Source organism: Esox lucius, chromosome 7 (genome assembly GCF_011004845.1).
Source record: "Esox lucius isolate fEsoLuc1 chromosome 7, fEsoLuc1.pri, whole genome shotgun sequence".
NCBI lineage: Eukaryota > Metazoa > Chordata > Actinopteri > Esociformes > Esocidae > Esox > Esox lucius.
In genome coordinates, this window is record NC_047575.1 from 12,399,316 (window position 1) to 12,543,494 (window position 144,179).

A 144,179-nucleotide genomic window follows, 5' to 3' on the forward strand; every position below is an offset into this window, starting at 1 on the left:
TACATTGTGGCCAATGGGGTGGGCGGAGTAAAACACCAGCAACAATTGCAAATACAGAGTGCCCCTTGATTTCTTTGCATATAATCATTCTATAGAGTCTCCTGAACATTTCATACAATACATTCACCGCGGCGTGTAGAATAGTTTTTTTTTTATGAGTCAATATGTATTTGATATCCATTAAGTTACATTGTGGTAAAAGAGGGTGTGGAAATATTGTGTTGCTAGATGTAGCACACTGTTCCCTATGATTTGACAGGTTTGTCTTACTCTACACCACAGGTGTCAGACCGGTTCCACGGAGGGCCGAGTGTCTGCAGGTTTTTGTTCTCTTCTTGTACTTGATTGGTTAATTAGGTCACTGATTGGTTAGTTTCTACCCTCACCTGGTTGTGTAGGTATGAACTAGGAACCAATTTATAGGAAAAACCAAAAACCTGCAGACACTCGGCCCTCTGTGGAACCGGTTTGACACCCCTGCTCTACACATTCTCCTGGACATTTCCTACACTGCTTTCTCTGTGGAATATTCAATAGTTTATTAGTTATGAGGCAATATGTATTCCATATTCTGTCATTGGCATTGTCTGAATTTTACCCTTGGAACGTGTTTTAACACCCACTAACACCCACTTTTTATCGAAATTACTCTTAAATATGATCATATTTGAATTGTTGTCAATGTTTTGAGAGGTACATGTTCTCAAACAATTAATAAACTCAATTTATCTCAGTTTTTAAGTAATTCGTTGCTCTCTTTTATTCTGAAAAATTCCAGATTTTCGTGACCCGGAAGTGTTTCTTTAACGTTGCTCACAAGACGCAGATGATAGTGTTTCCCTGCGCGCTTTTCGTTTTATTTGTGCCGGGTTGTACGACATTTAAACGGCATCTCCGACAAACATTTTACATTCGTATAATTGAGCGTCTGCAGCGCAACATTCTTTAGCTAGGACCCAGAACTGTAGAGCAATTGTAACCATTTTCGCATTTGCTAAGCTTTCTCTACCCTTACTTGTCACCTTTGTCTGGAATTCAGTTGAAAGTTGGTACTCAAAGTTAATGTTGCATTACCGCCGAATACTGTGCTGGATTGTGGCTCGAACGAATAGGCTGCCCTGTTTTACCCCTTTTCATCACAGCAGTTGTCTTTAAAGGCGTTTTTACGGTCTCGGGTAAGTATCAGGTGATCTATCGCCTGGCTACAAAAATTACTGCAAACCAACAAACCTGTTTTTTCGTAGTCCGTGATTGTTGCATGGACTTTCTATCTGCATTGTAGTTATGTTCTGCCCTAATCGCAGCATACCGTTTATCGGTTGTAGAACATAAACTGTAACTTATGGGAATATAATTAGCATTTAGCACATTGTTTGCTACTCCATCAGGTCGTTATTCACTCCGGTTATTGCATGTTGTAAGACCATGCTAATGTACAGTGGCGTTTTATATGTAAAAAAATTGGTGGGGCACCACCAAAATATAGGATACATACCAGTAAAGCTACTAAACTTGCTCTTGCTACTGATGTGTTTATTTAACACATCAACAAAAAGCGTGGCTCCAGAAAACACTTAACGACCGAGCTGCTTGCTTCTACCAGGTGTTGTAGTACACCTAGGGAGACAGATCCATTCTATGACAACAACCTTAATAGATGAGCATGGACACACTGAAACTCGTCACCATCTATATCAATCGATCCAGCACAAAAATATGACCAGCAACACAAAGGCCGGATGATTAAATATGCTTTCACTCACCAAGGCTGAGGGCTCACTTGAAGAGTAACTGTATGATAAACTTTGGGAATTAAGTCATGTAGCTGCTGAATCAGCTGGCTTTCGATGGACAACATGGCCAATGCGTTGAGTCGCGGCTGTCCCATGGTATTGCGAGTGAAGGTTTTTACCCTCTGAAAGGTGGAAATAATCCTCTCTGACTCGGATGTCGTCATAGGTGTTATGATCATTTTCAGCAGAGTGACGGTCTCAGCAAAATCCTCTTCTAGGTTGTTCTCATGGATGGATCTTTACTGAGACAGGGTCATCTTACCAGTGTGGCGGTACAGAGTGGTCAGCTCAGACTTCAACTTTCCCTCATTTCCTCAAGGCCATAGTTTCACCGCACAGTCAAGCTCAGATGTAATGAATGACAGGACAAATTGTGGGAAGAGCGAGCTGTCAACCAGCTTGGCAGCGATCAGGTGGTCACTTTGTGAAAACCACTGCTCCACCTGGGAGATGACTGTGTCGCATGCCTCCTTCATCACTGGCGCTGAGTTGGTTTCCCGTCGGCCTGGCTCGTCTGTTCCATCATGAACCGTGGAAGCCCATTCATCAGTTTGCTTCCACATATTCTGGACATTCTCCTTGAAGCGGGTGAGCGCACTGCTAATCCCAGATGCATTGATGCTCTGTTTTGTATAAAACAAACTTCTGGCATAAGGAAGAAGAAAAAAATCCAGCAGTTGCAGAAAGGCTCATTCCTGGAGTTTTTTTTGACAGGCTGTATGTCTCACTTATGGTGGCCTCATCCCATCCTGGTTGTGTCCGTATGTCCTCCATACACAGGAGCAGCGCGGTTTTCCCAAACTGCATTGACAGTTCTAGTTTTAAAGTTCCATCATACAGCGGGTGGCCTTGGAATGCGTCTCTGTGTTGTCTCAGCAAGTGCCGCAACACTTTTTGAAGCGCCAGAGAAAAAGGTGGCAATTGCAGTTAAATCTGCAAAAAACACCTTGAGGATGCTCATCCTTGCTGAACAAATGTCAGTTTAAGCTGGTGAGCATAGCAGTGAACAAACTGGGCATGTGGGTATGTCTCTTTCATTAGCGTCTGTACCCCTTGGACGTTTCCACTCATTACAGTCTAACATTTCGTTTTGTACAGTGCTAGATGTCCCTTTGAAGATGGGCTGAGCGTCAAAGTGTCTCTGAAGTCTCGAATCGCCCTTACTCCGTCTCGAAAATGCATTTGAATATACCAGGATTCAGGGAGTTCACTGACTCGTCGTGCCCCTGCAGTGCGGTTTCACATTTTCCACACAGTTTAATACATGTTATGATCTGACTGAGAACGTACCTGTTTTCTTCCACCTGTTTGTTATGCTGCTCAATGGAGCGCCTGTATGTACTGTCAACTTGGGCTATGACATTTACCCTTCCAAGTAAGACCAATTTTACAGCATTGTCCAGATGACTCCCGCTGCTCTCATGTTTTGCAATCCTCTCAGAAAGATGTTTAAAATCTTTGTCACCCGTCCTCGACCAAGTACCATCTCCACCAAATAGCAGACATGGAAAACAGAAGAGTGCCTTCTTTTGTATGCTAACCGTTAGCCACTTTTTCTTCAAAAACCACTCCACGTTAAACCCACGGTAACTTTTACCAGCAGTTTGAGTGATATCCAGTGGCTGATGGTTACCAAGTCACTTTACTTCAAGTTTCTCCTCCAAATTAAGGGTTTCAAACCGGTGCTCGAGTATGAAATCCACTTTTAATTTTCTCAAGTTATATGGCATTTGTGAAGCTAACAAGCTAGCTAAGACAACCTACCCTCCTCGCTCTTCTTGACGACTAATGTTAGCTCCAGACAGACAATCAGGTCTGAAATACAAAATTACACTGCAGTGGGGCTACCGGCTGTCAACCCCACTTGGCAGCAAATTTGTGTGATCTACGTTGATCACACTAACATTCTGACATGCGTGTTAATATTTTCACACGTACAATGTACATTGCATTGTGAGAGCGGGGCTAGCAGCGCATTCACGCTTAGCCTATGGCCTACTACTGCGAACTTGAATTGGCAGAACGCAGTCTGACGCAGCAAGGCAGTGACCAATGAAAATGATAACACCAATGATATGCAATTTAGGAAGATGTTATATTCATAGATAAATTATAGGTAGTAATCTTCAAGAAATAAAAATAAGAAATTTGTTGCAGTTCTTTCGGTTGACAAAAGGTGGGGCAGTGCCCCTAATGACCAGTCGTCCCTGCTAATGTAGTACTTTATGGTACCAATTTCACCGGCGAAACAGGACAGTATATACTGTACTTCAGCAGGACCACAGTAGTGAGTGACGAGAGTGCACTTATGGCGCTTTTCCACTGCATGGTACTGGCTCGACTCTACTGGCCTTGACTCTACCCGCTTTACACACAGTCATACTTTTTGGCGCGCTAGACTGAAACATTGTGAAGACTAGAGATGAATGGCTACAAACATCAGTAAAGCCATAGAATATATTTTCTCTACACACTTCACCTCTCAACAACTACATACCACAACAATAATTTGACAGCGGGATGTTGGGTTGTTATGCTCTGCTTACCTTTAAATTCAGACTGAAGTCTTTTGAGCTGTTGGTTATTCTGAGCTTCACACGTATAGCCTGTAGGCATTTTGTGTCAGGCAAGAGAGTGCACAGCTCCAGAACTGGTTAAGCAGAGCAGCTCACTGAAGAGTGCAAGGTAGGAAAGCCTTAGAAAATAGGTTTCAAATTATGATAGGTATTTACTAGACTTATCAAATATAAACACAATAATAAAACCTCTCAGGAGAATACCAGATAAATGTTTTATTAGTGATTTTGATTTGGAAAGATCTATAGAGTCTATTAATTCAGACAATGCCCATCACATGATTCTTTTTAGAATGGAAATAAAGGTTTAGTTTGGTCTTACCAAACATTAGAATTCAGAAGACACATGATCTAAATGATTTTGACAGAGGAATTCTTTTTTTGAGCCTGGCATCGAGATTCTAGCCTCTTATGAGCAGCTGCCATGGGATTTTCAAGCGCTTTAGTAATAGATTTTTATTAAGAGGAGAAGACAGAAAGGCTTTAAGGACTCAAATAACCTGTCTTTACAACAGTGGAGTGCATAAGTGCATCTCTGAACACAAGTTGTTGAACCTTGAAGCTGATGGGCTACAGCACTCTCAACAGCTAAAAACCGGAAGATGAGGCTATGGTGGAATCATGATGACCAAATCTAGATGATTCAAGACTGGAAAAACATTGCTGTGTCTGACTAATCTCCATTTGTGCTATGGCATGCAGGTTGTAGGGTTAGAATGTTGTCAGTGTGTCAATGGTACAACGTAATTTGCAAGCACCGTTGATTCTTAAATGAATCATTCCAGCAGGACAATGCAGCTTGTCAAAAAGCCTGCGTCATCTTACACTGGTTCCACCAACTTGACAGTGACTCCAGTTCACTCAAATGAACTGCATAGTCCCCAGATCTCAGTCAAGTAGAACACCTTTGGGATGAGGTGGAACAGGAGGTTCAAATCTTGAATGTGTGGGTGAAAAATCTGCAGGGACGGTCAAAGCCAAAAAAAGCAGTATTCTTAAAGTGTTTTATTCTGGAAGCACGTAGGTTATACTTTAGTACAGAAATTGGAGCCGCCTATTTCATACAGTAATATACTGATAATCACCCCTGGGGGGATGGCGACCACGCAGATGTGCTTACCTGAGATGGAATCTGGCAGTTTGTGCAGAAGGTCTTGGTTGTGAAAATGCACGTTTTAATGTCCCAAGGACAGGGTGCACCTGTGTGATGATCATGTTGTTTCATCAGCTTTGTGATACGCCACACCTTCCAGGTGGATGGAATATCTTAGCAAAGGAGAGATGCCCACTAACAGAGATACATTTGTGCTTAGAATTTGAGACATAAGCATTTCGTACATGCGGAACAGTATTTTATTTCCGCTCATGAAAAATCAGCCCAACAGATTTCTAGTTGCATTTTTGTTCTGTATTGTTTTATAAAATGACATGTATACCAAGTGTTCCAGGGGCAAATTGCTGTTTTTTACAATGAGATGCCATCTGGTTACAACTAATAATTCATCGTGTTGGTGGTCAGTCTTTGCATCCATAGCTCTGAGTGGTTACATGTTTCCAAAACTATTCCTCAGCAGGTTACAAAATCTGTTACGCTGATGCTTATTTTTTTCTGCAGATTGAGTCTTGAAATAGAGTTTAATGACAACTCCCTCTGTATCTCACTTCGCAGAGAAGCACACCTCTGTGAGGCCCAGAAGAATACAATCTCTGGAGGAGGTTATTCCCAGCAGTAGCTACGCATGGACTACCTTGGAAATCCTCTGTGTCCTTTGGCCTGCATTGTGAGAGCTGAGCCTCAAATGTCAGGACATTTACCCTTAGATGAGGTGGGTGTGTCACTGGATGCTGAGAAAATTAACACCAGGAGCTTGGAGTCTGTCAGCAGACCTGGAGGTTTAAATGGAGAAGCTAGAGATCCAGATACAGTTCTAGTCAGTAACAAGACAACAACAGCCATGATGAGGGATGTTCTTGTGTTTCCTATAGCCTCACCAATAGATTTCTCCAATGGAGGAGTGACATGTAAGCCAAATGTTCTTCATAGAAAACCTACAGAGACCCAATGCAGTGCCTTAACCACCCTTCACGGTGTACCTAAAGAGCAGCAGCATTCAAAGTCTATTAAGATTGAATTGGATTTATCTCAGTGTAAAAGTGAGATTGTGTCTAAATGCGCTGCAGTGAAAGTTGAGGATCTTAGCCCTGGAGGTCTGAAAGGAGCTGATGGGAAGGAGGTCTATCCAGACTCTGTGTTGCCACCTAACAAGATACCAGAAGCCCTACAGGGGGATGTTTGTGTGTTTCCTCTAGCTTCACAAGATGTGAAAGTTGAGGATCCTATTTGGGCATATTATTCTCAGATTGAATCTGGCATGATTCAAACAAACACCATCCCAGTCAAAACTGAGTCCTTTGAAGATTCTACTGTTGTGGTCAAAGTTGATTCTGACATTAAAGTTGAGGATCCTATTTGGGCGTGCTATTTTGTTAAACAGGAAAAGGAAATACCTAATGTTGAAAAGCCAATACATGCTGCACATCTGAAGGAGGAACCTATAGATTTTCCAATTGTGGGTACCAATAGTCAATCCAGATCTGGTCCTGGCTTATCAACTTCAAAGGCAAATGATGTTCAGCCGACTCTGACTGAGAGATGTGATCAAGACAGAAATTATTACCCAATCACACCTGCTGAGGTGTTAAAGACTCTACAGCAAAGTGGTAAAAACACCACTGTGAACCGCTATGTAAAACAGGAAACAGTGGATGTGAAAAATGAAGATCCCATATGGGCTAATTATCATATGCATGAAGGACGAAAGGACATGAATCCAAATTATGAACATTTGACACTTCTGCTTCCATCACCAATAGAAACCCATCATCCTGTAACCTCAGAGGAAATGCTATCATTGATTGGGATTAGACAACCCATCTGTAAAGTAGCAATGCCTTCATCCAAAGTAGAGCAGGAACAAACTATGAACTCTGACCCAGCAGGACCATCTCAACCCATTTCACAACAGTCCAGCAAAAAGCAAATGCTTGAGAGAGAACCTGGTGGCCATTCAGGCCTGGGTTCCCAATCAAACACATCCGAACCCTCAGTAACGATGCCAGATACACGTGAAGAACATCCAACAGCTACATTAAACTTTAACAAAAAACATAAACGTTTTACAGCAACAGGAATTAATACATGTCAGCTGTGTGATAAATCCTTTTCTTCACATGAGCAAGTTCAGGAGAAAATGCCCACTGAGGCTGTAAAGGGAAATATAAACAATGCTAAACCCTGGAAATGTTGTGTTTGTAAAGCAACATTTGGAACTCATGGAAGGTTAAGGTTTCATAGACAAAAGCATGTTAGTGGTTTAAATTGCCCTGTTTGTGGTAAGTGTTTTCAAATAAAACATCACTTAGATGTTCATATGAAGATACATTCAGTAGAAAGGCCCTTCTCCTGTGAGGAGTGTGGTAAAACCTATCGCACTGCTGGTCTTCGTAATGCACACATGTCTATCATTCACAGCACTAAGCGAGACATGTTCTGTCCAGAGTGTGGGAAACCTTTCAAGTTGAAAACCCAACTAGACATTCACATGAACATGCACACAGGAAACAGACCATATCAGTGCACCGATTGCGAGGCTTCCTTCAAGACACCCTCAGCTCTGTCCTCACACAAGACTATTCACACAGGTGAGAAGCCATTTTCCTGCCCTCAATGTGGCAAGCGTTTTCGCCTCAATGGCAATCTCACTAATCATTTGTCCACACACTCTGCTGGCAAAGGAAGAGTGAAGAAGTCAGGGGAAAACCAATCTAAGGGGAAGAAGAAGCAGTCAGACACTGAGGAGGACTCAGACTCCATGTCAGACCCAGACTTTTCATCTGACTCCACCCCTCAAACCCCCACCTCCAGACAGACCAGGAGTCAGAGGAAACCCAAACAGGTGGAGAACTGAAGGGGCTTGGAAGGCTGTTCATTTCTATATTTTAATGTTCATATGTTTGTTGTGTTTTCTTTTAATCTTTGACCAAAAATCTGTTTAAACTTTATTTTTTTATTTCTTCATTAAAATTATGCATTAAACTAAGCATTATAAATCGCTGCTTATTTTTCAAATATGTCTCCTAGCCCAGTGGGTCTGGGGGCCAAGAAATGTAGGGACTGGATGGCATCTTTCACTGTGGAGAATCGCTGGTTAAGCCTTCATACATACAACCTGATTCTGCAGAAGTTTTCATTGTATTATTTTTAATCATCTTTTTATACAGGTACATTAAGATGACACTCAGGTCTCTTTATACAGGTACATCAAGATGAGACACAGGTCTGTTTTTGTACAGGTACATCAAGCTGAGACTGCAATAATAAAAAAATACAAATATGAAATAACATTTAACAAAACACAGGCTTTAAGAAAAGCAATCACAGTGAACAATTAAACAGTAATTCATAAAATCTTTAAAATGTCCTTACGGGCATCATTAACCAATGTCTTGACCTTCTGGACCTAAAAATGAATGAAAACTGATTGTTGCAAAGGTTTGCACCAGTAATTAAACAAAATGCTGAATAATAGACTGCATTGAGATATTTCAGTTCTGACGCTGATGCGTGTATGTATCACATCACCGCAGTCAAGCACTGACATAAAAGTGGCCTGTACAATTAATTTTTGTGCTGATATGAAATGTGTTTCTATGAAAAACAAAGAATATTGATCTCAAAGTGATATGTGCTTTAAAAGTGAACCAGTTAAGAGGCCCATTATCAGTAAAAATCCATCCTGTGTTCCAATGGCACTTTGTGTTTGCTAATCCAAGTTTCTAATTTTAAAGGGCTATGTAATCATTAGAAACCCTTTTGCGATTGTTAGCACAGCTGAAAACTTGTTTTCAATAGACTAGTCAAGTATGTGAAGCATCAGCAATTGTCCGTTTGATTACAGACTCAAAATGGCCAGAAGCTTGTCAGTCTATTCTTGTTTTGAGAAATGAAAGCTATTCGGTGTGAGAAATTGCCAAGAAACTGAAGATCTCATACAACATTGTGTAGCGCTCGCTTCACAGAACAGCACAAACTCTCTAACCAATGTAGAAAGCGGAGGACCTCACAGGTCCTCAACTAGCAGCTTCATTACATAGTCCCCGCAAAACACCTGGACAGAGGAAGATTGGAAAAAAGGCCAGCATCCCGGTGTCGAAACGTTCTAAATCTTTACTGTACATTGTGTAATTAATTGAGAACAAAATGATGGAGCAACAGTCTTTGGAAACCAAAATTGTCAACCGATTGAGGGCTGGATTCAAACTCACACCAAAAGTCTAAGTGAAACGATTGAAATCACAGGCTGTTCCAACTTGGGTGAATTTCATCAAAGTAAATCATAATGTGATTCAGTTGTGTCTGTGTGTGTCTGTGTGTGTCTGTGTAACCCCCCACCGCCAAACTGGTCTTGCTGGATGATGTTGCACCACAGCGTCTCCCGATTCTTTCTCGTCTGTCACATGCTCAGTGTGAACTTGCTCTCATCTGTGAAGAGCCAATGGCGCCAATGTAGTCTGTTTCTGACAGTTTTATCAGAAACATGCCCATCAGTGGCCTGCTGGAGGTTATTTTGTCAGGCTCTGGCAGTGCTCCTCCTGCTCCTCCTCACACAAAGGAGCAGATACTCGACCTGCTGCTAGGTTGATGTCCTTTCTACGGCGTGTCCAGCACTCCTTGTGTAACGGCCCCTCTCCTGGTATCTCCTCAATGCTCTTGAGTCTACTGGGAGACACAGCAAAGCTTCTTGCTGTGGCACATATGGCTGTGCCATCCTGAAGGAGCTGGACTGCCTGTGCAAACTGAATGGGCTGCAGGTACTGCCTCGTTACCAGTAGTGACAAAGTCACTAGCAAAATGCAAAACTAGAGGGGAATCAGTCAGGAAATATAAGGAGAGAGCAATTGTCTGTGGCCACCACCTGCAAAACCCTTCCATTTTTGGGGGTTATCTTGCTGTTGCCTCTCCAGTGCACCTGTTGTCACATTCAATTGCACCAAAACAGGATACTTTGGTTTACAATTGCTTATGCTTCCTAACTGGACAGATTGATGTCCCTGATGTTTAATTGACTTGGTGTTATACTGTGATGATTACATGTTCCCTTATTTTTTTGAGCAGTGTAAATAGAGTAGAGTGGGGTTTGGCCCCATGAGGAGAGTAAGAGATAAATAAATTTATTTATAACAATTATAATTTCCTCTATTTGTGGTTAACATGTTCATAAAACTATCCATCCTGTTTTTCAGATATTTGACTTTTGACAATAGCAAACTGAACTGAGATCAAGTAGCCTATTTACTCAATAAGAAAATCAGCAGAATGTCAGCACAGTATACATATTTGGGCTATCTAGCTCCCTGTTTAGCGATGACCACATCCTGGGGCCAGATCCCAAATCAACACTTCAGCCCTACATTGCTCAAAGCTTATTCCATTACATTTTTGCAACTTGTCAATTCTTTAAATCAGGGACTTAATTAGATGTGCGACATCAGAGGGGTGCAGTTAATGATGAGGTAGAAGAAAATACTTGGACCTAGACCGCGTAGGGCAAGTGTTTGCATACTCCTGAACTACATCCTTGACTCTGGTGTTGTGGAAATCTGATATTTTATCAGGAAAATTAATAGGGTGAAAACACCTTTCAGAGGGCGAGGTGAAGATTGATCAATATTCTCAGAATTCCATAAGTAGATAGGATGTAGGGTTTAGGGGTCGATTTGGGATTGGACCAACATCCTTATTTACCCTCCATCTTTGACCAATCTACCAATGTATACGTCATTTATGTGCGACGGTGAAACGCCCCTATCTAGAAGATGGACGTCGAACGGTGGTAGGCATTGTGACCAGCATAGATAGCTATCGTTTATATTAAAGCGAACGTTTACTCCAGTCAAGCGATTAATATAACATCTTAGCAATAACAAACTTTTATTGCTGAATTTAGCAGAAATGTTCATTCACAACCGGTCAAAACCGTCAGCGTCAGTATATTTTGTTTTTCTAGCAGCACGCAGAGTGAACCAACGTTAGCTTGCTAGTTAGCAAGCTAGTTTATCTTTTTGGGCTTAGTTAACGTCTATGAGCCAGTTAACTTGTCAATAACTAAGTTGACTTATAGGCATAGTTCTGTGTAGTTAGCAAGTTTGGCTTGCTTACGTCAAATTATCTGTTTTATACGTCAGACTAACTAGCTAGCTAATAGTAAAACATTGCTGTTACAGTGAAGTTGCGTCCTTCTCAGTCGGCTAACTGGCCACCGCACATTAGCTAGCTAAGTAGCTATGGCTAATAGGCGAGGAAATTGTAATACCGGCATGGATTCAACTTTGAGTAGCAATAATCCAGGCAGTGGTGGTGGTAATCGTAAACAAAGTATAATCAACGCCCCAAACCGATCTGGAACTGAGTCTTGTTATGAACGTAAAGTAGGGAAGGCTGAGTATGGTCAGCAAGCATGCCAGGGCAACATGACTGTATCTTCACTGAAGACACGTCTTGCCCCGACGATTCAAACTACGTTATCCGCTGCTGTGGATACCCTCCTGGGCGAGGTTGTACTTGTTCTCAACGAAACCCAACAAGAGCTGGTGAACAAGGAGCAGGAAAACGAAAGACTAAAAGTGGAATTGAGGACGTTACAGGAATGCCTCAGCAGCGCCCAAAAGTTAATTGACCAGTTACAAATTCCATTCCCTGGTTCACAGACAATGGGGCAGTCGGTTTTTGCACCCCCTCTTACCTCTATTGGCTCTATGAACACGAATATGGACAGGGACCGCCAGAGCCACCGCGATGTGAATGGCGCGGACGGTCGGTGTGTTTCCGGGGTCAACCTAGAGATGGGTGGCTCCCTTAGTGATTCTCTGCATGGGTACAACTCCAGGGATGACTATAAAATGTGTCAGCTCTCCATTCAACCAGACGGCTCTGTGACCAACCATTCTATGGAGGCCTATGCTGCCAACACACCTAACATCTGCTCCGACCCAAGCCGTTCAGGTACATTTTTGGCATTAGTCTGTCTGATGTATTTGATATAAAAACAGAGATTATATTTGAAGGGGAACCGAAGTATTGATTTCTGTACCAATTTACACCTGACCCACATTTTGATTTGGATTGTAATTGGCGGTTTGAGACCAGGTCACGATGCTTTTAGACTAGATGAGATCCCTTTTTAAGAATGGTGTGTTTCTGGAGGAGCGTGCCATTTGAATTGGATGTTCACATGATTGTCTGCCGATTCACACCATTCATGTAGTCAATTGAAACGTGGAACGTCTTTGTTTCTAACAGCCCTTTCTGTTCTTTCCACTGAAAGATGAGAGGAGGCATCAGCAGCAGGGCACCCAACCAGGAGGACCAAGGTTTGAGATCAAGGAGGAGCAGGGGCCCGGTACCAGTTCCAGCCCGGGACAGGTCTGCAGGAGAGGGCCGGGACCGAGGGGCGCCGGCGGTGCCGGTGACGTGGAGCAGACGGCCCAGAATGTGGGCGACCTGGGATACATCCACGTGGTCGAGCAGGAGGGGTCGTCGCGCTCCGGCAACTACTCGCTTCGCCACCCGAAACCTGTTCGACCGCGGACCACCACCGGCGTTCCGACACCGGGCGGACTGGCAGGACAGAAGGTTGCGTCGAGGTCTCCCGGAGCAGTGGGAAGCGACAGCACGTCCCCGGGGAGGGCTGGAGAGATGGCCGGACCATCCACCTCCCCGGCGGATCCGGATAACGATCGCCCCCACCACTGCCTGGAGTGCGGGAAGACCTTCCGCCTCATCTCCAGCCTGAAGAAACACATTCGCATCCACACGGGAGAGAAGCCCTATCCCTGTGGCGTGTGCGGCCGTCGCTTCCGGGAGTCCGGGGCCCTGAAAACCCACCTGCGCATTCACACCGGCGAGAAGCCCTACTCCTGCCCCGAGTGCCCGAAAAGCTTCCGCCACCTGGACGGCCTGCGCAAACACCAGCGCACCCACAGCGGCGACAAGCCCTACGTGTGTGCCATATGCGGCAAGCGCCTGAGCCGGCTGCAGCACCTGAAGCACCACCAGCGCATCCACACAGGCGAGAAGCCCTGCAGCTGCCCGTTCTGCAACCGCACCTTCAAGGAGCCCGCAGCGTTGCGCAAGCACGTCCGCACCCACCGCGACGAGTCCGGCCACATGGAGGCGAGCCTGGGGGAGGACGCGGACCCGGAGGCCCTGGACAACATCAACAGCCTCCACCCCGCGGCGCCGTCCCCTCAGATGAGGTTCGACGAGTGGGGGGCCGAGGGAGACGACGTAGACTGTGTGTAGGTTGGGTTCCCCCGTCTGTCGACGGCCCGGGAGCATTAGAAACGTGACGCTAAAGAGTCTTCCTGTTCCATTACTGTTCTGTCTGAGGAAGTCTCCATTCCATCCCTCTGAGTTGAGAAACGGGCTGTCTATATCTACAGCCTCGGTGTTGTCCAGTGACCAGGGTAGCCTGTTTATTTCAGAGACACTTCATGTGCCTGTCTGAACCCCACCCGTGCCCCCACCAGATCCTTTAGTGCTTTATAATCTTATAAATGTGACCGTAGTTTATAGAATGAAATGCACCCCTGTTTTTATCATGTCCCCTTTCTCTCATTGCATATGACCTTCCTATACAACTCCAACCACCTACCTAGTGTGTACATCAGCCGGGTGTCTGCCGGAAATACTCCTCCTTTAAGGTGCTTATCATATGTATTTTAACATGGAATGGAGTTATATGCAACCATGTCCAAAGACCATTTTTTGACAATGTAACTACAGTTAATTTGCTACTATTAATGCCTCCGCCATGGTGACATTAACGGAAGACTCGGCGATGTGACGTTACCCGACTCGGAGGTGTTACCTCAGAGAGCGTGAAGGGCCTTGTTAGCAGCCACCCATGCAGATGCTGTCAAACAGCTGCATATGAGTACCAGCCGGGAGCCCCCCCCCCTCATGCAGCGTGATAGCTGTGTGGTAACGATGCCCAGAATACTCTTACTACTTTGTTTATGTCACAAGTCAGTACTAATAGTCACGTCATATTGCTGAATGTACCTTCTACTATTAATGCCACCATGTAATGTAAATATGTAACCACTTGCAATTGTTCGAAAGTTTACTGGTATTGATTGGCCCAGAAAAGGAAAAGCGCCTAGATCCGAGTGTCCGTCTGATCAGAGCACACGTTCAGCCTTTTAGCTGCCAGCCTCTTTCCCAGTGTTTGGCCCGTCTGCAGTTATGTGAAATGTACATGACCAACTCCTTCCCCTGTTAACGGGTTGACAATACTGAAGATCTACTTCTGATCCGCCGCTGATGTTAAATGGAGGGTGCATTGTGGGTTCAATGGCGCCAGGGTAACAGGGTCATGTGCCGCGTTCAGTGGTTATTTTTGCACGTCAGTTTTGAACGAAATGTCAAATATTTTTCTTCCTGCTATGAATTTGGTATGAAATGTTAAAGAACAGGACTTTGTTGTGACCTTGTCCTCCTGTGTTTAAAAATGTATTTTGGACCCATCTATTGCATCCAGTTGCTTTTGTCTTAATGTTATACTATACATATTAAAGGGCCTTTGTTGATATTGTGTCATTATTTTATCTAGTCATGAGTATTTACAATAAATGGTGTGATTTGCACACCATTACAATAATATTACAATAAATACACTACTGTTCAAAAGTGTGGGGTTACTCAGAAATGTCCTTGTTTTTGAAAGGAAAGGAAAAGATTAGTCCATTAAAATAATATCAAATGCAGTGTAGATATTTCTATGGCAGTCCAATGGCACGTTGTGCTGATCCAAATTTATTTTTAAAGGGCTAATTGGTCATTACAAAAACCTTTTGCAATTATATTAGAGCAGCTGAAAACTGTTGTGCTGATTAAAGAAGAAATAAAACTGGCCTTTAGACTAGTAGAATATCGAGCATCTGCAATTACAGGCTTTAAAATGGCCAGAAACAAAGAACTTTCTTCTGACCTCGTCAGTCTGTTCTTGTTCTGAGAAATTAAGGCCCTCGTATCACCCTATGTACTACTCCCTTCACAGAAAAGGGCAAACTGTTTCTAACCTGAATAGAAACTGTTTCTAACCAGTGCACAACTGAGCGAGAGAAATCCATTATAGTGTCTAGTCTGAGAAACAGACGGCTCACAGTTCAACTGGCTGCCTCATTAAACAGTATTCACAAAACGCCAGTCTCAATGTCAACAGTGAAGAGGTGACTCCGGGGTGCTGGCCTTCTACGCAGAGTTGCAAAGAAAAAGCCATATACCAAACTGGCCAATATAAAGAAAAGATTAAGATGGGCAAAAGAACACAGACACTGGACAGAAGAAGACTGGAAAAAAGTGTTATGGACAGACACATCTAAGTTTGTGGTGTTAGGATCACAAAGAAGAACCTTCATGAGATGCTGACCAAAACTTATCAGGTGCTGGAGGAGTGATGCCATCAGTCAAGCATGGTGATGGTCTGGGGGTGCTTTGGTGGTGATAATCTGGGAGATTTGTACGGGGTTAAAATGATCTTGAAAAACAAATTGACAAACTAGAATGCCAAAGGTCTGCAAGGACAGTTATTATTTAAAAAAAAAAACATTATTTCTAGTTTATATTTCCGTATTTCCTATTCAAACCCATTTCATGTATGTTCTCCTGGAAAACAAGGACATTTCTAAGTGACCCCAAATGTTAATCGACAGTGTTTTTTGTATTGGTTGTAGAATTTTAAGTTTCCAATGAGGCTCAGGCACATTGCATGTATGCTTCTCCTGGTTAACATGTGGAGTAGAAAACACTCTCAGTATTCTCTCTGTTGTGGTCAGACTGGTGTCGTGATGACGGGCAGCGCTCTGCTTCTGATTCACTTTCATTTTTCCACATATGCAGCCCCTCCCAGACGGATATGGCCTGGTGGACACACCCTCACCCACAGACTACTCACAAACAATGACACACACAGCCCCCCCCAATATGAATTATAATGACAGTCTCAGCCACACACTCCCTCCGTTTTCCACAAGGTCTCGTCATAGGTGTTGACGACATCCAAGCAGACTTGGTCGCAGGATATGACAGGAGAAAACCGTATTTGACAGCGGGCCCGTGGAAAACCAGTAGCATACAAAGGTCAGATAAACAGAAAAACAGCCAGCCACCACAGCCAAATATTCCAATCCATCCCCACATTGTCTGGACAGCGAATGGTAGTCCATCCCACTGAAATGTCAGGGCAGACCTTGTGATGTCTTCGCGCCCACAACGTCCACCCTGCTACAGCACTGTGGTCTCTCACTGTCTGTTGTGTGGCTACCGCCGATGCGGTCTGGTGTTGGGGTTGTGCCCTGCTATCCCACACAGGATTATCTGGAGGTTGAAGATGAAGTTCTTTTGTAAATAACATCACAGCTCTTGCTCTGTCAGTAGGAACTTTTTAGTCAACAGTGGGATCGTTGCACTGTTGCAGCGTGTGTGTATCCAGCGTCTTTCCCAACAGAAATAACTGGAATTCCTTTTGCCTACGTGGGACCTGCGTAACGAGTGGCGGTCCGTTATTAGACCGTTGATTTACACCTTCTGTTCCCCCTGTGGTGGAGCCCTGAGTGGGTTCTAGTGTGCATGACTCTCCATTTCTCATCTGTCTAGCCTGAGTATCTTGCTGCCGTTCTAATGTAAAAAGCAGGACAGGGCTCTGAGTCGCGTGTTAGTTCGATTTGGAAGGGAGGCAGAGGGCAACAGCTGTGTGTATTTGGGTGAATGTGTTTGAGTAGGTGTTTGTGTGTGTTAAAGCTTGATGTGGTTGTATTTTTGTGTACCTCTGATTGTTCGTTTGATTCGATTGTGAGTTTTCAATGTTAGCGTTTGATGCAAGTGGATGTTTTGGCAGTGATGATGCAGTGAATGAGAAGCAGAGGCAGAGAAATGTGTTAGCAGCATGTGAACTCTCTCCAGGCCCATGCAGTCATTTCCTTAGCGACTCTAAACAAACAATCTCACTTTTCAGGAGGAAATGACTCAACCCTCTCCCCTCACTTTCTCTTCCTAGCCTAATCACGACCCCCACCTGATAAGATTCCTGACACCTTTGGTAGGCCTACCTGAAGGTTAGCTAATTATCATGGTGTGTGGTCATAAAATAAACCGTTTATGTAATAAATACAGTCAAATTAAATATAGATTTTGAACTCTTACTATATCTTACAGTCATTGTACAGCGGGTTATTGCCTATCTTTACCAATATTTGTCCTTTTCTATAATCCAGATTTAGCAGGGCTATGACGGATCTTTTTCGGAAATGAAAATGTTTTGCGCAGGCGCCTCTTTCTACAGCAAATGTAAGCCGTATCATGGACTACGTTCCTCTGACTGGGTAAGTTTTAGATTTGAAGATCTTTTCCATTGCGGAACGCGCAGCTGTGTCGTTAAAGTTCCTGGGGTGGGGAAATTTCGCTGGGCACGGGTGTTAGGAGAAATAACCAACAACGAAAACACTTTCAGCTTTAGCTTCTGCGCTGCCTGGCCTGCTGCCAACTCGCTATGGAGAGGATTGGCTCCCTCTCCCCTTTCCTCTCTCTCCTCCCTTCTTTCCCAAACCCAGATACGCACACACTAACCATCCAAGCAACAGCAGACAGAAAAGACGAAGCGGGTAGGGAAGAGTTCTCTCGGTAACTTTTGGGTTGTAAACGACGTCTTGTATTTTAGTGATATTAAAAATGCCATACATTTTACTTTCTGTATTTAATCATTCTTACATGCGGAGAGAGAGAAATGTGCTGTTTTGAAAGGAAAGAAAAGCGATATATTTTTTTGTGCACTTTGTGTAGTTGTATGAGACACCTTTATAATCAACATTTTGGAATACCTACGGAAGTTTGTCGGTTTTTTTCAGGGCTCGAGTAAAAGAAATACGGACTCCCTTGGTGCGGGCTAAGCAGTGTGACAGTATTTCATTTTGTCACGGTGAATGCCCCGTTCTCTCCGCGCACGTCAGTGAAGGATGCCAGGATGCCTTCTCTGATCATTTCCCATCTGCTCGTCATCTGGCTGAGTGTCCAGAGGCTGGCCTGGAGCGCAGAGCGCACATCCACGCGGGAGCGCTTCAAAGTGGTCATCGCCCCTCTCATCTGCAAGAGGATTTGTTTGAAAGGCCAGTGCCAGGACACCTGTGAACAGGGCAATAATACCACATTGATAGGCGAGAACGGACAGTCAGCGGATACTCTCACGGGCCCTGGATTCAGAGTGGGTGAGTGATGCGCTGATGATATTGTTGCTTTTCTTTACAAAATGCGATTTAAAAAAAATCCTAGGCTCTATTATATAATATTATCATTGATCATAGGTTAGAAAATACATAGACCCCTATGACTTTGTCAAAGTCTAAATCATTTATTCAATCTCTTCACTATTAGCCTTGCATTGCACAAACATGGCTCAGTGGCATATTTCAGCGTTTTCCTTCCTCTAATCTCTTCGTCTCATTCTATGGCTGGCATGAGTTGAGACCTTTAGCGCAGTATCTGATAAACTGTGGTAAGGCATGAAGCCATGCGGTCTGCTCTCCCGGGCCTAAGATAATCTCCAGTCTACACGGCAGTAGTTAAATATCTCAACTAGTTCTCTCAAGCACTTCTAGATCGAGTTCTGTTTTCATCAATGGTTTGGTAGTTACAACATTGTCACCATCAGTCATTACTTCTTTCAGGTGCATGCTGAAATTCTTAGAATTCTTAGTGTACATAGGCCTATAAAACATTTTTGAAATGCAACCACCAACCGCTTCCTCAGTCGAATAATAATGTCCTAATTGATTTTAATGATTAGGCCAAGGCCATTATAGTACCAAATAATCTTTGTCCACTCAAATCACACAATATACAGACAAGGTTGTTTCGATCGATTAAATTGCAGGTCATCGGGGGGCGGGCTAAGTTGACAAACACAGAGGCAAGTCGGTAGTTGTTTTTAATACAGATTATAATTATAATAACTATACATTTCAACACCCCTATGACAGCCCGTGGTTGGACAGGACAAACATAAGTATGCGTTTTTATTAGGCTATAAACATCTTTCAAATCCTGCGGCCATTGACAACTCCACTTGATGTAGAACATAAAAGAACAGGAACAGAGAACGAGTTGAGATACTTAGCTTAAACAATAGTTTACTGTTCTCCTCCCCGTGCTGAGTAGTTTACAGAGGTGGTGACCAGCAGCCCTTATTTGTATTAGCATTGGGTTTTATAAGAACCAGTGCAAGTTTATTTTTGAGTTATCTTCTGTGATGGATCAAAAGCTCTCAGCAGTTGTCAAACTCCCCAAAAATATTGCCTCTGGAAAAAAGCACTTATTTGCTCAGCTCTTTCTTTAGTAGTGATGAGTGGGTGTTATTTTTCTGTGTTCATCTGTGTGGGCCTAAGGTTATTTTAGTGTGATTTCCTCCAATCCCCTAATTAAGGCACAGTAGGATTTGCTTTAGAATGCCACCACGAATCAAAAATAAACTGCAGTGGTAAAAATAAATGAGGAAACTGATTCAGGCACTGTGAAAGCTACATTTATGGACATGCGTGTAGAGGCTGTCCTAGGGTCGGCTGTGCAGCTCTGTGGTCAAGGGGGTTTGAGAAAAATTCACGATCACTTAGTCCCACACTTTTCACATGAATGTTTACCATGCTTAGATTTTTCTTGAACTAATCACAGTGTCAGTTCACCCTTAGTGTTCTTGTAAAAATGTTGCTTTGGAACGTGAAATGTGAACATCTTTCTCCCATTATCCCTTCTTTAGAAAACTGTAGCATATTCATAAATTACAGTGTGTTTTTGTTGTAATATACTCTCTTCACTGTGAATGAACCTGCTCAACCTTTGATCACAAAACCATCAGAATGGCCCTTCATGCAACAGTAATTACAGTGTTGCTCATTTTGTGTAATCTGAACATTTGGTCTGGAGAATGAAACTAGTGTACAAATGGACCTGTGTCTGCTATTGTACTGGTGCTGTAAGCTGTATTTAACCAGGCTTTTGTCCAGTTGTGTGGGTTTGTCTGGCAGGGGCTACAGAGTGCAACCTGAGACAGTGTTAGCTTTTGGCAGAGCAGAAGTGTGTAGAGAGTGGACACTATGGACATGTGGAATTTTCTCTCTAGCATGTTGATGTGTAGGTAGCATAAATTTAACCACATGTAACACAGGTTTGCATTAGTCCCAATGGAAAGTTATCCCTCACTTTACAACTGTTCAAGTCATCACCTAAATCCAATCATTATTTAAGCCATTACAGATATTCTTTTTATGATTAAAAACAAATGCTACGTACCCTGCGGTCAACAAAAACATGGACACTTTTCCATATAAAAGGCTCAGACATAACAGACCTGCCATGAAGCATTTTGCTTCCAGTAATAATTTATAATATACATTTGAGCTCATAAGTATGCAAACCCTGGCAGAAATTGTGAAAATTTGGCATTGATTTTGAAAATATGACTGATCATGCAGTAAAATGTCTTATTTAAGCATAGTGATCATATGAAGCCATTTATTATTACATAGTTGTTTGGCTCCTTTTTAAATCAGAATGATAACAGAAATCAACCAAATGGCCCTGATCAAAAGTTTACATACCCTTGAATGTTTGGCCTTGTTACAGACACACAAGGTGACACACACTGGTGAAAATGCCAATTAAAGGTGAATTTCCCACACCTGTGGCTTTTTAAATTGCAATTATTTTTTGTGTATAAATAGTCAATGAGTCTGTTAGCTCTCACATGGATGCACTGAGCAGGCTAGATACTGAGCCATGGGGAACAGAAAAGAACTGTCAAAAGACCTGCGTAACAAGGTAATGGAACGTTATAAAGATGGAAAAGGATATAAAAATATACCCAAAGCCTTGCAATTACCAGTCAGTACTGTTTAATCACTTATTAAGAAGTGGAAAATTCGGGGATCTCCTGATACCTATCACGGTTGCGGTGCAGGCGCAGAGACAGAATGGTGGACGTAATCCATGTTTAATCAAAAAAGGAAGACAAAACAAAAACGGCATCCAGAAAAAACACAAAACCAAAATGAACCACACCCCAGGTGTGGCCACACAGAGAACATAAATAGGGTCCCCAATTGGAGGCAACGATCTACACCTGCCTCCAACGATCTACACCTGCCTCCAACGATCTACACCTGCCTCCAACGATCTACACCTGCCTCCAACGATCTACACCTGCCTCCAATTGGGGAGTCCAAAAGAATCGGAGGTGACTAGAGGCACCAGCGTCCATCCTGTCCTGACTACGGCCCCAGCCCAGTGCAGAGATGGCTAGGGGCGTAGCCTGGACATGACAATACCTAGCCACGGTCAGGTAGACCAAGAAAGATTTCAGCCAAAACTGATAGAAGAATTGTTCGGGATGCAAAGAAAAACCCTCAGGAGAAATACAGGCTGCTCTGGAAAAAGACGGTGTGGTTGTTTCAAGGAACACAATACAACGATACTTGAACAAAAATTTGCTGCATGGTCGAGTTGCCAGAAAGAAGGCTTTACTGCGCCAATGCCACAAAAAAGCTTGTTTACAATATCCCTGACAACACCTTTACATGCCTCACAGCTTCTGGCACAGACTAAAATATACCTTTTTTTAGTGCTATGTTTGGAGAGGGGTCAACAAGGCCTGTTGTGAACAGAATACCATCCCCACTGTGAAGCATGGTGTTGGCTCACTGATGTTTTGGGGGTGTGTGAGCTCTAAAGGCACAGGGAATCTTGTGAAAATTGATGACAGGATGAATGCAGCATATAATCAGAAAATACTGGCTGACAATGTACATTCTTCTGCACGAAAGCTGCGCATAGGACGCTTTGGTCTTTCCAGCATGACAGTGACCCTAAGCACAAGGCCAGGTTGACCCTCCCGTGGTTACAGCAGAAAAAGGTGAAGGTTCTGGAGTGGCCATCACAGTCTGCTGACCTTAATATCATCTTGCCCCTCTGGGGAGATCTCAAGCATGTGGTTCATGCAAGACGACTTTGCATGACCTGGAGGCATTTTGCTAAGACGAATGGGCAGCTATATCACCTGCAAGAATTCGGGGCCTCATAGACAACTATTACAAAAGACTGCCCGCTGTCATTGATGCTCAAGGCGGCAATACACAGTATTAAGATGTAAAGGTATGCAGACCTTTGAACAGTGGTCAGTTAATTTTTTTCTTTGTTGCCATGTTTTGTTTTATGATTGTGCCATTCTGTCATGACCTACAGTTGAATGGGAATCCCATAAGAAATAAAAGACATGTGTTTTGCCTGCTCACTCATGTTTTCTTTACAAATGGTACATATATTACCAATTCTCCAAGGGTATGCAAACTTTAGAGCACAAATGTATTATTCACAAATTTTCTGCCCGATTCAAGATTGTCTTTATTGAAATTGTAACAAAATAATATTGTTAAAACTGTTAAAGCTATTGTACAATCTGAGAAAAGGGATGCATAAGTCTTGGTGAATTTCAGGGAAGTCTACTAGGCCTCAGTTGTTTTGGAATGTTGCCCTCAGGGGAATTATGTCACTACATTACAGTAGTTACATTTCTATCCTAGATTCATTACATTTGTCATTGTATTTGTACACATTCTGACATTTAACAGAAACAGATGATGAAGTGGAATTACATGTTTCATGAAATTCTCTGATAGATGACGATTGACACAAACCAATGAAACTCAAATGTAAAATGTATGACACCCTTTGCTGATGCAAAGGTTTTGTTCATTCTCTTGTGTTACTGTCAGACCTTGTAGATTATGGCCTAGGCATTTATGTTTATGATGTCCGTTGGTTTGGTCCATTTTCTCATCACTGGGTGATGATCCCTGTTGGGGATGGTCTATCCTTGAAAATAATCTCCAGGGCATCTGTTCTATGGAGTCTACAGTATCTTTCCTTGGTCTGGCTAAGACCGTAGACCTGTGATGTTTGAATTGTCTGGAGAAGGTTATTAAAAAATGTCTAAAGCATTTAAAGTCCTCAGAAGCACAATAGTACATCTCTGTGAAAAAGAAGTTTGGAACCTAGACACTTTCTAGAGCTGGCTATCTGGTTTACCTGGCAAGAAGGGCCATGGTCATGGAGAAGTCAAAGAACCTAATGACCACTCCAACAGAAATTCAGAGTTTTTCTGCAGAGATGGGAGAACCTGCCAGAAGGACAATCATCTCTTTACCACTAATCAGGTCTTTATGGTCGAGTGGCTAGATGGAAGCCATTCCTGGGTAAAATGCATATGACATTACACTTGTAGGACTCTGAAAGTGTAAAGGAAAATATTCACAGAATCAAACTATTGGGCCTGAATGCCAAGAGCTACATCAGTTACAACCAAGGCTAACACCATCCCTACAGTGAAGCATAGTGGTGGGAGCATCATGGTATGGAAATGTTTTTCCAGCAGCAGGGACAAGCAGACTGTTCAGGATTGAGGGAAGGATGAAACTGTAGAGGTCCTTGAAGAAAACCTGATTCAGAAGACACATGACCACAGACTGGGATGAAGATTTGTCTTTCAGCATGATAACCACTCAAAGAGTGTCTTCAGAAAAAGTGTCTTCAGAAAAAGCCTGTGAATGGGAAACAAGTGAGGTCACTGATAAACATTCCTGTTATTACCCCCTCCCTTCCGGCAGTAGTTACACACATTAGTTGTAGCCTGTGTCTCTGGTTCTGGATGAGGAACGGAGGACTCTGCCTTTCTTCCCATCGAAGGTTGCTACTGCGCAGGCATCCACCCGACAACCTCAGAAGACTTGGCAGCAGTTGCTCATGTCTATAGATCTTATTTTACTTTTCTCAGCTGAGTCTCTCTAAGACTAGACACACATTGAGGGGTCAAGCCCAGTCTCTCTCAGACTAGAGACACACTGAGGGGCCAAGCCCAGTCTCTCTCAGACTAGAGACACACTGAGGGGTCAAGTCAAGTCTCTCTCAGACTAGAGACACACTGAGGGGTCAAGCCCAGTCTCTCTCAGACTAGAGACACACTGAGGGGTCAAGCCCAGTCTCTCTCAGACTAGAGACACACTGAGGGGCCAAGCCCAGTCTCTCTCAGACTAGAGACACATTGAGGGGTCAAGTCAAGTCTCTCTCAGACTAGAGACACATTGAGGGGTCAAGCCCAGTCTCTCTCAGACTAGAGACACATTGAGGGGTCAAGCCCAGTCTCTCTCAGACTAGAGACTCACATTGAGGGGTCAAGTCCAGTCTCTCTCAGACTAGAGACACACATTGAGGGGTCAAGCCCAGTCTCTCTCAGACTAGAGACACACTGAGGGGCCAAGCCCAGTCTCTCTCAGACTAGAGACACATTGAGGGGTCAAGTCAAGTCTTTCTTAGATTAGAGACACATTGAGGGGTCAAGCCCAGTTTTTCTCAGACTAGAGACACATTGAGGGGTCAAGCCCAGTCTCTCTCAGACTAGAGACACATTGAAGGGGTCAAGCCCAGTCTCTCTCAGACTAGAGACACATTGAGGGGTCAAGCCCAGTTCAGCGTAGCATTAGCTGTATTTAGTCATGTCCTGTTGTATTTAGTAAAAACTGTTTCATTCTCAGTGTTGCACCTTCCCCAAGTGTTGAGCTGTGAAAAGTACACCAGGATTTATTTTCTGCCACTGACACTGCGTCAGAGTGATAGATACCTGTTAACATTGGTAGAAACATATGAAGACCTTTGGATGGTTTTCCCTCCACATCAGCTGATTGTTGTTGACTGAATCGGATAGTGTATGTAGCAAATTACATAGTGACGCTGGTCTTACGTCATGCCTCGATGCATCCACAGCGTCATGCACACCATCTGTATAATCAACTAGACCTGACTGGTTTAACACTCTGGCTCTGAATCTCTCTTGATCTGGCTGTATGTCAAAAAATTTATATACAGGGAAGTACTGGACCCCCTTAACCTCAACAACATTTCTTCACTTACTGTTGAGACGGAGCTTACTTAAGTCTCAGGAGGCTGGATTTAGTAAAACTGTTCCATGGACCTACAAACATGGGCTGCAAGATGCTCATCCCTGCTGCAAGCTGTCCTGTATCAGTCTCCCCTGTATTCAGTGCCGGATGGACAAGACAAGTCAGCTAAACAAGCCCAACTGGAGCACCCCAAGGCTAGCTGTCCCTGTTAAGAGACATTCTTTAGTTCCCTGTTGAGAGCCCTCTGCTCTTCCCCACACTCACTCACTCACATTTCTTAGTCAGATGCCAAGTTATTGGTGCTGTGGAAAACATGGGCAACCCAGAAACCTCCCCCATAACTGATTCCAGATCTGAAACACATCCATAACCTACTATTGTGGCCAAAAGTATTAGCACCTGTGCACTTTATTCAAGTAATACACTATTTGTTCAAGAAAACTGTTAAAAATCAAGAATCTTTTGTATCCAAATTTGCAGTTGAACAAAACCAGAAAAAGTCAAACAGGCAGGCAAGGGGTCCAAACCGGTACGTCAAAAAACGTAGTAGACAATAAAAAAGAAAAATCACAAGGCTAGAGCCAAGTGGAGAAGGTCAAAACTCTGAATATTTAAATGGTAGTTTTTGTTAGGAGTATGCTAAACAAAAGGCTCAGTATGTTGGCAAAAGTCAATCAGTACCTCACAAAGGAGCTACAAAACAGAACTGAATTATATTGGAACTACTAGAGAGCAGGTGAACAGAAACACAGGTGAAACTCATTAGGACTAATATAGGAGAAAAGGCTACGTTTAAAACACTGAAACAATGTTACAAAGTGAAACCAAAACAGTAATACCCAGTTGAGAAAACAAAGATCCAAGCATAAGGGAAAAAGCAAAAAGAACAACAAGGAAACTAAAACAATGAAAACAAAAACAAAGGAGAAGCAAGAAAAACCATAGGCGACCCCAGACCTCACAAGTAAGTTGAAGGTGCGTGAAATATGAAAAATACCCAGTTTAGTGTCACTTTGTGTACCACAATGAGCTTGGAGAAAATAAAGAAAACAGCTAGTGATTGTTTAAATGGTGGATACAGCTTGTTGATCAACTGCCACACAGATTAAAGCTAACCTTCAGACAAAAGATACAGAGCCTTCAAAGAAAAGAGCACCTTCCCCACAGTCAAACAAGGAGGAAGTTTATTGAGGTTTGTTGGTGGGCTTTCATGGCATCATGAAATGTACAAAACACCAAATCATTTTGTTGGGTCTCCTACAAAGGTCAGTGGTCTTCCAGCAGAACATTGACCCAAACACACTTTAAAACACACACAGGAATAGATTAAGACAACTTTGAAATGTTCTGAAGCGGCCAGAAGTCAATCCATATCTAAATCTTATTGAAAACCTGTGGAGACATCTAAAAAACAGCAGTTGGAAGGCACCCTTCAGATGTGGGAGAGCAATTTGCACAAGAGTGATCCAAACTGTCAGTTTAAACTTTATTTAAAAGTATATATTGGGTCCTGAATCTTAAATGTTCTGCAATGTCAACAGTAAAATAAAAAATGGTGGACACCAAATACTTTGGTCAATTGAACCTATTTTTAAAGACGATTTTAGATATTGGAAGAGCATGTGCAAGGGTGGTCAATGCCTTTGGCCAGAACTGTATGGTGATACCTGAACATCATTTTCTGGGGCGAAACCCTAACACGCGGTTTTCTGCTGAAAGGTGGGCCAAATTGACACTGTATACATGTTATTGTATAGCGGTTCCTTCATAATTTTTTGCAGGTCGAAATAAAACTGAAGCCACCTGTTTTAGAACCAGTCTTGGATTGGCACACCTAAGGATGCCATAAGTCAAATCAACCGTTCTGTTTGTATGTCCTTCAAAGTTTCTTTGTTGCAAAATGAAGAGAGAGACCTTATCCACAAGGAGTTAAAGGAGCAACAGGAATTTTTATCTGGAACTGGGCACTGACTGCATATTACAGCTATTTCACATATTGTCCACACGCTATGGGGTTGGATGGCGTGTTGAAAGACATTTTACAATGAAGGAACATCTAAACCCATTTACATTTTTCCAATTCTTTTTTCCAATTCCAAATCTCCCAAAACCATGTTTGACCAAAGTAGAACTTTTTTGCCTTAAAGGGGCACCTCTAAACAATGACACAACTTGAAGAGTCCTGCCTTGTCTTCTCCTCATCTCCCCTTACCGAACAAGGCCAGGATAGTACCAGCTAGTCCATGGTAGTTATGGGTGGGAAGGACCATACGGCAAATGTCTAGAGGGAGTGTATGGAGATTAGAAGTCAAAACAAACTATTAGATCAACTTGTAATACAGTTTAGACAGGGAGTATCTCAGGCACTCAGACAAAATATAAGTAAATATATATAAGTATATATATTTGACAAATCAACTTAAAACAGTAACTGTAGAAGTCTTCTGGTAATTAGTACATAGGGCCCCTTTAACATTATCCTGCCGTAGGGGCCCTGACTGTGTGTGTGTTATGACTGCCTGTCATATGAATAATTGCGATAGATCCCCATGAGCCTCAACCTCGGTGAACTCTACATTTATGCTGTGTGTTGCTAGCATGCACATGTGTGTGTGTGTGTGTGTGTGTGTGTGTGTGTATGTGTATGTGTGTGTGTGTGTGGGGGGAGGGCGCTGTCTCATCAGTTTTCTGTCAAGGCTGTGTTTTAATATCTATGAATGCACGGTCGGGGTGTCTCTCTCTTATTTAGATTGCTCTCATTTTGAGGGAAAATACCTCAGGTTATTTTAGGTCATTAGCAGTGTAGATCTACAGTCCAATCCCAGTGTTTGATGATATCTGTTGTACACCAGGGCAACCCTTCAGGTCACATACACACACAGTCCCTTGTCTGTTTGGTAATCCAAATGGGGATTTCTCACGGATTCAGATTGACTCTCACAAGATTATTCCTTTCCTGTCACTCGCTCTATTCAAATCAACACTTTGTAGCAGGTTAAAAAAAACAACCAAAGGCGCAAGGGTGCAAACAAACCCCCTGGCATGCCATCTTTAACACGCTTTCATCCCATTTACTTATCGTGGGCAGAAAGGGAGTAGTTATTTAAAGCTTGCCAGTGGAATGTGAGCGCTGTGAGACCGAAACCCCCGCCGGACCTCTGGAGCTGCATAGCGATTAGCCAGGGTAAATAGAAAATAACAGTGCTGCTACCAGGCCTGGCGGAGACGTCCCTGAGACACCGTAGCCTGAGCCAGCGCAGCTCCTCTGAGGGGCGCGCCACCCCCTGCTCAGGGCTGACGTGACATCAATACAGCCAGGCCAAGGCAGACGCCTGACATCAGCTCTGCTGGATGCAGCGTCAGCGCACCTCACTACCTGGCCTGCTGTTAGACTACAGGGCCGAGGGACAGTGGGTTTAGCCTAGTGATTACATGACAACATCCCTCACTCGGAGCTCTCTCTCGATCCCTCTTTGTTTCTCTCTGTCCTCTCTCGTTCTTTGTCTTTCTATCGCTGTCTCCTCCTCTGTTCTGCTCTGTCTCAGTACCTCTCTCTCCAGATGTTAAAATAACTTTGGCGCAGGGGGGCTGCCAGGTTAAACTGGGTTCATGCCTACCTCTTGGCTATGGAAACAGCCTTACATACCTCCATGACATGTCATAATAAGCCCATTGAGCAATCAGGGATAGCAGTGATGGGTCTGGGCAGTTACAGAGTAGGACAGGCACACAGTGCATTATTTGCATTGTCATCGCCTCGCTGGAGATGAAAGGTAGTGAGAGGATCTGAAGTTGCGAAGGATTTGGTTAGAACTGAGTTATTTCACGCCAAAATGTGTTCTTTCGAAATCACGTTTTTATGTACATGCTGTTATTTCTGTTGTCTTTTCTACTTACTGTGGCTCTCAAAGGTATTCACCCCCCTTTGGACTTTCCCGCATTTTATTGAGTTACCGCATGAAATCAAAATGTCCACTACGAAAAAGTCCATAATGTCAAAGTAAAAATAAAATGGTTTTAAATTAATTACAAATACAAAACAGAATTTGCATATTTGAATGCACAAATATTCACCCCCTTGAGTCAATATTTGGTAGTCATGTTTTTGGATAGGTTTCTAACAGCTTTGTACATCTGGGCATGCCGATTTCTACCCATTGTTCTTTGCAAAAATTGGATGAGGACATTTAGTGAACAGCAATTTTCTACTTCTTCCCAATTGGAGTGAGGTCAGGCCATTGACTGGCCACTCCAGAGGGGCATCGTCCTGCTGGAAGAAGAATCTTCTCCCAAGTTCCAGGTCTCTTGCACATTTCCACAGGTTTCTCTGTACTTTGCTGCATCCATTTTGCTCTCTATCTGCAAATGCTCTCCAGGGCCAAGCGCAGAGGAACATCCCCATGCTTCCACCACCATGCTCCACTGTTGGGACGGTGTTCTCAGGATGATGTACAGTTGTGCCAAAAAAAAGCCTTCAGCCATGAGGTCAAAAACTCTATTTTGGTGTCATCAGACCATAGAATCTTCTTCCTCGTGGTCTCAGAGTCTCCCATATGCCTTCGGGCAAACCATTTTTGGCCAGTCATTCATAAAGGTCATTTTGTGAAGCACCTGGGTAATTGTTGCAGTATGAACAGTCTTCCGCTTCAGCCATGAAAAACTGTAACTCCTTTAGAGTTGTCATATGCCTCTTGGTGAGCCCTGACCAGAACCCCCTGACCAGAACCCTCTGACCAGAACCCTCTGACCAGAACCCCCTGACCAGAACCCCCTGACCAGAACCCCCTGATCAGAACCCTCTGACCAGCATCCTTCCCATCCGAATGCTTAGTTTTTCAGGATGGCCTGTTCTAGAGAAATTCACATTTATGCCGTATTCTCTCCATGTCTTGCTAATGGACTTTACTTAAGCTAATTATATTTTACATGCTTTAGAAATGTTCTTGTATCCTGCCTGTAAATAGTGCTTTTGAATAATCTTATTGGAGATTAGTTTTTGTCATATTTCATGCATTTGACTAACCAACTGTGGGACCTCCCAGAGACATTTGTATTTAACCTGAAAACGTGTGAAATACCTTGGTGGTTTCCATTCAAATAATAATGTGATTTTAAAGCTAGTCAGTTGCACCACACCTCATTCAGGTGTGTCATTGCAAAGGAGGTGTATACTTATGCAATCAATTATTTTCTGGTTTATATTTGTAATCAGTTATTTTCTGGTTTATATTAGTAATTATTATTTTGGAACAATTAGCAATTTAATTTTTCACTATTGATTACTGTGAGACACTCTAAATATCAAAATACCTTTGACAGCCACTTAACTTGTCCTTGAGCTTTGATTGGTCGTTCTACTGCATCGCTGAAGTTAGTAACTCCAGTGTTTCCCTCCACCAGCCTGATCTGTCATCTTTGATTTTCGTTTGTAGGAACAGCACTCACGCGTACATTTAAAACACAAAGGTTCCATTACCCAACTGAGTCAAAATAAACACTCAGGTACAATGAGGTGTTTTACAACACAGCGTGATCCTGAGCCAAGACTTCTGCAAGATCCTCTGGTGCCAGTCAACTGTTAAAGACAGCAATCATTTAGTGACTCTGCAAATGTCTGTTGAGCGTTGGAACAGGCCCTGTTTGGATAGCTCAGGGCTGCAGCGCTCTGTGCCAAGCCGATCTGGGGCGGATGCTGGGTGTTGAGGGCATGCAGGGGTGCAGTAAGCCCAGCCCAGTCAGTCAACAGAGGCCCCAGGTCCCAGGCGGCGTGCTAGCCTGGTAGAAGGAAGTGGGGGAGACTTTCTCAGGCCTCCGTTTTAAAAAAGCCAGTGATTATGTCATTTACTGTGGGCTTCAGGCACCGGTGCAGAAGTCTGGCTCGGTCCTCCGGGCCGCTCGGCGTGTGCGGTATGTGGTCACGCAGGCATATTTGGGGATGTGGTTTCTTCCTCGTCATAAGATGACGTTGAGCCTCTCGTTATTGTAGCTGTGCGGTTTTGATGGCAGTAGAGGTGATGATTGTTGTTATAGTTTCATGCTGTTTTTATCACCGTTCATTGCATGGTGTTTTGGAAGTGGGTCTGAAGGAATTGAATGGTCATGTGTCATCCCTATCATGATTACCATTAGCATTATTATAAACAATGTCATGTTTCCTGTCAAATAATGCAGACTACAGTTTAAAAAAATAATTATAATAATGGTATAGTATTGTTTTTCTATAATGCCATGCCTTTTGGACATATAATTCAAATCTGAAGATAATAGTTAACCATTGATAAACATTGAACTGGGAAGCTGGCCAGCCTTTACACAGCAACTGAGTGATCTGAAGTGTGTCTTCTATGTAACATCTAACATTTTTCATGGCTCACTGAACGTAAACTAGCTGTTCAAGCATTAAGCTGTGATTTTGAGCGGTATATTAGACCAGTGGTTCCCAACTACGGTCCTCAAGTACCCCCAACAGTACACATTTTCATCGTAGCCACAGCTAGGCACAGCTGATTCAACTTGTCAACTAATTATCAGGCTCTCATTTAGTTTACTTGGGTGTGCTTGTCCAGGGCTACAACAAAATTGAGTGCTGTTGGGGGTACCAGAGGACCGGAGTTGGGAACCACTATATTAGACTAACTGTTCAAGGGCAGCATGGAGCTGTGATTTTGAGCGGTATATTAGATTTGGGAGGTGGAGGCTGTTGGGGGAGGAGCCTGATGAGGACTGCGTCATTTCCAGACAGACGTGGGTGGGTGGCCACGGTTACAGTTAAACCACAGGGGCACGCAGAGGGCGCCTCATACACATACACACACACATGCATATACATGCCCACTAATGCTCAGACACACACACCTTCACTTTCCTCTGCACACTCAATACAGACTGGCTGGAGATTCTCCTGTGGATGTGTGAGGGAAGTGTATATCCTGGTGGATTTCGATGGACTGTGGAAACGGTTGTGCAGTGATAAGAGAGCTTTTATTTGAAAGGGGAGTTGTTCTTGTTCCTGGGTCTTTGGATCAGTGGAAAGGAAATGGAATGGTCGCTGCTCAGGGTTGGCCTTGGAAATGGATCAGATCATTGCTTCAGGACTTGAATTAGTGAGGTTAAACCTATTGCTGAAGTACAACCCCATTTCCAAGAAAGTTGGGACAATGTGTAAAATGTAAATAAAAACAGAATGCAATGATGTGCAAATCATTTATCCCTATATTCAATAGAAAATAGTACAAAGACAACATATAAAATGTTGAAACTGAGATGTTTTGTTGTTTCTAGAAAAACATATGCCCTCTTTTAATTTGATGCCAGCAACACATTTCAAAAAAGTTGGGACAGACACAACAAAAGACTGGAAAAGTTGTGTAATGCTAAAAAACTAAACCTGATGAAATATCACACAACTAATAAAGTAAATTGGCAACAGGTCAATAACATGATTGGGTATTTAAAGGTCATTCCAGAGAGGATGGGTCTGTCAGAAGTAAAGATGTGGGCAGAGTCTTTCACTCTGGGAAAGACTGCACGGGCAAACAGTGCAACAATTTAAGAATAACGCTGTCTTTGCACTATTTTCTATTTAATATAGAGTTTAAATGATATGCACATCATTGCCTTCTGTTTTTATAACGTTTCTCAACGTAAAATTGCAAAGAGTTAGGGGATCTTGTCAGTGTTGGGGGTAATGCGTTATAGAATCAGACTACTTTTTAAAGGTAACAAGTAATTTAACGCATTAGTTATTATATTTAAGTAATCCCTTACTAGTTATTTCTTCAAATAAATAACACGTTACTCAATTTCCCTCAGTGCAACCTACGTAGCTTTTTCATAGCATTACTTTTTGTTGGACCACGCAAGTGGAAATGTCTTTTACTGAGTGAGGGAGTTACTGACTGACCTACTACCCCTTGTTAAATAGCATAGTGGTTAGATATGCTGACCTGCAACCAATAGGTCCTGTGTTCGAATCTCCAAGCAGCTTGGTGAGAAGGAAACAACTGTTGGCGCAATTATTAGAAAATGGAAGAAGTTCAAGATGACAGTCAATTTCCCTTGGTCTGGGGCTCCATGCCAGATCTCACCTAGTGGGGCATCAATGATCATGAGGAAGGTGAGGGATCAGCCCAGAACTACACGGCAGGACTTGGTCAATGACCTGAAGAGAGCTGGGACCACAGTCACAAAGAAAACCATTAGTAACACAGTATGCCGTCATGCAAGGTCCCCCTGCTCAAGCCAGCGCATGTCCAGGCCCATCTGAAGTTTGCCGATGATCCAGAGGAGGAATGAGAGAAGGTCATGTGGTCTGAAGAGACAAAAATAGAGCTTTTTGGTCTAAACTCCACTCGCTGTGTTTGGAGGAAGAAGAAGGATGAGTACAACCCCAAGAACACCATCCCAACCGTGAAGCATGGAGGTGGAAACATCATTCTTTGGCGCTGCTTTTCTGCAAAGGGGACAGGACGTAATCAGTTATTTTACCAATTGAAGATGGGTCATAGCTGTGTCTTCTAGCATGACAACGACCCGAAACACACAGCCAGGGCAACTAAGGAGTGGCTCCGTAAGAAGCATCTCAAGGTCCTGGAGTGGCCTAGCCAGTCTCCAGACCTGAACCCAATCGAAAATCTTTGGAGGGAAATGAAAGTCTGTATAGCCCAGCGACAGCCCCGAAACCTGAAGGAAGGTCTGTATGGAGGAGTGGGCCAAAATCCCTGCTGCAGTGTGTGCAAACCTGGTCTACAGGAAACGTATGATCTCTGTAATTGCAAACAAAGGTTTCTGTACCAAATATTAAGTTCTGCTTTTCTGATGTATCAAATACTTATATCATCCAATAAAATGCAAATTATTTACTGGATTTTTGGTTTAGATTCCATCACTCACAGTTGAAGTGTACCTATGATAAAAATGACAGATTTCTACATGCTTTGTAAGTGGGAAAACCTGCAAAATCGTCAGTGTATCAAATACTTGTTCTCTCCACTGTATAGGCTGTATAATAAGCCTGGCCTGAAAATGTGGAGGCACTTGCAACACAAAATAATTTATTGATTTGGCATTATGGTATATGATTACATGAGATAATAGGTTTGGTCACTCTTGCTGTATAATGATTGATAGGCTAATGTTTGGTGCTGTTGAATAACACTGAAAATGCAATACCTATAATGACTACGTAATTATTTGAAGTTCCATTAAATCTGTGCCTTTTGGGCATAAGTGACCAACAAAAAATATAGAAGCAATGGACTTATCATAAAGTAACTAAGTAACTTAACGCCTTACTTTCTACACAAAGTAACTAAGTAACATAACTAGTTACTTTATGGGAACTAGTATGTAACTAGTAACTTACTATAATTAGTTACTTTGAAAAGTAACGTTCCCCAACACTGCATCATCTATGGTAGATAATATCATTAAAAGATTCAGAGAATCCCGAGAAATCTCTGTATGAAAAAAACTATATTGGCTGGCCCTCAGACAGCTCTGAATTAAAAACAGACAAGATGCTGTAGTGGAAATCACGGCATGGACTCATGAACATTTCCGAAAACCATTGTCTATGAACACGGTACGTCGCTGCATTCACAAATGCAAGTAAAAACTCCATGCAAAGAAGAAGCCATACAAGATCCAGAAACGCTGCGATCAAAATCATTTAAGATGGACTGAGGTGAAGTGGAAAACTGTCCTGTGGTCTTACAAATCAAAATATGAAAAAATTTGAAAATATGAAAAAATCATGGACGCTGTGTCCTTTGGACTAAAGAGGAGAGGGACCATCTGGCTTCTTATCAGCGCACAGTTCAAAATAGGGCTGTCACTATATTAGATTTTCACTACACGATTATCGTGGCCAAAATAATTCCTGGTAACAATATTATCACGGTATCTATAGGAAATTTGAAGAAAGAAAATGTCAGTCAAATTAATCTACAGTTTTGTTCAATGTGTTTTTTTCTCCTTTTTGGCAAATGAATTACACACAAAATAAGAATGTATGGAGGTGGAAAGAGTCTGTAACTATAACTGTACATTTAAAAAAATAAAAGCATACAAAAAGAACAATTACACTTAATGGACAGTGAAAAGGCACCCAGATGAACTGCTAAACAAAAGATCCACAAGGCTTAATACCGAGAGGAGTTTTTGGAAAAATACACAAAAAAATTGCCTAGTGAATAGGCTACGAAAAGGCGTTAATTCAAACACTAGTGTATGGGTCCAGTCTATAAATCCAGACTTGTAGTTTAAGCAAATGCATCGTTTGGCCATGAATAAGCTATGGAAAAACCAAGAGGAGTTTTTGGAAAACTCAACATCCTTTTAACCATGTGAATTGGCAAAAACAGCGTGTCTTTGTGGATCTCTCCCGGGGGTTCTAGTGGGGCTAACGAGTTGATTTCAACGCCAGTGCATAGGTCCTGTCTCCTTGTTTAAGCACATGCATTTTTCTATAAGTGACATGAATAAGGTATCAAAAGTTATGAATAAGGTATCAAAAGTTATGAATAAGGTATCAAAAGTTATGAATAAGGTATCAAAAGGTATCAGAGTTTTTGGAAAAATACATCTTCAGTTTCGCTTAGTGAATATGATATTATCATATGTGTATTATTAACATGATATCAATATTTCATTTTTTAAATGTCACGGTTAACTTCAATACCGATATCTTGCGACACCCCTAGTTAAAAAGCCAGCATCTGTGATGGTATTGGGGTGCGTTAGAGCACATGACATGGGTTACTTGCACACCTGTAAAGGCACCATTATGCTGAAAAATATATACAGGTTTTGGAGCAAAATATCTTGCCATCCAGGCAACGTCTTTTTCAGAGAAGGCCTAGCTTATTCAAGCAAGACAGTGCCAAATCACATTTTGCACGTATAACAACTGCATGGCTTCATTGTAAAAGAGTCTGGGTGCTAAACTGGCCTGCCTGCAATCCAGATCTGTATCCCATTGAAAAAATCTGGCACATTATTAAACGAAAATTACAACAAAAGAGACTGCGAACTGTTAAGCAGCTGAAATCCTGTATCAAGGAAACATTTCACTTTCACAACTACAGCAATTGGTCTCCTCAGTTCCCAAACGAGTATTGTTAAAAGAAGAGGTGATGCAACACAGTGGATAACAAGCCCCTGTCCCAATGTTTTTGAAACGTGTAACAGGCATCAAATTCAAAATGGGCATATCTTTTTCCAAAAACAATAACATTTCTCTGGTTCAACATTTGATATGTTGTCTTTGTACTCTTTTCAATTAAATATAGGGATTCAATGATTTGTACATCATTGCTTTATGTTTTTAGTTGTATTTTATGCCAAATCTTTGGAAACAGGGTTATATATTTTGGGCTAAATCTATTTCCCCCCGTATTTCTGTTTATGCTATGAATACGTTTGTTGTTTGACAAATCTGTGGCTGTGTACACTATCAGTCTCAACACCAACACACTCCCCATGTCAACAAACACTGGTATAAAAATGTAGGCTGTAAAACTGTAACAACATACCAGCACCTCACCTCTGTGGACAGGCAAGTTATAACCAGTTATGCCCTCCTCATGGTAGAAACCTTGGCCCACTGGGCACAAGGAGTGGAACTCAACTGGTTGGGAGGAACCAGGGAATCCATTAAGCACTTGACATATTCACTCAAATCACCTGATGGCTTGTGGTTTGTTAAACTAATGTGTGGGGGTGTGTTTCATCCTAGTGTGACAGAAGTGCCTAAGATACTAACACCTGACAATTTGTTTTTTTTTGTGTTAGGTTTAGGGTAAAACCTATAATTGGGATTAGTGTTAGAATTGGGGTTAGTTTAAAATGTAAGTGTCAGGGTATAGGTTAACAGTTAGTCATGAAGGTTAGGTTATCAATGTTTAGATTACGATTAGGTTAAAGATAGATTTAGGGTTTAGGGATAGGGAATCGTTCATCTTGTCCCCACAAGGATAGAAAATCAAACCTGTGTGTGTGTGTGTGCGCAGTTGTCTCAGCTTGCACACACTGTAGGTGAAGAATGACAGGTGTGTATTTCTGAAAAGGTCCCTCTGGATCGGGAGAAATCCAAAAGGCAGTTTCATTTGGATCCCTCTAATGGTTTTTCCATTGCATTTTACTTTCTTTCTAACACACTCCCCCCTCTCTCCACTCCTCACTCTCTCCTTTTCCTTCCCATCTTTCCCTTTATTTGTTGCAGTGCCTCTATTGGCCTCTCTTAACTCCTACATCCTGTTTGTCCCACTGCCTCTATTGGCCTCTCTTAACTCCTACATCCTGTTTGTCCCAGTGCCTCTATTGACCTCTCTTAACTCCTACATCCTGTTTGTCCCAGTGCCTCTATTGACCTCTCTTAACTCCTACATCCTGTTTGTCCCAGTGCCTCTATTGTCCTCTCTTAACTACTACATCCCGTTTGTCCCAGTGCCTCTATTGACCTCTCTTAACTCCTACATCCTGTTTGCCCAGTGCCTCTATTGACCTCTCTTAACTCCTACATCCTGTTTGTCTCAGTGCCTCTAGTGGCTTCTCTAACTCCTACATCCCGTCTGTCTCAGTGCCTCTAGTGGCTTTTCTAACTCCTACATCCCGTCTGTCTCTGTGCCTCTAGTGGCTTTTCTAACTCCTACATCCCGTCTGTCTCAGTGTAAATCATGACATTATGAAGAAAAAGCTCTCACTCCTCTGTCACATAAAACGGAATGTCGAGAAGAGCTTAGAATTTTTTTGCCCATTCTCCGTCCTTCTCTTCGCCTCTCTTTTCTTTATTTTGCTTCCAGCATGTGGGATAGGAAAAAATATTACTCCTTTGACTGCGGTTTGGAATATACTGTACCTGAGAGCTTGCTTTGAGTAAGACAATCTTGTTCAAAAGACATGGTATTCAATTGGTTTACTGTGAAAGTGAAATGTTCGGATAATTGAAAAAACATTCCCCTAGGTTTTAGGCCCTGTTATTGTTCACTCACCGGCCACTTTATTATGTACACCTGTCTGGTACCCTTTGACTTCTATCTGCTTAACATTTCAATGCCTTGTGTGTTCAAAGATGCCTTTCTGCGTGGTCTGTAAAGTCAATAGTCTGTATAGTCGATAGACTATATTGAGTGATAATCACAGGAGGGCTGCTTATTCTGAAATGCTGGAACCACCACATCAGGCACTAACAATCCGACCGGTTCTATGTTTCTTAGATCAAAAGATTTCCGCATTCTATTGTTTAGACAAACAAGAACTAATCCTCTTGACCATGTCCACATGCTTTATATATTGAGTTGCAGCCACATGATTTTCTGTTTGGCTATTTGTGATGAGCAGGTGTAGCCAATTAAGTGTCCAGTAAGGGTATATCTATGAGTTTCATACAAAGACATGTTTAATAATATATAGTGCTGTATACAGAATTAGAAACAGGGTGGTTCAAGCCCTGATTGATGATTGGCTAAAGTTGTGATATCTCAGGCTGTATATCATGGGTATGACACATTTATGTTGTTGGTGACCGGTTTATAATAGCTATAAGGCACTTCTGAGGTTTGTGGTGTATGGCCTATATTCCACCGCTAAGGGCAGTATCCAGGCACCAAGCCTATGCTGGTTAGTATGACCTGGAGATGGCTAGCTTTAGCCATTCACAGCATCTAGGCCATTCTGTCATTAGCTGCCTGTCACCCAGTTGAGGCGTGGAATGTCCCGTCTGCAGACTTTCTTTGCCAAGTTGGGTTTCCTAATTCAAGGATGCAGTGGAACAAGTATTATCGTGACTGGATCATAACTGTCCAACGGCCACCTCAGTCACTCAGACACAACCTGCAGAAGGCATTAACCCACATGCATTACACCCAGGTCCCTCAAACTGCCCAAGCTTCAGATAGAGGAAGCAGATGTGCATGGCTGTCTGAACCCCTTCTATACCCTGTAAGAGGCTGAGGACTTGTTCGGGGTCCTGGTTTCCTAGTCCTTCCAGTGTGGGCTAGTCTAGCAGTCTCTTTACGCGGTACATAGTCAGATATCCAACCCAAGCACCGGTCCTCCACTAAACTAGCTAATCCCTGAGCCAAGGAATAATATTCTAAATCCAAGCAGATAGCAAGAGCGTTGCTGGTAAGGAAAGGCAGCTGTTTGTGCTGTAGACTGTGTTGTGAAGCCCCGTGGTGCGGAGATTTCTACACATCAAAAAGAAACACTCACCTGGGTTTCTTTCCCTCTAACCACAGCTAATGTACAGTCTGCTTTGAGGCTTGTGCCCCACATTTTCTTGGAGACAGGGGTGTAATTTTGAGCAACTTTACCTAAGGGCAACATCTTTCATATGTCCCTTTCCTGTTTCTTATGGAGGAGGCCTGGGTGTAGTGTGTGATGGCGTGCATGTGAGACTGCTGTGAACGTCGGCCCGCGAGTCGGCTCTCTGTTATATGGTGGAGTTGCCAGATGGACCTGCTCCCCAAAACCTTAGTAGACTTTTCCTATGTTCTCTCCCTCTCTCTCTCCAGTCTAATGGGGGTTTGAAAGGAGGTTATGCCCCTGTCTCTCTCCGTCTTTGTTCTTTTCTCATTTCGACGTTCCCCATAACTCCCTTTGCTTTCTGCATTCCTTTCCAGCTTTCTGTGCTCAGACAATAAGTCAGCAAACACTCGATGAAGGACTGTAGAGGTTGTGTGGGAGGATGGGAAGTCCTTCTCCGGGCTGGATTTCTCTCTCCAGGTTTTCCCTTGTTATCTGCGAGCCTCCCCAGTAACCTGCTGCTGCATGTAGCCGGCTGCTGTGGGTGTGTGGTTAAAGGGCTCTGTCACGTGTAATTATGGTGCAGGCTGCGTCAGAACAGGCCAGCCCATCCTGCTACGCATTTAAACATTAGCTGCACAGCCCCATGTCACTCCATTATGGCTGGGATTTCTCCGGTTGCACTTTTCCTGGACTTTCATTGGTTTAAAGATGTCCCCGCTGTGTTTGAGGTGATCTAGTCCCGTTATTACACAGTGGCCTAGACTTCGAGGCTGTCCAGGCCTAATTGCTTCAGTGTGTTTAGCTCTGCTGGGCGTCTAACACGAAGAGGCCTCCTCTCAACAACTGGGTGGGTCTCTGTCTCTGTCATATGGGCTAAGCCATCTCACTTTTCTCTCCTCGCTCTCTTTCGCTTTCTTTCGCTCTCTTTCACTCTCTCTCTCTCTTTGTCTCTCTCTCTCTTCGCACTCTTAAATAAAAGGAGTTTGTCTTTTTCTCTCCTTCCTGCTCTCTCTCACACTCTCCCATCCACTCCTTCTATCACCCTCCCTCTTTTTCTCTCCCTTGTCTCTCTCTCTTTTTGTCTGTTCACTCATAATACCGATGCCCAGAGACACTGTTATGCTAGACTGCAGGGCAAGAAATCCAAACCACTGAGATTCAGCTCAGGATTTATTGCCTGGCCATAATATGGGACAGAGATAGACTTCAGCAGTGAGGCATTGATGAATACGTTTCATAAAACTTTTATTGCACACTTAGGTATGTCTTTCGCGCTGTGTGTTATCACAGCAGGCATTTTTTAGCAGAGCATATCTTTAAGGTTGTGATTCCACAGCTTTCTATGTATCTTAGTTGTTCTCATTTCTTTGGATGGCCCCAGTCTAGTATGCAGTCATAGCTTCCCGATCTCCAACCGTTACATCTGACTCTCCTTTTTGTGAGTATAGGAGCTCCTGTGAAATGAAACACGAAGGCCAACCTGCAGAGCAGTAAATATGGCATGGAGGTTTTTCTCTTTAGTGGTGCCCCTTCTTTAGTAGCGCCCCTTCTTTAGTAGCGCCACGGTTTCAAATATTTTCCGTATGCCATTAATAAGCCCTCATTCGTATCAGTGTTCTGCTCGGGCCTGCTCTCATCTATAGACATCTCCGCCCCCTGTTGTTGATTGGCTGAGGCAGCTTGTTTATGGAGCTGATGTGATTTGACCACAGCATTTAGTCCTCAGCTCCAAAGTCACTTTGCGGGTGTGACTCATTTTAGAAGCTGCTGAGACATCAGGGTATCGGTCTCTACTGGAACTATGGTGCTGCTATAGTTCCAACTGTTGTCTGTTCAAAATAATGTTACTGTGTTTCAGTTCACATGGACTGCTGCAGCGCGGGTTCGAATCTGACCTTTTTCAGCAGGGACTCTCTACTATACTGTATCTCTAAAATAAGGTTCCAAATAGAAAAGTGACAGTGTCTCTCTGTTAAGTCTTAAGGCCTGATGACGTTTTACAGGGTATCCAATAACGAGGCACCTGTCCTTCCCGTCTTGTGTCTATAGTGGTGTGTCCACTGACCTGTCTGAATGGAGGGGTGTGCAGCTCGCGGACCCATTGTCTGTGCCCGCCGGGTTTCACCGGTCGGCTGTGCCAGTTACCCCTACGGCAGATGCCTGAGGCCCAGGCGGCGCGGGGCAACAAGCAACCCATCTACACTTTGTCGGGGCAGCCGGACGGCCAGAGCCAAGGCGAGCAGGCGACCATGGGGCGACCTCAGCTCGCCCAGACCCACTCTATGTTCACTTTACCCCTGGGCCAAGGGGCAGGACACCACTCATCCGAAGGTAACCATCACGTACCGAAACCACGGGCGTGTTTCCAGACACCTCAGTACCTAGAGCACTTAGTTTTGTGTGGCATTGTAAAGAACTGTGGTATTCGATCTTTCACATGTCTTGTCTTTCTTGGTGTCCCCTGCTCTCGCTCTCTCTCTCTGTCTCTTTCCAGTGCAGTTCAATGTGCGTGTCCACCATGCACACGACATGTCCGTCGTCATCCATTCTCTCGAGCAATCGGATTCCAAGCCCCCTCATAAAACGGTGACACGCTTGACCCCTCAGATGCACAAACCCAGGGGGCGTTGCTTCCAGGAGACCACGCCCAAACAAGCTGTGAGTTACCACCCGCTGTTGACACACCAATCGTCAAGAAGCGTCCCCCGCCGCTGGGCTTTTCAGCAGGTGACCGTCCTGGCAAATGAAGAGAGAAGGAGCACTCCATAATGCGTAGACGATCTACTTTTTGGTTCAGGACAAGCCGGGAGGAACTCGTAGGTTTGCACAGTACAGGTTCCTCTCAGCTTTTCCTGCACCCAAGCTCTGATGAAGGCTGTCTGCTCATTCCCGACACCGTCCATGCCGAAACGAGTGCTACTTTTTCTTTCTCTGCCAGAAGTGTGACCTTTTGAAGTGTGATGTGTTGTGTGGGAAGGAATGCTGTTTTGGTTCTGTTTTTGATTCCTCAGTTTGGTTTTCCTTGGACTGAAGTGTAGTTGAATATTTCTGCTGATTATCATTTTTGACTCACAATACATTTGTCATGTTTTTTAATGGCCATTATGTGCTTTCTCCTTTGTTTTTCTCACGCCACATGCTTCAGTGTAGCAGTACACCCCTTCCTGTACTGACCAACCAGGAGGACTGCTGTGGAAGTGTGGGCAACTCCTGGGGACAAAACAAATGTTATAAATGTCCAAAACTTCCATGTAAGAAACAACATCCTCAGAATGGTCTTCTTGACATGTGTGTGTATATGTGTGATTCAGATCTATATATCCACAAACCAGAAAAATCGGTCCCCACACTAATTTGGTTATTGAGAAAGTTTAGGTTTAGATTTAGGTTTCCGGTCCCCAGAAGCATGGAAAAACAAATGTGTCTGTATTTTTGTGTGTGTATGTGTATGTATGTGTGTGTTTATCCATAACGGTCTGATAAACTAGCATTCCCTGATTTGTGATCTTCAATCCTTCAACTTCAACTGCATAACTGTCATGTATCTTGATTATTATGTCAGATGTGACTGTAAATCAGGAAAGAACTTGTAACCACTGAGCTTCCCTTGTCTCCAGTCTAACTCCTTGGCAGATATCCATCTGATCTGGATGTCTCTGCTCTTATACGCATTAAGTCATTTGTTTATGGAGCCAAAAACGGCAACAGTCCCTGCCAAATATTCATTTCCAGCTCATGAAGTAATAAGCATGCAATGTGTATGCCTATGTCTGAATAAGTGTGTGTGCGTGCATGTGCAAGAAAGTGAGTGAGGGAGAGAGCGAGAGAGGGTGAAAAATAATCTGCTGTGACGTGTCTTCCCATGTGCCAGGCCAGTGGAATACTGTCATTGAATTGCGGAAGATTGAATTTCAATCTGCGCCCCATGAAAATCTTGGCTACTCACGTTTTTCCATTTTACTCCAATAATCAGTTGTTAGCCAGACAAAGAAACCTTTGTAAGAAAATGATAGTTCTGGTTATTCTTTAAACTTGGTAGAACAAAGTTCCTGTATTTCTGTTACGGTACTTGTCTGTAATGTTGTAGGAATGTTGCTTTTAACAGATATGCCTTCTGCCTTTTAACAGATAAAAATGGAAAATATGATTCTTGGGAAACATTCACTTCTTAAAGTTGTCTTTCTGAAAGGTATTCTGGATGGCAATTCTCCCACAGTTTCCTACAATGCGTTCTTGACATTTTATTTTGCCTGTTGGAAAATTCACTCACAGAGCATTTTTTTGTTTTTTTCATTCCTTTCTATTTAATCTCATTCCCAGATTTGGTGTGTGTTTGTCTTTTCCCTCCATACATTTTCCACTCTTACTATTCTTGAATACATGTTATTGCACTGTCTCTGATCATACATGTGTCATCTGTACACACATTTCTGTCCTTCGGAATCAGGCACTTCCAGTCACACGGTCTGTGTTGACAGAGTGTTCAGACTATACATGGAGTAGCTGAGTGAGCTTACTACTTATGTCTGACCAACTGGAAGAAATGACCACAGACCCTGCTGGTCTTAGGAACAGAATAGGGTAGTACTGCCATAGAATGATGCCCTTACAAATGGATGAGGGGCCTGTGTCTCTTCTCAGATTGTCAGACATTTTCTAGAATGTTCCCCAGTATCTTTCCTGTGGTGTTTTCTTTGTGTCGATTGTTATTCTCTGTTTCTCTTTGTGTTGACCCTATCTGCCTTCCTGTCAGATGCTGGAGTGAAACTGCAGAGCATTATAGAGGACTATGGTTCCACGTGCCCTCAGGGCTACAAGAGGCTCAACAGCACCCACTGTCAAGGTAACAGACAGCTCATCCTCTGAAGAATCCAACGTGTAACACATTTGCTATGCTGCAGTCTAACTGATGTGAGAAGGACATCGCCAATCAGTCCCTGCTTTCTCTTTGCCCCCCCTTTCCCCAGACATCAACGAGTGCACCATGCAAGGGGTGTGTCAAAACGGGGAGTGCCTGAACACCCAAGGTAGTTTCCTGTGTGCCTGTAAGCCTGGCTTCACCATGGACAGGACCAGATGTGTGGGTGAGAGTCAGAACCTCTTCTGGTCCAGACAGACCAGCCCTTCACAGTAGCGCTGGTCACATGCACTCTCATGCTGCCATCTCCTCTCTGTGCGTGGAAAGATGAACAACTGTGGTGTTTTTATTTGTGGGTGAACAGTCGATCTGAGCATCTCAGGTAGAGGGCAGAATATATTTCATATTCTAAAAAGCAGACGGTTAGTCTTCGTTGTTTGGTTTTCGCACATATTTTAGCTACGTTTGTTTAAAAACGCCACTCATCTGAAATGAGACGTAAGGATTTCCCCCTTGGTTACTGCTTTGGTCAGCATAACGTTGTCACTGTTTTTTTCAATTACTTAAGAATTTTTTTTAAAACAGGGCCTGGTTTTTCAAACCCCTTCACATAATTAGCACAACACTACACCAAAGTAGCACAACACCTCAGATCATTTGGAAAATGGAACACTTTTGTAAAAACTATACAATGTCTTATAAGAAACTTATTTTGTTGTCATAACATAAACCCAACCATCATATGGCCTGATTCTGTTTGAATCAGTCAAACACTCCTGTGCTCAACCTAAAACACTTTTAGCATTTACACAGAGAAAGTGGAAAAATACCACATGACACCAATTGTGCAGACTAATGAAAATATTTATTTTCATGTACTCAAGTCAGTCAATACTGAATATTTCAACAAAACATTCATAACACAACATTTTTCATACAGTATTACTGAATGTACCATTGTACTGTAAGCCTACAGTAATACTGTAACATAAATTACATATCCAGTTCAGTACCAAAAAAAATAAATTATAACCTAAACATCTCTCCGCCTAGCTGGATCTGGCCACAGGGCCTTGTCAACATCATAGGCTATATTTTCATTTGCAAGGCAACGTGGGAAGAATCTTTTGGAGTGACGAATCCACCCTTGTATGGATGCTGCTTCAATTTGATCACATGCTTCCTCAATAGCTTGAATGAGGGCCATCTGGACATAGGGCCGGAGATCATAAACCTTCAACCGCCATGCTGTGAAGAACTCCTCGATGGGGTTTAGGAAGGGGGAGTATGGTGGAAGGTATTGAACTGTAAATTGTGGGTGTTGATGAAACCAGTTTTGGACCAGAGCAGAACGATGGAAAGCTACATTGTCCCAGACGACAATGTATTGCATCTGGTCCCTTTGGTTTGCTGCTGTGATAATATTGTGTAATCTGTCTAAAAATGTAAGAATGAGGTCAGTGTAAGGATCCAAGTTGGCATTGCGGTGGAGGACCCCATTCTGTGTTATGGCAGCACAAAGGGTAATGTACATTCTGTGTTATGGCAGCACAAAGGGTAATGTTACCCCCACAATGCCCTGGTACATTGACAATAGCCCTGTGGCCAATGATGTTTCTTCCCCTTCTTCTCACTGTTGTCAAGTTAAATCCAGCCTCAGTGTATATAAGCTCATGCAGGACTTCCTCCGGATCCATTTTCAAAACTCTCTGAAATACAGCAAAAGATCACATTGTGTAGATCAATTTACTGTAGATCTGCTATACAGTAAAATGACATGTACAGTGAAAAGGTTATGTGTGCAGTACACAGTACTACAGTCAGTGAACAAAACGCACCACCACATATTCACGCCGCAGGACTTTCTTTCAAATTGCACTTTATACAGTTGTTTCATCAGAACTTGTTGTTTTTTAAGGATACAGCTATTGTTGACAGAGAGACCTGTTGGACATTATTGGAACTTCGGTGATCATTGACAATGTGGGCTTGAATTTCTCTAAGTCTGATTGCATTATTGGCCAAAACAAGGTTTATGCTCTCTCTCTCTCTTGCTCCTGTGTGAATATGGGGCCCCTCCCTTCTTGGTGTTCTCGATGTTCAATCCTATGTTGGCCAAACCAATCACATGTAGCTTACTGTAAAAGTATACAGGAATAGATACCATAACTGTTGATATAGTACATGCTGTAAGCTATGGATTTTCTGTTGACAGAAGATAAGTTTCTCACCTGTGCTATTGACGAAATGTCCGAACTATTGATGCCACCGTGTCCCTGCTTTGGTTAGGCTGTACTCTCAGTCCAGCCTCCCTCAGTGTTAATCCGTGGTTTATTACATGGTCCACAGTTGTAGCACGGATTTCGTTACACAGGTTTGGTTGTCTTCTTCTTTGTGCATGTCCTGCACCTCCTCCGGGTCTTCCTCTCCCTCTTCCTCTACCTTGTTCTCTCCGGATTACCCATCTCATCCGCACTCTCCCTCTTCCTCTGACACGTCCATTTTTTTTTAACCTGATTGGCGTGTCTACAATTAGGCACCAGAGTGTGTGCTCATCATGATACATTTCTGTGTCAAATGCATACAAGTGTGTTTAGTGTATTGCAAATCACTGTGTGTTATGTTTTGCAAAATGTATGAAGCTGACATTGTGCTTACAGTTGTGCAAATCCAGCCCGGTGTTTTGCTCCTTGAATGTAAGGTTTTGCTAATTGTGGGAAGGTTTTAATTTTAGTGTGTAAGCAATTGAAAAAAAACTGTAATAAGGCATGGACATAAGCACAGGGAGAACAGAGGACACTTTATAACAAAACTTGAATTATAACTAAGTGAAATACTACAAACGAGACAAGACAGAACAACTGAAACAGAAGGCATACGCCAAACAAAGGCCGACAAAGATACACTGGGAAAGGAGGAACTTAAATATGCACAAGGCAAGAGTCTGTGATCCAAACGAGGAAGAGAGGGCGTTGTGAGAAACGTCCTAACTCTGACCCTGTTGTGTTTCACCTGTTCAGAGTCCCCGTCCCCAGTGGAGCAGGGTCAGTGTTTCCTCATCGCCACAGAGACGGGTCGCTGTGAACACGCCTTACCCACACCCCTGTCCCAGGAGATGTGTTGCTGCACTGTGGGGAAGGCCTGGGGCCCCGGATGTGACAGGTGTCCCCAGGACGGCACAGGTCAGTGTGCCGTCAAAATGTCTCCAATCGAGACACTTTGTGATCTGCGCTCCTCTCCTAACCCCAGCCTCTCTTGTCCCCAGCCTCCTTCAGCAAGATCTGTCCGGCAGGGAAGGGTTACTTTCTTCATAGTGTCCGGGAGACACTGGCGTTCCCTCCTCCGATCCACACCGGCCCGGAGAAGGTCATGCCGAAGCCTGACAAGAAGCCGGAGGGTGAGTCCGTGGGTGAGTCTGTGTAAAGGAAGGGTGGGCATGACGAGTCGTCCTGCCAGCAGACTCTTAGTCATTCAGGAGCATTGCTATGCTTAAGAAGGCGTCCTGCCAGCACATTCATAGTATTGTTACATTCCCCTAAAATTGAAAAGGAACGTTTTCCAGAATTTTTAATTTTTTTTATCTCATTGTGTCTCTCTTTTCAGAAGTCAAGCCCCGGGTAAGAAATTATTTTCCATCAGACATTTGTGTGTGTGGGTGTGTGTGTGGGTGTGGGTGTGCGTGCGCATGTGTGTGGGTGTGTGTGTGTGGAGGTGTGCCTGCAGCTATCCTTAGACAGTCCTTTGTCTGTCTGTCATGTAGGAACAGCCTCCTGAGACGACCACACCTATGCAGCTTTCTCCAATCAGCCCCCACGGCCCCCGGGTTCACGGTACACCCTCTCATCCCTGCCTTCTTCATTTCACATGTGTTCATCCAGAGTCCTGGGCCAAGCCCATCGGTACTCGGGGAGGCACGGGCCAGCCTGTTAGGTTCTGATTGTTTCTCCGGTTGATCCCACAGAGATCATCACTAAGCCCACACCTCCGCCCATCGTCAGGGTGAATCCAGACAGCGACCCCCTGGAGGTGGCCCAGACGCAGGTCTCACGTGAGTTCCAACGCACACCGCCGTCGGCCTGTTTTACCCATCATCCTCTAGCTGCGCCGCACAAAGGCTTCACCTCCTCAATGCGATGCTATGTGTCCCCTCCCCCACAGCGGTCACGGATGAGTGCAGGCTGAACAGGAATGTCTGTGGTCACGGGGAGTGTGTCAATGTTCACACTGGCTACAAGTGTGAGTGCAATCCCGGCTACCGGCTCAATCCCCAGAGGAACGCCTGCGAGGGTAAGTGACGAGACGCGACGGCGGTCCAGGTGGTTGCGTTGAAAGCAGGTGTGAATTCTCAAACGGTGGTGTGACCTCTGAACTCCCTAAATGTCAAATTGATCCCTCCCTGGCAGATGATGATGAGTGCGCCTCAGAGCCGTGCGGCCACAGCAGAGGCTTCTGCATTAACACGGAGGGCTCCTACCGCTGCCACTGTCTCCATGGCTACAAGCTCTCGGTGTATCATGGGCAGCTGAGGTGCACAGGTAAGTGGCACAGTGGTTTGCGGGTTCGTGTGTTCAGTTCCGGTTTGTTGATACGATGTCCTACGATTTTTCATGGGTGTGCTTTTGTTGTATCTTCAGATGTGAATGAGTGTGGTTTTTAATGGGTCTTTTGATGTGAGGTGAATGAGTGTGAATGTGTCTTCAGACGTGATTGAGTGTAAATGTGTTTTTAGATGTGAATGTGTGGGGTTTTTAACATACAGTATCTCACAAAAGTGAGTACACCCCTCACATTTTTATAAATATTTGATTATATATTTTCATGTGACAAAATTGAAGAAATGACACTTTGCTACAATGTTAAGTAGTGTGTGTACAGCTTGTATAATAGAGTGTACATTTGCTGTCCCCTCAAAATAACACAACACACAGCCATTAATGTCTAAACCGCTGGCAACAAAAGTGAGTACACCCCAAATTGGGCCCAACGTGTCAATATTTTGTGTGGCCACCATTATTTTCCAGCACTGCCTTAACCTTCTTGGGCATGGAGTTCACCCAAGCTTCACAGGTTGCCACTGGAGTCCTCTTCCACTCCTCCATGATGACTTCACGGAGCTGGTGGATGTTTGAGACCTTGCGCTTCTCCACCTTCCGTTTGAGGATGCCCCACAGATGCTCAATAGGGTTTAGGTCTGGAGACATGCTTGGCCAGTCCATCACCTTTACCCTCAGTTTCTTTAGCAAGGCAGTGGTCATCTTGGAGTTGTGTTTTGGGTCGTTATCATGTTGGAATACTGCCCTGTGGCCCAGTGTCCAAAGGAAGGGGATCATGCTCTGCTTCAGTATTTCACAGTATATGTTGGCATTCATGGTTCCCTCAATGAACTGTAGCTCCCCAGTGCCGGCAGCACTCATGCATCCCCAGACCATGACACTCCCACCACCATGCTTGACTGTAGGCAAGACACACTTCTCTTTGTACTCCTTACCTGGTTGCCGCCACACACGCTTGACACCATCTAAATCAACCTCTGCAGCAATGCTGGCTGCACTTATACGTCTATTTCCCAAAGACAACCTCTGGATATGACCCTGAGAACATGCCCTCACCTTCTTGGGTCAAACATGGCGAGGCCTGTTCTGAGTGGAACCTTTGCTGTTAAACCGCTGTATGGTCTTGGCCACCATGCTGCAGCTCAGATTCAGGGTCTTGGCAGTGTTCTTATAGCCTAGGCCATCTTTATGTAGAGCAACAATAATTGACACCGGGGAGGGAAAATGGCCAATTGGGCCCAATTTGGACATTTTCACTTTGGGTGTACTCACTTTTGTTGCCAGCGGTTTAGACATTGGCTGTGTGTTGAGTTATTTTGAGGGGACAGCAAATGTACACTGTTATACAAGCTGTACACTCACTACTGTACATAGTAGCAAAGTGTCATTTCTTCAGTGTTGTCACAAGAAAAGATGTAATCAAATATTTGCAAAAATGCGAGGGGTGTACTCACTTTTGTGAGATACTGTATCTTTAGATATGAATGAGTATGTTTTGAATGTGTCTTTAGATGTAAATAAGTGTGATTTCGAATGTGTCTTTAGATGTAAATAAGTGTGATTCTGAATGTGTCTTTAGATGTAAATAAGTATGATTTCGAATGTGTCTTTAGATGTAAATAAGTGTGATTTCGAATGTGTTTTAGATGTGAATGAGTGCTTCAAGTCAGACATCTGTGGGCAGGGCGGTCAGTGCCTTAACCTGCCCGGGTCCTACAAGTGTGAGTGTCACAAAGGCTTCAGGAGCAAGTCCCAGCGCCAGCCGGCCTGTGAAGGTGAGAGCCACCGCCCTCAGATCATTTGTATGCTAAATATTTATCTCAACATTTGTGTCCCATGAGTTTCAACCCACGTCTCTGTGTGTCTCTCAGATATCAACGAGTGCCTGGACCCCAGCAGCTGCCCCAATGAGCTGTGTGAGAACAACCAAGGCTCTTATGAATGTGTTCCCTGCCCAGCGGGTCACCAGGCCCAAGGCGGCGTCTGCTATGGTGAGACCTAGTAACTGGATGTACACTAAAGACAACACGCTTATCAGGTTGTTATAACCTCACTTCTGTGAAACATTTCCTCCCAACTTGAGCCAGTACGTTTCAGTGACGTCACGCCACCTAGTGGCCACATCACTACAGTTCTTAACTGAATACCAGTTAAGAAGTGTGGAAACCGTTACGGACGGTCAAATCGTCTGAATCTGAACATTTAATATGTCGGTATTCCCCTGTGGGTTTGGTCTGAACCATGACATGGAAGGCATTCCCTGCTCTGCTTAGAGATGTGTGGGACGTGTCAGTCAGTCACTTCACCATGCTGCCAGTGACTCAGACACACAGAGCCAACAGGCAGGAAGCCAAAGGACACCAAGCCAGTCTGGAAATTTTAACTGTCTGTACGACTGACTGGGTCTCCATCCCTTCCTGCCATGACCTGCGACCTCTTCACCTCTCCACCAGATGTCAACGAGTGCCAGAAACGGGGGGTGTGTCCGAACGGCCACTGCGAGAACCTCCATGGGACCTACCGCTGCCTCTGCAACGAGGGCTTCCTACCTGCGGCGGACAGCAAAGGCTGCATGGGTTAGTGCACTTTATTCCTGTTAAATGAAACGTGTGTCAGTCCTGCCGGCGCACGGACAGGTTTCCGGTGTCGAGTGTGGGTTGTTACTGACAGGCTGCGCGTGTCGCCTTCCGTCCGTCCTTCAGACATCGACGAGTGCGAGGATGACAGACTGTGCGCCAACGGGCGCTGTGTCAACACCGAAGGCTCCTTCCATTGCCAGTGCTACCCAGGGTACCAGCGCACCCAGGAGGGCAGCCATTGTGAAGGTAAGCGTTCCACCTCATGCACAGCGTTTTGACGCTACCGGTGATTCATGGTGCTGAGGGATGTGTTGGCCGGGGATGAATCACTCGGCCCGCTGTTTGATTCACGCTCTTTCCACCCTCAGATATAAACGAATGTGAGCGTCCCTCCAACTGCCAGAGAGGGCGCTGTATCAACAGCATGGGATCCTACCGCTGTGAATGTCAGAAGGGATTCATGCTGGTGGGAGGGAGGCGGTGCCAAGGTCGGTCACTGAGGAATGAAACATGGCTGTTAACTGCTCTGGCAGTGGAACTACGTATCCAGTGGAAACGATCATAAAGTCTTAATGGATGTCTGGATGATCGTAGCAGATGTCAGTGACACGTTATCCTTCTGTCCCCTCAGACATAGATGAATGTGCGACAGACAGGGGTCTGTGCCAGCCCCACGGCGTATGTGAGAACAGACAGGGCTCCTATATGTGTGTGTGCAAAGACGGTTTCATCTTGTCTGAGGACAAGCACAGCTGCGAAGGTATGGTTATTTGTGGAATAATTCCTCTTTCTGCGTAGTATTGTCCTTCACGCACAGACACGCACACCAACTGGCCTCCCCTCTGTCTCCATCCAGAGATTGAAGTGGATGTGGAGGATAAAAAGGAGTGCTATCTGAACCTGGATGACACAGTGTTCTGTGACAGTGTCCTGGCCACCAACGTCACCAAGCAGGAGTGCTGCTGCTCTTCCCTCGGAAAGGGCTGGGGAGATCACTGTGAGATCTACCCCTGTCCCGTCGACCACTCATGTAGGTTCTTCAGACACCCCCCCCCCCCCCAAAAAAAAATAAATAACCCACACACACCCACACAAACACCCCCCCACACACACACAAGTTATCCAGCGGCCTAGGGATTGTTACAGTTTATGCACTGTGTTGTTGCTCATTGATATCTATAAGCTAAGTGAATTAGTGAAGTGAATTGAGTGAATAGGTCAGGTGTTTAATGAAATCCCTGTTTCCTCCCAACCAGCTGAGTTCCACTCCTTGTGCCCAGTGGGCCAAGGTTTCTACCATGAGGAGGGCATAACTGGTTATAACTTGCCTGTCCACAGAGGTGAGGTGCTGGTGTGTTGTTTGCTGTTTTACCGACTTCATTTACATACTACTGTTTGTTGACATGAGGAGTGTGTTGTTGTTCAGACCTTTGTCCATGTCACTCTGTGGTACAGATATCGATGAGTGTGCGCTGTTTTCCAATGAGATCTGCAAGGAAGGCCGCTGTATGAACACACAGCCTGGCTACGAATGCTACTGCCAACAGGGCTTCTACTACGACAACAACCTGCTGGACTGCAATGGTAAGCCCCACCAAAACACACCTCTGTATCACTCCACATGTACACGCATCAGATCATGTAGTCACAGATCTGCTGTATCAGTCCACATGAATACACATAGGACATGTACTCACTGATACTTGTTTCACCCTACATGAATACGAATCAGACCATGTAGTCACAGATCCTGTTTCATCTCACATGAATATGTATCAGACTAAGTAGTCACCGATACTCTGTTTTATCCCACATTAATAAGTATCAGACCATGTAGTCACAGATCCTCTGTATCACCCCAAAATAATACACATCAGACCATGTACTCACAGATCCCGTTTCACTCCACATTAATGCACAACAGACCAGGTACTCATAGATCCTCTGTTTCATCCCACATGAATACGTATCAGACCACGTAGTCACAGATCCTCTGTATCACCCCAAAATAATACACATCAGACCATGTACTCACACATCCTCTGTTTCACCTCACATGAACCCACAACAGACCATGTACTCACAGATCCTCTGTATCACCTCACATGTACACACATCAGATCATGTAGTCACAGATCTTCTGTATCAGTCCACATGAATACACATCAGACCATGTACTTACAGATACTTTTTCACCCTACATGAATACGTATCAGACCATGTAGTCACAGATCGTGTTTCATCTGACATGAATACGTATCAGACCATGTATTCACAAATACTCTGTTTCACCACACATTAATACGTATCAGACCTTGTAGTCTCTGATCCTCTGTATCACCCCAAAATAATACACATCAGACCATGTACTCACCGATCCCCTGTTTCACTCCACATGAATGCCAACAGACCAGGTGTTGATGGATCCTCTGTTTCATCCCACATGAATATGTATCAGACCATGTACTCACAGATCCTCTGTATCACTTCACATGAACGCAAAACAAACCGTGTAGTCACAGATCCTCTGTATCACCCCACATGAATACACATCAGAACATGTACTCACCAATCCTCTATATCACCTCACATGAATACACTACAGACCATGAAGTCATAGATTCTCTGTTTCATTCCACATTAATACACATCAAATCATGTAGTCACAGGTTCTCTATATCACCTCACATGAACACACTACTGATAATGTACTCACAGATCCTGTTTCACCTCACATAAACGCAAAACAGACCATGTACTCACATATTCACTGTTTCACTCCACATGAATACACATCAGACCATGTAGTCACAGATACTCTATATCACCTTGCATTAATACACATCAGACCATGTACTCACAGATCCTCTGTATCACCTCACATGAACGCAAAACAGACTGTGTAGTCATAGATCCTCTGTTCCACTCCACGTGAATACACATCAGACCATGTAGTCACAGATCCTCTGTATCACCCCACAAGAGTACTCATCAGACCATGTAGTCACAAATCCTCTGTATCACCCCAAAAGAATACACATCAGACCATGTACTCACAGATCCCCTGTTTCACTCCACATGAATACACATCAGACCATTTAGTCACAGATCCTCTGTTTCACTCCACATGAATACACATCAGACCATGTGGTCACAGATCCTCTGTATCACCCCACATTAATATGAATCAGACAATGTACTCACAGATCCCGTTTCACTCTACACAAATACACATCAGACCATGTAGTCACAGATCCTCTATATCACCTCACATGAACACACATCGGACCATGTAGTCACAGATCCTCTGTCTCACCCCACATGAACACACATTAGACCAGGTAGTCACAGATCCTCTTTTTCACTCCACATGAATACACATCATACCATGTGGTCACAGATCCTTTATATCACCTCACATGAATGCCTATCAGACCATGCAGTCACAGGTCTTCTATATCACCTCACATGAACACACAACAGACCATGTAGTCATAGATTCTCTTTATCACCTCACATGAATGCGTATCAGACCATGTAGTCACAAATCCTCTATATCACCCCAAAAAAATACACATCAGACCATGTAGTCACAGATCCTCTATATCACCTCACATGGACACACTACAGACCATGTAGTCACAGATCCTCTGTCTCACCCCTCATGAACACACATTAGGACAGGTAGTCACAGATCCTCTGTGTTGATATGTCTCCACCCCAGATGTCAATGAGTGCCACGATGAGTCTCTGTGTACCAATGGTCAGTGTCGGAACACAAGAGGCTCCTTCTACTGCAGCTGTAATTCCCCTTGGACCCCCGACGCTTCCAAAAAGAAGTGTGTGATCCCCACAGTGGCAGGTGAGATCTGGCTAGTGCCGTCCTCAGTACATATACTACCCACATTCACGGTGAGGCACCAACCTTGGCCTGGGAGGACTTGTGTGGAGTCAGTAGTGTGTTGCTGTCATTTTAGGTGTGGATGAGTGCCAAGACCCGTTGAACTGTAAGAATGGCCACTGTGTTGACACCCCTGGCTCCTACTACTGTGTCTGCTCCCCACCCTGGATCCTGGCCACAGACCGCAACAGCTGTGTGACCCCAGAGGAGCAGGCTGGTGAGTGGAGGAGGGGCTACTGCTGGCCTTAGGGGGGGGGGGGGGGGGGGGCTCAGGAAGAAACTCAGGTTGGATGACTGGTAGGTGGTGGCGGTGTGAGAGAGCGTGGGTAGTGGGCTGGTTTTCAATGTTGGCTGGGTCATGTAGTTCACAGTGCACTAGTTTTCAGTGGTGGCTGTGTAGTGTAGTTCAGGTTGTGCTGGTTACAGTGGTGGGTGTGTAGTGTAGTTCAGCAGTTCTCAAACCTCTCCTCGGAGACCGGCAGACGTTTCACATTGTTGTGGTTCACCTGAACTAGCTCAATAGACCAATCAATCAAATGTATTTATAAAGCCCTTTTTACATCAGCAGTTATCACAAAGTGCTTTTACAAAAAAAAACTGCCTGAAACCCCAAGGAGCAAGCAACAACAATGTTGAAGCACAGTGGCTAGGAAAAACTCCCTAAGAGGATCTGAAATTTAGGAGAAACCTAGAGAGGAACCAGGCTCTGTGGGGTGACCAGTCGTCTTCTGGCTGTGCCGGGTGAACATTTTATGACCTGGTCTGGAACACAGCCAGGAGGACTTTGGACAGTGGCAGCTCATCTGATTCACCTAATCAAGGAGGTGAAAGGTTCAAAATGGCTGGTGGTCCCTGAGGAGAGGTTTGAGAACCCCAGTGTATTTCCTGGTGTGCTGGTTTTTAGAGATAGCTGGGTAAGGGTAGTTCACGGTGTGTTGGTTTTATGTGGTGGCTGGTTAATGCAGTTCACATTGGGTTGATTCTTAGTGATGGCTGGATAGTGTAATGTAGTTTACAGTGGGATAGTTGTCAGTGGTGACTGGGTACTGAAGTTCACATTGGGATTGTTTCTCAGAAGTGACTGTGAACTGTAGTTAGCAGTGTTATGGTCCTCAGGGGTGGCTTGGTACGGTGATTTATAGAGGGTTGGTTCTCAGTGGTTGCTGTGTAGTGTAGTTAGTTCAAAGTGGCATCTGGATAGTGTAGTTAGTTTACAGTGCTGTCTAGGTAGTGTAGCTAGTTCACAGTGCTGCCTGGGTTGTGTAGTTGATTCGCAGTTATGGCGGTGTAGTGTAGTTAGTTCATAATGTGTTGGCTTCCAGTGTTGGCTGGTTAGTGTAGTTCACCTTGGGTTGGTTTTCAAAGGTGGCTAGGTGTACAAGGGAGGTTGAACGAGGGAGAATGTCATATAATTACAGCTCCAGGCCTAACTCTACTAATCAGCCAGACCCGCCCCTGCGGCCTCACCCACTCTTACATTTACGTAACCTCATGTCTGTCACATAGAGCTCAAAGACCTGGTAGCGCAGCGTGGCTGTGTGACCACCTCCTGGCCTAAGTTGATAGAGCCGCTCTGGGCTGTGGTACCTGTAGCCCAACACTGTGCATGCTCTCAGGAGGCAGTGGGATAGCAGGCAGCAACCCGGTTCAACGTCACGTCACACTGACATGTGAGCTGGCCCTGGGCCGGTGTACGTCCGTCCTTAGGTTGTGTAACCCGTGTTTGTGGTGCCTGTTGCAGATATCAATGAGTGCCAGGACCCCTCGTACTGTAAGAATGGGAGGTGTGTGAACACGCCAGGCTCCTTTCACTGTATATGCACCCAGCCCCTCACCTTCAGCGCAGCGCACAAACAGTGCGTTTATGACGGTGGGTATAACCAATCAGCACTCAGCTCACCTGAGCCTGACCAATCAGTGTTTACCTCACCTGAGTTTTGGCTTCCCTGTACACCTGCTACTCTTTTTAACTCCTCCCCTTTTGAGCCCACTCTCCCCGACACTGACTCTATGCATAGGCTCACCACTCTTGCTTGTTTCTATAGAAATACACTCTCAGGTTAGCGAGGGAGATCATGTGACGTGAGAGTCGGTGTGATCTCAGTTCTATAGACTCCCTGATCTTTGTTGCACATTTCTCCGTTTCCATTAGTGTGGTTGCACCACTAAGCTTGCAAATAGTCGCAGGACAACATTTAATTACTTCATCCTTCATTGTGTGCATGTGCTTGTGTGTCTGAGAAGCACTTAGAAGTGAAAGTAAAATGGAGGGTAAGTGAGATGGCAGTTTCTGCACCTTCCTTTCTCCAAAGCATTGTATCTCCTATTAACCAAAGTGTTTACCGTTGTGATACATATGACATTGTAACATGTTGAATACGTTGTTTTGACATAATTGTTGCGATTGTGCTGCTTTCTTTGTTTTATCTTCTTGTAAGCTCTCACTAGTTTGCATTGACAGCACCGCTTTAACATAACTGTGTATGTGTGGGATTCACGGCTCCCTCCTTGGTGACGCAGGGCATTCAATTAATTGCAGAGAAGAGGTCTGGTATAGCTGTGGGCTCTACCACCTCAAGCTAGGCCTCATCACTAATTCAGATCTGCCTGCTTGCAGGTAACATGCTGAGCCATTACGTGTTTCATCATAGAGGTCCTGAGAATTGGCAGGACCTGGCCTGCTTTGCGGGAGCAAAGATTAGCATGTTTATTTGATTCAGTAATCTTGAGGATTCTTTCATTCTTCTCCTTCTTGCTATGTGTCTAATTCTCTCCCACTTCCTTATCTCTCTACCGCAGACCGCACGGCGGCCCATAAGGACGTGTGTTTCCTACAGGTGGATGAGGACCTGATCTGCAGCCACCCCAGGAATGGTTTGGTGGTCACCTACTCTGAGTGCTGCTGTCACTACGGCCGAGGCTGGGGCCCCGAGTGTAGGACCTGCCCCCAGAGAAACTCAGGTGGGCTTCAGCACTCATTCAGCACTTTTCAGTTTCTGGTCTGTCCCATCTTCAGCACTCATACAGCACTTTTCAGCTTCTGGTCTGTCCCAGCTTCAGCACTATTACAGCACTTTTCAGCTTCTGGTCTGTCCCAGTTTCAGCACTTTTCAGCTTCTGGTCGGTCCCAGCTTCAGCACTCATACAGCACTTTTCAGCTTCTGGTCTGTCCCAGCTTTAGCACTCATTCAGCACTTTTCAGCTTCTGGTCGGTCCCAGTTTCAGCACTCTTTCAGCACTTTTCAGCTTCTGATCTGTTCCAGCTTCAACACTCATTCAGCACTTTTCAGCTACTAGTCTTCCCCAGCTTCAGCTCTTATTTTTCAACTTTGCCCATATCATCATAAACCATTTCTAATAATATCTACATTCCTCTCCTTCAGTGATCTTTAATCGACTGTGTGAGATGCACTTGGACACAGAGTCTGATGGTGAGGGCGATTTCCTGGCAGCTTTTGCCACCTACAACCCAGGTATTGGTAAGGCCTGCAATACATTTCATTACATTCTGAATGTGTGAACTTACCTCAGCAGTCACATCAGTTGAATAGTCGCATATCTCCCTCCTGTCTCTCTTTCTGTTTTGACTCAGAAGGGGACAGTTCCGAAGAGGACTCTGATGAGTGTAGCTGTGCCAATGGCCGCTGTGTGCGTTCCTACTTGGGCACCATGTGTGAGTGCAACACAGGCTTCAGGCTGGACCACTCCCGCACACGCTGCATAGGTACGTGGATGCTCCCTGTTCTGCCCGACTGCTTCATATAACCTTTGGGTCAAAGCCTGAGAGTGAATGTGTCCATGTGAATTTAAGCTTCACTTCACTCATCATCAATCTGTGTTGACAGATGCTAATTAACAGGGCCAGTATAAAGTTTGGACACACTTACCCATTTAAGTGAACAAGTGTGTCCACATTTTTGACTTGTACTGTGGTGAGTTAAATTCTGTGGACAGAAAAATCTGTGTAGAATTTGTAGCTGTCCTTTTGTTCAACTGTTTAGATGAACATGCCTGAAATCAAATTTAGCATTTGAAGGAACATCTGGTCGTTCTATTTTATGTAAAGCTCTCTGTTTTGTTTCCATCTCTTCTCTCTCGCTCTCTGTCTTTCTCTCTCTGTCACTCCCTCTTTGCAGATATTGATGAATGTGCTGAACCAGGGGTCCGACTTAATCCATGCAAGAATGCCCGCTGTGTCAACACCATAGGCTCGTTCAAATGCTACTGCAAAAATGGCTTTGTCCCTGCACGAAGGCCCAATATATGTGTACCAGGCACAAAGGCCCAACATATCCGCACCAGGGCTCTATAACAACGCTATGTCTAACAAACACACAGATACACATATGCAATCCCTCTGTCATATAAGTTCAACATTCAATATGTGCTGTCCTTGAAGTTTCCTTTAAAGAAGCGCTGTGGTACCTTCAAGGGGCTCATTTGAAATGTTTGAAATGTACAAAATACGTTGTCAGCTCCTCATTCACCCAAATGAGGCTTCCAGTTTGTCTCTTAGCAACTATTTTCCTTATCCCTAATTCAGATAATGTTTTGGAAGAAATACAGGCAAAGGTAACATAATGGTTCATGTATTTTTGTAATTATTATTTTTTTAAATTGTATGTCCATTGTGTGTTTGTTTGTTACGTGTCCTTATTTCACTGACCTTATCGTACATTCGTAAATCTGAAGTCCTCCAGTTGTTTGATGAGGAGGTTCCTGTCAAACATACTCCTATGTGAGTAGCAGATCATTATCATTCATTTTAAGATATATTAAAGATGTCCTCCTTCATTGTCCAATTTTGTACAGTATGTTGAGTGGAGATTACTTTGTTGCCTTGTGGATTGGTGCTTACTAAGCTCCTGTAATTATACATTTTACAGTGTGTTTTAGAAAGAAATTGTACATTGGAGAACCTTTTAAGTGCCTTGTAGATAGTTCATGTGCATATTGGGTGTGTTATAAACTAGAATCGAGTTAAAGGAATAGAATGTCATTTTGACTTATCTTTTGGATCCAGAGGAAATTCTTAGGTGCATGGTGAAAAATTTACCCCAAAGTACATGTTTAGTGAATTTAACAAAATGAAAGAATTTGTTTGCTTACGGATTGTAAGGAGATATTTGAGTAAAAAGTGTACTAAAAAACACATAAATAATAAACCAATTCAACTACCTTTGTTTTTAAGTGCATTCTTTATTAAGCAGATCTGTTATTTCTTTGGGATTGTAGTTTCTTCCTGAAAAAATCATTTTCAGCCCATCAGAAAACACTCAATAAATTCTAATGAAGTTTTAAATATACACAGTCAGACAATGATCTTCTGACAAACAACAACTTGGTAATGTTTTTATATCAACTGGAATTGCTGGCTTTGAATCTAATACAAAGAATGGAAAAGAGGAAACATTCTATATTGAATTGTTGTTCATGTTTGTCCCCCACTACAAATAGGGACAGTGTAAGTACTTTGATCTGTTTGTTCGTTTCATCATGTGTCCCAGGCCATTTCTCTGGTCCTGGTAGCTTTTTTAAATTAACATTGATTGGCGCATGCAGAGAGTCCCTTAACACATCTGCTTGTACAGTTGTATGTAGAAAATTCACTGGCTACACCAGATTTGCAGCCAGGTTGAGGGTGTTTTTAGGAAAAACACAACTTAGGAGGTTCTAAATACATACCCAAATGAAACTGATAGAGATCAAATGTCAAGATTACGAAGACAGGCACAGAAGGTTTAAGTCTTGAGTCCAGAGTCCCTGCCGTCCCTGGCTTTAGTTTATATGTACAGTGGATATAAAAAGCCTACACACCCCTGTTAAAATGCCAGGTTCTTGTGATGTAAAAGAATGAGACAAAGATAAATCATGTCAGAACATTTTCCACCTTTAATGTGACTTATAACATCAACAATTCAATTGAAAAACAAACTGAAATCTTTGAGGGGGAAAAATACTAAAAAAGTAATACTTTGTTGAAGCACCTTTTTATACAGCACTCAGTCTTTTTGAGTCTACTAGCATGGCACATCTTGACGTGGCAATATTTGCACAATCTTCTTTACAAAAGCGCCCCATAGCCCATTCATATGAAGAATACGGGAGATTGTTGTCACATGTACAGTGGGGAGAACAAGTATTTGATACACTGCCGATTTTGCAGGTTGTCCAACTTACAAAGCATGTAGAGGTCTGTCATTTTTATCATAGGTACACTTTAACTGTGAGAGACGGAATCTTAAAAAAAAAAAATCCAGAAAATCACATTGTATGATTTTGTAATAATTCATTCGTATTTTATTGCATTACATAAGTATTTGATCACCTACCAACCAGTAATAATTCCGGCTCTTACAGACCTGTTAGTTTTTCTTTAAGAAGCCCTCCTGTTCTCCACTCCATTACCTGTATTAACTACACCTGTTTGAACTAGTTACCTGTATAAAGGACACCTGTCCACACACTCAATCAAACAGACTCCAACCTCTCCACAATGGCCAAGACCAGAGAGGTGGGTAAGGACATCAGGGATAAAATTGTAGACCTGCCCAAGGCTGGAATGGGCTACAGGACAATAGGCAAGCAGCTTTGTGAGAAGGCAACAACTGTTGGCGCAATTATTAGAAAATGGAAGAAGTTCAAGATGACGGTCAATTTCCCTCGGCCTGGGGCTCCATGCAAGATCTCACCTCGTGGGGCATCAATGATCATGAGGGAGGTGAGAGATCAGCCCAGAACTACACGACAGGACTTGGTCAATGACCTGAAGAGAGCTGTGACCACAGTCTCATAGAAAACCATTAGTAACACAGTACGCTGTCATGGATTAAAATCCTGCAGTGCGCGCAAGGTCCCCCTGCTCAAGCCAGCTGATGTCCAGGTCCGTCTGAAGTTTGCCAATGACCATCTGGATGATCCAGAGGAGGAATGGGAGAAGGTAATGTGATCTGATGAGGCAAAAATAGAGCTTTTTGGCCTAAACTCCACTCGCTGTGTTTGGAGGAAGAAGAAGGATGAGTACAACCCCAAGAACACCATCCCAACCGTGAAGCATGGAGGTGGAAACATCATTCTTTGCGGATGCTTTTCTGCAAAGGGGACAGGACGACTGCACTGTATTGAGGGGAGAATGGATGGGGCAATGTATTGCGAGATCTTGGCCAACAACCTCCTTCCCTCAGTAAGAACATTGAAGATGGGTCGTGGCTGGGTCTTCCAGCATGACAACGACCCAAAACACACAGCCAAGGCAACTAAGGAGTGAGAAGCATCTCAAGGTCCTGGGGTGGCCTAGCCAGTCACCAGACCTGAACCCAATCGAAAATCTTTGGAGGGAGCTGAAAGTCTGTATGACAGCCCTAAAACCTGAAGGATCTGGAGAAGGTCTGTATGGAGGAGTGGGCCAAAATCCCTGCTGCAGTGTGTGCAAACCTGGTCAAGAATTACAGGAAACGTATGATCTCTGTAATTGCAAACAAAGGTTTTTGTACCAAATATTAAGTTCTGCTTTTCTGATGTATCAAATACTTATGTCATGCAATAAAATGCAAATTAATTACTTAAAAATCATACAATGTGATTTTCTGGATTCCGTCACTCACAGTTGAAGAGTACCTATGATAATAATTACAGACTTCTACATGCTTTGTAAGTGGGAAAACCTGCAAAATCAGCTGTGTATCAAATACTTGTTCTCTCCACTGTAGCACACAGCCAGTACTTGCCAGAAATTCCTGCAGTTCCTTTAATGTTGCTGTAGGCCTCTTGGAAGCCTCCCTGACCAGTTTTTCTTATCGTCTTTTCATCAGTTTTGGAGGGACGTCCAGTTCTTGGTAATGTCTCTGTTGTGCCATATTTTCTCCACTTAATGATGACTGTCTTCACTGTGTTCCATGGTACAGGTGCTGGTCATATAATTTGAATATCATCAAAAAGTTTATTTATTTCAGTAATTCCATTCAAAAAGTGAAACTTGTATATTATATTCATTCATTACACACAGATTCATGTATTTCAAATGTTTATTTCTTCTAATTGTGATTATTATAACTGACAACTGATGAAAATCCCAAATTCAGTATCTCCGAAAATCTTAATATTACTTAAGACCAATACAAAAAAAAATTTTTTATGTTTGCCAACTGAAAAGTATGAACATGAAAAGTATGAGCATGTACAGCACTCAATACTTAGTTGGGGCTCCTTTTGCCTGAATTACTGCAGGAATGTGGCGTGGCATGGAGTCGATCAGTCTGTGGCACTGCTCAGGTGTTATGAGAGCCCAGGTTGCTTTGATAGTGGCCTTCAGCTCTTCTGCATTGTTGGGTCTGGCGTATCACATCTTCCTCTTCACAATACCCCATAGATTTTCTATAGGGTTAAGGTCAGGTGAATTTTCTGGCCAATTAAGAACAGGGATACCATGGTCCTTAAACCAGGTACTGGTAGCTTTGGCACTGTGTGCAGGTGCCAAGTCCCGTTGGAAAATGAAATCTGAATCTCCATAGAGTTGGTCATCAGCAGGAAGCATGAAGTGCTCTAAAACTTCCTGGTAGACGGCTGCGTTGACCTTGGACCTCAGAAAACACAGTGGACCAACACAGCAGATGACATGGCACCCCAAACCATCACTGACTGTGGAAACTTTACACTGGACTTCAAGCAACGTGGATTCTGTGCCTCTGCTCTCTTCCTCCAGACTCTGGGACCTTGATTTCCAAAAGAAATGCAAAATTTACTTTCATCAGAGAACATAACTCAGCAGTCCAGTCCTTTTTGTCTTTAGCCCAGGCGAGACGCTTCTGACACTGTGTCTTGTTCAAGAGTGGCTTGACACAAGGAATGTGACAGCTGAAATCCATGTCTTGCATACGTCTGTGTGTGGTGGTTCTTGAAGCACTGACTCCAGCTGCAGTCCACTCTTTGTGAATCTCCCCCACATTTTTGAATGGGTTTTGTTTCACAATCCTCTCCAGGGTGCGGTTATCCCTATTGCTTGTACACTTTTTTCTACCACATCTTTTCCTTCCCTTCGCCTCTCTATTAATGTGCTTGGACACAGAGCTCTGTGAACAGCCAGCCTCTTTAGCAATGACCTTTTGTGTCTTGCCCTCCTTGTGCAAGGTTTCAATGGTCGTCTTTTGGACAGCTGTCAAGTCAGCAGTCTTCCCCATGATTGTGTAGCCTACAGAACTAGACTGAGAGACCATTTAAAGGCCTTTGCAGGTGTTTTGAGTTAATTAGCTGATTAGAGTGTGGCACCAGGTGTCTTCAATATTGAACCTATTCACAATATTCTAATTTTCTGAGATACTGAATTTAAGGTTTTCATTAGTTGTCATCGAAATTAAAAGAAATAAACACTCAAAATATATCAGTCTGTGTGGAATGAATGTATACATTATACAAGTTTCACTTTTTGAATGGAATTACTGAAATAAATCAACTTTTTGATGATATTCTAATTATATGACCAGCACCTGTACATCTAATGCTTTGGAAAAAAAATGTAACCCTTCTCCTGACTGATATCTTTCAACAATGAGATCCCTCTGATGCTTTGGAAGCTCTATGTGGACCATGGGTTTTGCTCTGTGATGCAACTAAGAAAATGTCAGGAAAATCCTACTAGCTTAAGTTTATTTCTGATTAATCAGAGTTACTTTAAATGATGGCAGGTGTGTAATGACTTCTATTTAACATGAGTTTGAATGTGATTGGTTAATTCTGAACACAGCCACATCCCCAGTTATAAGAGGATGTGCACACTTATTCAACCAGGTTATTGTAAGGTTTTTATTTTATAAAAACCTTACAAAAACCTTACAAATGTATGTAATTTTTCTGTAATGCCATTGTCAACGTCATCCATGTTTAGGAGAATGTCCATGTACTTTTTCATCATTCAAGTTTATTGGAATCCTGATGTACACATGATGTATCTTATCTTATACCTGTGCAATTTCTGCCAAACATTGATCATTTAAAATGTAATGTTAAGAAGATTCAGCACAATGTATTAATATTATTTAAAATAAAATGAACCCATATGGCAATTTATTAACACATTACACAAAAATGAAAGCAAGGGTAGTGGCACAGTGCCGAGAAACTACCAATGGACAATATATGAAATGAAATCACATTTAAGAACTGTCCCTATTGCTAAATAGTTAAACATAATGTACTAGAGATTAGAGTGGTATACTGTACTTCCTGAACTAGGTCCTTTTAATCAGAAGTGTCTTTTCTGTCTGACATATCATAACATATAACTCCCAGTGCAAGGAACTTTATCAAAGATGTAAATAACAATAGTTACAGAAAGCAACATCAATACAAGAGCAATCAAAGTAATGGTCTGAACAATGTCATCAGTTGTAGGTTGAGGTGTGTTTGTCACAGATGCAGTTGTAAATAATATTTTGGGTCTGTTTGAGGCTTTGTTTGTCACACCAACAGTTTTTTTTGTTGTCATCCAAATTATATTGTGGCCTGAAGTAGTTAACGGTGGAGTAATAATTGCATTCTGAGTTTCTGGGAGTGTGCTTGATGTCGATATATTCATCTTTGCTGATGTCTCAGGTTTGGTTATTGGGAATGCTGTAGTTGTGGAAGATGATGGGTAATTTATAGTTTTGAATGATGGTTCAGGTGACAGGGATTTGGTAGTCGGGAATGTTGTGTATGTGGCTGGTGTTGCAGTTTTGGTTGATAGTGATATAGAATCCGTGAAGGATGTTTCAAGTTCTGACGATTTGTATGTTCTAATTTTGGATGACCTTTCATGTTCAGGTATTGAGGTATTACTAGCAGAGGATGATTTTTCTAATTCAGTTGACAGGGATGCTATGTGAGTTGTGGATAATGTTCCAGGTTTTGTTGATAGGGATGATGTATTTGTGGAAGAAGTTTCAGTTTTGGTTGATGGGAATGTTGTGTATGTGGTTCTGGATATTTTTTCAGGTTCTGTTAAAGTTAATATTGAGGATGTGGCTGGGAAGGATGTTGCAGTTTTTATGGATAGGGATATAGAATCTGTGGATGATGCATCAAGTTTCGTTGATAGGGATGTTTTGGTTGTGGATGATATTGTAGTTTTGTTGGATGGAAATGTTTTAGATGGAGATAATGTTTCAGGTTGGATTAATAGGGATTTTGTAGTTTTGGAAGACGTGTACATTTTGGTAATTGGGGCTATTCTAGTTGTGGATGATGTTTCAGATTCAGTTGATTGGGATGCTGTGTGGGTAGTTGTGGATGATGTTCCAGATTTTACTGATAGGAATGATATAGTTATGGATGAAGTTTCTGTTATGGTTGATGGGAATGTTATGAATGTGGTTGTTGATAATCTTTCAGGATCTTTTGAAGTGAGTGTTGTGTATGTGGCGGGTAATGATGTTGTAGTTATGGTTGGTAGTGATAAAAAAAATGTGGAAGATGTTTCAAGTTCAGTTGATGTGGATTTTGTAGTAGTGGATGATGTTGCAATTTTGGTGGATGAGAATGTTTTAGCTGTGGATGTTTCAGTTGATGTTAATGTTGTGTATGCAGCTGGGGATGGTGTTGCTGTTTTGGTTGATATGGATATTGAATCTGTAGATGATGCTTCATGTTCAGTTGATGGGAATGTTGTAGATGTGGATGATTCTACAGTTTCAGTGGAGGGGGATGACATAGTTGTGGATGATGTTTCAAGTTGAGTTGATTGGGATGCTGTGTGAGTTGTTGTGGATGATGCTCCTGGTTTTTTTGATAAGGATGATGTAGTTGTGGATGATGTTTTAGTTTTGGTTGATGGGAATGTTATGAATGTAGTTGTTGATAATCTTTCAGGTTCTGTTAAAGTGATGGTGGTGGATGTGGCTGGTAATGATGATTCAGTTTTGGTTGATAGGGATGTAGAAGTCATGGATGGTGTTTCAGGTTCAGTTGATGTGGATTTTGTAGTTTTGAAGGATGGGAACGTTGTAGCTGTGGATGTTTCAGTTGATGGGAATGTAATGTATGTGACTGGGGAAGGTGCTGCTGTTTTGGTTGGTATTGAAATAGAATTCCTAGATGATGCTTCCAGTTCAGTTGAAGGGGATGTTATTGTTGTGGATGATGTTTTAGGTTTGGTTGATAGAGAATTTGAAGTTTTGGAAGAAATGCCAGGTTTGGTTATTGTGGCAGTATTAGTTGTGGATGATGTTTCAGGTTGAGTTGATTGGGATGCTGTGTGAGTTGTTGTGGATGATGTTCTGGGTTTTGTTGACAAGGATGATGCAGTTGTGGATAATGTTTTAGTTTTGTTCGATGGGAATGTTATGTATGTGGTTGTTGATAATCTTTTAGGTTCTGTTAAAGTGAGGGTTGTGGATGTGGCTGGTAATGGTGTTTCCGTTTTGGTTGATAGGGATGTAGGAGTCATGGATGATGTTTCAGGTTCAGTTGATATGGGTTTTGTTATTGTGGAGGATGTTGTAATTTTGGTGGATGTGAATGTTGTAGCTGTGGATGTTTCAGTTGATAGGAATGTGGTGTATGTGTTTGAGGAAGGTGCTGCTGTTTTGGTCGCTATTGATATAGAATCTCTGGATGATGCTTCAAGTTCAGTTGATGGGGATATTATAGATGTGGATGATTTTTCAGGTTCAGTTGACTGGGATGCTGTGTGGGTTGTTGTGGAGGATGTTACAGGTTTTGTTGATAGGGATGATGTGGTTTTGGATGAAGTTTCAGTTTTGGTCGATGGGAATTTTATGTATGGGTTTGTGGACAATATTTCAGGTTCTGTTAAAATGAATGTTGTGGATTTGGCTGGTAATGGTGTTTCAGTCTTGGTTGATAGGGATGTAGGAGTCATGGAAGATGTTTCAGGTTCAGGTGATAGGGATTTTTTAATTGTGGAGGATGTTGTAATTTTGGTGGATGGGAATGTTGTAGCTGTGGATGTTTCAGTTGATTGGAATGTGGTGTATGTGAGTGGGGAAGGTGCTGCTGTTTTGGTTGCTATTGATATAAAATCTCTGGATGATGCTTCAAGTTCAGTTGATAGGGATGTTGTAGATGTGGATGATATTACAGTTATATTGGATGATAATGTTGTAGTTGTGGATGATGTTTCAGGTTGGGTTGATGGAGATCTTGAAGTTCTGGAAGATGTGACAGGTTTGGTTATTGTGGCTGTACTAGGTTTGGATGATGTTTCAGCTTCAGTTGATGTGGATTTTGTAATTTTGGAAGATGTTGTAGTTTTGGTGGATGGCAATGTTGTAGCTGTAGATGTTTCAGGTGATGGGAATGTGGTGTATGTGAGTGGGGAAGGTGTTGCAGTTTTGTTTGATAGGGATATAGAATCCCTGGATGTTGGTTCAAGTTCAGTTGATGGGGATGTTGTAGGTATGGACAATGCTACAGTTATAGTGGATTTGAATGTTGTAGTTGTGGATGATGTTTCAGGTTGGGTTGATAGTGATTTTGTAGTTTCAGAAGACATGTCATGTTCGATGATTCGGGCTGTTTTAGTTATGGATAATTTTTCAGGTTCAGTTGACTGGGATGCTGTGTGGGTTGTTGTGGATGATGCAACATGTTTAGTTGATAGGGATGATGTAGTTATGGATGAAGTTTCAGTTTTGGTCGATGGGAATTTTATGTATGGGTTTGTGGACAATATTTCAGATGTTGTGGATGTGGCTGGTAATGGTGTTTCCGTTTTGGTTGATAGGGATGTAGGAGTCATGGATGATGTTTCAGGTTCAGTTGATATGGATTTTGTTATTGTGGAGGATGTTGTAATTTTGGTGGATGGGAATATTTTAGCTGTGGATGTTTCAGTTGATAGGAATGTGGTGTATGTGTTTGAGGAAGGTGCTGCTGTTTTGGTCGCTATTGATATAGAATCTCTGGATGATGCTTCAAGTTCAGTTGATGGGGATATTGTAGATGTGGATGATTTTTCAGTTTCAGTTGACTGGGATGCTGTGTGGGTTGTTGTGAATGATGTTACAGGTTTTGTTGATAGGGATGCTTTAGTTTTGGATGAAGTTTCAGTTTTGGTCGATGGGAATTTTATGTATGGGTTTGTGGACAATATTTCAGATGTTGTGGATGTGGCTGGTAATGGTGTTTCCGTTTTGGTTGATAGGGATGTAGGAGTCATGGATGATGTTTCAGGTTCAGTTGATATGGATTTTGTTATTGTGGAGGATGTTGTAATTTTGGTGGATGGGAATATTTTAGCTGTGGATGTTTCAGTTGATAGGAATGTGGTGTATGTGTTTGAGGAAGGTGCTGCTGTTTTGGTCGCTATTGATATAGAATCTCTGGATGATGCTTCAAGTTCAGTTGATGGGGATATTGTAGATGTGGATGATTTTTCAGTTTCAGTTGACTGGGATGCTGTGTGGGTTGTTGTGAATGATGTTACAGGTTTTGTTGATAGGGATGCTTTAGTTTTGGATGAAGTTTCAGTTTTGTTCGATGGGAATTTTATGTATGTTTTTGTGGATAATATTTCAGGTTCTGTTAACGTGAATGTTGTGTATGTGGCTGGTAGTGATGTTGCGCTTTTGTTTGATAGGGATATAGAGGTTGTGGATGTTGTTTCAGGTTCAGTTGTTGGGGATGTTGTGGTTGTGGATGATGTTGTAGTGTTGGTATAGGGGAATGGTGTAGTTGTGAATGATGCTTTAGTTGATGGGAATGTTGTGTATGTGACTGGGGATGTTGTTTTGATCAATAGGGTTGTAGAACTTGAGGATGATGTTTTAGGTTCTGTTGATTGCGATGTTATAATTGTGGATGATTTTGTAATTTTGGTGTTTTGGAATTTTGTAGTTGTGTATGATGTTTCAGGTTCAGATGATGGGAATGTTTTAGTTGTTGATGATGTTTCAGGTTCAGTTGATAGGGTTGAGGATGACCTTTCAGTTTTGGTTGATGGGAATTTTGTGTATGTCATTGTGGATAATGTTTCACGTTCCGTTGAAGCAGATGTTGTGTATGTGGCTGGAAATGATGTTGCAGTTTTGGTTAATAGGGATGTAAAAATTGTGTGTGATGTTTCAGGTTTTATTGATAGGGATGTTGTATTTGTGGGTAGGGTTTCAGTTTTGATTGATGGGAATGTTGTGTACATGGATGTGGATAATCTTGCAGACATGTCTGTGGGTGATATTTTAGATGATACTGTAGGATCCACAACTCCAGGAGCAGTAATGCGTTGTTCGGTGACATATGCTTGCCCACTCTTTCTAAACAAGTATTGAGATGTATGGAACAAAATAACAATTGCCTTTTCATTTAAAAATGAATGGAGTAAACAAGAGGCAACAAAACATTAAAACCAAAGATATTGTAAATCAGAGGAGTTGTATACATGCAGTAAACAACCTAGCGGTTACAACATCTGGTCAGTTTCTGAAAGATTGCTAAATTGAATTCTGAAACCACTATTGTGAAAAACCTTTCATTCTGTCTTTGAGTAGTACACTTAACGACACTAATGGCTGCTGTGGATATGATCATATGCTAACTACTAATATGTACATATAAAAAGGTTTACCTGCGAACATAATTGACTGGCAACGGTGACGTTGTGTTGGGCACAATTCCTGTAACAAGACACACATTTAAACGTCTTAAAATTCAACAGAATTTGTATTATTCAAAGTGATGAATACGTTTGTATTATTCATCACTGATTGTCTCTGAGGAGGGACAAATTTCAATACAGAAATGTAATAAGTGAACCATTGATTCCAATATTCCAAGCAATTTAGTTTAGTTATTTACAAGAACATACATTTTGGATTTTTATTATTGAATTGTTTTGAAAAACAAATTCTATCTATATTGTACCTGAATGTAAATCCAATGTTGGAACTGTTATGTTTTGTTTTTATGGAAAGAGCATCCACTTGCCTGTAATTATAATGAGGAGGGAAAGGGTTTTCTCTGCCATATTGTGACCTGGACATTCCCTCGTGTATGTTCCTGGTAGGAAACAGGCCTGTGGTTATAAAATACATGGGGTAATGTTATTTTTACAGAACAGGCTGCTCAGATAGTTGAAGTATACAGGCAGATTCCAGCAGGTTATTTGAAATCATCCTGCCATGCGATTTATGACTTAAACAATTTTATAAACATGTCAGATCAGTGATCAAACGCATCCTTAGTACTCACTTTCAGAACTAACATTTGCTGTGTGAAAAACTTTAATAAGAAGCTGATTTAACAAACCAGAATGAACAAGAGAATGTTTACGATCGGGACTGAAGAGGGTGAATTTCAAGAAGTTCATATAACAGGTCTGAAAGTTCACAATTATTAACTTCAGAGTACCACTAAGAAACATTTAATCCATGGGTAACTTCATTTGCCTGAAAGATCGAGTAGTAATGTAGCTGTCCTTTATGTATCTTGCAAATTAGGAAATCATGCAAAACCAGCATTGATATGGCTACATGTAATGTTAACACTGCATGTAATGTTAACAATTTTTTTTTACTATTGTCAGGACCTGACTGCAGAGATGCCTATCTTGACATTTCTATGTTTAGTTTTTTGGTTGTCCCCAATTAGAGGCAGCAGCCCTGTGTTGTCTGTAATTGGAGATCCTATTTGAGATGCTATTTTTCTACCTAAGTTGTGGATTTATTGTTTGTGCCATGTGTATTTTTGTTCTTGGTTGCTGCCGCTCCTTTCTGTTGTTTTGGAAAGAAACTATTAAAGGAATGTTTGCCCTCAGTCTCTTTGTGCCTCGGGTCCTGTCTTCCAACCACTTTCACCCCTTCCTACATGCTTATGATATCACCTCTGTCCATGATGTTTTGTGATGGACTTCTTTGTTGTTTTCCCAGTGTATTTTCTTGTTGTTTTTCTGCCTGAACTGTTGCTCTCCATAATTTAAACATAGCAAAACATTTCAACATGTAAGTGATACATTGTATGTTGTAATTATTGGGACAGTGAGGCATATTCTTTTATACTCAAAATGTTTAATTTGAAATCAAGCAATTATTTATGTTGATCGATGTGTGTACAAGTACTAAACTTAAGTACTTCAATTGTACATTACATTCATCTGTTTCTTTTGGTGTTCTGAAATACTGTATTTTACAGTATATGATGTATTAAGAATAGTGTCATTTATATTTTTCATCTGAAAAATACTACACCTGATAAAAGTATCTAACATAAACAAGTAATTGAACCAAGCACGTTACAGCAACACTGTAAATCAAGAATTGCTCTGTAAGATAGGGAATATTGTATTTACCTGACTTGGGAGGAATGGTCGTTCTCAACCATATGCTTGTATATCAGTGAGTAGTGTAGCTACTAGCTTTACTGTCCTATTTCCTACAGTACCTACTTTGCATCCCAGCAAGTCATATCTCCTCCACACTTTTAACCCTGTCAGACAAATATGCATATTTTGCACACATTTTATTACTCATTTTATGTTTGAATATAACTGCAACATTTTGTGGTTTAGGCTATGTTTGTTTATGGTAAGTTATGTTGAGGAATGGGATGAGATGAATATTTTGGCTGTGGATTATATTATTTTAACAATACCTACTGTATTTGCTGTTTTAGATGTTATATAAATCTTTTGAACAGGGCAACATATACATTTTGTGTTGTATCATTACTGCTGTCCTTAAATTCACATAAGAAATCGACTTGTATACATTTTGGTTCCATGTTGTTTGTGGCAGCTGTGTCCCATGTTTTATTAATTCTTTATCCACCAGGGGGAACCCTTGCATGAAACTGTTGAGAGCTATTTATCACAGAGAATACTTAAAATTGTATACATACCGTATCAGTACATTAATAAGTCAGATGTGTTTTTTTACAGGCATAACATGCTGTTAATGTATCTCTTCTATGTGTTTTAAGAGAGAAGTGAAGAAAGATGAAAAACAGAATAAAAATGCTGGGCAATTTAAAGTGTGCAGAGTCATTGAAAGGCAAGGCAATTCCAGGGGGATCAGGGTTAAAGTTCAGCAACATCACCTTTGATCAGATTTACATGCTCTTTACATATATTGTGACAGTAATGGGTTTCCTAGAAGCATAAAATTTGCTACTCAAACTGATGAGAACCAATGCTTTATATCTCTCTTCTCTTACATCACATACTGTACATGTGGACCAGAAAGGATTTGGTTAACACATAAATCGCTATGAGCTCCATGTTTTACTGGCAAGCTGGTGAAAATGAGAACAATACTGTGGTTGCATAGCATCAGCATCCATGATTGACTGGTTCTCTGTGTGAAACTGCAAGGATGAACATAATGTTAGAGCCTAATGAGTGAGAAAGACTATTCCTGTCAGAATGGAAACTGGGCCATAGGTGGTGGGCCTTCCTCTATACTGTCTCACTTCCTGTTTTCCAGCCCATCGCTCATCTCTTCAGCCAGATAAAGAAAAATATTAATTTAATATTAACAGGACAAATTTCCCACATGGGCAGCATGGTCCACAAGGTCCAGGGTGGAGTGGAGCTGGGGTGGTGGCATTTTATATGTGGGGCACTACTGTAAATTTCACAGTTATAATATATGCACTGTTCAGATGGGGTCAGAAATACAGTATATTAATACCCACTTAAAGCCACCACTCCTACACAAACTGACTGTTACATAATAGAACTCCTACTGTTACCAGCTCATCTACTGTTGCTCACGAGCATATTCCCTGTACCATTCTGGATTAAAACGCTCAGCGCATGTCCTAAGGCCAGTACCCAGAACCCTTAGCAAGACCACTTTCACAAAGACATCTTGATTCATAAACACAATAGATGGCACGTGACCATGGTCCCTGGTAGGACATCATCAATTTAAGCATTGTATTTCAGAGGAACATACTAAGGTTCTAAGGGAACAACACATTACAGAAAATAGTGCTGAATGGATAGGATGGAATTGCAGAGTGGAACATTGCATATCGTAAAGGCAATGCTACAACGATAACCTATTAAACTTTATTGCTACACATTTTTTTGGGGCCATAACGGCACATTAAGAAATTCATTGTGGGAGTTTTCAGAAGGATCATGAAGATGAATGGATGGTTTATCAGGTTCTGTTTGTACGATGGGCTGATTCTTCCGATACCTGATCTAATCAGTGCCACTCTCCACCACTAGGGTAACAAGGCTCACAAATCAGGTCATTCTCAGATCTGCTACAGCCTCACTCTGAAACTGGAGCTCTAACCAGCTCCGCTTTTTAGAGCTTGAGTCCAAAGTCAGGTTTACCATATGATTTATAGTACAGGCTTGAATGAGAGGCTGCATTGTTTGTTGGAAGGCTTCCTCAGTCTTTTCAGTCCTTGCACAGGTGCAAAGGCACTGTAAACTTCAATTCAGGCTAATGGATGCTGTGCAGTTACAGTTAATCCGTGGTTCTGTCATGAATCAGGATGAAAATTAAGCTGGCCTTAAAAGGGAAAAGGAGAGTGATGGTTTCAACTGTACTATTCATCTTTCCACTATACGCACACACTTGGCATCTTAAGATGATTGCATCAAGATGATTGCATCTTAAATACCCATCATGCACTACTAGGATACTTACTGAGTCAAGTTGTCAACTTGGGATTTCATTGAAGTGGAGTGAATGAGGAAAAAGTAATATTTGCTACCAGATGGGTTGTTGTGTATAGGGTGCCCTTGACCGCTGAGCTCCAGTATGTCTTCACTGGTCCTGAACATTGATACATAACAGACCTGCTTCTAGCCTTGTCCCCTGATCTCAATGAGCCTCCACCCTTCCCTGTCCTGGTTTCATTCTGTCTAATTATTCTAAAAGTTCAAACTAGAACAGCTTGGGTGACCTTCGGCAACTAGTTTAGGGAGGCAGGGAGATGTGTCGAAGGGAGGGTGAGAGGGAGAATGAGCAAGAAAGACACCAGAAATAGGATCGCTGTCCCGGAGAGATGTCTCCAAAAAGCAGTTGGAGGAATATAAATAACTTTTTAGTAGGTCGTATAGACCAGAGAGTCATGGTTAGATACCGGCTCCACTTTGCTGGTGACTGCAACTCTGAGTTTCTTTGTTGGTTGGTTGTGGGTCTGGGGAGGTGGTCGTGACAGATCGCTTAAGGTAGCAGTATTTATACCCAAAATGCTTGACCGCATTAAAATTGTAACATTAATTGGTAGGAATAATAAACGTAACTGACATGAGATTGAGGTCTGTCACTTGGAGTTTTAATATCAAGTAAATAATGCTGACATGGTTGTAAAACTCTTAACACCCTGCTCAGATATAATGTACTGGATAGTTCACTGTCATCTGAAGAAACAAACTTTGATTAGGGGATATTGAAGACCTCCATCCGCATTCTTTTAGGATCTATATAATGATATAAAATATGTATTCCTGTCAACTAGAATACAATAATAATAACAATAATAGTATATATTCCCACTCTGTAATTTTGACCTTGACATTAAGCCATTACGTGTAAGCCCTCAGACGGTAAAGCTTATTCTTCTGAAGTAAACCACATATCTCAGGTAATAGCTGAGAGAAAAGGTCAGCACTAAGGAATATTAGGTGGGACTGATGCTGAGTGTTGTGGTAGAGGCCATGTTCTTTCTGACATAGATGACATATACATCCATCTCCTCCCCTCTCCCTCCAGGGTTAGCCGAAGCCTTTAAGACCACAGGTTATTAATGTGTCAAAGAAATGGGAGCCTGGTGACGGGCAATGTTCCGGGCTGGAGTCACATGCTATACATACCCAGCCTGATGATAGGATTATCAACCACACTCAAGTGAGACACCTGTAATGTGAGGGAACCTTGATGTGAGCATGGATAGCAATGTGAACATGTTGTGTGAAACAAATTGTCCATGTAACAAGCAAATTGGCGTACCGTGACCCCACTCGATCCCTCATTCCCGTTATGCCCCCCTCCCGCTCTAGGTCCTGCCCATAATGAGTGGACAGACAGGGGTTTAGCTCAAACTGCTGCAATCTGCAGAAAGCACCCCTGTGTAAGCACTGTGCCGGCCAGAGCCTGGCTGCCAGTAGCACCCTGATATCCTGCACTCAGCTCTTTCCCTTTGTCATTGTGGATTGTGGATGGGCCCTCCATTAAAAAGGGGGGACCAGGTAGGGACAGAACACACGGCCAGTGATGGAATGGAGCGACTGGGGGAGGGGGTGCTACTGAACACTGAAAAAACTCTACACTCCCGAAAAAAGATAGGCTATGTGAGAACAGAGATGCACTTCTTAATCTTTTGCCAAGTATTTGATGACATTAGAGACAGGTTCCCCCAAAAAATGATTGGCCCCATAGAATTTGAAAACATTTAAATATGTTTTAGACAAAATAGCATCACACAATCACAGTTGCAAGATTTGTAACTCATTGCCATGAGAAAAGGGCAGCCAGTGGATAAAAAACAACACTGCAAACTACTTATATTGAAATGCAGTCAACCTTTTTGAAAAGGACAGTTTTATTGTTGGTTTTCAATTTTTTTATTATAACTATTTTTTTTTTTTACAATTATTAGTGTTGTTCATAACAATTATAATCGTATACATTGAACATTTGCCAATACTAACACAATGTTTCTCCTGCCTACAAAACAATTTGAGTTTGAATGAGGACAGGGAGAGAGCAAAGCATGGACATCTAAGCTGGGTTGGTTGACCATTCCCAAATTATCAAGGCAGAGATACAGATTATTCAACAAATGTATGGAAAAACATACTGTATAGAAAAAAAAACAAGCAAGGTCAAATGTTTTGTTTTACTATATAGTGAGGGATGTTTGGTCCCCAGGAGGACATTAAAAAATATACACATATCAACTTATCTAAATGGGGATACCAAAGTTGATTGCTTTTACTACAGCTTCAGCTATACATGATTGTACTGGTTCACCTTGCTGACACTGTTGAGTCCAGATGCAGAATGTCTAACCTGGGGGCTTTATATTCTGTGCATTATAAGGCTGAGTGAAGCTTATAATGGAGTGGTTGGAAGTAGATAAAACTTAGAGTGCACAGACATGAAACAGTTCATAGACCAAACTGGTTAATGGCTAAAGCCAGAATATGCTAGCATTTTCCTAGCCTATTTGTCAAAAACATTGACAAAGCTTATACTTTTCACTTAATAGAGCAATTTCTGCTTCTCTGTCTACAGTTACTGTAAGACTAAAGTAAAAGTTATTGCTTGTCTTTGAAATATATAGAAAATACAGTTGCTTTGCTTTTTCAACCGTTGTCATTTTCTGTGACAGTTGTTCTGTGCAAAATAACTAAATTGTAACATAAAAATGCATGCTAGCTTAGTAATTGCTTATTAGCTTTTTCTACGTTGCGGGCTATCTAACATCGATTTGCCAGGATGATCACATCGATAGTGAATTAAACATTTTAAGTTAGACCAACACGTGTTTCACATAATGAATTGCATACATTTTGGTCAGGCTCAATTACAGTGTAATGTAGGCTACTACAACACGACGCCCTCCAAATGTAACGTTCCTCAGCTCACAATTGCAGAAAATATATCGAGTACGCCTAGCATTCATGGGCCCCAAAAAGAAGCCCAATATTTCGATTAATAATTGTAGGTTTGAAGTAAGTCTGGAATTATCAAACAGCGATGGCACCAGGAACAGGGTGTCCACAGGAGTTATTTTGTGGAGGTTTTGATTGAGTGTGTACGCGGTATTTGAATGTGATTGAGCTCAGCCCCCCACCTTCCCTTATCATTCATTCTTCCTTGCTTTCTCCCTGTTGAGCGAACTGTAGGGAACGACGGTCGGAGGTTAGCTAAGAAGACTGGGAACCTGCGGGCACCACAGATGATAACTTGTATAAAGATGTTGTTATGCTTTGCGAGTACAACCATTGCATTACCGTTATTAGTTCAAATGTAGAGGGCTGCTTGTTATGTTTCGCAGAACGTCGTGCTGCACAAGCAGCGTGAACAGATCTGATTCAAGGATGCGGATTTAACAAAATGCGCTGCAAGTGGGATTTTAATCATTAACATTAAATTAAGTCACTGATGCCTGTAACAAGAGACTATATTTATGTTAGTTTTATATCTTATTTTTGACGCCGTACAAATATCGAGACCCTTCCACTAACGAAGATAAACCACGAGAGAGGGTAAGAGTGATTTTTTTCTTCTTCTCAAACACCTCCACCACCAACCAGCTAACGTTAGCTAGCTAGCAAACGTGGACTACTCCGAATATTCAGGTAAAGCCGTTATTGGGATGCCCTTTATTGACATTTTAAAATAGCACATTATTTACTCATATATTGTCAATACAGTAATAAAACAATGGCTCTCAACTTGGCTAACAAGGTGTCTTCAATTGACTACCTCGCCATGCTGTGTTGCCTTTGTTTGAGTCAGTGTTCGCCAGCTAGCTTGATTGCTAGTTGCCTCCCCTCTCCTCATCCTCTCGAGTCAGCCAGACATCCCTGGCGCTGTGTCACTGTCTGACGTCCCGCTGATCATGACAGTCGCTTTGGGCAAGGTATCTAGTTCTCAATAAATTGTACATGCATTGCCTGGCTCTCAAATTACCACACGGTGTTTATTTTAGGTAACTTCATCAAATGTTTGTACACCAAAATAAATAAATATTCTGCTTGACGAGGTTCATGGCATGGGGGTTTTGGTAAGTCACTCGTATGAGTAAACCTGTCTGTTGCGCTGTATCATCAGACCAGTAAAACGACACGAGAATTTGGGGGAACGCAGTAGCTAGCCACCATCATCTGCAATTTTATTTCCTTATGAACGACGTAATTTTATGGAAAAACGGCTGGCCTGCTAGTTCGGCGAAGATTCTGTAAATATGCATACATGTATTTTATTGATATCCACCACCTTCTTTAAAGTGTTTTTTATTCTCTGGATAGAGGATGTGTGGCCTTAATGAGTATGACCGGTTTCTAGTAATATGTTTATAAGAATACAATATATGCCTCACCTTTTATGATTTATTGAAAAATAAGTCTGTGATTTTGTCAGCTAAGGCTTAGTATACAACCATATGGGAAAGGTATTATCTATCTTTGAAAATCGTACAGTTGGGTTCCCTGATCCCTGACAGACCCTTATATATATTTTTACATGTATTTTACCCTTTACCAGGCAGGTTGAGTGAGAACAGATTTTCATGGGGCAAGGGCTGGAATATAGATTTGTTTCACCTTCTTGGCTGGGAGATTTGATCTAGCAACCTTTTGGTTACTGATCAAATGCCTGTTCTAACTCTAGACTACTTACCAAACCTGCTGTGATTTAGAGTACAGTGTTGTGAGATCTCAATTGATGTAGCCCCGCCATTGGTATATTATTGGCTTGTTAACCTTAGGATTTTGTAAATGAATTGTTTACATTGAGTAGTGGCCAAATTGTCAAGGTTGATTATCTTTGAATGTTTTAAAATCTGGAACCTTTCCACCATTTACATGCCTACTGTATTTTCTGTGTTTTACAGCAGAGTGTTGACTATTTCAGATCTTTGGATAGACTGTTGGACAGATGAGAATGTGTCCAGTAGTTGTTGCCTATGCTATGTGGCAAAGCGATGCATGGATGGTTGGACAGTTCAGGTTATGGAGGCTGGAGAATGTGGGTGTGGGCCCCCCATAGTGCTGATGCTCAAAATCACTCCCATACAAGTTTGTTTCAACTCCTGCCTCTCACAGCCTCATTGTGCTGCAGTCAACCATGTCAGTTAAGCTAAGCCGTGCCATTATAACTAGCAGTGTTATTCTTATCAGATGAGCGGAGCTCCAGGCAACATTCTTTTGTGTAAGTAAAGGCTAGCCTGCCATTGAGAGGTCAAATAGTCTTTATTTACCTCTTTGTTTCGGCCTATTTTTCTGTATAAAAAAATACATAAGATTGTTGAATCATTGCAGGCATGTGCATCTTTCACTTTCAAGATGATTCAATGCATATTGCATATACTTGGGCTTTGATACAATACAGAAACATTATGTTGCGCTTTAAAACAGCAGTGATTCTGTTTGATTCAAATAATTGTTTAGGTGCGGTAAGATTCCATGCACTAATATTTAATGCGTATTTCCCCCCCCCTCCCAATTTAAATTAAATGTTTTTTGCTAATTGAGTTCCTGAGGTGGGCCTTTGAGATGTATTTGATTGTGGTGATGTTGCTATTAGATGTGACACTACAGATATAGTGGCTTTTATTGATCTCATAAGAAGTGTTCTCACAGTGACTGATTGCTGATGGCAGTGCCCAACACCAATACCATTATAGTTTGAACCATGTTTTGAGGCTGTAGGGTGTTTTTTTTACATAAGCCGTGTTTCCACTGCAGGAACTCTACCCAGGAACTAGGAACCCTTCGAGGAACTCGAAGGGTTCTGCGTTTAAAAGTTTACATACCCTTGAATGTTTGGCCTTGTGACACACACAGGTTAAAATGTCAGTTAAAAGTTAATTTCCCACACCTGTGGCTTTTTAAATTGCAATTAGTGTCTGTGTGTAAATAGTCAATGAGTTTGTTAGCTCACATGTGGATGCACTAAGCAGGCTAGATACTGAGCCATGGGGAGCAGAAAAGACCTGTCAAAAGGCCTGTGTAAGCAGGTAATGGAACGTTATAAAGATGGAAAAGGATATAAAAAGAAATCCAAAGACTTGCAAATGCCAGTCCGTACTGTTCAATCACTTATTAAGAAGTGGAAGATTCTGGGATCTCTTGATACCAAGCCAAGGTCAGGTAGACCTAAAACGATTTCAGCCAAAACTGCCAGAAGAATTGTTCAGGATACAAAGAAAAACTCACAGGTAATCTCAGGAGAACGACAAGGGAAATACAAGAAGCCTTTACTGCGCCAATGCCACAAAAAAGCCTGGTTACAATATGCCTGACAACACCTTGACACGCCTCATAGCTTCTGGCACACTTTAATTTGTGTGTCAAGACCAAAATCAAGCTTTATGATCACAACCATAAGCGCTGTGTTTGGAGAGGGGTCAACAAAGCCTATAGTGAACAGAACACCATCCCCACTGTGAAGCATGGTGGTGGCTCACTGATGTTTTGGGGGTGTGTGAGCTCTAAAGGCATGGGGAATCTTGTGAAAATGTATGGCAGTTTGCAATCTTCTGCACGAAAGCTGCACATGGGACGCTCTTGGACTTTCCAGCATGGCAATGATCCTAAGTACAAAGCCAAATTTACCCTCCAGTGGTTACAGCAGAAAAAGGTGAACGTTCTGGAGTGGCCATCACAGTCTCCTGACCTTAATATTATCAAGCCCCTCTGGGGAGATCTCAAGCATGTGGTTCATGCAAGACGACCAAAGACTTTGCATGACCTGGAGGCATTTTGCCAAGGCGAATGGGCAGCCATTGCACCTGCAAGAATTTGGGGCCACATAGATAACTATTATAAAATACTGCATGCTTTCATTGATGTTAAAGGGGGCAATACACAGTATAAAGAACTAAGGGTATGCAGACTTTAGTTAATATTTGTCTTTTTTGCCATGTTTTGTTTTATGATTGTGCCCTTTTGTTATGACCTACAGTTGAATGTGAATCCCATAAGAAATAAAATGTTTTGCCTGCTCACTCATGTTTTTTTTTTTTTTACAAATGGTACATATATTTCCCATTCTCCAAGGGTATGCAAACTTTTCAGCACAACCGCGTGTGTGTGTAGTATCTCACAGAAGTGAGTACACCCCTCACATTTTTGCAAGAATTTGATTATCTTTTCATGTGACAACACTGAAGAAATTACACTTTGCTACAATGTAAAGTAGTGAGTGTACAACTTGTATAACAGTGTAAATTTGCTGTACCCTCAAAATAACAGAACACACAGCCATTAATGTCTATTCCACTGGCAACAAAAGTGAGTACACCCTTAATCTGCACAATACACAACAATGGAAGTCAAGACCAAGACGGCAAATTATCTGGCGCAGGGGTTGCAGGACTCTGCAGTGTGTCTATTCCTTACAGTATACTAAACACAAAATGTAGTTGCATGTGTTGTGAATTTATCGAGTTTTCACATTAGCAGTTACCTGATTTTTGTGAATTTATCGAGTTTTCACATTAGCAGTTACCTGATTTTTACCCTGAAGATAAAAGCTCACACTGTTGTAGTTTTTCTGCTGTTTAAATTCATATTTGGTAATCATTCATAACTACTCATACTATAACACCATGCTCAACTCAATGAGCAGGTCGTAGCCTAGCTTGGTCAGAGGCAGCAACTACGTCAAGAGGAACACGATTTTCCCCTTGATTCTAACAGAACTTCATTAATTGGTTAGAATTGTGAAGAACAAGTAGAATCGTGCACCGTTGAAACGAAAGCTGTCATTTGCTCTTGTGCACTTCATGTAGAAACAATTCCGTAGGTAATGCAGTTTTCATGTCTTCCACAGCAAAATCTCAAACTAATCTTAAACACATCGGACACTGTAGGCTCCCAGGTACTATCTAAGCAACACATCATTGGAATTATTCCAAAACTGTTTAGACATTACTGACTTACCATAAATTAATAATGCTGGCATTTGTAGAAAAACATTTGTACTCATTATAATATAATATTGGCCTAACGGTATGGTAGGCTATTTAAATCTAATTAAAAAAAATAACCTTGCCATCTCTTTTAATACAAAATAAACAAATTACTCTTTTTTTTATGAGTTATCTAATTCTTTGCTATTATATATATATATATATATTATATATATTAGGGAGTACATAATTTGACACTGGAAACTAGAGCACTGCAACATTTTTATTGATTGTGATGAAATTGGCCTTTTCATTTATGGTTTGCTCCAGGGAGGTGCTTTTTATTCAAGTGTACCTTTTGTAGTCTGCCAATAATATGTGCCATTTCGAAACAATAATCAATGAATAATCATTTAGCTTTAATAGTAAAATAAGACCGAATGTTTTGGAAAATGTTTGTTGTCTTTGCTTGACCTCTTTATGTTTTTGCAGTAGCCAGCTATTTAGCTACTGTATTGGTTGTGGAATGTTGTTTGGGTGCTAGCTCATAAAAGCCATCTTTTAAGTTGTTGACAAATTATCTTAAGCATTCAAGTAAAATGATAATAAACATGAATCTTAACATGAATCTATTTTAACATTAAGAGTACTTGCATAAGCCCAGAAAATATCTGGAGTCTTCTACACAATAAATCTGATTAGCTTAAAATAAAAAGTTACATGGATAAAACAAGCTGTTATATTGGTAGATGTATCACAAAAACATATATTTTTCTCTTTTTTATTTGAATCAAAAGATTAAGTTAGGCTTTAATCTTAAAGGAGCTTAATTAGAACACTTACCCTAAGCCTAGTTTAATTTTCATTATCAAGGCCTTAGACAACAACTGGAGACAGCTACTACATGGATGCCAACAATGTGCATAGATATGGAGTTGTTGACAAGGAGGAAGAATGAGATTGTAAGTCAGATGTGCTGGGCATGCATTTTGCAATATTGTTTCAGGTTGCCTAGGCATGGCTTTGTTTGCTTTTCAGTGTTCAAGGAAGTTAACAATATCCTTATTGTGCTGTTGAATTTTGATTATTATAATGAAATAATATCTATTTTGTCTGTATAGGGAATGTAACAGGTGCTGTTTATGTTTTTATTTTAATTAAGCACGGTATAGTTGTTCGTTCTTCATTTTATTTTGTTAATGATTCAAAAGTGCAAATGAACAATTCCCACTTATTTTATTTTATCAGATATAGTATTTTAACCTTTTGCAGTAGGCCTATTTGAGAAACTGGCTTTTCCTTTGCTAATCTCAGGCTTTAGTTGGGCAGTGTCTAGTTCTGAATTTTGAAAATAAAGCCAATAGAAACTTGGTTGTTGTAGGTAAGAAGTTAAAATTAATCTATACACCTACAGTTTATATTCAGGCTTGATGCAAGATTGAAGGTTCCTTTGAAGTATTTCTCTGTATTCAAATGTAACATTTTAAGGTTCTAGGTTAAAATAGTTTTAAATAAAATAGAATGTGAATTTTTTTAATGTAGCACACAGTTCCTCACTTTCGTTCTCCATCATGTTGAACTCAAACGTTTTCTACAAGTGAATCTAATTTAGAAAATTTGCTGTCTGTGGTTCTGAAATATAAGGTGTTGTAGTGTGTTACAGTTAAAAATAGTTTGCATAAACATTTTTCATTCATTGGCTTTAACTTCTCTTATAGTTACGAGAAAGCACTTTGTAGTCTGTCAGATTTGGTATCAGAATCATTAGGAGTAATGTTATAGAGGCTGAATCTGGGAAGGCCACCAGGTGCAGATGTTTTTAGTTCTGGTTGTCTTGTCTTGTCCTCAAGTAATTTTTCTTATTACTTCATCAAACAGTGCCTTAAATAATATAAGAACTTGGTTTTATGTTGTGATGCACGATGATATCGGCACGACATCGGTATCTGCCGAATAAAGCTTAAAATAACCATCATCGGCAGATATGAATATTTCTGCCGATGAGCCTTGCCGATAGGATGGCGTGTTTACTATGCGCACGTGACGATCGTGAACGTAGCATGAGCGCCAGCAACTTAAACTTCCAACATGTCGGCTGTGTGGAATTATTTCCAGATCTGTAAAACATATAACAAACTTGCTATTTGCAATACTTGTAAAACACAAGTGATGCGAGGAGGCGTGAAACAACACTCGTTCAACACTACAAATATGATTAGGCATCTTAAGAGCCATCATCCTGAGCAGCACCAAGACTTTTTGAAAAGTAAGAAGGAAAAAACACCGGCAAAAACCCAGCAGCAGCCTCTGCTTCAGTCCTTTGACAAAGCTAGAAAATACAGCAGCGACCACCCAAAGGTAAAAGAGCTTAACGACAAAATAATTGAATTTATTGCTCTTGATAACCAGCCGTTCAGCGGGGTGGAAGACGTTGGGTTCAGCAGGCTAATGACGTACCTGGAGCTGCGGTATGCTATGCCTAGCCGGCGCTACTTTTCTGATGTGGCCTTACCTGAACTCCTGAGTGTTGTCTCCAGTCACATTGAAAGGCTCCTCGCCGGCGCTAGTCACATTAGCTTTACCACGGACATTTGGACATCAAGCGTGAGTCCTGTCAGCATGTTGAGCCTCACTGCCCAGTGGATAGACGAACAATTCACCCTTAAAAAAGCTGTCCTACACTCACAGGAATGCTCTGGTTCTCACACAGCAGCTGCAATTGCATCCGCATTTGATTATATGTTTGGGAAATGGAAAATAGAAAGAGAACGAGTGCATGTCGTGCTACGTGACAATGCCCGTAACATGACTAAAGCTATGGTGGAGTTTGGTGTGGCAAGTTTACCCTGCATGGCACACGCTGGCAGATGTTGTGGCGGTGGGAAGGAGAATAGTTGGACATTTCGAGCACTCCCAGCTAGCATACAGTCGGCTGGAGGATGTACAGAAAGAGCTCGGAATGTCGGTAAAACGACTTCAACAAGACGTCGCTACCAGATGGAATTCGACATTTTATATGATGCGAAGCTTGGTCGAGCAGGAGAGGGCACTAGGTGCTTATGCTGCTGATTTCGAGCTTCCTGGAACTTTGACCGCAAATCAGTGGGGAATTCTGGAAAATATGATCACACTTCTCGCCCCCTTTGAGCAGCTGACCAGAGATATAAGTTCTGTAGAGGCCTCTGCAGCTGATGTGAACCCCGCGGTTGTGGCACTGACACGACTGCTTGGCCGGCGGAGAGACACGGACTGAGGCGTGCAGACCACCAACACTACCCTGCTGGAAGCCGTCAATCATCGCTTCAACGGTGTGCAGTGTGAAGCACTTTATTCGGTTGCAACCATGCTTGATGCCCGCTACAAAGACCGGTACTTTGACGTGGAAAAAAAGAGGAGTGCTCGCGACCTGTTGCTCAAAGTTTTGGATGACATGAGCGGCAGTGCAGCTGCCAGCACAGAGGATCCCCCAGAGAAGAGAACCCGAACAGGATCACTGCTGGATATGTATGAAGAAATTCTGGAGGAGAATGTCATGTTTGAGGAGCAAGACAAGACCGGGGCCGCATCAGAGGTAAGCATCTAAACATGCACAAATGTATTTATTTCACTTTAGACCAAAAGCATCCTAATAATTTAATGCTACTTTCTCGATTATTATTCTGCAATGTCATAACCTAGATAATAGCCTATTTATCATAAGTCGGCCTGTGTATTAATAATACACGTGCAACTAATATATCATATGATTTCTGAAGAAAGAAAAGGTTAGTGCTCAGTTAATGCCTAAACAGCATAAAGTAAAAAGAATCCGTAAGTGATATTTCTGTATTGTGTTATTTAATAGGTCATATCATACCTGGCCGAACCCACAATTCCCAGGAATGATAGTCCATTGGAGTACTGGAAAAGCAACCAGGCCCGTTTCCCTGCCCTCGCTCCTGCTGCACGCAAATACCTGTGTGCGCCCTGCACAAGCGTTGACAGTGAACAGCTGTTTAGCGTTGCCTCTGACGTGATAGACGAAAAGAGAAATCGAATGGATGGTGAAAAAGCAGAGATGCTCATTTTTGTGAAGAAAAACCTACCCCTGTTATTAAAAAAAATTGAACAGAAGCCTACCAGTCAGCTAAAGTTGTTACCCTAGTTAGTTGGACTGAAAAGGTTTGCACGACTCAAGTTCAAGTGAACGATATAATGTCCTTGTATTTTTTGCAATACAGAGCACACTCACGGAGTTGTTACAGGACTGTGTGTGGCTCACAAGACAATATATGGAGCTTGGTTTTAAGTTTGATTATACTTTAAAGTGGGTCCTAAGGACTGAAGTGTAGGTCTGGACTACAGCTGCTTTTTTGTGACCACTGTAAGTTTCAGTACAATGTCAACTACTTTGTCAGGGAAGCATTTTGCAGACCTGTTCAAGTGTGGCACTGTCATTTCATTCATTCTCCTCCAAGTGAAATAATTTACCTATTTTTCAGGGGTGAATGTCTGTTTACATTTGTAAAATTATACATTTATGGTAGAATCAAATGTCTTATGTATTGCCATATCTACAACACGAGTGTAATAAGGTCAAGGTAGTAGTGTAATAAGGTAAAGGTAGTACAGGAGAGAGAATTGGATTTCTCTTCAGTAAAATTAAAGTGTATATACATCATGGGAAAAATGTGTATATATTGGCATCGGCCAAAATGAAGAGAAATCGAATATCGGCATATCGAATATCGGCCAGAATCCAATATCTTGCATCCCTAGTTTTATTTAAACACCCAGTGTGTGCATATTTATAACAATTATTATCGTAGATTATTTGGTACATCAGTTGAATATCAGTTACCAAAACAAAAATAATGGTCGGGGGCAGCCCTAGATGATAGCCTAGTACTTTTTGCTGCAGCCCCATCTCTTGCTGAAGAGGATTTTAAAACACACATTGCAGTGAAGAAACTGAAGGTTGAACTGGTTGATTCACAGAAACATTAACATAGAAATGAAATTGTACAAGCCAGCTTTATGTTAGTACTAGCTTCCAGAAGGGCCAGACATTGGTTGAATAATCGAATTTCAAAAATTCACTTTAATCAGCAGTTCACATTGCAATTTCAAAACTGTTGTTAGGTAAAACTGCTTTTGACTAATACATCGATCAGCCATAACATTATGACCACCTGCCTAATATTGTGTAGCTCTCCCTTTTGTCGCCAAAACAGCCCTGACCCGTTGAGGCATGGACTCCACTAAACCCCTGAAGGTGTGCTGTGGTATCTGGCAACAAAACGTTAGCAGCAGGTCCTTTAAGTCCTGTACGTTGTGAGGTGGGGCCTCCATCGATTGGACTTTTGTCCAGCACATCCCACAGATGCTCGATTGGATTGTGATCTGGGGAATTTGGAGGCCAAGTCAACACTTTGAACTCATTGTTGTTTTCCTCAAACCATTCCTGGACCATTGTTGCAGGGTGCATTATCCTGCTGAAAGAGGCCAATGCCATCAGGGAATACCGTTGCTATGAAAGGGTGCACATGGTCTGCAACAATGCTTAGGTAGGTGGTACGTGTCAAAGTAACATCCACATGAATGGCAGGACCCAAGGTTTCCCAGCTGAACATTGCTCAAAGCATCACACTGCTTCCGCCGGCTTGCCTTCTTCCCATAGTGCATTCTGGTGCCACGTGTACTCCAAGTAAGCGACACCCCCGGCCATCCATGTAATTCAAAAGGAAACGTGATTCATCAGACCAGGCCACCTTCTTCCGTTGCTTCGTGGTCCAGTTCTGATGCTTAGATGCCCATTGTAGGTGCTTTTGGCAGTGGACAGGGGTCAGCATGGGCACCCTGACTGGTCTGCGGCTATGCAGCCCCATACGCAACAAATTGCTATGCACTGTGTGTTCTGACACCTTTTTATCAGTACCAGAACCAGTATTAACTTTTTCAGCAATTTGAGCTACAGTAGCTCGTCTGTTGGATTGGACCACATGGGCCAGTCTTCGCTCCCCACATGCATCAATGAGCCTTGGCGGCCCATGACCCTGTCGCCAGTTCCCTGCTTTTCCTTTCTTGGGCCACTTTTGATAGGTTCTGACTAATGCAGACCAGGGACACCCCACAAGGACTGCAGTTTTGGAGATGCTCTGACCCAGTCATCTAGCCATCCCAATTTGTCCCTTGTCAAAGTTGCTCATATCCTTATGCTTACCAATTTTTCCTGTTTCAAACACATCAACATTGAGGACAGAATGTTCACTTGCTGTCTAACATGTCCCACCCACTGACAGGTGCCATGATATCGAGATTGTCTGCGTTATTCACTTTTCCTGTCAGTGGTCATAATGTTATGTCCCCCGTTATAGAAAACATGAAATTTTAGCAACCTAAAGTTAAATGTTTGGTTCCATATTAGGAAATTCAAATTATTTTATTCCTTAATTGTTCAGTATTCATAATAGTTTTCTTATTTATATATTTTTATGTTAAACTGGATTTACCTGGAAAAGAGACATAGGTCTCAGGCAGGAATAAAGGTAAAACATCTAGGATTTTTCTTCTGCCTTTAATCAGTAGTGATGCAATACAACACTATTGCTCTATTGTATTACAATACTACTGCTGTATTGATTCACATGTTTACGGATATGATTATTATGTTCCTCTATTATTGAGCTTGGTGATAGTAGAAAGTGCACTCCTGGGAATTTGCTTGTTTGTCAGGTGTTTGTTAGTTTGTGGGACATGGTTTCTTGTTTTTGTGAGTTGTGTAGATCTTTTTGCCTTTTTCCTTTTGTTTTTGTTGTGGAAATGAAATGCATCATAACCCCCCCCCCCCCACACACACACACACACTCACTCACACACACACAAAGATTGTGGGCTTTGCACACGTCCATCACAGCTAACTAAAGAAGCAACAATCTGTTCAACTACTCTGGCATGGAAATTATTGACATTAGGAACATCTGCTTAATGAAACCCTTTTGGTATCTGGTGTTTTCAGTGACTGTAGTCGGGTTAAGGGTCTGTCAGCGTAGGGAGTACTGACCCCGACCTTCCTCTTACATCTCATATGACCCAGGCCTTGTGGACTTTGTGCTGCAGGTCACCAGATTCAAGAGTGTAGGGGAGGTCACTGGATGGCTCACCTCTGCCTTAAGTACTGATTCACACAGAGCAGAGTATAACAGGCAGGCACTTGGGTCTAACTGTGCTCCCTGGTTTGTCAAAGATACGGAAAGTATGTGGCCATATAATGGTGCATTAGAATATAGTAATATAAATGTGGTGAGTCAGGCCACAAAGATATTGGCACTGATTGGCAAATTATAAGGACTATATAAAAAGGCTGACAATCAACCTCAAATAGCTTTTCTCTGAACTTGACTCTTGCATTGGAATTTTATTTTACCAGTTAAGTTTACTGAGAACCCATTATCATTTACAGCAATGCCTTGGGAGCATTTAGGTTTAATTGCCTTGATCAAGGACCGATTGTTTTTATATTTTTTAATTCTTCTCCTTGCTGATTCAGAGATTCAGTCTATCAACCCTTACGCTTACAGGTCAGATGCCCTAAATCGCTAGGCCAATCGCTAGGCCAATGTAACCTAAATGGAGATGGACACGCATCGCTTTTCAGAAAACCTGGCCAGTCACTACACATTTTAGTCTATTGCACAGCATGTCATTTCTTTAACCCAGTGCAGAGTAATGAAACACTGCTTTATAGTGTTATTCTTACTGGTCCAGTGTTGGAGGATTGAACAATTGCTGATGTAAAGCACCAGATCCGTCCTGTACAACATCGATCTGCTCCACTCTCCTTTCTCTGGGCATTTCACAAATTACTCTTGATGTTCTGTGGCTATAGCCATTTTGGTCTCTAATTTTACTTGAATGGTGTTCCATTTTAACCACAAATGACTTGGAACTAATCACAATAAAGAAAGTAATGCTAATCTGACAGTGTGTCATAGTCACATTACATTCAGGCCTTTTTAGAACTGTCCTAGAGTTGCATATGGGTGTTGCACGTTAGCAAGACCCAACAGTGTTGCAAATGAATGTACACATGTTTAGTAATTGCTGCTATACCATATTTGATGTTTGGACTCCGGGTTAAGTCTTTTAGGGACAAACTATCAATTTGCTTGTGCTTCCGTACATAGGGGCAGTCCAATGCTTCTGGTTAGTGGTTTTAGAGGTGCTTCCAATCACTAGGCAAAGTCATGCAGTAACACACTGTAGTTCAGCATTCAACACTATTGTTCCCGCCACACTTGTCACAAAGCTCAGAGCAATACCTCCTCCTCACTGACTTTTAACACTGGGCTCCCGATGGTTGTAGTGAAAACTGGCTACAGTATTTTAAAGAAATATTTTCGAAACAAATATGCAGTCTAACATCAAAACATGAATTACGGTACTGTAAAGTTGTATTTTTCTACTCCGGTACAATATTCATATCAACTTGAAATAGAAATGTATCATTTTAGAATTCATCCAGAACTCCATGGAGTTCTTAAACCTGTAGAATCTAGAGACAAAAAAGGAAAATTCAGGGAGTGTTAAACATCACTCAAAATCTTAGAGCAGGCAGCTCTAACTGAAGTACACAAACCTCACAATTTATATAAATGGAGATGACTGGGGATGCATTTTTATAAACAAATCAGTTTTGCAGAGAAACATTGAGTTTGTAAACATTGACCCTCATTGTACAGTTGTGCTCATAAGTTTGCATACCCTGGAAGAAATTGTGAAAGTTTGGCATTTATTTAGAAAATATGACTAATCATGCAAAAAAACTCTTTTATTTAGGGATAGTGATCATATGAAGCCATTTATTATCACAAAGTTGTTTGGCTCCTTTAAAATCATAATGATAACAGATCACTAAAATGTCCCTGATAAAGTTGCAAACCCTTAACATTTGGCCTTGTTACAGACACATATAAGTGGGAAATTCTGAGATCTCTTGATGACAAGCCAAGGTTAAGGTAGACCAAGAAAGATTTCTGCCAAAACTGCCAGAAGAATTGTTCGGGGTACAAAGAAAAACCCACAGGTAACCTCAGGAGAAATGGAGGTTGGTCTGGAAAAAGACTGTGTGGTTGTTTCAAGGGACACAATACAATGATACTTGAACAAAAACTAGCTGCATGGTTGAGTTGCCAGAAAGCAGCCTTTACTGTACCAATTCCACAAAAAAGCCTGGTTACAATATGCCTGACAACTCCTTGACACGCCTCACAGCTTCTGGCACACTGTAATTTGGAGTGACGAGACCAAAATAGAGCATAAAGCATAAGCGCAGTGTTTGGTGAGGGGTCAACAAGGCCTATAGTGGCAAGATGAGTGCAGTGTGTTGTCAGATAATACTGTGAGACAATTTGCATTCTTCTGCATGAAAGCTGCTCATGGGACGCTCTTGGACTTTACAGCACGACAATAATCCTTAGCACAAGGCCAAGTTGACTCTCCAGTGCTTACTGCAGAAAAAGGTGAAGGTTCTGGAGTTGCCATCACATCAGTCTCATGACCTTAATGTCATCGAGCCACTCTGGTGAGATCTCAAACATGCGGTTCATGCAAGACCTCCATAGACTTTGCATGACCTGGAGGCATTTTGCCAAGACGTATGGGCAGCTATAACACCTCCCAGAATTCAGGCCTCCTAGATAATTATTACAAAAGACTGCACGCTGTTATTGATGCTAAAGGGGGCAATACACGGTATTAAGAACTAATTTTGCAGACTTTTGAACAGGGGTCAGTTCTTTTTTTATTCTTTGTTGCCATGTTTTATTTTATGATTGTGCCCTTCTATTATGACCTGCAGTTGAATGTGAATCTCATATGAAATAATAGATGTTTTGCCTGCTCACTCATGTTTTCTTTACAAATGGTACATATATTACCAATTCTCCAAGGGTATGCAATAGGGGTGTAACGATCCATCTACTACATCGATGTATCGATTTATATTCCTATGATCCAACTACATCGATCTGTGCTCAGCAAGTTGGCCTTCCGGACGACATATATCGATCTAACATAGTTTTAAAATGTAATCAATCGATTGTATCGATACTAGGAAATAACCCATTGGATTTAAGCACGTCAGACTTTATATGAATGTTTTTTCTTAGCACTTTTAATGATAAAGGCCATAAACGTTACTCGATTCAGTCTGTCTATCCGTGACGTCATCGCCCTGCGCCAGCAGCAGCGCACAGATAACAAAACATAGCATGGCAGATGGCAGAGGAAAAGCCGACGAGCGAGAAATTATCAAGCCACCATTGCGGTCCAGTGTGTGGAAGCATTTTATCTAAATCTAAACATTTTATCTAAATCAAAATAAGTCGCTCGCTGAAATGTTGGTTGCACTTACTGTACTTTTATTGAAAATGTATTGACTATTGAAAATGAGAGCAGAACATTTTAACTTTCTGTTAATTCAACCTAAAGTGATGGTTGTACTTTATTCAAATAAAATGTGAATGCATTTGCCATTAATTGTAGTTTACTTGTTTGTTTATATCCATAGTTAATTGATACCTGATTCAACAGGAATCTAGGAAACTTCACCTGCACTGTCCAGTATCCAGGTATTTATTTCAGCCACACTGGTTGGATTTTTGGCTAAAAAGTTACTGAATCGTTTCGGATTGTATCGTTCTAAATGAACCAATATCGGCCTTGAATCATATCGACAACCACAAATCGTGATACGAATCGAATCGTTGATAAAATGAATCGTTACACCCCTAGTATGCAAACTTTTGAGCACCTCTGTATGATCATCAGTAACAGTAATGCTATTAGGTACAAGGCACTGCATGACAGTGCACAAGTTGACCCTGGTGGGGTGTTAACATTACGGTAACACAGCTCCACCATGCGTTCAAGATGAACGATCACTTCAAAAAAGAAACGCATCAAAGCCGTACTAACAGACATTAAAAAACACACTTGTTTTAGATGTATGTATGTCGTGCTGAGCCCTCTTCACCCTCTATCTTCATGGCTCCAATGTGTTTTTAGGTGTGCATGCATTGCTGTTGTGGTCACATACCACGCATGTTCAGCTAAGGTCATTGTTGAAGCCATTTTATTTGAAGTTGTCAATCGGCTGCCTGTTAGGGTTAGGGCTGATTTTAAGGTTTTACTCTTAACCTATAAATCAATACATGGACTTGCTCCTACTTACCTTGCTGAAATGATCCAGCAATACATACCTACACGTAACCTTAGATCGCAAGATGCAGGCCTTTTCATTGTACCTAGAATTTCTAAACAAACAATTGGCGGCAGGGCCTTTTCTCATAGAGCTCCACTCCTGTGGAATGATCTGCCAATTAAGGTTAGAAATGCAAACTCAGTGCAAACTTTCAAGTGTCTACTAAAAACTAATCTCTACAGCACGGTTTATAATTAGGTGTAGCCTGGCCCGGGGGCGTGAAGGTGACCAGTAGGCTTGATACTGCCCACCCTTGCTGTCTTGCCAGGTGGGCTCTCGTCGCCACTGGGATGCCCACCCTCCAATGCCTTTCAGGGGAAGAGTCACTGGCTTGTTGTTGACTCTCTGTTGCGCACTTGTGCAATTGGGCTGTACACCGCTAGCAATACTCGGCCCTCATTCAGGGGGGTTGCGGTTGGTGGGTGTCCCTTTGGTTGATGCCTGGCAATGTGGTTGGATTGATTTCCTGCCTGTTGGGCCCTGTCCGGGGCCTCCCCCGGGTAGGGCCACAGTGTCACCGGACCCCCCCGTCTCAGTTCCAAGGTGTTATGCTGCTATATTATTGTGCTGGGGGATATGAGGGATGTACTACTAACTTTTCTCAGTTTCCTCCAGTTTTAAATTTTAGGAGGAGATGAGGTCCTGGTGCACACCTGCGGATTACCTGGTTTGGGGGGCCCGTTGCTGTCCCTGTCCTTGTCCACCTGGTCATACTTCCGACCTAGTCTAGAATCAAATAGACTCTGGATTTAGCCCAGAGAAATGTATTTATTATTCCAATTGGACTGTTAATATCTCACCCGGCACAGCCAGAAGAGGACTGGTCACCCCTCTGAGCCTGGGTCCTCTCTAGGTTTCTTCCTAAAATTCAACCTTCTTAGGGAGTTTTTCCTAGCCACTGAAATTCAACACTACTGTTGTTTGCTCCTTGGGGTTTAAGGCCGGGTGTCTCTGTAAAGCACTTAGTGACAACTGCTGTTGTAAAAAGGGCTTTATAAATACATTTGATTGATTGCAGTGCAGAAGAACTGAGTTGTAAACATCTTTCCACTTGTGTCGCCACAGCCTCTGAGATGTTTTAATTTGTTGCAGCATCCCACATACACCTAACTTATGGTTAACGAAATCTGTTGATACTACTTTTTTCCAGTATTGTTGTTATCGGGTCTTTGCATCAGACTTGACGCTAGACTTTATGGCCATTCAATTACAGAATTCCGGCCATTTGGAACAGCTACCGCCATATAATAGCCTACATTTAAACAACAATAGAACACAAACACTGTGTTCCAACAAATGTTTTTTATTTAAATTAGTCTGCAGAATGAACTCTTCACAATCTTTAGGAAGAGCACAACTTAGTGTTCAGAACATGATATCACGTGGTATGATGTGAAGTGAAAAGGGCTGAAATTCACAACTATTTTGATCATCGATTTAATATGAAATATAGAACTCACCAAATTTGACACATGGATTAATTAATCTCTAAAGTTGTGAATGCTTAGCTAGCCAGAGCTGCTTAACTATACACAAACTCAACATACTCAAGTAGACTTGATGTTAACGTTAACTCAATTCAAGATGAATTATTTCGTATTTAAAAACCTAACTCTCTTTATTTATTTGAAATAGCCTTCCATACGTAGCAAAACGTGTTTGAACTTTTAATATGCAATATGACAACATATATTTATATCCATACTGTTTAATGCACATTATCTAATTTGGAAATATGAAATTCAACGTACGATATTAGTCAAATTTAATAAGCGACTGAAATGCTTCTCTATTAAATAATAATGTTGTGAAATTAGGCAATATTATGGTGCATTGCAAAACAATTCTAAACTTGATTCCAACATACAGAAATGTAGACGCAAACGAGTTTCAGTAAATGATCTGTGCCTATAACTTTACGCATAGCTGTCAAACACTCTTCTGCACCCATGGCCTAGACATCCTCTGGTAATAGACATCATTCACTTGGTATTTGATGAGACGTTTCTAACATTAGCTTCAAAATCCCTTATTCAGATTGGAAACATGATTTTGGAATCCAAATATTGTGCAAAAAAGTATTGCGATCTGGCTATTCATTATGTAGTAATTGCAACAGCTCTAGTTCTAGCCCATATACTCAGTTTGCAATGATTGTGTTGAGTTCACTCTGCTAATTAATTTAAATAAAAAACATTTGTTGGATGAAAGTGTTTTATTGCTCTTTAAATGTAGGCTGTTATATGGCTATTTAAAACATATGTCAGGTAACTGTTCTATATGGCCGGAATTCTGGAATGTAAATATTGGCCATCCAAAGAAGTCTAGTGTAAACTCTGACCTTCACTGCCTAGTCTAAATTACAATTGTTTGTGGTTATATTGAGATGGACAAAATGCACTGACAACAAACATATTGCTATTGATTTTAGATTGACATAGTGTAATTCACATAGCATAGTTGTTAGCTATTCAACTGTTAAAAATGTAATGGTGATGTGAGTACTAGCAAGCCCTGGTCTTGTGGGAATGTCCCCGACATTATGTATTATTAATGTTTTGACCCCTGTTAAATTCCTCTCTCAGACATAACTGTTTTTGCCACTCAGAAACATTTATCCACTCAGTAATTTTACTGCACCAAATACTGTTGTTGCACAACCATCCTAAGCTAGCTAAAAATAAATTAATAGATTGCCTATCTATGTTGTAGCCTAATCTTTCTTACATTGATCTTGGGTGTCTGTGTTTCAGGACTTTCTCCACCAACATTTCCCTCCTGAACAATAGGCCATTCTTAAAAGTTAGATGTGACGTTTGTAAAAAGCACCACTTCAACACTATTTGCTTTACACTTTATTCAATCATCTGTGTTTGTCAGAAATGCTTCAATGACTGATATTAATACATAAGCATATGCCTAACACCGTAACTCCAGCGTGGTAAACAGTAACTTCACTTTGATGCACAGCTGTTTGAGCATTCTGGAGGCCAGCGAAACGAAGACAAAGAACCATAATTCATGTTACGAGGTTCTGCCTTGGCTTCTCTAGGGCTTTTGGAAGTCACTGTAAGGATGACACACTATTTTCACACCATAAAGCAGATCTTTTATGTTCCAAAAATGACTAACAAATCTTCGAACAAAATGTGAGTTTGCACGGCAGTAGACACTTATTTCCAACACTACCAGCTGTTTTAATAGTGTAATGGTTAAATACACTGTCTGCCACATGGATTGAAACATGCCAGGGACAACAACATTCATCCCTTCTAATCGCGGGCCGGCAGAACTAGGCTTGCCTGGTTCCTTTTCTGGTTTTGTCATATGTGATCTCCCTCTGGTGTATTCGCCGCTATCTTTCAAAATTAGTTTTTTGCTACGTCTCGTGTAAACCAAACTAATCGATAATGACATTCGTTGCCTACGATTTTGATAATCAACGTTATCAATTTGTATCGATTCGTTTTTGCAGCCCTATAAGTGAAAATACATGCATTGAATAAGCAGTTGTCCAAGCCAGAACTTTTTACCATTTGTAGGAATTATATCATGATCACCAGTCCAGTGGAGATTTGCATTAGAATAAAGTTCTGCTTGATATGTTAGATATGCTTGAATACCAAATTTATTGTGGTATACCTTTTTTGGCCATATGACCCATCGCGTGCATGTGTTCATGTGTGGAGGACTCCATGTTGGTAAGCCTACCATGTGGTGGTGCTAGCGGGTGGCCGCTTGAGTGTTTGATGAATGCAATCTTACAGGGTGACAATGGGCCTCTGCTGCCCTATTCAGCAGTGCATTCAGGGCCGGATCAGAGCCTGTGTGATACGTGTGCCTCTAGTCATCTAATTTCTGAAAACAGGAAAGGCTGGCCCCTCTCTCTGCTGACTCCTTCACTGTGGTGGGACAGGCTTTGTGCTTGGCTTTTTGGAGGATCTCACCCCCACCCCATCTGAGCCTGACAGACAGGAGGACCGTGAGCCTGGGTGGGGGTTACCCCCCCTGGGAGAGGAGAGGGTATCAGCTGGTATGCTAGATGGGGGTTGCTGCAGTGATTGCCATTCCTGATTGTTAGCCTCTAGTCACAAAGAAACTGCGTTAACCAATCAGTGGTGTAGTGGGTTGGGGGTATAACTGGATGGTCAGTGGTGTGGTTGGGGGGTATAACTGACTGGATGGTCAGTGGTGTGGTGAGGGGGTATAACTGGGTGGTCAGTGGTGTGGTTGGGGGTTATAACTGACTGGATGGTCAGTGGTGTGGTGAGGGGGTATAACTGGATGGTCAGTGGTGTGGTTGGGGGGTATAACTGACTGGATGGTCAGTGGTGTGGTTGGGGGGTATAACTGACTGGATGGTCAGTGGTGTGGTGGGGGGTATAACTGGATGGTCAGTGGTGTGGTTGGGGGGTATAACTGACTGGATGGTCAGTGGTGTGGTGAGGGGGTGTAACTGGATGGTCAGTGGTGTGGTGAGGGGGTGTAACTGGATGGTCAGTGGTGTGGTGAGGGGGTGTAACTGGATGGTCAGTGGTGTGGCCGTGTCTGTCTTGGGGGATAGAGGAAGGGTGTCCCCATCCCCCTACGTAGAGTGGTGAACGTGCCCATCTGGCCTGTTGTGTGCTGGGGTAGCTCCCCCCCGGGTGGTTGCGCTAGGCTCCATTTCTCTCTCCCGTGATTAACTAGTGCTGTGGAAGACCAGCTAAGCTAGAGAAAAACAGGTCGTGTGGGGGGTGGGGTAGGGATTGTGATGCTTCTTATTCTGTCCTGCTTTTTGTCAGTGCTCCACTGTTCTCCATTCTCTTGAAAGTGATGTCCGAGGCTGAAAGCCCTGGTCCGAGGCTGACCACTCGGCTGGAAACAGAGCAGTGTCCCTGAGGCATTACTGAAGGCCTTGTTTCCATGCTTGCCATTTGTAAAGAGGTATTCTGAACTGCTGCACAGACCCCCTTACGTTATGTTTGTCTAATGCGTTGTGTGTGTCACAGACACACGGGGGGTGGATATCAGAGCTTGACAGACACACAGGGGGTGGGGTTGGACTTCACAGCTTGACAGACACACGGGGGGGTTTGAACTTCACAGCTCGACAGACACACAGGGTTTTTGTGCTTCACAGCTTGATATACACAGTTTGACAGACAGTTTCAGTGCCCCATGTTTTCTTCTTCCAATTCTAGAAATACTAGTATAGGCTAGATCTCTTTAGCTATGATAAGAGGACAGCGGTTTTCCTCTCTGCCTCTTCCTCTTTGCACATGTATCATTATAGAATTCCTAAACAGTGGGTGTATCTTTTGGGTAATGCTGGGTTTTTAATTTTGGGATTGTGTTGTTGGGTAGGCCTGTCTTCGACCAAGATCCCCAAACCCCTGTTAATGTAGTCAACTGGCACATGGGGAAATCAGAGCAGTGTCACATGGTCATGTGACCGCTAGACCAACAAACATCTCAGGGGACCAACAACCTACCGACCAGACAATTGACTCGTTGACTGAATGTGGGCGGCAGAGCAGGATAAGAAGCGTTAATTCCTCATCTCAGTTTAGTCTTTCATTCAGAAATACACTGCTGTTCTCATGTGCCAGTTCGGATGTCTCTTCTACAGTAGTAATTCTCTGGTCAAGGCTGTGGCCTAGTTTGTTATTTTTAAGTTCAAGCCTCTAGCATCCATAGGGAAATAGCAGACGAGGTGTTAATGATAGACTATATTAATTTAGCAGATAACAGCTAGCTAGCTTGGCAGTCCAGCTAACGTTATAAAATATGTGATTTAACATTCCGAGTATTCTAGCCTATGTTGCCCGTGGTGTGACTGTAACCAAGCGAACAAATGCCCATTGTGGACGTGTTTTACATAGGAATTTCCAAGAGCGGTGAGTGTATCATTTCACTCTTTCACTCTCAGATGCGTAAGGTTAGACACCCTTGAGACCAGGTTGACAGTTTTCATGGTGATGAATGGTGTGTTTAAAACCGCCATCTTACACCAGTGTTGACATTTTGTTGGTTTAATTATGACCACCACACTCTGTGTATCGCTTTGATCGGATGGCTCTTTTAATGGTTCCCAAGGAGATTATCAAACATGTATATCCAGGTTGTCACTGAAAATACAAATTCAGTTTTCTTTCTTTTTTACAGTTTAGTAAATCACCCATAGTGTCTCGTCTCGGGGTTCAGGGGTAATATTGGTATTTGACATAAATCCACTGGCGGCCCTCTTCAGACGTGAACATTCTCACTCTCTCTCTCTCCTCTGACCACAAGCATGACGGGAGATGGATGGGGGAGGCAAACAGCCCATCTGATCACAATAGGGTTGGCTGTTCTGCACATAGGTTTGCCCTTGCCTCTATATATTAGACCAGTATAACACCACTGTTTAGTATAATTGTGATGGGCATGAATATGTAGATGAGAGGGTATTTGCATGTATGATTTTATGAATTAATTCACAGTCTGTGTGACAGCACTGGTGACTCCATTTCGGGTGTGTACGTGTGAAGAGAGCAGACGGTCCTCACAAAGCACTGTCATCTCACCCCCTGAAGCCAAGCACACTCCTTTTGGCTTACTATTGATTTATGTCCCCTCAAATCCGTCACCTTATCATTGCTCAGGAGAATATTTGCTATCCTTAACACGAGAGCTGAAAAATTATGGCCATTTAAAGGAAATGTGTTTTTCTGAAGAGTGTGGTCTGTTGTAAGGGCCTGTGTTTTTTGGGGATGGAATAGGGCCAATTGAAATGTCATCCGTATGCCTCATGTTTGCCGAACTTGATGATGGGACGGCGTCCGGGCGGCTGCGGGCCTGTGAGGAGGCTGTGCTGTGGGGCTGCTTGTTTACCACAGGCTTTCTGAAGCGTCTTCCCCTGTGGAGCGCTTGTGTAGGGAGAACACATTGTTCAGTCATTCCTTAGAGGATGGGGCGCCCCCTGCAGGAGGGCCGTGGGACTGAGGGTCGACTGTCTGGAGAGATGCTGGCCAGTGGCCAGAGGGGACTGTCCGGAGAGAGGCTGGCCAGTGGCCGGAGGGGACTGTCCGGAGAGAGGCTGGCCAGTGGCCGGAGGGGACTGTCCGGAGAGAGGCTGGCCAGTGGCCGGAGGGGACTGTCCGGAGAGAGGCTGGCCAGTGGCCGGAGGGGACTGTCCGGAGAGAGGCTGGCCAGTGGCCGGAGGGGACTGTCCGGAGAGAGGCTGGCCAGTGGCCGGAGGGGACTGTCCGGAGAGAGGCTGGCCAGTGGCCGGAGGGGACTGTCCGGAGAGAGGCTGGCCAGTGGCCGGAGGGGACTGTCCGGAGAGAGGCTGGCCAGTGGCCGGAGGGGACTGTCCGGAGAGAGGCTGGCCAGTGGCCGGAGGGGACTGTCCGGAGAGAGGCTGGCCAGTGGCCGGAGGGGACTGTCCGGAGAGAGGCTGGCCAGTGGCCCGAGGGGACTGTCCGGAGAGAGGCTGGCCAGTGGCCCGAGGGGACTGTCCGGAGAGAGGCTGGCCAGTGGCCCGAGGGGACTGTCCGGAGAGAGGCTGGCCAGTGGCCGGAGGGGACTGTCCGGAGAGAGGCTGGCCAGTGGCCCGAGGGGACTGTCCGGAGAGAGGCTGGCCAGTGGCCGGAGGGGACTGTCCGGAGAGAGGCTGGCCAGTGGCCCGAGGGGACTGTCCGGAGAGAGGCTGGCCAGTGGCCCGAGGGGACTGTCCGGAGAGAGGCTGGCCAGTGGCCCGAGGGGACTGTCCGGAGAGAGGCTGGCCAGTGGCCCGAGGGGACTGTCCGGAGAGAGGCTGGCCAGTGGCCGGAGGGGACTCTCCGGAGAGAGGCTGGCCCGAGAGGACTCTCCGGAGAGAGGCTGGCCCGAGGGAACAGTTCATGCTGTCTTTCTTAATCCAAGGATAAAGGCTCTGTTGGATTTCTATTCTGAGACGCTTCCTAATCTGACTAATGGGGTTGACCCTGCTTTGTTTTGTGTTGATATTTACGTGTGTGAGGATGAGCGGATGGTATGCATGTTGCATTGTATTGTAACAAGCTGTCGGTATGTGGTCCAACCCCTGGTTGGCTGTTTTCTGATTTAGAAATGTGATTTCAGGGTAAGGCCTTAGAGCTGATGCCCATAGACCCAGTGGAATGATAGATGGTCCTTCCTGATGTCAAATTCCAGACTGCTTTATTATTGTCATCACCCCCCAGACCACTGTCGTGTTTATTGACCCTCTTATGTCACCTGGTAGCTTCCTAGAGTCTCATCATGAATGCGTTGCGTCACCTTGTCACCAGTCTGACTGTATTTGCTTGGCTGCTGGAAAATCTCCCTCCTCCACCTCACCTACTGTTTTCTGAAGCTCTTCCTGTCCTTCCATACCTCTTGCCCCCCATCCACCCTCGATATTAAGGTGTCCCCTAATGCATTTCATATATTTTATTCTCTTCTTCCTTCCTGGCCTCTGTCTACTGTCAGCTCCGGAGTAGTGACTGAGAAGGACACTGTTATTTCTTTGGAATATGTCCAGATTTCTCACCATTAGGGTTCCTGCTTGTAACTGAAGCAAAACCTTTATATAGCTGAGGCAAGACGGCTTTGGCAGAACTGCCACTGTGACTGCTCAGTGTGAGACTGTGACTGCCCAGTGTATCTGATTGGGCTGGATCTGCTGAATATTTGAGGCTTTAGTTCCTGTGTTTTTCTTCATACTTCTGCTCAGACACAGGTCTGTCTGCGTCTATGTGCCTGTATATTAAAGGGATCATTTCTTGGGAGACTGCTTTAGCTGGGCCTAATTGGTATGTCTGAAAGAGTGTGTGTGTGTGTGCGTGCAAGCACCTGCATGTCACTATATGTGACAGAATTCAGGAATAGGGTCGTAGAGTTTTTTATTTTTTTTATTCAGAGCTTTGTAATAGTATATAATACAATACTGTTTGATAAAGTTATGGGAAAGATATGCTGCTTTAAAAGTGGATAATCTGCTCTACTTAGTTCTGAGTAAAAAGCCTTGAAAGATTCACACTTGCCAGAGTCTTCTTCTACGCCCATATGTGCCACTGTACTGTATAGTAGGGGTGTAACGGTACGCAAAGGCCATGGTTCGGTACCTACTGAAAATGTAGAGTCTTGGTTTTGGTACAGTGGAAAAAGACACAATTCTATTAATTTATTACTGCGTTCTAACCTTTGCCCATTGCCACTGAAGTTAAAGCTGCACTAGGTTGGATTTTTTCAGTAAAAGAGCAATGACAGCATCTGGCAATAACTCACCGGTTAGAAAGCAATTCCACACCAATGCCGATAGAGAATGAAGTTACAAATAATTGCATGAAAAATAGAATTACCTGTTCCAAGAAAAGCGCTCCTGGTTGCTAGCTACTGAGAGCTAGTCTAAGTCTTCTTTCGGTTCTTTGCAGTTTTCGAAGTGTATGCTGTACCAGACAAGGGAGGAATTGGCAGTTAGTCAACCTGGTCTGAAACTGCCATTATAGATAAAAAATTATGAATTGACATTTCACTGACACTGAACTGTCTTAGAGGGCCACATCAGCCTACATAACATGTTTATAGGGGAACAAACTTGTGATTTTTTACTGAACAAATGCTAGTGCAGCTTTAACTGGAAAGCCTTCATTTTCCCAAACAGGAGACCTGAAGGATACGGGAGGGTCCTCAAGCTCTGGGTTGTCGTTTGTGTTCGCCATTTTTCTTTACAAGGCTGCATTACATGTGCCAGGCTACTTCGGTTGCTAAGCTACGGCTCTGTCTCCGGGGGGAAACTCTGAGTTTAGAATGTTAGTTCCGCGCACGAGAAAGTAACGTGTGTGGTTAAAACTAGACTATATCTCTCTGATCACAACGCGTACTCATCCAAACGCCCTGTTCTGAACGGTACAGTACGCATACATGTACCATTACACCCCTACTATATAGCCTCATAGATAAATGTGGTACGTCTCCTTTTCCTGCTCATGGGACATGTAGTTTCCTATAGCAGGACATGGAGTGTCAGGACACAATGAGCTGTCTACCCTCGGAGGGGGGGCTGCTGTGCACTCTGTCCCGTCCTGGGGATTAAAACGGTCTCCCGCGGGGTAGGGATCGGCCATGGAGCAGGAGCCCCGCCTGTCAGACTGATTGAGGACACGAGAGCAGCCTCAGTAACTCTCCACCCTAATGACCCCCAGCTTTACTACTGCCCCTCCCCCTGCCCCAGGATCCCACTAAGAGCCTTAGGGCAGACACACAGCCAGACACAACAAACAAACAGGCCTTAAAAAACACAATAGATCCGATCTGGTATCTGTCCTCATAAACAAACCGGCTGTGTCAGCTAATGGGCATTTTCTGTCTGCCTGCGAGTTTTCATCTGAATAGAGGGAGGGGGTCGAGGGGGAGCAGTCTGTATAGCTGTCAGGGCAGATAAAGGAGAGGGCGTTCTGGAACGGCGCGATGCACGGCCTCTCCTCCCCTGGCTGTTACCTGGTTTTCCCATCTCCTCTGCTGCTTTTAAGGTCTAGTGCGCTGAAATATTTATCCCATGTTTCTCCTGATGGGACTTCTTTCATTCCCCTGGGATTATGCCTCTGGACAGGCATCAACCCATATATGTCCTCTGTGCGTTTCAGTCTTTTAGCAGGTCGGGGCTTCTCCAGGTTGATGTACGCATGGTGCCAAACCCAGGCAGGATTTGGTGTCTTGGGTTTTAGATTCCTCCATTATGGACAGGTATTCTCCAGGGGTCTGGTGTTCTGGGAACTATTTGGGGTGGGCAGATGGGTTAGTTCTCCACGTGCATATTAGATAAGTCAGGTGCCAGAGACCCTTGGCGGTGAACCTTGGCCCCAGGCCAGAGAGGCATCAGAAGGTGACGTGTGTGGTAATGAAGCACTTTCAGCTGCGTCCTTCATACAAATTGCTCTGTAAGAAATTGTAATTCTAAAAGTATCTGCAAATGACATCGTCTACCGAGGGGTTTTGTGTTCGTACGAAACCCTGGATCCACTGCTCCTGCAAAATCTGGAAAAGAATGAAATTAGCTTTACCGGTATATAAAAGCAATGGCATTCAAATGTTGAGGTCACTACATGGTGACATAGAAGAGTTCCACTGCCTCCAGCTCTGTTGTCTTTTGTTACCTTTTGTAGTTATGTTTATTTGTATGGTCTTTCCAGCACTGACCTTTGCCGCTACTCATTGTGTAGAATATCTTACTACTAAGTTGTGATCGTTTTACTTGGATCTTTTAAAATATATAGCTCTGCTAAATGCTAAATGGCTAAATGTAAATGCAAGATGTTGTATAAAGGTTCTATCTCCCTCACCTCTCAGCCTCATGTGCACTGACTGCATCTATTTCCGCTGACATTTGCATCAACCTCGTCGTACCCTGCTGGAGAATGTCAGTAATAGCCAATCAGACAGCAGGTGACTGGCCAGTTGCTGGGGGGTACAGTCAGTGGTTCTTATCTTTGGGCCGTGAGGGAGAAACACATCTGAACAAAGCATCTGGTCAGCCAGTTACTCCATGTGATCTCAGCTGACCCCCCCCACCCCCTCCTGTCCCGCTGCAGGTTGGATGGTTTTCCCCTCACCTCGCTAGGCCACCATGAGCACCATCTCCCCCACCGACTTTGACAGCCTGGAGATCCAGCAGCAGTACAATGACATCAACAACCGCTGGGACCTGGCCGCAGAGACCGACTGGGACAATGAGAACAGCTCGGCACGCCTCTTCGAGCGCTCCCGCATCAAGGCCCTGGCAGGTAGGACGGCCCCGGTGTGTCAGTTGTGTCGGGAGGTTTCACTAGTCTGGTGGAACCCCTCTAGTCATGTATGTTGCAGTGTCACGGAGGTCCCAGCAGAGGGAAGCAATAGGCTGCCAGAGACACCAACATCAGGCACCTCTGTTCTGAAATGCATGCACAGACACACACACACACACACTGTCACTAACTTACACACATAATGCAAATTCATTCTAATTGTCATATTACCCAAAGCTAACTCTAACCGTAACCCCAAATCCCTGACCTTATCCCTATACCTCACCTCTAAACCTGACCTCAGTCCTAATCCCTAAACACAGTGTTTCCCATTTAGTAAAATATGAGCGGCCCCACTACGGAAAATTGCTTTTTAGGGGCACATCAATAAGGATTTTAGAAATCAAATTCATCTCCGCCTCCAGGTTTCACCAATGGCAAGGCGGGTGCTGCTTTCCTGGGGAATTGGAACGGAGTGCAGCAGCAGACCTAGTCAAAGTGCCCGTCTGCTCTCCTTGTGCTTGCACGCGTTCGTTCCATTGCTGCCAGGTCGCAATACACTTGGTGCTGCCCAGAAAACCACCGGGCCAGAGCCCAAAGGCCTGAGGTGGAGCACATAGAGACATGATTAGAGCTTTAGTAAATTAATGTAACGAACATGTCTAGTATGTAAAAAAAACAGAGCATATTCTGAATATATCATGCTTGTTTATTTGCTGGTGTTAATTAGCTTTGGACTGAGACTGTGCTATAAATCTTACATCACTGTGTTCTCCTACACTCTAATATACTTTTTGCCTTATAGCAGAAAAACTGTTCTGTGCTGCAGTGAATGTATTGTACAAAATACCCAAGAGTTCAAAATATTTTCTACCCCTTCTTTAACCCCTAATGAGACACGCTGTAATGTACTGTACATATACCTCATTAGCTAGTCGCTAGTTGTTTTTGTTGAGTCTGGACGGAAATTTTATTAACTGTTTAGACATCTGAGTGGTTAATTGAGGGGTCGGACTTGACTTATTATTAAGGAATGATGTTAAGGAAATAATTTTAAGAATTTGAAGTTGACGAGCAAGAGAGACTGGTGTGCAGGAAGGATGTTTTTGTACTTATTACTGTTAACGCATCCAGCCTTCTGTGTCATTGATGTTGGCGCTGCTGGGAACAAAAGTGGATGAGACACTGCTGCTGGCCTGCATTGTTTTTTTGTTACTGGTTCTATTATTCTTGTCACGTGTAGTAGGAAGGACAACAGCAACACTTGCGTGTGGATAACATGGTCCACTTCTGAAGGGAAAGTACTGTTGCAAGTCTGTCCTGTGCCTGTGGTAGAAGAGACATATTGAGTCCCAACATCAGCCTCTGGTCATCGTTGTAATGCCCTTACCAAAGGCCTTTGTGACCCTGCAGACTGTTCTAGAACGGTGAACTCTGCTGGTGTGTCGGCTGTTTCACAACTACCTAACCTGACTTCACACACCTCTACCAGAGACCACACTGAACTGTCTAATACAAGTCCCTCTGTCTGTCCCTCGGTCTGTCCCTCTGTCCATTTCTGTCTGTCCTTCTCTGTCTGTCTCTCTGCCTGTCTCTCTGTTTCTCTCTGTGTCTCTATCTGTCTTTGTCCCTCTCTCACCCCCTCTCTGGTGTGTGTCTCTCAATTCGATTCAAACAAGGTTTATTAGGATGTCAAACGGGTGTTTTGCCAGTTATTATAACAAACAATCAAACATACTGGTCTCTCTCTCGGTCTGTGTTTGTAAATCATTTCCTATTAGTGTGTGAATTTTATGCATTTACCTGGGAATACCACTGAATGCCACCATCTCCGTCTGACAAGCAAGGGCTTGATGTGGACATTCTTTGGAACGCGGCAGCAGTTATTTCCCCGGGTGGGGGGCGGTTACTCTCTCCACACAACCTGTCTACAGTGCTTTGGAAAGTAAAATGTACATGATACTTAATGTATACTTGATTAGATTGAATTGTTTTGCCATCATTCTAAACACATTGACCTGTAATGACATAGCAACAACACGTTTTTAGTAATTTCTGCAAATTAACGGAAAATAAACTGAAATCCTCATGTACATAAGTATTCAGACCCTTTATTCATTACTTGGTAGATACGTCTTTGGCAGTGATCCCAGTTTGTGTTTCCTTGGGTAGGCCTCTACGGGCTTTGCACACCTGAATTTGGGCTGTTTCTCCCATTCTTCCTTAAATATTCTCTTAAGCTCTGCCGGATGGTGAACTGTCTCCCCACCGTAGCGATGGAAATCGTCAGTGATCTCCCTATTTGATTTCAATTTAATTTGGATGTAGTGGTAATTTAAATTTCAGTATTGCTTATAAGAGAGATTCTCTGAGAATGGTAGATTACTAAACATGAATGTTAAACACGGACAACCATTTCCAAAACATTACATTGAATTGCTTTTTATTTAAAATGCATGAATAACCAAAATAAATGGCTATTATTATTTAAATTATTTTTGCACTGAGCTGGAAGACGGCGTATGAATCCTTTGTAATGATATGTAGAACTCTGTTACCAGCTGTTAGAATCACAATCAATTATCTGCTTTCATAATATCAGTTTTAAGAATTTGTTTTTATTTGCCAGGCTTTATTTTTCATCCCAAACATAAACTGTTTTAGAGCAGCCTACATGGGTAAGTTTAATGTATGAAGCCAATGAGAAGCCATCTCTATCAATGATACAACATGTATCATGCCAGCAGCGTTGTCCTTCAAGATGAATGGTTCTTTCACTCTAACCTCCTGCTCATTAACACCTCCAAAGAGATAAAGCATAGATTAATGCAATCGATTTCTGAAATTTAAGAATTGATTTCAGATCGTCCAAACAAGAATTCGAATCAATATTTTTACCCAGCCCTATCCCACAGATGTGAAATTCTGGGCTTTGGCCAGGCCACTCAACAACATTGATGGACTTGTCCTGAAGCTTTTCCAGTGGTGTGGTGGCTGTGCGCTTCGGGATATTGTCATGCTGAAAGATGAGTCTTCACTCCAGTCTGAGGTCCTGTGCACTATGGATCAAGTTTTCTTTAAGGAACTCTCTGCTTTGATCCTTAAGCTCCATCCTGACCAGTCTTTCAGTTCCTGCTGCTGAGAAACTTCCCCATGGCGTGATGCTCCCACTACCATTCTTCACCATAGAGTTGGTGTTAGCCAGATGAGTTTTCACCAGATGTAGTACTCCAGGTCTAATTGCTTGATTTGGTCTCATCAGACTCATTGAGGCATTTGGCTAACTCCATGTGGCATGTCATGAGCCTTTTTCTCAGAGGATTGTGTCTGGCCACTAAACGCCTGATTAATGGGGTGCTGCAAACATGGTTGTCCTTCTCCCATCTCTAAAGAAAGAATGTGATACTGCTGGTGGCCATCTGGTTCTTGGTCACCTCGCTAAACAAGGCCCTTATGCCCGGTTTGGCCGGACCAGTCGATCTAGGAAGTCATGGTGGTGTCAAACTACTTTCATTTCACAATGATGTAGCCCACTGTGCTTCTGAGAATGTTCAAATGCTTTGGCATTTCTTTCCCCAGCTGGTCATTTAAATGCTTTCTGGGTTGAGGTCTGCCTGTGTCTCTGGCCTAGTGAGATCTGGCATCCTGTGATGTCCTCCCATACTTGACTGGTGTGTCTTGGCCACAGACAGGCTGTGGAGTGTGAATGGTCTGGAGGTGAACATTACAGGTAGGGACCAATGTGTGAAGCCCAGACCCTGACAGCCTCATCTGTAACACAGAGCCTGTCTGACCTGCCCAGTGAATTTGGCCCAGCGGAGAGGACTATCAGAGAGACTCTGTATACCAGCCCCCCTTGGACTTCAGTAGGAGAGCCAGCAGTGTTCTCTGTTGTGTAGGGAAAGTTCTGGGCCTCTCCCTGCCTGGTTCTTTGTGGAGGAGTTGTGAAATGGTGAGATGTTTATTCTCACAGTGCTGTCAGTGAGATCTCCTCCTCTCACATGGCTCACTCCCCCGCTCCTCTGTCTCCCTCCTGTCCATAGACCGGATCATTATGTGTAATTGCAGCATGCTTCATACACAGGGACTCATGCCAAATAGGTCCTTTCATTCTCTTTTTCCCCCCTTTGTTTTCACTAGTTGCAGAAAATGTTTGTTTATTCGTGGATGTTTATCCAGCCATCAGTACAGCAAGTTGCAAGTAGATGAATTGTTTATGACGGAAGGTTGCCTCTATCCTGAGGCGTGAGCACAGTATGTGCGCTCGCGCACATGCAGACCGCTCCTCATTACTGGCCAGCACATTAACAAGGATGTTTGCTTTACGGCCAGGACAGCGATGCCGCTGGGCTCCTCTCATCACCTCTGGCGCCACTGACCAAACCCGTCGACCCCCAGTGAGAGGCCTGTTCTCTGGGCCTCATTAGTCCACTTCCCTCTGTAAAGTCCTGGACATCTGAAGACCCCTAGATCTTCTGAAGGTTCCTGTACTGTACCGAATAAACACAAACAGCCTAAACACAGCCTGTAAAACAACATATATTTGAACACCAGTGGGCCCTGGATGGAGAGTGGGCTGTAGCCGAAGGGGCTTTTGTATTCTGGCCTCTGGGTAGAGCCTGCCTTGACTGGGGGGGAATTGGTGTTCCGATAGATATTGCATGTACTGTTTAAAAATAGGTCTCTTAAGGGAAAGGTTTGGTTGGGGTAATCCCCTTCTCGTTTGAAATGTTTTCGCTTTTGTTTCTACGGTAACAACGCACCCCATTGTGTCATCCAGGTCGCTGGAGATCCACAGTTGGAGTGTAAATGTCGAGCACAGCAGTGAGACCTGTTATATCAACCTTTGTTTCAGAGGAATTGATTTAATGTCTGTAGCATTCAGTTGTCATTTGTGTAATCGAGACACGCAGGGAATCATTCTTCAGTTATTTTGATTAGGTGGGTTTTAGCGAACTGTGATTTCTGTGTAAATCATATCACACACACAAATATACTTTACATACACATGCGCACTCTCTCCTCTGCAAGGGCAGGAAAGAGCTTTTTACTTCTACTGACAGTTTCTCAACGACTTCCTTCCTGTATTCATGCCTCATTTCAGTCCAGGGCAGCGCAGCTGAAAGGGGTTAGAGAGATCAGATGAAGAAAGAGAAACTGAGGATGAGAGAACAACAAGAGTATTCGCTGCCTACTGTGACACACCTCCCTGGCTGGCCACGCCTCCTGTGTCACCTCCCCCTTGGCATTTCAACAGATCGGAACGATCTACCTTCTGCCTCTCCCTACTGTACCTTGCAAAGTGGTTTAATCCACCTCTGCTGTTCTCCAGTCCACCACCCCTCCTCCAAATGATCACCCTCTGCCCCCAGGCTCCTCCCTAAAACACACCTTATGCAAATGGCCCAGCTTTCAGAGAGCAGCAGGCTGTATTTACACAGCCATCCGACCGTGGCCAGCTCTCCTGCTCTGCTCAAACAAGGTGTGTGTGTGTGTGTTTGTGTGTTTGTGTGCGGCTTGCTGAATGCACGCTCAAAGTTTGGAGGGAAGGCAGAGACTATGTTCATTTGAGTAAGCGTGGGTGCCAGTGTGAGTGTGAAGCGACCGTCTGCTACCACTCTACAGGTTACTACTTTGCTCAGAGCCACGGAGTGTGGCGAAGACTTTATAGGAGGGGAAAGACGAGAGGAAGCGAGAACATTTTGTTTTCAGTTTGGTTTTATACTTCACCACTCCTGCACATCTGAAGAAAGGAAAGGGGTAGAGAAGACAAAGAGGAGGAAACCTTTTCGGGAACTGAAGGACAGCTTGGCGTGCTCCGCTTACACTCTGCCGGAGAAGGACAGGGATTTTACACAGGGAAACCATATCTTTAAACGCAGATTTAGGATTTTACTGAATTTTCGTCGACCGGGAAGTGTGGATTGTCGAAACTGATCTACCGGTGGGTAGCTAGCTCATGTCCTGTGGACAGCCCTGCAGGCCCTGTGCTATGCTGGAGAGTCCCCTGGCGCAGGCACGCTGCAGAGCCCAATACCTGACCAGGTGATTTAGGCTGAGAGAAAAGAGCCCTGACATGGAGCTGGACCGCCAGCGAGACGCCCCTCTGCTCTCCCCGGCTGCATTCATCAACCAGGTGCAGTACTCCAACATCCTGGAGGGGAGGTTCAAACAGCTCCAAGGTAAGAGCTGACGTTCTTCCTACGGCAGGCTGGCTGTTGGGTTCATTCCTATTCTGGTAGCTGTTCAAGCTGCTGAATAAGAAATAATATTTTAGAGCTTTCGGGGCATGGCCTCTTTTTTTTAAATATTTCGACTAATGCAGAATCTCTTCAATATTCACTAGTGAGAAAATGCCCCCCCCCCCCCTCGCATTCAAAAACTCTTGAATTATTTGTGGTGTGTGTGGTCCCCTCTCCTGTATTGTGTCCAAGTTTGTGTGGGCTGTGTTTCGGAGTGTGGCTTTGGGGTCTGGGATGTACCAGGCACCTGTCCTGTCCCAGATCTGGCCTGTCCAGGGGACTTAGAGAAACTGACTGGCTTGCCCACAGATCAGCTCCACCTGATCACCGGGCCACCTGGCCCTCCATATCCAATTACAGCCCTGTCCTCCCTCCATCTGTGGCCTAAGCCCTGTGAGGTCCTGGGTGTGGAAGTCACTGTGGGTTTTTAATTTTTACCCTATAATTATGTATTATTTAACATCGTAGGTTGACCCCTAATGTGGTCCTATGAAGAGACCGTGACACAATGGCGGTTCTGTAGCATGCTAGCAGTATAGGTGTTTTGGAGTTATTTTTATCAGGGTTGCGTGTGCCTGGCTCCTTGGAGCAGCACACCCTGGTCATAGACCATTAGGCAGGTCTGGATTAGCACAAGTCTTGCACAGTGAGTCAACATGTATGAAGCCTGGGCCGACAGTCCCATTGCTTTACTCCTCTACTCTGCCCCCATCACATTCTGAAAGATTTTAGAAAGGCTGTCTGGAATGGATACTTCGGTCTGTTGACTTGTGGGGCAAGACACACCCCACATTCTCTATGACGGAGCTCTAATGATATTTCTTTCTGGATGTGTCCAATTTGCCCAGTGTGTCACAGTAGCAGAAGATCAGATTTTACTCATTTAATAATTTTCCCAGGTTATCACGCGTAATGGAACACCGCTTCTTGGCATGGTGGGGGTGGGGGTGGGTGGGTGGGTGTGTGGAGTGCAGTGTTTTCACCCCCTCTTCATGACCCATCCGTTAGATCTTTCTTCATGATAAACCTTTCACTAGAGGTTATATTTCTGATTCCCATGTGATGTGACACACATCTGTTCGAGGGGTCTGATGTACAGTACCCAAGCTAAGCTGTAGGTATCCGGTCTCAGTAGCTTAGTTGGACATATTCTGTATATGAAGCTAAGATTGGCATTTTTTGCCAGACCACGTAAGCGACTGACTGACTGACTACCCCTTGTTAAATAGCGTAGTGGTTAGAGAAGCGGAAATGCAAACTATAGGTCCCGCGTTCATATCTCTTCACAGTCAAAGTGAAGTATGCATTATGAATTATTCCGTGTAGATGAAAACTTTGCTGGCTTTAATCTACAGTATCTACATTATAGTTAGCTTGAAATTAAACAGTTTTCGGTTATATTGCGACTGGTGGATTTTCCAAGTAGGTATCCGTGCATGCCTTTTGGGTCAGGATAGACAAACACCTAACAAAGCCTTAACTAAAACTGTATACGGTTATATTACGACTGTTTTTGGCATGGAATAGTTCATCTTCAGCCTCGCTAGCAATTGCTCAATTCTTATGATTATTCCTAGGACGTTAGTAGATACTAGTAAAGCCTATAATAAGCTGTTAAAACGGCCAGTGGCAAAAGAGTATTTGTTCAGGATAGACAAAACTTTGCTGGCTACAATCTTCGTAGCGACGCTATGGGAAGCCTAAAACGAAACTGTTTACCTTTATATTGCGACTATTTCTGGTGGATTTTCGATGTATGTCTTATTTCTTCAAGATAGACAAACACTTCGATGGTTACACGATTCTCTCGTCTTTTCACTTGACAAAAAATGTATCGTCACCTATATTGATGCAGTAGTTATTGTATCAATGTCATTCACAAATGGCTAATCAGCTATTAAAACGGCAAGTCGCAAAAGCCACAGTTTATAGATGCTTTTTGTGGTGGAGGTAAACTTTGTAAGAAACGTTCCTCAGTTTAACACAATGGTTAATGGTGTCTAGATAAATATTACTGGCTAATAAGCTTTTAAAACGGCCAGTGGCAAAAGTCATACAGTTCATAGATGCTATTTGTGGTGGAGGTAAACTTAATAAGAAACGTTACTCAGTTTACACAATGCTTAATACGTGCCTAATGAAATATTCAAACTTGGCGTGATGTTAATGCGACACAATTATATAATGTCAAGGGGCTATACTGATATATACTCGGTAAATGTACAACTCTGTGGTGTAGTGGTTAATGACAGTCTTCCACCTGGGAGACCCGGGTTCAAATCTCGTTTTTATACCCCCTCCTGTGGGAATTAAGTCCAGAACCATGACGTTGCCATGCTTTACCAATTGAGCTACACAAATTCACCATGAGGTTCTGGTCTCCAACATTTCCAGCCACTTAAGGCACCACCTACATCCTACCATGTACTTTAAAGGTCAGAGTTCAGCAGCGTTAGCTCTGCTTATAGCACAAGCTTTGTAATTTTTTTCCAGCTAGCTGGGTGTAAGGTTTAGCTTTGTCAATCATGTGTTCTCCAAACAAAAGCTCAGTCTGCTGAAGCCAGACGAGGTGTGCACTTCACTCCGATGTTTTCACATCACTCACATAGTCAGTGACCTGAGATGACAGGGTTTAGGTTTTGACAGGCATGTATTCTCATAGGAGTAGTCTTCAGTATATAGTCTGATCAGCCTGTCTGTGTTTCTGAGTAGTGGTATCTGCCACGTCCTGAAGTTTACAACGCAGTCTGCCTATTCTACCCTCCCCATTCTACCCTCCCCATTCTACCCTCCCCAACCCTCAGCAGTCACACTGAAGCACAGCACCAGTAATTCCGGTCTGACTGCCCTTGAGACTTCATCTTCCATACCCTGCTCTGTCTAACTGGGAACAGGACTGGCCTCTGCCAGTGAGTCTTGGTCATAATTGCTGAGTCACCGTCACTCTGGCTGTGTATTTAAACACGGTAATCATTAGGCCATAGGTCGCATAGGACAGGAATGTTCTAACCAGAGATTGTCATCAACTGATTAGCCAGTAATTTGAGACATCTTCGTGCCATTCTCCCTGCCTCTCCCCTAGCCAGGGCCCGTATGAGCGCACAGAGCCTCCGATGAATTCTGAGGTGAGTTTCAAGTCATTTTGACAAGAATTAGACCCTAACGCAGGACGAATGTGTGACAGTGGCCAGTTGACGTTGCTCTGTGTGGTGTGTTGAGTCTCCACCCACCACCTGCCCCCGGACACGGCAGGTCATGTAAACCCTGTGTTCATCAGAATAAGTTAAGCCCTGGCTGTTTAATTTACAGGACAAACAAAAGAGTCTGTTTCAAAGCTGTATCATATCCAGCCTTTAACTTTTCCTTAAGGCCTTTTCACCTGCCTGTCCGCTGACATAATGGTTTACCGCAAACAACATGCTGGCTAAATGACAGTCATCTGCCCAGCGTCAGTGTCATAAAGCATTGACGGTATCGGTTGTCTGTTGACGGGCATGAGGAATTTGGTTAGGTAGTGTGTCAGGGTCCAAAGGGCCACTGTCCCTGGTGCCAGTCACCTGTGCCTGAGTAAACAGCCTGATGTGATGTGTACTTTAGAGAGGACAGCTGAACTGCCATTAGTGTTAAGAGTGTTGCTCTATTCAAATAGATGGAAATGAAATGTGCACCGCGTCATTATTAGAGAACAAGATGGACCTGTTGGGTTGTATGTTTTGTCAGATTTGGTATCAACGGAAATAACAGAGACACATACGGCAAATGCCGGCTTTTTGACAGTATCAGGTATAGTTGTTCGGCAGATGAAAATATCAACAGCCACAATGTCCAGTGGGAAATATGCCAAATGAATAGATTAGTAACATTAAAGAGCTAAATATTGTGTGACTTCGCCTGTATGATCTGTTGGCAAAAAACAGCGAGCCTCTGCTCGCTCCTACAGTAAGACGTTACTGAGTGTTTGGTCATGTGACTAAGAGTGGCGCCAGATTCAAAAGCTGCACATGCTGGCAGCAACTCCAACGTACGACTCTGAAATGTCGAAGGCGTTGCAGACATCCCAGGCTGGTTTTAAAACAAACAAGTGGTGGTGCAACTGAGGCCAGCAAGACCACAGAAAGCCTAGGTATTTGAAATAGCCTTCCTTAAGTAGCAAACCGTGTTTCAACGTTTAAAATGCAATGGCACAACACAGCTATATCCATGAAATTTAATGCGCATTAATTAGGAAATATGGTTGGAAATGACAAAATTCGACTCACAACATTAGTTAAAATATTTTACACCGACTTGAATTTCTTCCTTTGGTCGATCAGAGTTGATGTGACAAATAAGCGACTGAAACGTGTTTGTCTATTAAATAATAATGTTACAGAATTAGGCTACATTATGGTGCATTGCAAAACAATTCTAAACTAGATTTAAAATTAATGTAATTTAGAAGCAAACAAGTTTCAGTAAATGATCTGCCCCTATAACTTTCCACAGAGCTGTCAAACGCTCTGACAGCCAATGGAAACTGACACACGTAGCGTTTTATTTGTTAAGACATTTCTAACATTGGCCACAAAATCCCTTATTCAGATTGGAATCATGATTTTGAACTCAAAATATTGTGCAAAAAGATTGTTGTCTATAAAAAAAATTGCGATCTGGCTCTAATTATTTTGATCTAGCAATTATGTAATAATTGCGAAAACCCTAGTTGTAGCCTGTATGCTCAATTTGCAACAATTGTGAAGAGTACATTCTGCTGACTAATTTAAATAAAAAACATTTGTAGGATCATAGTGTTTGTGTGTTTTATTGCTGTGAAATGTAGGCTATTTATATATATGTTATATGGCTATTTAAAATATGTCCCGTAGCTGTTCTATATGGCCGGAATTCTGGAATTTTAATGGCCATATTGGCAGCCCAAAAAAATTATAGCGTGAACTGACACACACACACACACACACACACACACACACACAGACAGACATACACAGCCGAAGTGTAAAAACAGTGAGAACTGCTAAAGCAGTGAGGATCGGGCTGCAAGCTCAATAACTCTAAACCAACGGCAAAATAAATATGTGTGGACCAACCACAAGGTCCTCGCTTACCCTTCACCCAAACCTACACACATGCACACGCGCACGCACACGCGCACACACAGATTGTAGCCAGAGCTGGCTTAACCGATTTAAACACGTAGTCATTAAACCATTCATTAGGTTAAACCTCATTATCTGCTCTGCTGTTGTCTTTGTTAGACCAGTGATAAGGGCCATTCTAATGGTCATTCCACACCTTGTGGAATTGATTAGAAAATAATAACCTTGCCTATTATGTGATATTTTGAGTGCTGCATGAGATAATAACGGAATGCTTGTCTCTGTAAATGTACTGGTTAACTGATAGCAGTCTCCATACATGAAAACATCTAAACATGAAAGCCCGTCAACCCCACTGTGTGCACTGCAGAGTTGGCTTGGCGTACGTTTTGAGGGAATGAGACTTGGTCCAGCCTTTCTTACTCAAGACATTGACATGCTTGCACACTATTTCCTCAGTATCTTGTTTCTTTACTTTGTTTAATAATAACATTTTAAGTTAATAGGTATCTGAGATCTTGGCCCTGGGTTACATTGAAGGTGTCCTGTCCCAGTGAAAGTACACATTAATATTGGTGCCTTAATCTTTCCCTTACAAGTACACATCTTATCAAGGATGTTTTTGTTGACACAATTGCATTTTTATTTGCCATTTCCTCCCTGGTGGAAGTATCAGAGGAGTGCAGTTGTTTGGGGGATGGCGGCTGCCTGCCTGTTACCAGCCATTCCCTTTCCAGATGTTATGACTGGAGTGTCTGCAGAACTGGCCTTGGCCTCCTCACTGTTATCATTACCAGCTGTGCATGAGAGAGAATGCATCCCGTACCTCCACCTTCCTCCGCCAGTGAGAGACCGGCCTAGTGGCAGTAAACAGTAACCGTTGGCCAATTACCTGTCAAGTCGACTGATCAGTCTGGCAGGTGGAATTAGTGGGTGCTTTAACAGGCAACTTTGTCCTAAAAAATTTCATTTGAATGGACTCTTCTATTTGTGTGTTAGTGGCGTAAAACAAAAATTATGCCAAACTTTTTCTCTTTGAATTCCCTGTTTTCCTGGGTCTCTGGCTGCCTTTTACGAGTGACATTTGCATGTAAACCTCTCCCTCTGTACACAATTGCTGATAGCTCACACATGCTACTGTTAAACCTTGAGAGAGGAAAAAAGGTTGAGGAGAGTCCATGGAATGTAACGTTGGCATTGATATGTATTTTTTTCTGTCTTGCCATTTATCTGAAATATGTTGAATCACATGATGTTAGCAACATTTTTCTTTATATTTGCCAAATTTGGCAATATAATGCTATTTTAAAGCCATATAGTGTTATTTAGACAAAAGTGGTAAATCATTAGGGTTGATGTGCCCCTATAAGTCCATTACTTCAGGCAAACCAGTTTTGTTCCTATTTTAACTGCTTTGTTTTGATTTAGGCTGTTAAGTAGCAGTTTGACCGGAAAATTACCTGTGGCCAAACTCCTCCGCCAGCTGTTTGATGTGTGGAGAAATGTGTTCTGACGAACCTGGGCATTGCACAACAGTTCTAAATATTTTGCGGAAAGAATGCTGCTCGTCTTATATATAAACATGTGTGAAGTGTCAAGCAGATCGGTATTTGCACATCTCTTATTTAAAGTTAAAACAATTTCAATGCTGAACCTTTGTATCTTGTCAGTATAGTGCTGTTGCATAATGCACCTGCTGAGTTATTTGCCGCTTCAGATCATATTTGGTCATCATTGTCATGGGGTATCCGTTTAATTTCCCTATGGAGTATTTGGGGTGAAAACGTGGCTAAGGTTGTATTGTGTTTATAAAGCTTACTGGAGCCAACAAATATATTTTGATTTAGATCACTGTTGTGGATAACTTTGATTATTATTCTGTTGATGTTGGGAGATTCCATGGTTTATTAACCACGCAAACCTTTCATGGTCAGGTTAATTAGATCAATCAGTTTTGACTATTTTTGGGACATACAAAAAAATGTATGAATAAAAGCAAATTATTTGTCTATTAAAATCTGATAAAATTGATCAGAAATACACTGTAGACATTGTTAATGTTGTAAATTACTTTTGAAGCTATTTTTTTTATTGTAATATCTACATGGTGTACAGAGGCCCATAAGCATCCGGTGTTCCAAGTTTTTCAATTTAAAAGGCAAATTGATCATTGTGTTTACACAGTTGAAAACTGTTGTGCTGATTAAAGATGCCATAAAACTGTCCTCCTTTAGACTAGTTGAGTATCTGGAGCATAAGGAATTGTGTGTTCGATTACAGGCTCAAAATTGCCAGAAACAAAGAACTTTCTTCTGAAACTCATCAGTCTATTCTCGTTCTGAGAAATGAAGGCTATTCCATGCGAGGAATTGACAAGAAACTGAAGATCTCATACAACACTGTGTAATTCTCCCTTCTCAGAACTGTGCAAACTGTCTCTAACCAGAACAGAAAGTAGAGTTGGAGGCCTCGGTGCACAACTGATCAAGAGGATGAATATATTAGATTATCTGGTTTGAGAAACAGGCGCCACAAAGATCCTCAACTGGCAGCTTCATTAAATAGTACCTGCAAAGCACCAGTTTTAATGTCAACAGTGAAGAGGTGACTCTGGGATGCTGGCCTTCTCGGCAGAGTTGCAAAAAAAAAGCAATCTCTCAGACTGGACAAAGAAAAGATTAAGATAAGATTCTGAATTGCCCTCTTGATTTGTCCCTTTTCGTGTTTCTGTTGGTGTTGACATGGACAGCTGGCTCCAGATCAGGCGAGAAAAGTTGTTGTTTTCCTGCCTGTTCCCACAAGCTGTACAGAATTAAAAATAACTGGCTTCACACGTGACCAGTCTGTGGATCAGCATCGCTAAGGGCTGGGTCCCCTCTCAGCCCTGTTCTCTCAGGGCTTCAAGAGCCTGGGCGGTTATGTTATTGTAGAGGAGAGGAAGTGTTGTGTGTTTTTGTCCTTCAGCTCTCTCACCTACTGCAGACTGAAGATCATTAGTCTTCAGTCAGGCTCTAATGTGAGTGTCAGGAAGAGTCCTTGTCCTCATGCTAGTAGTATGCACACGGCGCAGCACAAGCACACAGTGTCCCCGTGCAGCCATCTTGCCGTGCTGCGCTTGGCTAACCCACAGAGGACCTGTGAGCCAGCACGGTCAATGAAGCAACACTATGGACAGACTATAAATTGTTGCTGAAGGTTAATGCAATTACCTGAATTGGTTCTCTGTACCCATTCTTAGGCTTGTTGATATTTTGGAGTCATGACCTTCACTGCCACTTTCTTACTAGGAGTCTATTTTCAAAAGTTTGTGTGTGTGTGTCAGCAGTGTGTTTCCATCAAACGGTTTTAGTGGTGTGTGTTGTGGTCTGAGACAGTGTTTGTGTAGATTATGACAGTTGAAGGCAGTGCTTGCATGTGGGTGTGGTGATTGTTGCCTCACTTCCTCTACTTTTTAGGTGGGTTTGGCTCCATCGTTCATGCAGGTTGGTTATCACAGATCAACGGACTTGGGTGCAACGCTTTTATTTTTCATTTTACATTCTACGGTTTTGTGGGTTTAGTAATCAAATCCATTCCAATGACATCAAATTTCTAATGATTTTCACTCCGTCTGTTAGATAAGGTACCAAGAGATGCCACCCCCCCTAAACACCTGTGTGTTGGTATCATCTAGCAGGATGGATTTTAAAATATGTGTCAGTTTTACATTTGCTCATAACTTCTGGCATTCACTTCCTGTGTGTGTGTGTGTTTTAATGACTACCCTGGTTCTAACCTCTAATCACAGGCTGTATGGCAGCATCTGGAGGGAGCTGGCTGAGAAACAGATCCTTCAGCTCCAGTTCAGCATTCAATTACAGAGCTGGAGGAGCACTGTCTGACTGCACTAATATGGTCTTTTGATGGGGGATTACACACACCAGGGCAGTCCAGGCACATATAAACAGTCAACAAACATACACCAGTCCTATCATCACCACATGTATTCCTCTCACACATTCACACCCCTGGCTGGATTAAGAAGCCTTCCCACAGTACGTAACCTAGTCATCATGTTCTAAATACAGTTTACCGCTCTACACAGTAATCCGGCGCAGATTAGAAGTCACGTCACATTTTTCATTCAGAATCCAGCATCTGCATGAATGTGGAATAACGTGGAAACACACGAGATAATGTCACTATACAGAAGCATGTTGCGATAACCCGAATGGAACACACGGATAACGTTTGGAATAAATGCCACCAGGTGAACCCTCTGGTTGTTTTCAGTGGAACATTCTGGTTCAGACGGCGCGGTCAGACTGGTGTGGGTTGGGACGGTCTCCGTAGTGGCCCGTAATGATCTGGTGTCAATAGGCAGTGTGACAGGCCGGAGCGGCAGACACACTGATACTAGTGCTTTCCTCTCTGTCTCAGGGTGGCCATGGCCTTGGTGCTGATTATCCTAGGGGGCAGCCCAGTGGTGCTAATTCAAGGGAGGGAGCCCCAGGCAGTAGGGATAAGGTCCTGGGTAGGAGGGAACCATGAAAGGTTATGGATGGAGGAGGGCCGAAATGAGACCGGATGGACTCTGTAATGATTAGCCAACGGCCAGATGCTTGTTTTCAAGCTCATAAACCCTTGATTAAACCCCGACGTAAGACACCGACACTTGACCTCTCTTAGGTCCGGGACTCTGTGTTCCATAGAGGTGCTGTTTCTGCCCAACCGTCCTGTTCTCTCTCTCAGAAGGATCTACTGGGCCAGTCAAGCTTCAAGACGGGTCAACCAGCCGAGACCATTCTCCTCTGTGTAACAGAGGCTCTTTGCACTCCCCAAACTGTCACTGTATTTCTCTGTCCCTCTCCTGTGTATTTAATCTCCCGACACCCTGAAGAGGATCTAAAATAACTCTGCAGCCTCACTCTCATCCATTGACCATCCCCCATTGTTTCCTTTTGTGAAATAATTGTCATTTTTATAATTTGTCGTTTTTTCAGCACTGACTACTGGCTGCTTTGAGTAAGGAATACTTACTACTAAGAGGTTGTGTGGTTGTCCCACTGAACTGTTCTCATTTCAGTCGACTAAATGGTTGAAATGTAAAAACGCTTTAGTTGAATCCACAAATCAGATGTATATGCAAGCTGGATGAAAACATTACAAAGGTTATGTGCCTTGACACTCAAGGGCCCAAACGACAGCCAGTCCACTCGGCAAGGCTGCCCAGACCACAGACACGGAGCACTACCTCGCTAGCCTCTGTCATCTGTCACTACGTAGGCCTGCAATCTGAAGGCCACGTGCTGCCAACCGGTCCCTGGCTTGGCCTCCTGAACCCCGGTGCTACGGGCCGATGTCCCAGGTCGCTCAAGTGCGGCACCAGGACCTGATATTTCCAAAGAGGATGTGTTTGGTTCTGATTAATTGCCTGTAGTATCTATTGCACCTAGATATCTGTTGCAGTCGCTTAGTAACCCTACCCATCCCTGAGCCAAAACAAAGTCCTCTGTCCTCAATACAGCCACGTGGGTCCCAGGGAGTGGTGAGAGGTGTCGTGCCTGGAGCACTCAGAGACCCACCTGTGTGTTTAGAAACCACCCATTGGTCAGCACCCGTCTGGCCCCGGGATGGGCCCTGCAGCACTGCTGTCCGCTCCGCTGCATCTGGAACTGAGGGAACCAACCAATGACATATGGAGCAGACCGGAACACAGCAGCACCAAGCCCAAATCCCAGGCCCCCTGTTTGTCTGAGCAAAATATCAGCCCTGAACCGGGACTGCTTTTGGGTTAATCCGCAGAGCCTGTTGTGTATACAGCGCCTCAAGCCGTTTGCTGTCAATACGGTGTGAGGACGTTTCTGAGAAGGATCCATTCGTCTTCGACGGTCAGGAGAACACCAGGCCCTGGAGGTCGTGGCTGAAAACCCTACAGATGACAGAGATAGTTAAAGCTCCTGTTCAGTTTCAATGGCACCTTGCCTAGCGCTTAGTGCTTCTGCTCTTCATGTTCGGAACAAGTAATAACTCGCTGTAACCTTAGCAACATATCTAATTATGTCAACGTGTAACTGTTGCGTGCACACTGAAACATACCTGAAAGCAGATGCAGAGAAATGTGGTCAGGCGATTGAACTGTCAAGATCAATTGCGACAGGCTTATCGAGGGCAGGCAACTTGTCTTATAAATATACTATCCAAGCCATATCAGTGCCCACTTCCTCTACAAGGTGTCACGAACAGTTGCCCCAACCTATAACTGTTATAGGTCTACTTCCCTTGGGTCAGGCCCGTTTCCCACCACTCACGGCTCAGCCTGCGTGACTCTTGCAGGCACCGGATCAGCACCAGTCGTGTTTGTGTGGATTAACTTCAGATCCCCACCGCCGTTATCAGTGTCTCAGCACGGACACAGTCGGGTGTGGTCAGGGTTTAGTCGGAGGGTGGCAGGTCTAACCCAGAGGTAAACACCTCCACTACCTGCACGGGACAAGGGCTTGTACACAGGCAGGAATGTTTGTGTTGGTCACGGACTCCTGTTGCGGTCAGACTGAATGCAGTGGAATGGTTGTCTCCATGACAGGCCGGTGGTACAGTTAAAAAAGGCTTCAGTGCGGATGGCAAAGGGAATGTGTGTGCTTACTACATGCGTGTCCTCCTAACTGGGCCTGTTATTAGGAGGTGTCGGGGTAGAGAAGAATCTGGTTTCTGTTAGCACTTTTCATCTAACCCCCCCCCGGGCTGGGCGCTGTCATGACATGACTGGCGTCAGGAGGAATGTCCCCACCTCCACACACCCTCCTCATGCGGTAATCCACCTGAGGGGGGCTAGTTGACCAGGCTGCACCTCCCCACCCTGCCTCGTAAAGGTAACCAACCAGCTGGGCTCCCAGTTGACCCAGCTCCCTGAGCAGTCTGCACCTCCCCACCCTGCCTCGTAAAGGTAACCAACCGGCTGGGCTCCCAGTTGACCCAGCTCCCTGAGCAGTCTGCACCTCCCCACCCTGCCTCGTAAAGGTAACCAACCGGCTGGGCTCCCAGTTGACCCAGCTCCCTGCGCAGTCTGCACCTCCCCACCCTGCCTCGTAAAGGTAACCAACCGGCTGGGCTCCCAGTTGACCCAGCTCCCTGCGCAGTCTGCACCTCCCCACCCTGCCTCGTAAAGGTAACCAACCGGCTGGGCTCCCAGTTGACCCAGCTCCCTGCGCAGTCTGCACCTCCCCACCCTGCCTCGTAAAGGTAACCAACCGGCTGGGCTCCCAGTTGACCCAGCTCCCTGTGCAGTCTGCACCTCCCCAGGCTCCCAGGGAAATCCACACAACACTGTTGTTGCGCTTGTTATGAGACCGATCAAGAAAAGAAGGCGGGTGAAGCGGCTATTATTACCTATTTGTTTTTGGGAGGGCTGGTACAGTTCTCCTGCCGGAGGGGTGGGGGGTGGCTCACCAGGTGTTCTCACAATGACCCGACACAAATAACAGCCATCAGTGGGGGTGAGGCCTTTCATGACAGGATCATGTACTGTGCACACACACACACACACACACCTCTGGTCATGGAGCCGTTATGGTGTTGTAATACCTGTCGCTGTTTATTTTGTGTGCCGGAGTGTCAATAAGACCTTTGTTTGCTTACAACAGTGGGGCCTGGGGCTTGACAGAGACCTCTACTCCTGTCTCTGATCCTGGGCTTCATGTCCCAAATCTCCCCAGAATCTGCTGGGTCTTAACTCTCTCCTTGGGAGTGGGGGGTGGGGCTAGTGGAAAATAGCTGTTCTTTTTAGTGTTAATGTTTGATTTTCCGGAGGCTTTGTGCTTTAGGATTTCAGTGCTCCTTGTGTGTCTGTTTATTCTTTGACTTTGTGTCCACACTGCGGGACCCTGGCTGTCTGGGTGAGCTAAGCCGCCGTAGGCGGGTCTATGGCCGTTGTCTGTTCATCAGGCGTGTTTGTGCGTAGCTGCGTGTGTGTGTATGCATGCTCAAATGCCTGTCAATGTGTTTACATGTCAGGTCCTAACTGTCCTTAAGCCCGAGTCTGAGTGGTTTGATGTGCTACTGCTGACTGGAGGGTGTGTGCGTGCGTGCGTGCGTGTGCACGACACTATCTGTTCCACTTCTATCAGTCTCCAGCCTTGAGGCATATACACCATAGACAGAGATGTATCTTCACTCTTACAGTAAATGAAACCGAACACTCTGTTACCCAGGGCCAGGGGTTTCTAAAGGGTTAAAAAAGGAGTGAAAAGAAAATGCTTTTGCGCCTGGAAAAGGTCACATGAAAATGTTGTCATTGACACCTGAATCAGGTCCAGCAGCCGGAGGGGTTCTGGGTTACTGTGTAGCTCTGGACATGTCTCCTTGTCGGTCTGTTTGCCTGTCTGTCCTTTTTCTGACATGTCAGTTTCTGGTGTCTGGGGGGATGGAAGGCAGGAGACCATTCAGCATTTAAAAGGCTTTTTTATCAACACTCATTCCCACACGCACCACCCTTCTATTAGGCATCAACTCTTCGTTTGTTTTTCCCCTGGGTTCTGTGCAGTAGTAAAGTATAGAGACCCTTTCACCACCAAATTACTTATGAGGACATGCTCACAAAATGTGCATATGTGCCTATTTTGTGAGCATCTGCGATGTGACAGAAGGGTGTGGTTGTCACTTTTGTCGCACACTGTGTGTGTGTGTGTGTGTGTGTGTGTGTGCGTTCGCACAGTAAACTTGCTATTTATTTTGAGTGTCAACACTTGGGTTGTGTAAACGTGATGAGGTACTTGGAGGAACAGTGTTGGGAGATGGGTGATGACAACACACTTTCTGTCATTCTCCCTTCAGCGTTCATTACAGAGCCTGTGTAACGCAAGAAAGGTGCAATTAGGTTTCACAACAGAAGCAACGGACGGTTTATCCAGGCCACCACCTCTTGGCTTGGATGTAGGCTGTATGTTGGCTGTGTACAGGTGTGCCTGCCCTGGTTCTGCTTGCTGTGGTTCAGGCAGTAATCCTGCGGTGTGCCGTGACCTCCCTCTGTGTTGTGTAATCCAGACACTGTCCATGAACCCCTCACAGGGGCGAAGACTGAGCGCTTTGGAGCGGACTGTGGCGTGCGTTGCCTTCCTGTTGTGTTCAGAATTGTGTAGAGAGCACTTGATGACGTTCGGCTAGCCTTTACCTCACTGCCGCACACCTCGGGGCCTTCACAAGCTTGGATATAATGTGTTTCAGTTAGACGGACATATTAACTCGTATGATGAAGGCCTTTCAACTGGAATAGGCCTTTGAATAACTGAATACAGACGGGGGGAAAGGCTCCTCATGACTTGATGAGGACATTCTTTTGACTGATTGGTGTGTGTGTGTAAGTGTGTGTAAGTGTGTGTAAGTGTGTGTAAGTGTGTGTAAGTGTACTGTACCCAGTTTCAACCATCTGGCCAACTCTGGCATCTTTGCACTATTTGCATTGCAAAGCAGCCCTGTCATGATGAAATGGTTCATCGCTCCTCTCTCTCTCTTCTCTGTACCCCTGGCCCTTCTCACTCTCTCTCTCTTCTCTGTACCCCTGGCCCTTCTCTCACTCTCACTCTGTTCTCTGTACCCCTGGCCCTTCTCACTCTCTCGCTCTCGCTCTCCATGCTCCACCTCTGAGTATGTTCTGAGGCCCAAAGAATCCCTTGGATTTCAGTGACCTGTTGTCTAGATCTTTGCAGTGTGCATTCTTGCCAAGCTGAGCAGTGGATTGTTTTTGCTATCAACACATATCATGGGGACTTAAAAGAATGGCACTTGGAACAGCTGATGTACAGAGGTCAAGTTTAGGCCACTCCGTCTGTGGGCTTTCCTGTCTGTCTGCCTGCCTCTGCCTGTCTGTCAGTCTTCTCCAACCAAGCTAGCTGTCATTGTGTAATAGTCAAGCCAGACCCAGGCCCAGTCGAGGTCCATGATGGAAATGTTATCCTCCCCACCTGGTACCAGGTTGATTCCTGTAGGGAATCAGTACGACAAAGTTAAACAAAAACTGAGGTATAAAACTGGAAGGGTCATTCCTTTAGAGGGTCGTCTCGCTGACTGAGGTAAACTGGAAGGATCATTCCAGCCCTTCCTGTCAGTGGTTTACTGATGTGTCAGAGAGGTTTCACAAGGAGTCACAGGTCAAGTCCAGAGGGGTTTGGAGGAATTTAATAGCAGAGTTCTTCATCCACAACTAAAAGCCAGAGTGGTCAGGCTGGTGGTTTCTGCTTATTACTTCATAGCCAAAGAAAAATAAATAGAATTACAGAGTGGGTAAAAAAAAAATCTGGTGTCTGGGTTCAAGTTGACTAAACAGACGTTTGTTTTCCTATTTCACTTCTGGGTGGCAACTCGCTGAACTAGTTCCTGACGAGCTCTCCCCCTTAGATAACATTAAGCATATTGTTATGGAACACAGTAGACAGGGTCCTGGTAGATGAGATGGGCCTCCCCTTGTCTTCTTGGCTTTCCAGGATTTGGTCTGATGAGTGTTAACCTCAGTCCATCACATTTGAAGTAATCCTTCTCCCTGTACAAGCCACCATTTCATCCTAACAATATTCTGCTACTTGTACTGAGAAACATCTACTCCAGACCCATTGTAGTTGTTTAGGTGACTTAGTTGATGTGCCTGTAGTCAGTGTCTGGCCGAGCATTAGAGGCCTCTCTTGCGGACCACATCTGATTTAGACCCTGCACTTCAGATAAAACACTCCCGGTCGCCCTTTGACCAACACATCATCTGTGTTCCCATCCGTGTCAAAGAGAGACGCACGCCGTTTCCCCGCAGGCTTCACTCCATTCCGTTGTCACCCAAAGAGAGCTGAGAGGCTGTCATCTCAGTGGTCTGCTGCCGGCCCTCTCTCCCGCCTGACCTGGCCTCTCCTGAACAAACCCATTAGCGTTTGATTGAAAGGATCTTCAGCAGGACGTTGGGGGGGGGGGGGCTGGGGGGCTTCCTTAAACCTTGTAAAGTGCCCACCTAATCCTTCAAGAGTTGCCATAAATCAGCTCCGGATTATCACCGCTCTGCCACACTGCCAGCTGCTCCCGGGCCCCGTATCCATGCCTGTCATTGGGCAGGGCACCAGGCTGTCTGTCCTGGCCCGGTGCAGGAGCCCGTTGGCCCGTACACTTCAGCTTAATGGACCCTCGCTCCAGGGGTGGGTGAGTCCTGAACAGCAGGGTATCATTCTGGCCAGATGGGGAATTCGCCTCCCGGCCATTTTAGCTCCATTCTCTGTTTGATGCGGATGTTTGCCAGAAGGGCAAGAGATGGCTTGATCTTGTGCATAGTGTTCAACGCCATGGTCGACCAAAGAAGTTGAGTGCACGTGTCAGCGCTCAGCGTCATATCCAGAGGTTGTCTTTGGGAAATAGACGTATGAGTGCTGCCAGCATTGCTGCAGAGGTTGAAGGGGTGGGGGGGTATTTGGTTCAGACTGTGTCAAGCGTGTGCGGCAGCAACCAGGTGAGGAGTACAAAGACAAGTGTGTCTTGCCTACAGTCAAGCATGGTGGTGGGAGTGTCATGGTCTGGGAATGCATGAGTGCTGCCAGCACTGGGGAGCTACAGTTCATAGAGGGAACCATGAATGCCAACATGTACTGGGACATACTGAAGCAGAGCATGACCCCCTCCCTTCTGAGACAGGGACGCAGGGCAGTATTCCAACATGATAACGACCCTAAACACACCTCCAAGATGACCACTGCCTTGCTAAAGTAGCTAAAGGTGATGGACTGGCCAAGCATGTCTCCAGACCTAAACCCTATAGAGCATCTGTGGAGCATCCTCAAATGGAAGGTTTCTAACATCCACCAGCTCTGTGATGTCATCATGGAGGAGTGGAAGAGGACTCCAGTGGCAACCTGTGAAGCTCTGGTGAAATCCATGCCCAAGAGGGTTAAGGCAGTGCTGGAAAATAATGGTGACCACACAAAATATTGACACTTTGGGCCCAATCTGGGCATTTTCACTTAGGGGTGTACTCACTTTTGTTGCCAGGGGTTTAGACATTAATGGCTGTATTGTTATTTTGAGGGGACCGCAAATGTACACTGTTATACAAGCTGTACACTCACTATTTTACATTGTAGCAAAGTGTCATTTCCTCAGTGTTGTCACATGAAAAGATACAATCAAATATTTACAAAATTGTGAGGGGTGTACTCACTTTCGTGAGATACTGTAGGTGCTTCTTTCCAACAGAAACTTTTTTTTATCAGCACCAAGGCATCTGTAGCACGCTACTGGTCTCTGACAGAGAAATATGTTTGTTTGTGAGGGAGGGGAAGGGAAGCTTGCCTTGACACCGCGCAGAGATCCAGTATGGCTTTGATGTTAAAATAAAGATTTACGATAGCGAAGGCATGACATTTTCTGATAGGATTTGGAGACGCTCTAATCTGTCCCTTAATTAAATCATTGCAGTCTATTGCAAACGGCTTAAAAAATGTGCTGCTTTTTAGTTTTATTATTATTTGACCCTTTTTAGAAAACTGATTTTGTGTGGGCCTGTAACTACTACCCGGTTATATTTCCTGCTTTGGGCTCACGCTGGAGAGACCGAGCTTGCAGGCTAAAACCATGTCACCTAGAATTGAGGTCACCTTGTTTGGAGACGGTTTAACGTCTTACTCCCCTGCTCCATATGTCTACTCCTCTAATGCTCCGTTCATGGTGTCACTGTTCTCTTCCTCTAACGCCGGTCCTCCTACCAACCCAGTGCATCTCCTCGGTTGTTCCCGAGACTTTGCATGAGTGATTGGACTTGTTTGTTAGCGTCGTTATGAACCGTCAGCTGAGCTATTTAAAGTTGGTTCTCCGTCCAGACTGCGCCGTGTTCTGCAGCTGGCAGAGACCGTGTCAGCAACCCAGTCACTCCGGTTCCGTTAGGCAGGTTCCCTGGCGACATGGCTCATTTGTGAAATGGAGTTCCGCGCACCGTTTCTCGGCTCCCTGAGATTTACTGACCCCGTCGTTCTGCTCCTAACGGCTCGTCTGTTTGTCTATTGGCCCCATAAGGCTTCATCTGCCTTTATCTCCAGACAGAGCTGAATCAATTGCTCTGACGGCAGTGGACGGGGACAGGTTGTCGCCGAGGAAACGAATCGTAGTGTCACATTTGTCTGTCACTCACTGTGTGTGGGTTTCTGATTGGTTCACCCCGGCTGTAACCTGGCGTTGGCCTCTCCTCTCCAGACGAGCGTGAAGCTGTGCAGAAGAAGACCTTCACTAAGTGGGTGAACTCCCACCTGGGCCGGGTGACGTGCCGCATCGGGGACCTGTACACTGACCTGCGCGATGGACGCATGCTCATCCGCCTGCTGGAGGTGCTGTCCGGAGAACAGCTGGTCAGTAACTCAGCCTTCCTCTCTGACCCCGACAACTGACCCCCACCCGTAACCCTATCCGTTAGTTTTTTTTGTATTCTGCCGTTTCTGTTGAAAACATGAATTCATGAATGGAACAAAATTGGAAGAAGACTTACCTTAAATGTGTACAAATGACAGTCTGTGTTTCATTTGCTACAGAATTGTCTGAATGAACATACCACTTCTAATCCCATTACTCATGACTCAACATGTTGGTCCTGAAAAGACGCTTGCATTCCTACATTTTCTTTCCTTCTTGTCTTGTTTATTTTTCTCTCTCCGTGCCCTCGTCCCTGAACATTGAGTTTCTATTTATTCCTGTACTCCATTCCTCTTCTTACATTGCATAATTCCCTTTTTCTGTAAAAGTGCCATTTTGGGCAAGCTAGCTAATACCAATAATAGTCAACTATTCTCATGTTTTTGGCCCAACCTGGCTGTCCCCTTTCTCTGTCCTGTCTTTCCCCAGCCCAAGCCCACTAAGGGGCGTATGCGTATCCACTGCCTGGAGAATGTCGACAAGGCCCTGCAGTTCCTCAAGGAGCAGAAGGTCCACCTGGAGAACATGGGCTCTCATGATATTGTGGACGGGAACCACCGCCTCACCCTGGGTCTCATCTGGACAATCATCCTCCGCTTCCAGGTACAATGGGACTTCTGTGAGGTTCTGTACAATGTCTTCCAGTAGGTGTTCCTAGAGAGGTCCATATGACCTGCCCTGTTGGTTCGACTCCTTCCCCGGCCTGTTATGTCATCAGTCAGCCCAGCCGGGGGACGTCAGGTCTCAGCCTGTATCTGCCTCCAGCCAAAACCAATATGAATTGGTGCAATTGCCTGGAACAGTCTTCATATTCCTATGCGATTTTACTGCTCTATTTTTTTCTATTGTGATTGTGATTTAGCATCAGACATAATGCAGAGCTGAATAAGACCGATCTGGGTGTTCTCAGTTGGGAAAAGTGTTCAGTAGGCAATGTGTCTGATGTGGGCTCCTCTAACAGATCCAGGACATCAGTGTGGAGACAGAAGATAACAAGGAGAAGAAGTCTGCCAAAGAGGCTCTGCTGCTCTGGTGCCAGATGAAGACCGCTGGGTGAGAATAGGAGAGATGTGGGAGAGTGAATGGGGGAGGGGAGGGGAGTTTGAGACATGGGAGGGGGAAGACATTTGAAGAATGCGTTAGGCAATGTGACACAGAACAGAAATGCAACATGCAAATGTATAATTTCTTAAGAAAAAAAAACGATCCCAGAAATATTGGATACACACAAAATGATAACTTTTCTCAAATTCTTTAAAAAAAGATATGTTACATCACTGTTTTACTTTAAAGTTATAATCTGACAGGTGTGGCATATCAAGAAGCTGATTAAAGTTGTATTACAGTGGATTTTGTCACACAGTCCAATGCCACAGATATTTCAAGTTTTGATGGAGTGTTTAATTGGCCTGATGGCTTTAGGAAAGTCCAATAGATCTGTTGCCAGAGAAATCAGTTGTTTTAGAGAGAACATCCAACCAGCCTCACAAACAAAGGACCTCCTCATCTTATTTCTTCACCTGCGGGATCGTCTGGAGACCAGGGTCTGAATCCTGCTTGTAAAACAGCTCAGGGGTCCTGTGGCAGGCGGTGCAGCATCTTCCAGGTCTAAGGCTTACTAATCCAATATGGTTGCCATGGCTCGTAATGCTACGGCAACACCGTGTGGCGGTTTGTGACATCAAGGTAGATGCCTGGAGAACGGGTTCCTTCCAGCACATTAGGATCCTGACCTAGACCCTTTGGTTGAGCGAGCAGTGTGATAAGAATCAGACAGCACATCGTGTGCTTTTGAGGACACAAGTCAACATTGACTGTCCTATGTCTGCTGGGATAGCAAAAAATTGTGGACTGAAGCAAAAAAAGCAACAGAAAAAGTGGGTTTACATAACCTAAGAATAAACTGTCAAATGTCTCCAGGAAGACGCATGTTTGTCGTCCTCATGAGGCTCTTGACCTGACTATAGTGTAGCATCATAACCAATTTCAGTGGGCAAATGTTAACGTAAAATCTTTAGATTAGGATTTATATCCTGTTGGTTCGAATTTATTATTTGAACTGTTACAGTGTTACAGTGTTGATCAGTGCTAGCATCAAACTTTCAGTAGCATTTTGCTCATCACCTCCAAGAGAACAGTGTCTGATGATGATTTGTGTGTTGTGACCTTGTCTCTACAGGTATCCCAACGTCAACGTTCATAACTTCACCACCAGCTGGAGAGATGGCCTGGCGTTCAATGCTATCGTGCACAAACACAGGTCAACAACATACCTCTGTCCATTGTCTCTCTCACTGTCGCACACTAATTGTTTTGCTGAGTCAGTCATTTTAACTGTAGTCTCCCAACACTGTTCATCACCTGTCACTTGGTCTGTGTTAAGGGATATGCAGTCTGTCCAGTACCTTGGTCTGTGTTAAGGGATATGCAGTCTGTCCAGTACCTTGGTCTGTGTTAAGGGATATGCAGTCTGTCCAGTACCTTGGTCTGTGTTAAGGGATATGCAGTCTGTCCAGTACCTTGGTCTGTGTTAAGGGATATGCAGTCTGTCCAGTACCTTGGTCTGTGTTAAGGGATATGCAGTCTGTCCAGTACCTTGGTCTGTGTTAAGGGATATGCAGTCTGTCCATTACTTTGGTCTGTGTTAAGGGATATGCAGTCTGTCCATTACCTTGGTCTGTGTTAAGGGATATGCAGTCTGTCCAGTACCTTGGTCTGTGGTCCTGGTAGCCGGGGCAGTTTGAAGGTTAGGCTACCTGCCTGGGGTGTCTCCCTTCTCTATTTTGGTCTAGTGTCCTTCTTTCTAAACCCTCGGCAGTTTGGCTAAATGGATGAAAATAAAATTGGAGTTAAATTGACCTACATTACAGAAATAAAACCCTGTCCTTTTGCATGCAAGGCTGTGGGTGGTGAATCACTGTCACCCTCTCCTGGTGACCCATGGCATTACATTGGAGAACAGGCCCCTGGAGCATCTGCTTCTAGCAGGACAGCCAGCCTGTAACCAGTGGATCATGTTATCAGTCAGAAACAACTGAGTCTCAAAGTATGTGTTCTTTGACATGAGCCCTGATTGAGCAAAAAGGCAATCAGGGAAATAGTTTCACTGTTGTTTTCCATGTCTGATCCTTTTCAAAGTGCAGACGGGATTGAATGGTGGTGATCAGAAGGTTGACGTGGCTCACACTTACCTTAGAACTCACAACATCCCGGTCAGGCAGGTTAATGAACTGAAGAGATTGTTCCGATGTTTTCTTTTCCTATTCATTAATTTAAATGTCCCACCTGCTGTCCCTCCTCCACCAGGTCGGACCTGATTGAGTTTGACACTCTGAAGCGCTCCAACGCCCACTACAACCTCCAGAATGCCTTCAACGTTGCGGAGAAGGAGCTGGGCCTCACCAAGCTCCTGGACCCAGAAGGTGAGGCAGTCAGAGCCCGGACACTGGTTCTGTCCAACCTCCTCCGCTGGCCATCGAGACAGTCTTGGCCCAGTCGGACACTGTGTGTAAGAAGGAGGAAAGTGAGGATTACTGGGATGAATTACAGATTAAGTGAGAATAGGGGCTATGTGGCCGGGCCGGGGGCGGGGCTAAATTATTTCCTCTGACATCACAGCCTTCATCACAGCTCCACAGAGGACGTCTGTATATAGTGTGAGGGATTAGAGCTGCACCAAGGCCATCCATCAATCAGGGCATATTTACAGGCTAGTGGCACCTGTTTTCAACTATTATTGTGTGTGCGTGCATGCGTGCGTGCGTGCGTGCGTGTGATGACCCAGTGTACATGAGGGCTGAACTAGTCCCTGTCTCTCTTCAGATGTCAATGTTGACCAGCCGGATGAGAAGTCCATCATCACCTACGTGGCCACCTACTACCACTACTTCTCCAAGATGAAGGCCCTGGCCGTGGAGGGCAAGAGGGTTGGCAAGGTGGGCAATGCTGGGCCGCGCGCACTCAGTCTGTGTCTCCCTGGTTCTATCCCTGGAGCCGGTCTCACCCATCTCTCACTGCCTCCCAGGTGCTGGACTACGCCATAGAGGCTGACCAGCTGGTTGGGAACTACGAGAGCCTGGCGTCGGAGCTTCTGCAGTGGATTGAGCAGACCATCCTGACCCTGAACGACCGGCAGCTGGCCAACTCCTTGAACGGGGTGCAGAACCAGCTGCAGGCCTTCAACACCTACCGCACCGTGGAGAAGCCCCCCAAGTAAGCATGGGGACAGAGTGAGCGGAAGCCTGTGGTCTGGCGGTAACACGCCCGGCTTAGGGACACGCGAGGCCTCTCTCCACTGGAGACCGGGGTTCAGTTGCTGACTCTGACCATTCAACCTGTGACCATTCAACCTGTGACCATTCAACCTGTGACCATTCAACCTGTGACCATTCAACCTGTGACCATTCAACCTGTGGCTCTACCCATCTGTGTTCCCTCTATCATTTCAAACTGTCTCAATGAACTGTTAAAATGTTTTTGAACAATGAAAGTTCTAGATTACAATGTTAATAGTCATTTATGCGCTTCCATTTTGACTGGGGTGTGTGTGTGTGTGTGTTCTCCTCAGGTTTACAGAGAAAGGAAACCTTGAGGTGCTGCTGTTCACCATCCAGAGCAAGATGAGAGCCAACAACCAGAAGGTGTACATTCCCCGTGAGGGCAAGCTGATCTCTGACATCAACAAGGTATCACTGTTACTATGCCCCGGAGGAGTGGGGACACATGATATCACATGATCTTTGTTACTCCTCGTTTAAAAGCATGTCCTGAATAGAGCTTCAGTTAACACCAGTCGACCCTGCAGCCCTGTTTAGTATCATGAGTAGCGCCACTGGTTCAGAAACCTCGCCGACTGCATGTGTTCTTATTGCCTCGGCAGGCGTGGGAGCGTCTGGAGAAGGCAGAGCATGAGCGGGAACTGGCGCTGCGGAATGAGTTGATTCGCCAGGAGAAGCTGGAGATGCTCGCTGCTCGCTTCGACAGAAAGGCAGCCATGAGGGAGACCTGGCTGAGCGAGAACCAGCGGCTTGTTTCCCAGGTAACACTTGTGAAGAGGACGAAGGTCACAGTAATACCTACTTGATTAAAACGGTTTTCATCTACTAAGTGCATTTACACAAACCTGGATGTTAGTTGGATTAAAGGTGCTGCTAGTGGTAGATGACATATAGGGACAGAATTCCATTCTAGCTGACATGCATATATAGACAAGCGTGATGGGCATGTAAGACAGCTGGATATGAGAGGAGAGTCCTGTACCTCACGTTGCTGTTGATGTACGCATTCACTTTTCCATTATGAGTCAGTCTGGAAGTAGGTGCAGTTGTGAGTACATCAGCTGTCCTCTTTCTACCCAGGACAACTTCGGCGTGGACCTGGGAGCGGTGGAGGCGGCAACTCGCAAACACGAGGCCATTGAGACGGACATTGGGGCGTATGGGGAGCGCGTGGCCGCCGTCGAGGCTGTGGCCAGAGAGCTGGAGGCGGAGAACTACCACGAGGTCCGGCGTGTGCTGGCCAGGAGGGACAACGTGCTGCGACTCTGGGAGTATCTGAAGGAGCTGCTGGCTGCCCGACGGGAGCGACTCCACGCCCACAGAGACCTCCAGAGACTGCTGCAGGAGATGCAATACATCATGGACTGGATGGAAGACATGAAGGTGTGGAGCAGGTCAACCTGTAGCCCTCCTCATGACACTTAGATGACTGCTGGTCACAATGTATCCCAGGGCCGGAGTGTCTGGCAGGGTCATGATGTATTCCAGGGCCGGAGTGTCTGGCAGGGTGACGATGTATTCCAGGGCCGGAGAGTCAGGCAGGGTCACGATGTATCCCAGTGCCCGAGAATCTGGCAGGTTACGATGTATTCCAGGGCCGGAAAGTCTGGCAGTGTCACAATGTATCCCAGTGCCGGAGAATCTGGCAGGTCACGATGTATTTCAGGGCTCGAGAGTCTGGCAGGGTCACAATGTATCCCAGGGCCGGAGTGTCTGGCAGGGTCATGATGTATTCCAGGGCCGGAGTGTCTGGCAGGGTCATGATGTATTCCAGGGCCGGAGTGTCTGGCAGGGTCATGATGTATTCCAGGGCCGGAGTGTCTGGCAGGGTCACGATGTATCCCAGTGCCGGAGAATCTGGCAGGTCACGATGTATCCCAGTGCCGGAGAATCTGGCAGGTCACGATGTATTTCAGGGCCGGAGAGTCTGGCAGGTCACGATGTATCCCAGTGCCGGAGAATCTGGCAGGTCACGATGTATCCCAGTGCCGGAGAATCTGGCAGGTCACGATGTATTTCAGGGCCGGAGTGTCTGGCAGGTCACGATGTATTCCAGGGCCGGAGTGTCTGGCAGGGTCACAATGTATCCCAGTGCCGGAGAATCTGGCAGGTCACGATGTATTTCAGGGCTCGAGAGTCTGGCAGGGTCACAATGTATTCCAGGGCCGGAGAGTCAGGCAGGGTCATGATGTATTCCAGGGCCGGAGAGTCTGTCAGGGTCACGATGTATTCCAGGTCCGGAGAGTCAGGCAGGGTCACGATGTATCCCAGTGCTGGAGAGTCTGTCAGGGTCACAATGTATTCCAGGGCTGGAGAGTCTGTCAGGGTCACGATGTATCCCAGGTCCGGAGAGTCTGTCAGGGTCACGATGTATCCCAGGTCCGGAGAGTCTGGCAGAAGGATGTCTGGTAGTGTGCTGTTAAACCTTGGCCCCTGACTGATATCCAGCGTATGTTATTGGGATTCACAGAGGGTCTTGTCTCATCAGTGCCGAACGTGTGCTCTGTTTCCTTAAGGTCCGAGTCACCGCCAGTGCTGGCCCCTCATTTGTGCCTTCGCTTAATCTGTAACTTTCAGTGACCGCTGAAACAGGGATTACCTTCTAATGCTCATTCCCATTAGCATCCCATTAGCATCCAGGCTTAACCACCGACAGGCCGGGCACGGTGAGTGGATGTGTAGCTAACCAGCCTCCGGCTCTCTGCTCTCCCAGGGCCGTCTGCAGTCCCAGGACAGCGGCAAACACCTGCATGACGTGGAGGATCTGCTGCAGACACACAGCCTGGTGGAGGCAGACATCTCGGCTCAGGCAGAGAGAGTCCGGGGAGTGCAGGCAGCCGCACAGCGCTTCACCTCTGACGAACAGGGTGGGACTACGCACCCCCGTCCCCCTTTTCATACTCACGTAAATGTGCTGAATGTAGTATTCAATTGCGATGCAGTATTTAGAATAAATAAAGAAACATAGTGTATCTTTCAGTCTACAAGCCATGTGAACCTGCACTGGTGGGGGAGAAGGTCTCTCTCCTCGGCCGGGCCTACGAGGAGCTGGGCCAGCTGGCCAATGTGAGGAGGGAGCGCCTCGAGGACTCGCGGCGCCTGTGGCAGTTCCTGTGGGAGCTGGGAGAGGAGGCGGCGTGGATCAGAGAGCAGGAGCAGATCCTGGCCGGCGGTGACTGCGGACGTGACCTCACCTCCTCCCTGCACCTCCTCAGTAAGCATGAGGCATTCAGGGACGAGATGGCGGCCCGCTACGGCCCCCTGAGCAACAGCATTGCCGCCGGACAAACCTTGGTGGAGGAGGGACACTTCGGAGCCCCAGAGTGCACAGAGAGGATCAAGGACGTCCGCGCTCAGTGGGCCCACCTCGAGGAGGTGAACAGACGGGATAAGAATTAGACATAAAAAAACAGATTTAAGAAGTATTTTCTATTCTGATGCTTCATTTCTCCCACCATACCCAGATGTCGCAGCTGAGAGAGCAGCAGCTAAAGGAAGCCGTGGCCCTGCACCAGTTTCAGACCGACGCCAACGACATGGAGGCCTGGATCATGGAGACACTGCGCCAGGTGTCCAGCCAGGAAGTGGGTCACGACGAGTTTTCCACCCAGACGCTAGCCCGCAAGCAGAGGGAGGTGGAGGAGGAGATCCAGAGCCACCGCACCCTCATCGACTCCCTGCATGAGCAGGCCCTCAGTCTGCCCACAGTCCATGCCAATTCCCCGCAGGTCAGTTACCGCTGCACCGAAACGCAGTTTCTGTTGAGTAACTCTGGTCCGTGCTTACACAATGTCTCAGCTTAAGAGACCGTTGTTTTTCATGGCTCCCATGCTGTTTCCCGTCACCTGTTGTTACCTCTGGTCGAGGGGGCGTCTTCTGACTGGGTTGTTGCTGGCGGTGTTTAGGTGGAGGGCCGCCTACCAGCTATAGAGCAGCGCTACCAGGAGCTGGAGTCTCTGTCCGCCGCGCGGCGCCAGGCCCTGGAGGGGGCGCTGGCCCTTTACCGCATGTACAGCGAGGCGGGAGCGTGCCAGCTGTGGGTGGGGGAGAAGGAACAGTGGCTGGACGGCATGCAGATCCCCACCAAACTGGAAGATCTGGAGGTGGTGCAGCAGAGGTGAGCTGATGGAGGCTTGAAGAGGGGTGTTGGAATGGCGGGATAGGAAGATGATGTGTATGATTTTACATAGCCTTTAAATCGTTTACTATTGATCTGTATTTGCTGATCGTTGTGCTTCGTTATGTGGAGCGATTCACACTGAATCTTCTCTCCTTTTAACACCATAGATGAAACATTGGTCTGTATTGTTTTTGTGAAATGTAGACTCAGGTTAGTGTTTAAGCGGTAGCAGTTTTTACTCCGATAATATGTCCCTTCTGGTCTGTTTTGTTGAGACAAAGCATGGAAACATGAGGCTTAATGGTGGAGGTGTCTCTGTGTCTGGCTACAGGTTCGAGACCCTGGAACCTGAGATGAACAACCTGGTGACTCGTATTGCCGACGTCAACCAGGTCGCTCAGCAGCTGCTGGGATCTGATAACCGCAGCAAAGAACAGATCTACCAAACACAAGAACAGCTCAACAACCGGTTAGTGGTTCTTAATATGATGATGATCCTAGTTAGGAATAAGCCACAGTCTTGTTTAATAAAAGTAATTAACTGATGCGCTGACACTGGAATGGTGATGGGTTCCTGGCATACGTTCATTCCTATCGATTTCTACCAGTTTTAATATAATTTCCCTTGGGTAAGCAGTGCAACTGATGTAGTTTTAAACACTGGAATCATTGTCACCAAAGACTTAATATGGATTTTACATGATTTTAGGCAAAGCTTTCAGTGCATACCTATTAATTCAAGGGTAATTCTTTTTACTATTTTCAAGATTGTAGAATAATAGTCAAGACATCAAAACTATGAATAATAGAATATTTCGAATCGAGTAGTAACCTCACACCATCATCTGTTTAACACTTTTTTGGGTTGCTGCATGAATTCCATGTGTCATTTCATAGTTTTGATGTCCTCACTATTGTACCACTTAAGACTAATTAAAACTAATTAAATACCCTTACATGAGAAGCTTTGTCCAAACCTTTGACTGGTACTGTACATTACAACACGTCTGAGGCACAGCCAATACACTGGATGAGGTGAAGACAGAGAACGTGTCATTAAGACAGCCCATTCCGGTCCCCAGGTGGAAGGAGTTCCAGCGTCTGGCGGACCAGAGGAAACAGGCCCTCGAGTCGGCCCTCAACATCCAGAACTACCACCTGGAGTGTAACGAGATCCAGACCTGGATGAAGGAGAAGACCAAGGTGATCGAGTCCACGGAAAGCCTGGGAAACGACCTGGCTGGGGTCATGGCCCTGCAGCGCAAACTGACAGGCATGGAGAGAGACCTGGAGGCCATTCAGGTACAGCAAGGAGATTGGAGGTTTTAGAATAAATGATCGGACAGACTCACTGGTTTATGTCCATACCTGGTATTGCTTATGTCACATGACGGTATTAGCACCCTATTCTTTTCTCTGTCCTCAGGGTAAGCTGGATGACCTGAAGAAGGAGGCAGAGAAGCTGGCTGAGGAGCACCCGGAACAATCCGAGGAGATCCATGCCCATCTGGGGGAGATCCAGGAAGTGTGGCAGGAGCTCAACGCCACAATGAAGCGCCGTGAGGAGTCTCTGGGCGAGGCCAGCAAGCTGCAGGGCTTCCTCAGGGATCTGGATGACTTCCAGTCCTGGCTGTCCCGCACCCAGACCGCTGTGGCCTCAGAGGACATACCCACCTCGCTGCCCGAAGCAGAGTGCCTGCTCAACCAGCACGAGAGCATCAAGAATGAGGTGGAAAACTACAAAGAGGACTACGAGAAGATGAGGGCAGTAGGTGACGAGGTGACCCAGGGCCAGACGGATTCCCAGTACATGTTCCTGGCCCAGAGGCTGCAAGCACTCGACACCGGCTGGCATGAGCTGCGACGCATGTGGGAGAACCGCCATAGTCTCCTGGCTCAAGCCTTTGACTTCCAAACTTTCCTGAGGGACGTCAAGCAGGCTGAGAGCTTCCTCAACAGTCAGGTGAGGAGAGACATACATTTACATTTAAGTTATTTAGCAGGTTCTCCTTAATGAAGTTTGTAATATTTCCTCTTCCCTTCTTTTCTGTAGGAGTATGTCCTGTCTCACACAGAGATGCCATGCAGCCTGCAAGGGGCTGAGGAGGCAATAAAGAAGCATGAAGACTTCCTAACTACCATGGAGGCCAGCGAGGAGAAGATCTTGGGCGTGGTAGAGGCCGGACGACGCCTGGTCAATGACGACAATGCCAACTCTGAAAAGATTCAGGAGAAGGCTGACTCCATCCAGGACAGACACAAGAAGAATAAGGAAGCTGCAAATGAACTCCTGTCTAAGCTGAAGGACAACCGTGAACTTCAGCACTTCCTGCAGGACGGACAGGAGGTAGAACTCTTTAACCGTTTTATCATGTTGTGATATCGACTAACTATTTGTTTTGTATTAAGAAATATTGACAATCACATTCTTTGAGTAATATAATTCTCCTCTGTCCAGCTGAATCTCTGGATCAACGAGAAGATGCTGACCGCTCAAGACATGTCATACGACGAGGCCAGGAACCTTCACAGCAAGTGGCAGAAACACCAGGCCTTCATGGCTGAGTTGGCCTCCAACAAAGACTGGCTGGACAAGATTGACAAGGTACGGCACGGCTGCCGTAGGAAAGTAGGAAAGTTAGTCAAGAAGATGTGCCCTAATTTGACACTATCTGTTCTTTCTTCCTCTTCCCCTGTTAGGAGGGTCATGCCCTGGTGACTGAGAAGCCTGAGCTGCAGCCTGTGGTCCAGCAGACTCTGGACGGCCTGAAGGGCCAGTGGGAGGAGTTAGAGAACACGACTCGCACCAAGGCACAGTGCCTGTTTGACGCCAACAGAGCAGAACTCTTCACCCAGAGTTGTTCCGCCCTGGACGGGTGGCTGAAGAACCTGTCCAGCCAGCTGCAGAGCGACGACTACGGCAAGGACCTCACCTCTGTCAACATCCTGCTCAAGAAGCACCAGGTGGGTGACGTTAGACTCTCCATGGCCTCCATCATCTTTACTCCTTTTTCAGTGTTCAGACTGTCACTTGAATTCAGAAACTAGAGTCATGACAACTTGCTCCTCTGTTGGTGTGTAGATGCTGGAGCACCAGATGGAAGTGCGTGAGAAAGAGGTGCAGTCTCTGCAGTCGCAGGCCCTGGCTTTGTCCCAGGAGGAACCCGGTGTAGCCGTGGTGGAGGTGGATGGCCAGCAGAAGAGAGTCACAGACAGCTTCTCCGAGCTCCAGGACCCCCTCAACTTGAGGAGACAACGCCTGCTAGCCTCCAAGGAGGCCCACCAGTTCAACAGAGACCTGGAGGATGAGATTGTGAGTGGGACCCGGCGACTCTGAATAGAGTCATCCAGAATCATGTAGAAATCATCTAGTCTGTCTTGCGTACAGTTTCTTGTTGTTTAAAATGCTTGTTCCCTGTCCATCTGTTCAGCTGTGGGTGAAGGAGAGGATGCCCCTGGCTACATCCACAGACCACGGCAAAGACCTTCCCAGCGTCCAGCTGCTCATCAAGAAGAACCAGGTACACGGGTGGAAGGCAGTGCCCGAGGAAGAAAGCAATGGAATGTCGGGAACGCTGAACATGCCTGTTTTCTCTCCCAGACTTTGCAGAAGGAGATCCAGGGCCACCAGCCTCGAATCGATGACATCCAGACCCACCGCCGTGGAATGTCCCCAGGGCAGGAGGACGTGGACGGGGAGCGACACTCGGCCCTGGAGGGCCGTCTGGCGGAGCTCCGAGACTCCTGGGCCCAGCTCATCGCTGAGACAGACAAGCGCCACGCCCGGCTAGTGGACTCCAACCGCGCCCAGCAGTTCTACGCCGACGCAGCCGAAGCGGAGGCCTGGATGGGAGAGCAGGAGCTGCACATGATGTCAGAGGAGAAGGCCAAGGTGGGACGCTGGGAGCAGCTGTAGTGAACAGCTGTCTGGGTTAATTATTGCGCTAATGAGGTTCATTCTGCACGTTTTGCTGTTTGTCCTTGCCTTTCATATTCCTAACCTCTGTGCTGTGGCCTTCAGGATGAGCAGTGTGCTCTGGTGATGGTGAAGAAGCACCAGACGTTGGAGCAGGCTCTGGAAGACTACGCCCAGACCATCCACCAGCTGGCCAACAGCAGCCGCACCATGATGGCCAGCGATCACCCAGAAAGGTGAAGGGACACTGGCGCGTGGTTAACGAGGGGATGCAAGGCTGTTCATCGCTCAATGCATAAATAAAATGCAATTTTTACTTCTCGTTGCAAAGACCCTGTCGTTATAACTGGCCTGACTGTCTCTCTCTGCTCTCAGTGAGCGCATCAATCTACGGCAAGCCCAGGTCGATAAGCTGTACGCAGGGCTGAAGGACCTGGCAGAAGAGCGACGAGGACGACTGCAGGAGAGGTTGAGGCTGACCCAGCTGAAGAGAGAGGTGGACGACCTGGAGCAGTGGATCGCTGAGAGGGAGGTGGTGGCTGGATCCCACGAGCTGGGACAGGACTACGAGCATGTCACTGTGAGGGGCCGTTTGTTACTCAAGGATGTCGTCAATTCCTCACCGACGCACTTGGGTGCTAATTGTTCGCAGGCAACCTTGGTGACAAAGATGTGTGATGGTCATCCATGTTTAATCCTTTCCCTTTAGATGCTGCGGGACAAGTTCCGGGAATTTGCTCGGGACACCAGCACCATCGGCCAGGAGCGAGTGGACGCCGTTAACAGTCTGGCCGATGACCTCATCGAGTCCGGTCACCCCGAGAACGCCAGCGTGGCGGAGTGGAAGGACGGTCTGAATGAGGCCTGGGCTGACCTGCTGGAGCTGATCGACACCCGCACCCAGATGCTGGCGGCCTCCTACGAGCTGCACCGCTTTCACCAGGACGCTCGCGAGGCACTGGGGAGGATCCGGGAGAAGAAGGACGCACTGCCCTCTGACCTGGGCCGTGACCTCAACACCGTCCAGCACCTGCACC

General features: G+C 44.1%; 4 protein-coding genes across 18 annotated transcripts in view; all 4 read left to right on the forward strand.

The window, feature by feature from the left end:
- Positions 1-807: 807 nt before the first annotated feature.
- LOC105027844 (zinc finger protein 333) lies at positions 808-8,461 on the forward strand. 3 transcript variants are annotated; one of them, XR_002196907.2, is made up of 3 exons: positions 808-1,175; positions 6,039-6,195; positions 7,902-8,225. XR_002196907.2 is itself a non-coding variant. In XM_013134328.4 (3 exons), the coding sequence occupies exons 2-3, from the start codon at positions 6,109-6,111 to the stop codon at positions 8,335-8,337; spliced, it is 2,136 nt and encodes a 711-aa protein (XP_012989782.2). In that variant the 5' UTR covers positions 821-1,175; positions 6,039-6,108; the 3' UTR covers positions 8,338-8,434. The 3 variants fall into 3 exon arrangements, 2 of the variants coding, with proteins under 2 accessions (XP_012989782.2, XP_019903394.2); XM_013134328.4 differs by having other exon boundaries at positions 821-1,175; positions 6,039-8,071; positions 8,165-8,434; XM_020047835.2 differs by having other exon boundaries at positions 823-1,175; positions 6,039-8,461.
- A 2,603-nt stretch (positions 8,462-11,064) lies between these two features.
- Positions 11,065-15,019, forward strand: si:ch1073-224n8.1 (zinc finger protein 384). Its single transcript, XM_010900152.5, has 2 exons — positions 11,065-12,431; positions 12,754-15,019. The coding sequence occupies exons 1-2, from the start codon at positions 11,714-11,716 to the stop codon at positions 13,728-13,730; spliced, it is 1,695 nt and encodes a 564-aa protein (XP_010898454.2). The 5' UTR covers positions 11,065-11,713; the 3' UTR covers positions 13,731-15,019.
- Positions 15,020-17,710: 2,691 nt separating this feature from the next.
- Positions 17,711-60,745, forward strand: ltbp3 (latent transforming growth factor beta binding protein 3). Of its 8 annotated transcripts, none has more exons than XM_020048596.2 (30): positions 17,711-17,812; positions 18,335-18,691; positions 41,726-42,007; positions 42,171-42,334; positions 42,822-42,927; positions 44,430-44,519; positions 44,644-44,760; positions 47,555-47,716; positions 47,800-47,943; positions 48,138-48,151; positions 48,295-48,364; positions 48,496-48,582; positions 48,693-48,821; positions 48,938-49,069; positions 50,734-50,862; positions 50,959-51,078; positions 51,541-51,663; positions 51,790-51,912; positions 52,035-52,154; positions 52,298-52,426; positions 52,523-52,696; positions 52,923-53,006; positions 53,122-53,250; positions 55,391-55,528; positions 55,644-55,784; positions 57,309-57,437; positions 58,367-58,528; positions 58,951-59,046; positions 59,160-59,291; positions 59,704-60,745. In XM_020048596.2, exons 2-30 carry the CDS (start codon positions 18,451-18,453, stop codon positions 59,877-59,879), a joined length of 3,843 nt encoding a protein of 1,280 aa, XP_019904155.1. In that variant the 5' UTR covers positions 17,711-17,812; positions 18,335-18,450; the 3' UTR covers positions 59,880-60,745. The 8 variants fall into 8 exon arrangements, with proteins under 8 accessions (XP_019904155.1, XP_010898453.1, XP_019904154.1 ...); XM_020048595.2 differs by lacking the exon at positions 17,711-17,812 and adding an exon at positions 17,849-18,091; XM_020048594.2 differs by lacking the exon at positions 17,711-17,812 and having other exon boundaries at positions 17,849-18,691.
- A 17,558-nt stretch (positions 60,746-78,303) lies between these two features.
- Positions 78,304-144,179, forward strand: part of LOC105027840 (spectrin beta chain, non-erythrocytic 1) — a 75,272-nt gene continuing 9,396 nt past the window's right edge. For 2 of the 6 annotated variants that reach the window (XM_010900139.5, XM_010900141.5), the window contains exons 1-28: positions 78,304-78,731; positions 105,899-106,090; positions 130,617-130,768; positions 131,259-131,432; positions 131,791-131,882; positions 133,009-133,089; positions 134,136-134,251; positions 134,652-134,764; positions 134,854-135,041; positions 135,397-135,514; positions 135,709-135,867; positions 136,187-136,489; positions 137,820-137,973; positions 138,087-138,481; positions 138,571-138,834; positions 139,012-139,223; positions 139,558-139,695; positions 140,309-140,528; positions 140,653-141,189; positions 141,280-141,573; positions 141,685-141,831; positions 141,927-142,190; positions 142,309-142,539; positions 142,658-142,747; positions 142,828-143,118; positions 143,248-143,378; positions 143,518-143,722; positions 143,852-144,179. The exon at positions 143,852-144,179 is cut by the window's right edge and continues 47 nt beyond it. In XM_010900139.5, the coding sequence (XP_010898441.1) occupies positions 105,934-106,090; positions 130,617-130,768; positions 131,259-131,432; positions 131,791-131,882; positions 133,009-133,089; positions 134,136-134,251; positions 134,652-134,764; positions 134,854-135,041; positions 135,397-135,514; positions 135,709-135,867; positions 136,187-136,489; positions 137,820-137,973; positions 138,087-138,481; positions 138,571-138,834; positions 139,012-139,223; positions 139,558-139,695; positions 140,309-140,528; positions 140,653-141,189; positions 141,280-141,573; positions 141,685-141,831; positions 141,927-142,190; positions 142,309-142,539; positions 142,658-142,747; positions 142,828-143,118; positions 143,248-143,378; positions 143,518-143,722; positions 143,852-144,179 (5,554 nt within the window). In that variant the 5' untranslated portion in view covers positions 78,304-78,731; positions 105,899-105,933. Of the gene's footprint in view, positions 78,732-105,898; positions 106,091-111,514; positions 112,273-130,616; positions 130,769-131,258; positions 131,433-131,790; positions 131,883-133,008; positions 133,090-134,135; positions 134,252-134,651; positions 134,765-134,853; positions 135,042-135,396; positions 135,515-135,708; positions 135,868-136,186; positions 136,490-137,819; positions 137,974-138,086; positions 138,482-138,570; positions 138,835-139,011; positions 139,224-139,557; positions 139,696-140,308; positions 140,529-140,652; positions 141,190-141,279; positions 141,574-141,684; positions 141,832-141,926; positions 142,191-142,308; positions 142,540-142,657; positions 142,748-142,827; positions 143,119-143,247; positions 143,379-143,517; positions 143,723-143,851 lie in introns of those variants that run through there. The other 4 variants (XM_010900145.5, XM_010900143.5, XM_010900142.4 and 1 more) reach the window with 4 other exon arrangements.

Bases quoted from the DNA above. Each gene is read 5' to 3' on its own strand.
- LOC105027844 (XM_020047835.2), top strand. From the start codon at position 6,109: ATGGACTACCTTGGAAATCCTCTGTGTCCTTTGGCCTGCATTGTGAGA.
- si:ch1073-224n8.1 (XM_010900152.5), top strand. From the start codon at position 11,714: ATGGCTAATAGGCGAGGAAATTGTAATACCGGCATGGATTCAACTTTG. The intron at 12,432-12,753 runs GTACATTTTTGG...TTCCACTGAAAG, and splicing joins CTCCGACCCAAGCCGTTCAG to ATGAGAGGAGGCATCAGCAG.
- ltbp3 (XM_020048596.2), top strand. From the start codon at position 18,451: ATGCCTTCTCTGATCATTTCCCATCTGCTCGTCATCTGGCTGAGTGTC. The intron at 50,863-50,958 runs GTGAGAGCCACC...TGTGTCTCTCAG, and splicing joins GCGCCAGCCGGCCTGTGAAG to ATATCAACGAGTGCCTGGAC. The intron at 57,438-58,366 runs GTGGGTATAACC...TCTCTACCGCAG, and splicing joins CAAACAGTGCGTTTATGACG to ACCGCACGGCGGCCCATAAG.